This window comes from Choloepus didactylus, chromosome 7, assembly GCF_015220235.1.
Source record: "Choloepus didactylus isolate mChoDid1 chromosome 7, mChoDid1.pri, whole genome shotgun sequence".
In the NCBI taxonomy this organism is placed as follows: Eukaryota; Metazoa; Chordata; class Mammalia; order Pilosa; family Megalonychidae; genus Choloepus; species Choloepus didactylus.
The window spans coordinates 14,900,417-15,044,595 of NC_051313.1; the positions used below are offsets into that span (position 1 = coordinate 14,900,417).

At 39.5% G+C, this 144,179-nt stretch overlaps 4 protein-coding genes and 1 pseudogene across 6 annotated transcripts; 2 read left to right on the forward strand and 3 right to left on the reverse strand.

Moving 5' to 3' along the window:
• Positions 1-5,929: 5,929 nt before the first annotated feature.
• LOC119540475 (trace amine-associated receptor 6-like) lies at positions 5,930-8,140 on the forward strand. Its single transcript, XM_037844613.1, is given in 4 exon segments — positions 5,930-5,985; positions 6,864-7,165; positions 7,168-7,800; positions 8,088-8,140. Coding segments are annotated over 4 exon segments (1,044 nt in total).
• Positions 8,141-24,070: 15,930 nt separating this feature from the next.
• On the reverse strand, positions 24,071-25,117 carry TAAR9 (trace amine associated receptor 9). The gene has a single exon (XM_037844010.1). The coding sequence runs from the start codon at positions 25,115-25,117 to the stop codon at positions 24,071-24,073; it is 1,047 nt and encodes a 348-aa protein (XP_037699938.1).
• A 30,851-nt stretch (positions 25,118-55,968) lies between these two features.
• On the forward strand, positions 55,969-118,457 carry STX7 (syntaxin 7). Of its 3 annotated transcripts, none has more exons than XM_037842522.1 (10): positions 55,969-56,073; positions 65,482-65,636; positions 102,507-102,576; positions 104,370-104,463; positions 105,144-105,281; positions 106,167-106,219; positions 106,756-106,852; positions 108,046-108,118; positions 114,488-114,570; positions 117,113-118,457. In XM_037842522.1, exons 2-10 carry the CDS (start codon positions 65,552-65,554, stop codon positions 117,203-117,205), a joined length of 786 nt encoding a protein of 261 aa, XP_037698450.1. In that variant the 5' UTR covers positions 55,969-56,073; positions 65,482-65,551; the 3' UTR covers positions 117,206-118,457. The 3 variants fall into 3 exon arrangements, with proteins under 3 accessions (XP_037698450.1, XP_037698452.1, XP_037698451.1); XM_037842524.1 differs by having other exon boundaries at positions 55,991-56,067; XM_037842523.1 differs by lacking the exon at positions 55,969-56,073 and adding an exon at positions 56,097-56,346.
• On the reverse strand, positions 77,576-78,718 carry LOC119539203 (receptor expression-enhancing protein 3-like). Its single transcript, XM_037842525.1, is given in 2 exon segments — positions 77,576-78,055; positions 78,058-78,718. Coding segments are annotated over 2 exon segments (765 nt in total). The 5' UTR covers positions 78,611-78,718; the 3' UTR covers positions 77,576-77,843.
• On the reverse strand, positions 82,882-86,219 carry LOC119539578 (annotated as a pseudogene).
• Positions 118,458-144,179: the final 25,722 nt, after the last annotated feature.

Sequence of the window (144,179 nt, forward strand, 5' to 3'; positions counted from 1 at the left end):
TGCAAATCCTCTACCTTCCATGACCAGTAATTTTTCCATTATGCTACTCTGCCCATTCTGTAAGCTCTGTTGTAAGGTGAGGAAGTGTAATAAACCCAGGAAATTCACTTGGTTTAAACAGAAGTCAGTTTCTTCTTCTGTAAAATGGACATCAAGGTAGCAAATAACTCATTAGATTGTTGGAATGATTTTTATATTATAAAAATAAGAACAGCCATACTTCCTTGAGCAATGATTTTCTGAAAACACATGGGCATTTTACTTGTATTAGCTCATTAACTCTCACCAAACCATCTGGACAGCCCACGTTATACATTCTCACCTAAGGTTCTCTCCTTGCCTTGTACACTAGAACCCCTGCTGTGTTTATCCCATTTGCACACACAGGGATATGGTGCCTCCACTTCCTCTCCCTCTCTTTTCACCTGAGTCCACTTCCACTCCAGTTTGGCTTTGCTCACCACCTCCAGCACACAGCCTTTATTCAAGTGACACCATTGTAGCTCTTACAAAGTTACCAGCACATACCATGTTGCCCAATTTAATCTCTCTTTAGTCCATCAGCAACTTTTAGGCTTGTTCTGAAAACAAATTTATAGTAAACTCTGCCCTAATTTTAACTTGACCAGATATAAAAAGTTTTATTGCCCTCCTGAAACAAGGGGAAATTAAAGCATAAAGTAAGGGATTTAGAGGCTGAACTTTTGAATCCAGTCCAATAAGTTGTTTCAATTTGAATTATTTTTTTCTGTGTTTATTAATATAATTGTTGATGCTTTGGAGTTTCAATAGACTGTGTTCTTAGTTTTTCTAATTATCACATTTTTCCTTTGTTCTTTTTATCTCTCCTGACTTTTTTTTTAGATTAATCAGATTTTTATTATATGATCTTTCTATTAAATTATAAATTAGACTTAACTTTATTATTCTTTTGGCAAGTACCCCAGAGTTTCAATAGGCATCACTGATTAATCAGATTTTCCTGTTAATGAATAATTTTACTCAATTCCGGGCATTTCAGAATATAAGGATTTGCAATGAAACACATTAAATTCTATTTACCTCTCCCATCCCCTTTGCTACTGTTGTCAATTATTGTAACTCTGCATATAATTTAAATCCTACATGAGTAGAAAAATAGGGGAAGGAAACAAACAAACAGACAAAGGTACCCAGTGTTCTTTTTTACTTTAATTGTTTTCATTTTAATTATTATTCCTGTTATTTTTGTGTGTGTGCTAATGAAGGTGTCAGGGATTGATTTAGGTGATGAATGTACAACTATGTAATGGTACTGTGAACAATCGAATGTACGATTTGTTTTGCATGACTGCATGGTATGTGAATATATCTCAATAAAATGAAGATTAAAAAAAATTAAATCCTACAGAACATTTTAAAATTTTACAGTCAGCATTTTATTTTTCCCATATTTACACTTGGTGGTGCTTTTCATTCATTTCTAATTACACTGTTTCCTGTGGGATCACATTTCTTCTGCCTGGAGAACTGCCTTTAGTTGCCCTTTTTGTGTGCATCTGCTGACAACAAAGACTGCTTTTGTTCATCTGAAAATTGTCTCCATTTTACATTCAATTTTGAAAGATATTTTACTGCCTCCAGAATGCAAGGTTGCCAATTATTTTTTAACAAAAGAAATGCTATTTTATTTAATGGAAATATTCATTGAGTGCTTACCTGGTGTCAGGCACACTTCTAAGATTTTCTTTTCTTTTCTTTTTCAGGGAAACCCTGCAGAAAGTACAGAGTTTCCATATATATCCCTTTTGAGCCTGGTTTATTTCACTCAACATAATGTCTTCAAAGTTCCTCCATGTTTTAGCATGTATCAGAATTTCACTCATTTTTCAGCTGAATACTATTCCATTGTGCATATACAATACATTTTGTTTATCTACTCATCAGTTGATGGACACTTAGGTTGCTTCCATCTTTTGGCAATTGTGAATAATGCTATGAACATCGATGTGCAAATAACTGTTTGAGTCCCTGCTTTCAATTCTTTGGGGTATATACACAGTTGTCAGTTATTTTCTACAAATGTTAATAATATTATTCCATATAATACTGGGGCCCACATTGTACTTATTTTCATTGTATTTATTTTAGAACTTTTCAATGTGCCCCTTATGACTCACATTGTTTTCTGTATTTTCCAAACTATAATTTTCAGAGCTTTAATCTATATATATTTTTTCTCTTTTTCAGAGAAGTTGTGCACTTACAGAACAACCATGCATAAAATACAGGATTCCCATATACCTCCCTACTATTAGTAGATTTTCACTTCCCTATTTTTAATAAGTGAATCCTCACTTTTATAGCTTTTAACAGCTTTTAATCTGTTGTTTGACTGCTATTTTTTTAAATTCATTTTTATTGAGATATATTCACATGCCATATAATTATCCATGGTGTACAATCAACTCTTCACAGTACCATCATATAGTTGCACATTAATCACCCCAATCTATCTTTGAACATCTTCCTTACACCAGAAAGAATGAGAATAAGAATAAAAAATAAAAATGAAGAACACCCCAATCATCCCCCCCATTTCACCCTATTTTCCATTTAGTTTTTGTCTTCATTTTTCTACTCATCCGTCCATACACTGGATAAAGGGAGTGTGATCCACACGGTTTTCACAATCACACTGTCACCCTTGTAATCTACATTGTTATACAATCATCTTCAAGAGTCAAGGCTATTGGGTTGGAGTTTGGTAGCTTCAGGTATTTACTTCTAGCTATTCCAATACATTAAAACCTAAAAAGTGTTATCTATATAGTGCGTAAGAATGTCCACCAGAGTGACCTCTCGACTCCATTTGAAATCTCTCAGCCACTGAAGCTTTATTTCGTTTCATTTCGCATCCCCCTTTTGGTCAAGAAGATGTTCTCAATCACACAATGCTGGGTCCAGATTCATCCCCAGGAGTCATATCCTGCTTTGCCAGGGATATTTACACTTCTGGGAGTCAGGTCCCATGTAGGGGGGAGGGCAGTGAGTTCACCTGCCAAGGTGGCTTAGTTAGAGAGAGAGGACCACATCTGAGCAACAAAGAGGCACTCAGGGGGAGACTCTTAGACACAGTTATAAGCAGGTTGAGCCTCTCCTTTGCAGTAACAAGCTTCATAGGGGCAAGCCCCAAGACAGAGGGCTCAGCATGTGTTTCTTATTAAGCTCTTAATTTCTATATTGTATTTTTCAATTCCAGAATTTACAATTCATTCTTTATTTCAATTTTCTGATGAAATTTTCCATTTTGTCATTCTTTAAAAATGGGAAAGCATTTTTTATAAGCAAACATCTGTGTCTGTTAGTTCTAGTATCTGGATTACCTGTGGATCATTCTTTTTGCTTAGTGTTCAATAATTTGGTCTCTCATGAAATGCCTGGTAATGTTTTATTGAGTACTGGTCAGCAGGGATGAAAAATTATAGAGGTTATGGAATGCAATGTTTTCTTCCAAATAGGTTTTAGTTTCCTTCTGACTGGCAGATATAAGCTCATCAGGTATTGTGAGAGTCCAGTCTGGATTTCAGACTTTTTGAGGGTCCATTTCTGGTTTACCCTCATTTCAAGGGACCTCAACTAAAATCCTGGGCTGTGTGCTTTGCTCCTTGCTCCTCCTTGGCAGGCCCTGAACTCAGAATTTTGCATTCTCCAGCCATGTGAGACTGCCAAGGCTCTGCATAGATTTTTAGCTTCTTTGCAATTGTTTTCTTCTTTGTTTCTCAGACCCTGGCCACAGAACAACTTAGAATTCTGAAAAAGCCTCAAGGGAAAAAACAACGCAGTTTGCTGTGCTCAGTTTTCTTCTATTTTCATTTCTCCTGATCTTTGGCCTCTGAAACACTGGCTTCCTTGGCTTTGAAATGCACTTTTTGTCCCATCAGCAGTTTGAGATTTTGAAGGCTTCAATCTACCACTCTCTGCTTAGCCTCTGTGTGTCACAGCAGGAACTGCTGCCACTGAGAATATAAAAAGCTTGCGTACACTCAGCTCACATCACTGTGCTTCCCTTCTCTCTAATCCTGCCCATCAAGGCCAGGCTAATGCTTCAACTCACTGTTCTATGTGTTCAATTGAGATTTTATAATTGCTCCTGGTGGAGGGGGTGGTCTGAAACTAGCTAATTTTATCATGGCCCAAATGAGAAAATTACCCTTCTACATCCCACAATATTTGTTACTTTGTCATATTTTTGTTATCCTTCATTTCATAATATTTTTTAATTTTCATTTTGATTTCTTCTTTGTTCTATGGGTTTTGGTATTGCACCATACTTTCTCCATCCCTAGATTTTCTCAGTCTCACCATTGACAGCTTACACTGACTAAGCCACCAATAAGGTCATCAAATCCTTTAGTGTCATGTGCTTCCACTGCCTGAGGCCAATGCCCTGACTCACGGGCTTCTCCCACCACTTATAGGCTCAAGTGGCCTGGGAATCTGCTTTCTCAAAGGCTGTTGAAGCAGGCAGTTGAAGTTTTAGGGAATAAATTTCTGTGGCATGATGTTTTACCTGTGGGAAACAGAAGCAAGGAGGCACCAACCCATAAATAATTTCATACAGCCTATCAGACTTCCACATAACCCATAACCGATATCCGTGTTCTTTGTGCTTGAGAAGGCCAGTTCAGCAAAGTCTCATTTTGTATTTGCTTTTTCATTCTTCATTGTCTTAGATGCCTTTTCTCTCACTCTCATACCTTGGGATTATAGCTCCCAAAAAAACATCAGCAGTTAAGCCTTTCTTAGACTCTGATTTCTGAGGGTCTAAGCCAAGATATTATCTAAAAGTGACCTACTTGATTTCCAAATATAAAGTGCTTTTCTAATTAAATTTCTGTTATTTATTTCTAACTTGATTACCTTATGATCAGAGTACATGCTCTGTATGATTTGTTGAGACTTACTGTAGGGTGCTTCATATGATCATTACTTTTTAGTAGCTTTATATAGTTGAAAACAATGTGTATTTCTCAGTTGTTGGGTGCAATGCTTTCTGTGCATATCAAATATATCATATTTGTTAATCATGTTGTGAAACCACTCCGTATCTTGGCTGATTTTTTATTGCTTATTCTATCAGTTATTGCAAAGGCCATGTCAAATCTATTATAATTATGAATTTGTCATTTACCCTTTAAGTTCTATAAATTTTTAACTTTATATGTTTTCAGACTATATTATTAGGTAGATGAAAATTTAGAATTATGACATCTTTCTGGTGAATTGGCCCTTCTATCATTGTAAAATGTCCTTCTCAATATGTAGTAATTATTTTTGCCTTAAAGTCTATTTTTATGATTTAATATAGTGCTATCAAGTTTCTTTTGGTTACCATATATTCTTCAATCCTCTTACTTTCAACCATTTTATATCCTTACATTTACGTTGTAAATGTAAGCTGTATTTAGTTGGATTTGTAAAGATCTAGTTGAGAATCTTAGCCTTTAATTGGCACACTTATAGTTTACTGTGAGGTACAATGTGCAATGAAGTGCAGAAAATCGTTAAAGCATGGATTAAAATCCAGACATAAATAATCTTCTAGAAGGAAATGACACACTCCGGTTCTGAGGGACCTGGCATTCCATGTGATTCAGAGGCTCAACCACTGCCTTGTCTGGTGAGGCTGGGAGTGAGGCTGAAAGTTTGCTTCAACCATCAACACCTGCACTATCCTCACTGAGCTTCTCATGAGGAAAAGCTTTTTCTTCATTTATGTCCTGAACTCATTTCTGGCCATAACTTGTAGCAGGAAATATACAGAGAAAAATAAAAATGAGAGGAAGAGTTAAGAGATGATTTAGAAGGAAAGTCAAACACAGCATAAACAAATGAAACTCCAGTGAAAGATCATTCTTGTAGATCCAAACCAAGCAAATAGTTATCTATGACCAACTATGCATTTTGCACTGAACTAGATTTTGTAGCAGGAACACAGAAGAGGTAAAGCTACACTTCCCTGAGTGCGATCTGCTGGTCAGCATCTGAATTACCCGCAGGGGCTCAGTGAAAACATGGATTACAAACTCCACCCAAAATCTCCCGCACCTGAACTGTCATGGAAACTGCACTTCAGTAAAAGATTTGAATAGAAACGGCACCAAAGAAATTGTGCTTGTCTTTGTCCAACTACTCTACAAAATCAATTTTCCCTGGAATACTTCAGGTTTCTATTGTATTGGCTATATTTTAGCATTATAGTTCTTCAAGTGCTTGGGATTTTTGTTGGCCTTTCTTATTTTGAATGGGTGGGTTTCTTTAGCTTTGTAACTTCTCTTTTATTCTTTCCCTACACAAAACCAGCATTCATTTGGGGCCTGGTAGTTTTGAAGTGTGTTTGGCCAGTCCTGAATGGCCCCAAATACAACCATGCTGTAGGCTGGTGCATTGCAGTTTCCTGCTCTGCTGTCAGAGAGCAATTGTCACTGATCCAGACAAGTAGCTTTTGGGTAGCTTAGCCCAGTTCCTGGCAGTGAGTCTCAGCCTGTGTCCTCCCATCTCTGCAGGCTAACAGTATGCACAGTATACTGTTAACAAATATACACAGTTACAAGTAAGAAGTATACACAGTATACTGTTAACAGTATAACACAGTATACTTACTTGGGGTACTTATCTCTGAGATTTAGAGTTAGGTGCAGCAATAATTTTATTAGTTAAAGACAGGAAGAATAACTTTCTGGGTTTTTGGATTTCTTTTAATTTCTTGTCATATCTAAAATGGAAAAAGATATAATATTGGGTAATATGAAAATTAGTTGCTCAGATATGCATTTGGAATTTTTTTTAAGTCAGAATTCAAGCTTATTTTCTCCCACCAGGAAAGGCAGGGCACAGCCAGCATCCAGCAGCAGACCCGTGACCAGCAATATTTCCCGACTGGCAGCAGTGCCGCTCTGCTTCGAGAACGTGAGCGGCTCCTGTGTCAGATCGCCCTACTCCCCTGGGGCCCGCGTGGACCTGTACACAGTGTTTGGCTTCGGGGCTGTGCTGGCCGCGTTTGGAAACCTCCTGGTGATGATTTCAATCCTTCATTTCAAGCAGCTGCATTCTCCCACCAATTTTCTGATCGCCTCTTTGGCTTGTGCGGACTTTTTGGTGGGCGCCACCGTGATGCCCTTCAGAGGGCATCTTCACTCTTTCACCTGTCGTTCGTCTCCATCAACAGGTACGTTGCCGTCACTGACCCCCTGGTCTATCCCACTAAGTTCACGGTTTCCGTGTCGGGGATGTGCATCAGCCTCTCCTGGGTCCTGCCCCTGGTGTACAGCGGGGCCGTGTTCTCCACGGGGGCCAACGACGACGGGCTGGAGGGAGTGGTGAGCATCCTCAACTGCGTGGGCGCCTCTCAGATGGTTGTGAATCAAAAACGGGTGCTGATAGATTTTCTGCTATTCTTCCTACCAACCATTGTTATGATAATTCTTTACAGTAAGATTTTTTTTGTGGCTAGACAACAGGCCAAAAAGATTGAAAATAATGGTAGCCAAGTAAAATCACTACCACGGACTCACAAAGCCAGGGTGATCAAGAGGGAGAGAAAAGCAGCCAAGACCCTGGGGATCATGGTGGGTGCATTTTTAGTGTCATGGTTACCATACCTGACTGACTCGCTCATTGACAGTTTCATGGGCTTTATAACCCCTTCATATGTTTATGAGATGCTCTGCTGGTTTGGTTACTATAATTTTGCTCTAAATCCTTTAATTTATGCTCTATTTTACCCTTGGTTTAGGAAAGCCATGCAACTTATTTTAGGTGGGTTTTTTGTTTTGTTTTGTTTTGTTTTTTCTTGTCTACTCATCCTTCCATACACTGGATAAAGGGAGTGTGATCCACAAGGTTTTCACAATCGCACTGTCACCGGGCAATCTTTTAAAAATGTAAATCTTACTCTATCACAACACATATTTATAAAGAATATTTCTATAGCATTCCTGAAAATGAGGTGGATTCATTACAAACAAAAAAGTTTTGTAAGTAACTATGTTGGGACTGGGATGGAGGAAAGCATTTTCTCCAGTCCCCTTCCCTGCCACATATAGGTGGGGGGGTTTTAAAGGATGCTTCATCAACCATTAGTTTATTTTCCAAATAATTGTAAGCGCTAGATTGAGAAACAAAAGAATATTTTCAAAATTATGAACTCATGAAATTTAATATAAGAAATAAAAACCTTTCATTTGAAATATAATATTATTCTTAAAATTAGCCAGGGAAAAAATCGTGGGAAAGTGTCTCCATTAAACCATTAAATAACAAATGATAAAGTATTTACATATATAGCCTGCCTCAATGCTTTGTGCAATTTTTGGCCTTGTGCATTTGTTTCTTTTTGGTAATGCTTGCCTACCCTCTCTCTTTTTTCAAAAAGCAGTTTTACGAGATATATTTGCACACCATACAATCTACCCGAGGTACATAATCAATGGCTCACAGTATCATCACATGCTTGTGCATTTATCACCATGATCAATTTTAGGACATTTTCATTACTCCAGAAAAAGAATTAAAAATATAAAAGAAAACCCAAAACATCCCATATGCCTTATTCCTCTCACCACCCTCATTATTGACCTTTAACATTAGTGTGGTACAATTGTTACAGTTGAAAGAATATCAGAATATTACTGTTAACTCTAGTCTGTAGTTTGCATTAGGTGCATTTTCCCCCATATACTACTCCTTGAAATAGTGACATATATTTGTTCTAGTTCATGAAAGAACATTCTTCTATTTATACTGTTAAATCACAATCATCCACAACAGAGTTTGTGTGTTATGCAGTCCCATGTTTTATCCTCTAGCTTTCCTTCTAGTGTGATAACCTCTCTTTAAATTCTCAAATCTACTTGTTCTCACCCCACTCTTCTTCGGTAATATTGCCTCCCTACTTTCTGAAAGTAAGAATTATGCAATTTAAAACTGGACCGTTGTAAAATGAAGGCAAGAGTTAAGCATGGTTCCCAGGTTTCGAATTGCCCACTTGAAAACTACTGCTTTCAGGAGAAAGAGCATATTTTTTAGGGACAGATGCTGACTAGTTTTGGACTGGCCAGAGGGACATAAACTGGAGTTCTCCTGTAGATAGTTTGGCCCCAGTTTCAGCTCAGCCAAGGTTGTGTGATCGTTTGGAATTGCTCAGCCTAGCAGTGTTTTTGGAGCCACAGGAATAAATGAGACTTCCTGATGAACATCAACCACAATGCCTGGGGTGTGGCAGGTACTCAGTAGGCATTTGTTGAATGGATAAGTGTGTATGGTGGAAATAGAAGGGTGGTGGAATCATAAGGTCAGAGAACTATGTCTTAAAAGGAAGAGTAGCCAGATACACAGATGGGAAAAATAGGCAACAGTGATCCCACAGACACCATGGGATGAAAGAGGTTCATGAAGAGGGCCTGGCCTAAAGCTATGTCATAGGTTGTCGATGTGTCAAGTCAAATACACACAGAATTGTGTGTTGTGGTTGGCAGATTGATCACTCATGTCCATGACTGGACTTATCCAGTAAAATTGGATTGGAGGCAGAATCCAGAGTACAATGTTGATAATGAACAGGCACGGAAGGCAAGAGAGACCAGGAGCAAATAATTTTTTTTAATTCAGTTTTATTGAGATATATTCACATACCCTACAGTCATCCACAGTGTACAGTTGTTCACAGTACCTCATGTAGTTGTGCATTCATCACCAAAATCAATTTTTAAACATTTTCATTACTCCAAAAAAATTAAAAGAATGAAAATACAATTTAAGAAGAGCACTCAAAACATCCCATTCTCCCCATCCCCCTTATTATTCATTTAAGTTTTGTTCCCATTTTTCTACTTACCTATCCATATACTGGATAAAGAGAGGGTGAGCCACAAGGTTTTCACAATTATCCAGTCACACAGTGTAAGCAATATAGTTATATGATCATCTTCAAGAATCAAGGCTACTGGGTTGCAATTCAACAGTTTCAGGTATTTCCTTCTAGCTATTCCAATATACTAAAAACTAAAAAGGGTATCTATATAATGCATAAGAATAAACTCCAGAATATCCTCTCGACTCCATTTGCAATATCTCAGCCACCAAAACTTAATTTTGTTTCTTTTCTCTTCCCCCTTTTGGTCAAAAAGAATGGTTTTTAATGAACTCAAAATGGAACATAAATACATAATAGATAACAGGAAATATGCATTCATAGAACTTCCATGTTGCTATTTTTGCTTGGGTTTGATTTTATTTGTTTTTGCTTTCATCTAGGATTGTAACTAAAAACTAATGAAGAACATGAGACCAAGGTTTGAGCTCTGAGTGGTAAAGTTGTCCTGCCAAATAGGAAACCAATCTAACCCATTCTAAGCTCTGAGAGAGAGGATCAAGGGAATAGAAATAGGACAGGTGTTTTAAAGCCAAAGACCATGAATTGTCCTTGTCCTGTATTAGGAAGTGAAGTCCTTTCATGTTGCTGACTGGCTGATGACACCTGGCTCACTGGGTGGTGGGTTCCCGGCTGACTGGGCATCTCTGCAGTGATACGTGGTGCCTCCCTCAGGATCACGGCATTGTACTTGTTTCCTATTGTTGATGAAACAAATTACCACATACTCTGTGGTTTAAAATAACACATATGTATTACCAAATAGTTCTGGAGGTCAGAAGTTTTAAATGAATCTCACTGGCTTAAAATCAAGGTGTCTGTAGAGGTAGGTTCCTTCTCGAGTTTCCAGGGGAAACTCTCATTTCCTTGTCTTTTCCTAGCTTCTAGAGGCCTCCTGCATTCCATGGCTCACAGCCCCTTCCTCCATCTTAAAAGGCAGAAGAGAAGCATCTTCACATCTCTCCAACCAGAGACTGACCCTGCTACTTCCCTCCTCCTGTTTTAATACACCTAGGATTACATGGGGCCCATCCTGATAGCAGAGGCATCTCCTCATCTCATGATCCTTAACTTAATCACATCTGCAAAGACCCTTTACCATGTAAAATAACATATTTCTGGGTTCTGGGGATTAGAACATGGGTATCTGTGGGATCCATTATTCTGTCCACCCCCTGCTTTTGTTTCCAACATGATGCGCTTCTCTCTGGATGGGGCACCCAGTCAGGTCCTCATGGTGAGAAGGAAGAAAGCCCCTGGCTTTTGAGATTGTCAGGAAAGAAGCTGGAAAGAAGAACTCCAAATTTTTACTTTTTAATGCCAAAATCTGGTTCAGGTAAGAAAAACATATTAAAGATTGCAAAATATATACAATCAGATCAAAGTTTCTGTCTTCTTCCACCCTTACCTCCCAGATAAGATAAAAATTTCATTAGGGCTTTCAGTCAAGAAGGCACAATCAGTTCAATCATCAACCCCTGTGCTCCAAATACATGGAAAGGGCAGGCAAATAAAAAGAAAAATGAAGTTATAGTAACATTCAGATATAAGCTAATCTCTGAGGATTATAAGAGAAAGAGAAACACAAAATTGTGAGCAGGATTGCAGTTGGGGGACCTAGTGGTTTCTGGGTCCAGAAGCTGCTGTGGAACCCAGGAGTCCTGACTCCTGCAGGGTTGAGGGGTCTGGGGGTGCTCCACACCTGAGGGAGCTGCCAGGGCAGGGGTGAGGTCCCCCCTCACAGCACACAGGAGGGGATGTGGAAACCTGACTCTTTCCACCTCCACCTAACACTGCTACATCTGGACCTGGAAACCAGTCTCTGCCTCTGTCTTCACCTGGCCTTCTCCCCTATCCCTCAGTGCCTCAAATCTGCTTCTCTTTTCTCTTATAAGGACACAGTCATATTGGATGAGGATCTACCCTAAACCAGTTTGAGCTCATGTTACTTAATCACATCTGTTTCCAAATAAGGTCACGTGAATGGGACTGGGGATTTGAACTGGAACATGTCTTTCTGGGGCCACAGTCTCATGTTTTCTTCCAGCTTCCATGAAACTGTGGAAGGCTAACTTGTCAGCTTATTAGTATTGTAAAATCTCAGATTTTCAAAGTTCTTAATGCATAGAATCCACTTAGGGAAACCATTTCACAGAAAAAGAGAAGTGGGAGTGGGCCTATCACCTTGGGACTCCATTAATTGCACCCACATTGCACTTTCCAGAAGCAGCCAGCCTGATAGAGCACTGGGAGTGTCTGAAGAAAGCACTGTGGAAGTGCCAGATCTAAGACAATGCTCCAGGGGATGAGGTGCTGCACTCCAGGATCAGAGGTGTTTCTAGAACCCCATGACCTCAATAGCAAGAATACACAGGCCCAGGAAACAAAGAGTAGGGAGCAGAAGTGGCCCCATTTACCATCCTTCCCAACGGCCTGCCAAGAATTGCACTTTCTGGATTCTTCACAGTTAGAGTTCCTAGTCCCCAAAGGGGTGTACCCTTGCCAGGGGATACCTCAAGGGTTCCATTGGACAATAAGCCACAGCTGCTGGGTAGGCACTTTGGACTCCTTATGCCCAGCAACCAGAAGGCAAGAAGAGGAATCACCATATTGGCAGAAGTAATTAGCACTTATTAGAAGGAGGGGGTAGGGCTGCTGTTAATCAATGGGGGCAGGGAGGAATATGTACAGAACTCAGTTGGTTCACTTGGGTACCTCTTGGTTCTCCATTGCCCAAGTTTGACTCTGAATGTACTAAAGCAGTAACTCTGTCCTGAGAAGGATATTTACTAGGGACTCAACCTTTCAAGAGGAATGGCTTGGGTCACACTGCCGGGTAAGTCCCAAGACCAGCAAATGTGACAGCTGAAGGCAAGGGGATTTAGGATGGATAGTGGAGAAGGGAAAAGATGAGTAGCATACACAGTCCTGAGACCAACTACAACAAGGGGATGTAGTTAGTTCACCAACCTTCTTATTCTAGGTTTTCCTTCAGATCCATTGGAACCCTGGAGAAGCTGATCCCTAATATGTGTGGAGAAGTGGATCTGGGTAGCAGCAGGGGTGGACTGTGTCAGAAGCTTGGATCGCAAATCCTTCTTCAAGAAAGGACTCATTGTCCAGCTTAGCTCACAGTCTCCTGCTGTTACCTGCTTCAAGTCAACCTCAGCTTTGAGTTAGCTTTTCTCTGGGTGGCCCCAGCCAATGAACACAGGACTCTATTTTAAGGGCTTCTGAATAGACATCAACCACTTCTCCCCATTTTAGGATCTTTCTAATGGCAATCTTTGCTCTAGAGCTTCCCATCAGGTTTGCCAAGACATTGTCAGATACACATCACAGTCAGAGGCTCGCCCTGCCCAATTCTGTTTCTTCCCCACCTTTCCTTTTACAGGTCCAAATCCACATTATGCTCTCAAGGTTTTCTTTACCCAATCCTGCTTCTTCCCCTTTTGTCTTTCATAGGCATCACCCACTCTCCTCTCCCAATAAACCTCATGTTCTCCTAACTTGTCTTAGCATCTGCTTCCTAGAAAACCCAACTGACCTAGCAGGCATCTCCTTTTCTTCTCCTCCAGGAAAATCCTCCCATCTGCAAGTGTCTGCTTAGTGCTTAGAGGCTCCATGTGGCTCTCCAGACTCAAGTCCTGCTATCACCTCATTTTAACTTACTGATCTAGTTGTTCAATGGCTATGCCTCTGTGAACTAATGTGTTTGTATTGATTCTGTCTCTGTTATTAAATTATTTCCTCCTGGCAGAGAAAATAATTGCCTAATTGGTATTTGTTGAGGGACACCAGAAAGTTGTCTCAACTTTGTAAATCTCCCCTTTCTGAAACTTCACTTAGCATTTTATTCTTTTCATAAAGTATTTCTCTCTCAGTGTTCCCTTAAATTTTTCTTGCACCTTCACCCACTACCAACTCAAAAAGAAAACTCCAAGAGTGGCATCATTTTTACTGTTAATGCTTCCTTATGAGAATGAATTCAGCAAATAGTTATTGTTCAGCAGCTCATTTTATTGTTTGGAAGGGACAAGGGCAGCACAGATGGCTGATCACTGCCTGGGATGCAGGGAAGTTCCTAGGAGAGGGTAGAGGATGGAGATAGGAAGTGGGGACTCCCAGGTGAACTTTACCTATATTACAAGTTAAACCAGGGTGAGTCATAACTGGGACCTTATATGCCCTTATCTTTGAAATTATCCTCTTTGCTTAGTGTGGCATTGTCCTTAGGACCTGATGAATTATGGCCCCTTGGCATTAGACACAGTTCAGTGCTTCTCTTTACAGTTGGTACTTGCGTGCACGTGCCCGAGTGTGCACGTGTATGTCTGTGTTTGTACAGAATAAAATATACATGTCAGCTTCTGTGTCATGCCTGGGAAGATAGTCTAGGCCTTTTCATTTCAGAGACACGTTAGTTTTTCTGACTGGTTTGCCATGGTATTAAAGCATTAGTCTTTTTCTTTTCTTTTCAGTAATGAAAATGTTCAAAAAGCATTAGCTTTGCAGAAAGACAGACAAACATGGGTTTAGATATCCCAGCTCCAGCATTTAGTGACTGTGTGGATTAGAACAAGCAATAAAATCTCTCCAGAGATTGTTTCATCATTAGTAACTCCTACAATCTATATTAACCATAAGAAAAATAAATATTCATTCTGAAAATCCCCATGATAAGAATAGAATTAAGCAGTTTGTACAAATATCCTTTTATTTATGTAGATATGTGTAACCTTTAATTTGTTTGTTTGGATTATTGTTGCCTTTTACTTGTAGGGAGATGTAGAGCTATTACTTCTAAATGAAAGATTTACTGGCGTCATTTTCTGAGTTGGTTAAATGTCTTTTCCCACAGATTCCTACAGCTCTTCCTCAGCTCTAATTTCTAACTGCTCTACAAAATAATGTATTTTTCCAACACTGTGTACAATAGCTAACAGGCTTGATTATATAGCTTCAGAGAATCAATCTTATAAAGGCATATTTTCAAAGTGTCTCAAACAAAACATCTTTTAAAATTTTTTTCTATTGAGAACATTTGCAAAATATGGAATAGGTGTCTGCATGACAGTTTTTTATTTATTGACCTTTCAGTCTTCAAAATCTACAGATTTGTTTTACATCATAGTCATTATTATGCAACATCCCAGTAAGAAAGTTCCATTGCCATCTCCATTTTATAAATAAGCAACTAAGATAAACAAAACGTAAGCGACTTAACCAAAATCACAGTTCGTGGGTGGTTGGGTTGGGATCCAGGTCAGGCAGCCTGGCTCCCGAACCTCACTCTGCACCTTATATAGTATTACAGACCAGACTGTGTAGGTAAAAGAAGGTGTGTGTTTTTTTTTTTTTTTTGTTTGTTTTTTTTTTATTTTTTTAGTTGCTATTGAAAATGGTATCTTTTTCTTGAGTGTCTCTTCAGTTTGTTCATTTCTAGCATATAGAAACATTACTGACTTATGTGCATTAATCTTGTATCCCGCTACTTTGCTAAATTTGTTTATTAGCTCTAGTAGGTGTATCGTTGATTTCTCAGGGTTTTCTAGATATAAGATCATATCATCTGCAAACAATGACAGTTTTACTTCTTCTTTTCCAATTTGGATGCCTTTTATTTCTTTGTCTTGCCGGATTGCCCTGGCTAGCACTTCCAGCACAATGTTGAATAACAGTGGTGACAGCGGGCATCCTTGTCTTGTTCCTGATCTTAGAGGGAAGGCTTTCAGTCTCTCACCATTGAGTACTATGCTGGCTGTGGGTTTTTCATATATGCTCTTTATCATGTTGAGGAAGTTTCCTTCAATTCCTACCTTTTGAAGTGTTTTTATCAAAAAGGGATGTTGGATTTTGTCAAATGCTTTTTCAGCATCTATTGAGATGATCAATTGATTTTTCCCTTTCGAGTTTTTAATGTGTTGTAATACATTGATTGTTTTTCTGATGTTGAACCATCCTTGCATGCCTGGAATGAACCCCACTTGGTCATGGTGTATGATTTTTTTAATGTGTCTTTGGATTCGATTTGCAAGTATTTTGTTGAGGATTTTTGCATCTATATTCATTAGGGAGATTGGCCGGTAGTTTTCCTTTTTTGTAGCATCTTTGCCTGGTTTTGGTATTAGATTGATGTTAGCTTCATAAAATGAGTTAGGTAGTGTTCCATTTTTTTCAATGTTTTGAAAGAGTTTGAGTAAGATTGGTGTCAGTTCTTTCTGGAAAGTTTGGTAGAATTCCCCTGTGAAGCCATCTGGCCCTGGGCATTTATTTGTGGGAAGATTTTTGATGACTGATTGGATCTCTTTGCTTGTGATGGGTTGGTTGAGGTCTTCTATTTCTTCTCTGGTCAGTCTAGGTTGTTCATATGTTTCCAGGAAATTGTCCATTTCTTCTACATTATCCAGTTTGTTGCCATACAGTTGTTCATAATATCCTCTTATAATTTTTTTAATTTCTTCAGGATCTGCAGTTATGTCACCTTTTTCATTCATTATTTTGTTTATATGGGTCTTCTCTCTTTTTGATTTTGTCAGTCTAGCTAGGGGCTTGTCAATCTTGTTGATCTTCTCAAAGAACCAACTTTTGGTGATATTTATCCTTTCTATTGTTTTTTTGTTCTCTATGTCATTTATTTCTGCTTTAATCCTTGTTATTTCTTTTCTTCTACTTGGTTTAGGATTGGTTTGCTGTTCATTTTCTAGCTTCTTCAGTTGATCCATTAGTTCTTTGATTTTGGCTCTTTCTTCCTTTTTAATATATGCGTTTAGTGCTATAAATTTCCCCCTTAGCACTGCTTTTGCTGCATCCCATAGGTTTTGGTATGTTGTGTTCTCATTTTCATTCGTCTCTATATATTTAGCAATTTCTCTTGCTATTTCTTCTTTAACCCACTGATTGTTTAGGAGTGTGTTGTTTAACCTCCAGGTATTTGTGAATTTTCTAAGTCTCTGATGGTTATTGACTTCTAATTGTATTCCATTGTGGTCAGAGAATGTGCTTTGAATAATTTCAATCTTTTTAAATTTGTTGAGGCTTGTTTTATGTCCCAGCATATGATCTATTCTGGAGAAAGTTCCGTGAGCACTAGAAAAGTATGTGTATCCTGGTGATTTGGGATGTAATGTCCTGTAGATGTCTGTTAAATCTAATTCATTTATCAGATTGTTTAGGTTTTCAATTTCCTTATTGGTCTTCTGTCTGGTTGATCTATCTATAGGAGAGAGTGATGTGTTGAAGTCTCCCACAATTATTGTGGAAACATCAATTGCTTCCTTTAGTTTTGCCAATGTTTCTCTCATGTATTTTGTGGCACCTTGATTGGGTGCATAGACATTTACGATTGTTATTTCTTCTTGCTGAATTGCCCCTTTTATTAGTATGTAGTGGCCTTCTTTGTCTCTCAAAACATCCCTGCATTTGAAGTCTATTTTATCTGAGATTAATATTGCTACACCTGCTTTCTTTTGGCTGTAGCTTGCATGAAATATTTTTTTCCATCCTTTCACTTTCAATTTCTTTGTGTCCCTGTGTCTAAGATGAGTCTCTTGTATGCAACATATTGATGGTTCATTTTTTTTGATCCATTCTGCGAATCTATATCTTTTAATTGGGGAGTTTAATCCATTTACATTCAACGTTAAAACCGTGAAGGCATTTCTTGAATCGGCCATCTTATCCTTTGGATTATGTTTGCCATATTTTTCCCTCTCTCTATTAATATCCTTTATTGTACCCATACCGAATCTCTTTAGTACTGAACCTTTCTCCAAGTCTCTCTGTCCTGTCTTTGTTTCTCTGTCTGTAGGGCTCCCTTTAGTATCTCCAGTAGGGCAGGTCTCTTGTTAGCAAATTCTCTCAGCATTTCTTTGTCTGTGAAAAATTTAAGCTCTCCCTCAAATTTGAAGGAGAGCTTTGCTGGATAAAGTATTCTTGGCTGGAAATTCCTCTCTCTCAGAATTTTAAATATATCGTGCCATTGCCTTCTCGCCTCCATGGTGGCTGCTGAGTAGTCACTACTTAGTCTTATGCTGTTTCCTTTGTATGTGGTGAATTGCTTTTCTCTTGCTGCTTTCAGAACTTGCTCCTTCTCTTCTATGTTTGACAGTGTGATCAGTATATGTCTCGGAGTGGGTTTTTTTGGATTTATTCTATTTGGAGTTCGCTGAGCATTTATGATTTGTGTATTTATGTTGTTTAGAAGATTTGGGAAGTTTTCCCCAACAATTTCTTTGAATACTCTTCCTAGACCTTTACCCTTTTCTTCCCCTTCTGGGACACCAATGAGTCTTATATTCGGACGCTTCATATTATCTATCATATCCCTGAGGTCCATTTCGAGTTTTTCAATTTTTTTCCCCATTCTTTCTTTTATGCTTTCATTTTCCATTCTGTCATCTTCCAGGTCACTGATTCGTTGTTCAACTTCCTCTAGTCTTGTACTATGAGTGTCCAGAATCTTTTTAATTTGGTCAACAGTTTCTTTAATTTCCATAAGATCATCCATTTTTTTATTTAGTCTTGCAATGTCTTCTTTATGCTCTTCTAGGGTCTTCTTGATTTCCTTCATATCCCGTACTAGGGTCTCATTGTTCATCTTTAGTTCTTTGAGTAGCTGCTCTAGGTGTGTCTCTTCTGGTCTTTTGATTTGGGTGCTTGGGCTTGGGTTATCCATATCGTCTGGTTTTTTCATATGCTTTATAATTTTCTGTTGTTTTTGGCCTCGTGGCATTTGCTGTCCTTGATAGGGTTCTTTTAGGGTTTGTAGACCAGTTGAAGTCCTTATCTCTAATTTATCAGATCTACAGCTTCGTGGAGTACACTTTCTCTAACTAACCAGCAGGTGGCGTCCACGAGCCACCTGTTCTCCACAAGCCAGATCTCCCCTGCTTATCCTTTTTGGTGAGTGGGGGAGTGAGTCTTGTGGGGCCCAATTGGTGTCCCAAGCTTGCGTGTGTAGTTGGTGTTGCCTGCCCTGTATGTGGGGCGTGTTTCTGGGCAGTCGGGGAGGGGGGGTGGCCCTAACAATCAAATCTCCCTGATGATCCTAGAGTTTTAAAGCTACTGCAATAGTCTAATCCTTCAGTTCAGTCCTGCCACAGTTTGTCTCTGCCACTGACCCACAAGTCTTTGGTATTGGCGTATGGCTCCTGAGACTTGCAAGTGGGCCCCTCTTCCAGGCTGTGCACCCCGGGTCCTCTGTTGAGGGATGACTGTGCTATGTCACAGGTGAGTGCTGTCCCCCTAGGGCAGTTCTGGGCTGCTGGGCTGTGTTGGGAGGCTCCCAGTCTGCTCAAATGATGGCTGAATGGGGCTCTGTTAATTCACACTGCTCCCCCTTCCCAGCTCTGGGACATTCAGCTGAGGTTGCAGGGAAGGCTAATGTCCACGCCCAGTTTTGTGGCGTGTGCCTGTTATTTGAAGCACTTCCGTCACACTGGGCTGTCTGGGGCAGCTCTGGGCCACGGGGCTGGCGATGGGCAGGAGTGTTTCCTGTCCACCAGGATGGTGGCTGTGAGCGGACACCCCCCTTTTCTTGGGAAGTTGTGTTGTTTAGTGAATTTTCTCAGCCACTGGATTATTGCCTTTTGTCTCAGAGCTCTCTTATTTCTGCTCTTGACTTGACGTGCCCAAATTTCAATTCTTTGAAGCTTTCTGTATTGAGCTTCTTAGAGTAATTGTTTTAGAAAAAGCAAAAAGGATTTAAAAAAAAAAAAAACGGCCCTCCTCAGAGATCTAATGGGTTATTGAAATGCTAATAGACAAAGCAACCAGGGCCATTAAGGAAAGGTGCCCTGGGCAGAGAGATCAGCCTTGCTTCGGGATTTGCATATGCGCCTCAAGGCCTGATCTCCGCCCTTCCCCTTTCTGTGTTCACCAGAACTCCAAAAATCCTCTGCTTTTACTTTGGAGCTTCTCGTGTTGTTTTCCTTCTATGCCCGTCTCCTCTCTGCTGGGCTGGCTGCTCTCAGAGTCTCTGGTGTCTGGCCTCAGTCTATCTATGGTTGGAGTTTGAATCAGTAGAATGAGTTTCCGATGAGAGCAGCCACTGCAATTCTCCCTTCTCCTTCCTGGAGCTGACAGCCCCTCCTCCCCCGGGACTGAGCCTGGCAGGGAGGGGCGCGGGTCCCCTGGCCGCAAAAACTTACAGATTTCGCTGATCTCAGCAGTTCCACGTTTTCATGAGTGTTGTATGAAGTATGCCCAAAGACAGATTGCTCTGTGGTGTCCAGTCCACGCAGTTCCTGGCTTTTTACCTACTTTCCTGGAGGAGTAACTTCAGAACTCAGGCATGTCAGAAGAGGAGCTGACCAAGGCCATGGAGGGACTGGGCATGGATGAAGGGTATGGGGAAGGCAACTTCCTCCCCATCATGCAGAGTGTCATGCAGAACCTACTGTCCAAGGATGTGTTGTACCCATCCGCAACTGTGGGTATGCACGAGTCCAAATTCTGTAGAGCCGTCAATGAACTGTCAACTCCAAGGAAGATGTCCAATGAACTCCTCAGGAAACGAACTGGCAACTTCGACGAACTCCTCAGGAAATGCTTCACTGGGCAGCCAAAGAAGAAGTCTGTGTGTTTTTAAAAGCACCTTGACATTTACAATTATTACAGTGAATCTCTGAGATAGCATTTCATGTATTCCTGATTGCGATTAAGGAGATCCAATATTATGAAAGTTTACATGTTCTAAAACTTTATTGCATTAAATATAAAAATATCTTTTAGTGATAAAGTTTAAAAAAAAATCAGTAGATTTAAGCTGGACTTTCTCCAGCCAGGATTCAATTTTTTTTTTCCATTTTTGAAAACCAAATAAAGAAGGTGGCATACTTTACAAAATGTGAAACTCTAATAGTTTGACCATTATTTGATGGTGAAAATAAAGAATTGATCCTTCATTTGCCTAAGAGACATTTTTAGGGACTTATTAAGTGCAAGGAAGTCTGCTAGGAGTTGAACAAATATGGATAAAAAGTTACTAACAAATTAATTAACACCACTTAATTATATTCCTGAAAACGGTTAAAATGGGAAATGTTACATTGGGTATTTGTTACCACAACCAATTTTTTAAAGTTACTAAAAATAAAAAGTACATAGTAATTTGGCATTCAGTAAATATCAAATTACTTTATTTGTAAAATATAGGAATATATCTATCTAAAGACTGAAAGTATCTAAAATTTATTGCTGTGTGCTGTAACAGAATTAAGTTTTCTAATCTCGTGACTGAAATCAAATCCCTGTATGCCAACAGGATTCATGATCATTTTTAAATAATTCTGATTTTTGTTATTACTATTCCTAGTCTATTTGTGCTTTTTTCCCCCCAAATACCAAATTCCAAATGCAGTACTAAAAAATCATTCTGTAAGTCTGCCATTTAAATGTGTCCAAAAATGAAGAGTGGAAACATAAAGCAAGGGCTTCATAGGTGAAGAAAAATGAACAGAGAACCTTCAAAAGCTGGAAGCACATGGGGCAATGATGGCATCAGTTACAGCGTCAATGACAAACGGAGAAACACTGTTTTGCCAACACCCAGCCACGTCAGCAGCTCCAAGAGGACCTGGGTATTCGGGATCCAGTAGTCTGTCTGTACAATTTGTCATTCGTGGGTTACTTGCAGCCCCACCACTAACTAATTGATAAAGTTGCCCTAATCCCGACCAACACTGAGGCAAACTGAGTCCTCCGTTTTAATGCTAAAAAAAAACAAAACAAAACATAGAACTCCACATCAGGTAGTTGTATTTTTAATATTGACTGAGAATAATATAAATGGACAAAGCTATTCCAAATTCAGTAATGCTTTTAAAGGACTTTGTATTTTATTAATAAAAATAATGCACATGTATTTGAAGGTTTTTAAGGTTTGCATTTTTAAGATATTTAAGGTTTGCATTTATTTATTTATATTTTTATTAGAGAAGTTGTAGGTTTACAGAAAATCATGTAGAAAATCATTTTAATAATAACACGTATATGTGAGAGATGTGGTATTTATGTAATCTACAACCCGAGCATAAATGGATCAGTTACTCCTTTGCCATAATTCTGCAGCCTCCCAGTGGCTGATGCTGACAATTTGGGAACCAAAGCTTATGAGCATTAAGAGATTAAACTCAGCAACTTGTTTTAAGGTCAGATTTTATTCTGCAACAGAGTCACGAGGAATGAAGCTTACATTCATCCCTGGTGTGTTTTGTTCCAGAGCTCTCCGTGGCTCTGCACCAACTTTACATGGAGCTGTCCAAGAGGTTAACAGCTTACTTATATAATTAAAAGAGATATAGAAAGAGGAGTGGTGCTATATTGATGCTCTAGTTAGTTTAGGAGAGAAATACCTAAGTACTTCTTGATCAAAAGACTTTCTTCTTGCAGGGCTACAAGAAGCATAGAAAACTAAACAAGAAAGAGTGAATTGGAAATTTCTCTTTACTGATGTGAACAAGAGCTTAAAAACATCACCAGACAGACCCTGTTACTGCAACTAGTTCATAAAAAGGTTACACCGTGCATTGTGTGAGTGAACAGAATGGTGTATCTTTTTAAAAGCCTGCAAAGTATTTTCCCTATAATTCATGAATGTCAGTGTATGTTTCTATTTGCAGAAAGGGAAGGAACACACATTTCTATGAAGACAATATTTCTGACTCATTTCTCAGTAAGGAGAGAAAAGCTTTGAGCTGCTGTTAAGGAGTGAGAATGAGGGACCTTGCAAGGTGGTCAGTAACCCTATTTACCCCCTAACCAGCACAGCCTGAACCACAAACAGTGAAACTGCTCTGAATACATGCCTGACCCCAATGTTCCTTTCATCCTCTCTTATCACTAACCTACTATTCTCCTAACATCTCTCTATGTGAAAGGCATTAATGCACAAAGATGGAATAGCTTAATCTTATATAAAAATTGACAAATTGATTCATTTATATAACACATAACATATAATATCTATATAATTCTATTTATTCTGTTAACCTCTTCTTTTCATTTCATGAAACAAGTTTGATTTACAAAACAGTCTGTGAAAACCAATTACCTAAACAAATAGGGCAGCAATCCAGGTTTGAGAAGACAAATCAGCCTCTTACTAGTTTTTTCAAATGTTATTGAATTGTGAAACATTCAACATACATACTTTTTAATTTAAATGAAATTAAAATTCATGTTGATTTGAGAAATATTTATCAGATGAGAAAACAGAAGATATTCCTAAACTTTATAGTGCCAGTTTTGAGACTTGCTACTTTACAACAATATTTGGTTACGTTTGGATCACTCACCTTACTATTTCTGATGCCAAATACAGTGTCTGGTAAAAGTAAGAACTCAACAGTGAAAAAAAAAATGTGAACTTGAATTATCTCTTTCAAAATTACTTACTTCAAATGACTAAAAATTTAGTACAGAAACGATATTTTTGTCCATACACTTACTCTATAATAATAAATGTTCTCTCAAAGTAAGACAGGGTGTGAAATCATCATCATGACAGGTGAGACACCTCAGGTACAAGGGAAACAGGTTGTCCTAAACAGCGGACCATTGCTACACATGTTATTTGTAAGCAGTCTCTGTAAAATGGAGAGGAAAAATTGCCAGGGAATAAAAGATGAGAGTGCCAGTGTTTTTCAAACAATCTTCAATCACTGGGAAGTACCACATTCCAGCTCTCTTCAGTGTCCTTTTAGAATAAAAAAGTTCCAAGAATAGGTAATCTAATGTTTACTGCTCAAGAAAGATAAACTTAGATGAGATTCCCCAAAGAATATAACTCTCAAGTTAGGGAGGAGGGTTTTCTCCCCTCTCTGTATTTTGGACAATTGAACACTGGTAACACAACTGAGAGAAAACTGCAAAGCTTTAAATTGTTTGAAGAAACAGGTAGGATTTTCAGAGAAGAAGGCAGAATCAGAAAACTACAAGAGAATACTAAATGGGACATAATCAGCAAATGTTATCCATCTGTCACCAACTTCCAAAACCAATGCCAAAGTACATAAAGACACCAAATGCCTTAAAACAACTAATTGTGGAATATAATATCTACCTACTAGGAAATGATTACCAAATGTATATTTTTGATCTTAATGCCACTTTAGTTTTGAAGTCCTGGCAGTAATCTTTTCAATCTATATCTTTTCAATCTATATCTGCTTCCTCAGAAAATAAATTAATTGTTGAGGATCCACTCCTTAAGACTTTGCCACTTACAATAAGTTTTACTGCCTTCCGAAACCATGGGTAAAAGAAAGCATATATCAAGGGGTTCACAGCTGAGTTACAGTAAACACACCACACTAGAATCTCATAAACATAAGGAGGCGTTATGAAATTCATGTAAGCGTCAATCACCGCATCGATAATGTAGGGTAACCAAGACACAAGAAACGCCTCCACCGCGATCCCCAACGTTTCCGGAGCCTTCCTCTCCCTTTTTGCTACCCTCTCCCCGTAACTCTCAGAGGAGGACTGGGCTCGGCTGGCTGTACTCTCTATCTTCCAAGCCTGGTGTTTAGCCGCCAAAAATATCTTACCATATATAAAAACCATGGCAACAGTGGGTACGAAGAACAAAAGGAAACAAAGCAGGACCCACTTTTGATTCAATGGCGCCTGACAGCCTCCTACACACGTGAGAGCAACTACCAGTTCCTCGATTCCCTCTTCATTGTTCCCGGTGTAAAAGATGGAAAAACTGTAGGTTACGGAAAAGAACCAAGAGAGAAGACTGCATAGCCCGGAAACCGACAGAGTGAACTTAGTTGGATAGCTGAGAGGATCAGTGACAGCAATATACCTGTCGACAGAGATGCAGCATAAGTGAAATAAAGAAGCGAAGCAAAAGGAAGTGTCGAAACACGTGTGGAACTTGCAGTAACTCTCCCCAAAGTCCCAGCAGCTCTCCACGGTCCTCAGGGCGCTGAAGGGCATCACAGTCACTCCCACCAGGCAGTCGGCGCCGGCCAGGGAGGCGAGCAGGAGGTTGGTGGGCGCGTGCAGCTGCTGGAAGCGCAGGATGGCCACGACCACCGGCAGGCTCCCGCACGCGGCCAGCGCCGCCCCGAAGCCCAGGACCGCGGACAGGACGGCGCGCGGCCCCGGCGAGTAGGGCGCTTCCACGCACGCGCCGATCACGTTCTCGTAGCACAGCGCCACCGCCTCCGTCTGGGGGACATTGCTGCTCATTGCTTTCTGGCGGGAATTATAGTAAAGTCCTCAGATGCCCTGCTTCAGCAGTTGACAACAGGAAAGAGAAAGCACCGTTAAGATCTTCTGGGGGAGGGGGTGGATCTCTAATCAAAATAAAAATTGGTAACTTTTTTTTTTTTACCAATTATGTTTTGCCTCTTATTTTTGCTTTTTTGGCTTACCAACTAAAACCCCTTGGCCTTTGCAAAAAGCATCCCCAAATTTTTAAATACATTTAGAGTGGGAACTTGTTTCATAAAGCCATTAAAATTATAGTCAATTTTATAACTGTGGGAAAGGAATAAGTTTCGTTTTCACACAGAGACAGCATGGAATAAGGGAAATGGAGGCAAAACCAGTTTAAACAAGCCCCAGACAAAAAGAAGAGAGAATCTGCCTGCTCCTTATATGGAAGGGTAACCATAGTTACTGGAATGTAAAGAGATAGGAGGTAATATCAGAGGCGGGAACTCACAGCAAAAAAAAATAAAAATTTGGGAGGGATAGGCTGATCAGTTCAAAATCTCAATAATGAGCTAGTTGGCTCTCTGGGATTGGCTGATCAGTTCAAAATCTCAATAATGAGCTAGTTGGCTCTCTGGGATTGGCTGTACAAATTAAAATCTCAAAAGATGAATTAGTTAGTGTTCTCGGATAGGCTGTAACCTCTGTAGTACCCAGTCAATGGGGAAACTGGGGAGGGACTTGCGAATTAGGAGTAGGAGATTTAAAGATTGCCATTCTCTTCCTCTGGCGCGCCAGCCTTTCATGTGTTTGACTGGACGCCCTATCTTGCAAGATCGTAAATAAATTCTTTTCTCCTCCAGAACCGAGAGAGCGTTTATTCCCTTACAGGTACCGCTTTATTTCCAACAATAACTAAATGGCTGGCAACAGATTTAGCCTGATAATATATAGTATAGAATATAATTTACTAGTCATTAGAAATACACTTTATTTGTATCACATTATCTTACAAAAATCTCACCTGTAACCAACCGAGTTGAGAAATAATTATGCTACCAAAGGCTGGATTTCATTTGCTAAGTTATCTCCCCTGAGTAGCCACTTCAGCAGTAATAACAAACCATACTTCATTTTTTTTTTTAAGAATGAAGAAATAGATTACATCTCCAGTAAATTGTAACCTCAAAATCCCTATAGTACAGAGTGTGAAAACTGAGGAAAAATTTACTCATAATAGCTTGCTAAATTTGTTCTGGGAATATATTTCTAGAGCTTATATTTTCAGAGAATTTTTGTCGTTTGTGTTCAGTCATGGTTTGGACATTCTTACCAAGCTGATGTTAATATTATCAGTGTGGAAGTATTTTCCAGAATAATACCCAGTTTTAGGTGTCTAAAATCAATAAGATTAGATTAAAATAAGCAATAACTCACTCTGTACCTCACATTCCTATCCTTGAAAAATACCAAAACAAAACAAAACAAAACAACATTGTTTTAACCTGCACAGAAGAAGGCATCAACTGGTGTAAATGAAAGTGTTTTCAGAACAGCTGTGTCCCTGTAAAAAGTGGATTCACACTAATGTGCAAAATAGAGCACAAGTTGGTTTCTCTTGGTGTTTGTTCTTTTTCTGAGGCTTATCATGTTAGGAAGGTTTATAGAGTTCACCGGACAACAGCAAATAATTAATTTTAAGTTTGTTTAAGCACAAATAAATGCAACTTTGCACCTAAATCTTAATATTCTTTCATTGCCATTTATCCCATGAAATAGGTCTGGTCTTTACTGAATCTGCAGGGTCCTAGAGAAAAAGCTATCTGCATACACATATGCATGTGTACCTTCTATCTGTATATCTATACTCTCTAAGTAATGTACGTGTAACACTTGGGGTATTTTCAGGCTTCCCTAGTAGGTGAGTTCAAATGAAATAATTTAAACTTTTATTTCTCAGTTTATAATTACATAAGCCCTCACTGGTTTGAAGCCATAAAATATACTCTCCTCCTTGGCAAAGTGTCCCCCATTTACTCCTAGGAATCTTCTGGAGGGTGGATCCATTGTGCTCACAAATCAACATTTGACACCGTTGTGTCCTCCTACTCTGAGCAGCTCTCCAGAGAAGCTCCACCACCTGTCTTGTTTTACTTTCAAGCTGGCTAAAGGAATTTCCCCACTGCCACTACCTGAGAGTCTGAGTATGCACACAAAAAATGCTGTCTCCAAGTTTTAAAAGTCTGGGAAATGCCGCTGTTGTGCAAAAGGAGAATGACTCTGTCCTCAGTTCTTTACACTTGGGCCCTAGAACAGCACCTTCAGTCTCAGAGCGACTTAAAACTCAGCCTTCCCCGGAAGCAAAGACACCTGAGTAGCAACGAGCCCTCCTAAGACCTGGAGCTTGGTCCTCAGTACCTTTCACAAGTCAAGGGAACTGGGGCTTCTGGAAAAAAAAAAGGCTTATCCCAGGGAAGATTCCAGAACTGGAAAATCTTGTTATGCCAAAAACTAAGGAAGGGCTCAAAAAAAAAAAAAAAAGATGGGTGTTTTGTAAAGACATGATTGCCAGCATTGAAGGAGCTCCCACTGGCCAAATATGGAACCATTTGAGTGCCAAAGTAATTAGGTAGAGTGAAAAATTATAAACCACTGAAAACAAGGGAATCCATGAGGCCGTATTCATGATTGATAGAGATGGATGGATGAGAGAGAGAGAGAGAGAGAGAGATGAAAAAGGAGGCCTCTCTCTTACATAGGATGCCAACTGCCAACCAATAAATATGGGGAGAGTACTGGAGTTGGAAGATCAGTATTTTGTAACCATCAGAGTAAAGACTGATTCAAGCAAGAATCATCAATGGATGCTAAATTGATTCTTTGCTTCCTGAGACAGAAAATTAACTGTATATTTTAAGTGAATGTTTTCTCCTGTTTTCAAACCCTTCCAGGCTAGACATCAATATTATAATATATAGTGAAACATAATTATATAGTGCATATTATAGAATATGTATATAAAATGTATATTTTATATATACATTCTATATATAATGTATATATATTATATATATATTCTCTTACTAAATTATATATAGTAATAAATATTATATAGATTAAAGTCCACTTTTAAGCAGGGCTCTCCTTTAACATATGCATAGATACATGTATCTATCTATCACTGTCCCCACCCCAGTCCAGGCCTCTCTCTGAGGCACGAAACGAACAGGAATAGTTACTAAAAACATCTCAGTCCTATGAATATCAGCTCCTCAAATCCTTTAACACAGAGAAAGAGAGGTTATGAAAGAATCCAAGGACCCAGTCTAGTGAAATAACTAAAAATGAAACTTGGTACTATCTGTTATTTTGTACCTAGAAAAAAAAATTGAAACAGAATTAAAGCAACAAAAGAGAGTTTTCTGCATTTATAATTGTTTAATCAGGAAGAACACAGACACAAGAATGCCACCAGTCCTCTCCTGCAAGTGTAATAGTGACTTTTTAAATACAATCTTAAAACTGCAAGCAAGCAGGAAATTGTAAATTAACCTTGGAATGTAACCTAAAGCAGCTTTTGAATGTAATCTTGGAACGGGAAGTGTGTGTGTGTGTGTGTGTGTGTGTGTACCTTTGGTCTCACAAAAGAGCAAGATGTGAAGTCTGCAACAATATGTAAATGTAAAGTTTGCACCTTTCCCAGGTGTCAACTAGTTCCTGAAAAAAAAAAAAACAAAAAACAAACAGGAAATAACTTAATTATTGAAGTTCTCCAAACCTATTACATTTTAACTAAATAATTAACTCTGTCTCTGACGGGTTTAGGCAATTAAAGAATCACTGGGAGATTGCCCCAAACCTCCCAGATATACATAAGCTTTTTGTCTATCACTCTTGTTGCATGTTAATTAAAGGGTTATCTCTCTCTGTCTCTGAACCTGGGTATAAAACCTAACTGAAGAAACACTTTGGGAAAACAGATTTGGGAAAGATTCCCGTCTTCCACCTGCATAAATAAATCCTCTTTTCCTCTTCAGTCTGGCTCGGTGTAACTTTTATTGGCCACGCCGAGCAATCAACTCAGATTTGGGAAGTGCCCCTTCTACACAAGACATGATAAACTGCTCCTTTCAACCCTTGATGATTTTCCAAGATACTGAGAATTATCAGCAAAAGTGTTGCCGTTTAGGAGTTCTCTGGAAAGTACATCTTAACTGTGAGAGACAGCAATGTAATAAAGATTATCATATCTAGGATTGCATTATACATTTGGGCAATCCATTCTTACCTGGTGTAGAGCACTGAGAGGGGTAAAGGGGAAACTGAAGATGTTAATTGTACAATAGAAGGTTCAAAAAAGTCAGGGATGTGAACAATTTTTGAAGCTTTACTGCAGATGAAACAAGATTTAGTGTCCTTGCTTATTTCGATGTTCTTTAAGGGAAGACAGTAAATTTGACTCACAAATAAGGTGGTGATTGAGCATTTGAAATATGGTTAGTGTAATGGATAAACTGAATTTTGAATTTTATTTCAGTTTAATTAATTAATATTTAAATTTAAATAGTCATATGTGGCTACTGTATTACTCAGAGCAAGCCCACATTAAAGGGATAAAACAAAATAAACCTATCATAGTTTTTTTATTTAATTTCAAGAGTTCATTTTCATCGTTGAGCTTTAGGTGATTTTCTTTAACAAAACTTGTTTCGTTACACTGAAAACCATTGTTTAGTTTGTTTTGCTTTTTAAGGTTTAATTGTTAATTTAATGAGTACCTATTTTTAAGGCAGAATAGTGGGGTGATTAAGAACACAGACCTCAGATGCAGGAAAACCCATATGCAAATCCTAGCTTTGCCACCTATCTGATACGGTACTTAACTACCCAAAGTCTCAAATTTGAGAAATTAAGAACTTCTCTGGGGAAACTAAGATGGTGGCTAGGTGAGACAGGGCAAAAAAACACCTCCATGAAAAACACTAGATAAAATCCAGAAAGTGGCCCAGAATACCGGTTACAGCGATGTGCCAGCTGGATGAGGTCTGCTAGTACCACAGGGGCCGTATACTTGGTGAAACTGGGAGTCTGCATTCTGAAACGAGTGAGTAAGCTGGCTGGAAGACCCGCAGCTGCGCAGCTGTGTGGAGAAGCCAGGGGTTGGCGTTTGGAGACCAACTGGTTCTTTTTAAACAAAAAAAAAGAGGGAAAAACCCAGGAGCAGCTGCAGTTGTGATAGTGGGAACCACACAGTAAAACACAGCAAGAGGGGCTAGACTGGCCTCTTGGTGCCTGGCCTGGAGGATAGCCCGCTGCAGATACCCTCGGGACCGGGGGAGCAGAGGGGAGAACCGGAAGCAGAAAGAAACCCCGTGGCTAGCAGCTGGCTTTCCAGAGGACTGGATAAACTCCTGCCTGGGGCCGTGCCCACAGCCCAGAGCCCTGCCAGTTGTCCCGGAGCTGGGAAGGAGGAACTGTGCGAGGAGAGGGGGTTGAGACGCCCCGTTCGCCCATCTTTGCATCAGGCTGAGAGCGACCCTGCATGGCCTGCCAGCCCGGGGCTTCCCTTGAGGGACGGTGTGCACTGGTGACATAGCACAGCATTCCCTCGGCAGAGGTTCTGGAGGATCGTGGCTGGGCAGGGGGGATCTGCTCAGAGAACCCAGGGATGCTACGCCAAGTCTGGTGGTTTGTGGGACAGCAAGAGAGAGGGTCTGGGGTTGAACTGAAATGAAGGCTTAGACTCTTGCGGTGGCCTTGAATCTCCAGGATCCTGGGGGATTTGAATATTAAAGCTGCCCTTCCTCTCTGGCCACCCGGACACACGCCCCACATTCAGGGCGGACAGCTCCAGTGACACACCCAAACTGAGTTCTCCAACTGAACCCCACAAGAATCATTTCCCCACACACCACGGGGACAAGGTGGAGAACTGACTTGAGGGGTATAGGTGACTCACAGACACCATCTGCTGGTTAGTTAGAGAAAGTGTATGCCACCATCTGTTTCTGAAAAATTAGATTGGTATCTTTTTTTTACAACTTGAAAGAACCCTATCAAGCAAACCAAATGCCAAGAGGCCAAAACAACAGAAAATATTAATGCATATGATAAAAGCAGACGATATGGAGAGTCCAATTCCAAACACTCAAATCAAAATATCAGAAGAGACACAGCACTTGGCACAATTAATCAAAGAACTACAATCAAGGAATGAAAACATGGCAAAGGATTTAAAGGACATCAAGAAGACCATGGCCCAGGATATAAGCGACATAAAGAAGGCCCTAGAAGAGCATAAAGAAGACATTGCAAGAGTAAATAAAAAATTAGAAGATCTTATGGAAATAAAAGAAACTGTTGGCCAAATTAAAGAGACTCTGGATATACACAATACAAGATTAGAGGAAGCTGAACAACATCTCAGTATCCTAGAAGTCCACAGAATGGAAAATGTAAGAACAAAAGAAAGAATGGAGAAAAAAATTGAAATGGATCTCAGGGATATGATAGAGAAAATAAAACTTCCAAACTTAAGACTCATTGGTGTCCCAGAAGGGGAAGAGAAGGGTAAAGGTTTAGAAAGAGTATTCAAAGAAATTGTTGGGGAAAACTTCCCAAACCTTCTACAGAATATAAATACACAAAGCATAAATGCCCAGCAAACTCCAAATAGAATAAATACAAATAAACCCACTCTAAGACATTCTTATCAGGCTGACAAATACTGAAGAGAAGAAGCAAGTTCTGAAAGCAGCAAGAGAAAAGCAATTCACCACATACAAAGGAAACAACATAAGACTAAGTAGTGACTACTCAGCAGCCACCATGGAGGTGAGAAGGCAATGGCATGACATATTTAAAATTCTGAGAGAGAAAAATTTTCAACCAAGAATACTTTATCCAGCAAAACTCTCCTTCAAATTTGAGAGAGAGCTTAAATTTTTCACAGACAAACAAATGCTGAGAGACTTGGCCAATAAAAGACCTGCCCTACTTCAGATACTAAAGGGAGCCCTACCAACAGAGAAACAAAGAAAGGAGAAAGAGATATAGAGAATTATAACAGACATATATAGAACCTTACATCCCAAATCACCAGGACACTCATTTTTCTCTAGTGATCATGGATCTTTCTCCAGAAGGGACCATAAGGTGGGACATAAAACAAGCCTCAAGAAATTTAAAAAAAAAAAGAAAATTGAATACACCCAAAGCACATTCTCCAACCACAATGGAATACAAATAGAAGTCAATAATTTTTGAACTGTAACTCCACTATTTACTTCCTACATAATGTAAAATACACAAACTCTAATGACAAATCAGTGGTTTTGAACTTAACATAAAATATGTAATTTTAGACAACTATATAATGGTGGGGGAATGGAGGAGTACAGGAACATAGTTTATATGTCCTATTGAAGTGAAGGTGGTATCAAAGAAAAACAAGATTGTTACGGATTTAAGAGGTTAAGTTTAAGCCCCACAGTAAACACAAAGAAATTATCAGAGAATATGACCATAGAGATGAAAAGTAGAGTATGGGTTATGAGAAATGGGGGAAGAGGCAATGGGGAGTTAAGAAACGAGTGTAGGGTTGCTGTTAGAGGTGAAGGGAAATTTCTAGTAATGAATGGTGGGAAAGAGCATTACAACATTCTAAATGTGATTAATCCCGCTAATGGAATGCTAGGGAGGGGGTGGAATGGGAAGATTTAGGCTGTATATATGTTTCCACAATAGGAAAAAAAAAAAAAAAAAAGACAATCTAACTAGATGACAATTGAATGCCAAGGATGAACCTGGATGGAATTGGAGGATGGAGGACAAGAGGCTCAAAGGGACACAGTTGAGACATAAGGAAAAGGAAATATAGAATGTAAGCTTTGTATCATTGTTGAATCTCTTGTACTTCTTAGCTGTGCTTAATGGGATTGCATAAAAGAATGTTATTGTTCATGGGAAGTGTATATGTGAATTATAGTGTTTGTTCAAGGATGTGTGCAGCTAACTCTCATATGTTCAGAAGACAGAGCAATAGATGATGGATGATAGGGAGGGAGGGAAAGAAATAGCAATGTGACAGCATGTTAAAGTTGGTGGATTGGGCTATCGGGGAAGGGGAGTCAGGGTATGATGGAGTTCTGTGTTTGGGATTAGTATTGTTTTGCAACTGTTCCTATAACTTTGAATTTATTTCAAAATAAAAAAAAATAGTAAAAAAAAAAAAGTATTTCTCTGTAGTATGGGGGGGGGGTTTAGCCATTATTTCTCCAAATATTTTTTCTGCTCCATGCATTTTCTGATACAATGATACATATATTAGATCATTCAATATTATTTAACTGTTTCATGGGGCATACTTATCTTTTTTTCTTCCCTTTCTGTTTGTAACACATGAAAATTTCTAATAATCTATCTTCAAGTTCACTTACTGTTCTGTATGTTATTTCCATTTGGTTTGGATGGTTTGGAACTGTGTGCACCCCAGAAAAACATGTTCTAAATGTTAATCCATTCCTATGGGTGTGGAGCCACTGTAAATAGGACAGTTTGATGAGGCTACTTCAGTTAAGGTGAGGCCCACCTCAATCAGAACTGGCCTTATTCCTCTTACTGTAGTCCTTTCTAAGGGAACAAGATTCAGACAGACAGAGAAAGCCACAGAAGGAAGAAGCTAACATCACTGAAATCCAGAAGAGAAGGGAGAGACCAGCAGATGCCACCATGTGCCTTGCCATGTGACAGAGGAGCAAAGGATTGCTGGCAGCCAGTCTTTGGGAAGAAAGCATCACCCTGATCATGCCTTGATTTAGATATTTTCCCGGACTCAAAATGTTCTAGTTTGCTAATGCTGCCAGAATGCAAAACACCAGAAATGGATCGGCTTTTATAAAAGGGGGTTTATTTGGTTACACAGTTACAGTCTTAAGGCCATGAAGAGTCCATCAACAAAGGGTACCTTCACTGGAGAAAGGCCATTGGCACCCAGAAATCCTCTGTTAGCTGGGAAGGCACGTGGCTGGCATCTGCTTGATCCTAGGTTAGGTTTCAAAATGGCATTCTCCAAAATGTCTGCATCAGCTTCCAAAGGTTGTCTTCAAAATGTCTGTCTCAGCTCCAGCTAGCTACAAGCAACTTCTGTCTGAGCTTATATAGTGCTCCAGTAAACTAAACAAAACCCATGCTAAATGGGCAGGGCCATGCCTCCATGGAAATTATCCAATCAGAGTTATTACCTACAATTGGGTGGGTCACATCTCCATGGACACTGAACCAATATGTTCCAACTCAATCCACACTAATACGTCTGCCCCCACAAGAATGCATTAAAGAATATGGCTTTTTCTGGGGGACATAAATACACAAACTGGCACACTAAACATAAGCAAGTAAATTCCCACTGTTCAAGCTGAACCATTTCATGGTATTAGCTTGGAGCAGCCTAGGAAAATAAACAGGCTGTTAAATCCATCCAGTAATATTTTATTTCAGATATTATATTTTTTCAGTTCTAGAATTTTTATTTTCCTTTTTTATTGATTATTTCTCTGCTGAGATTTCCTATCATTTCTTTCATTGGTAGCATATGCTGTTTTACTTCATTGAGGATACCTGTAGTAGCTACTGGTGGTAGATTGAATTACATACCCCCAAAAAGACATGTTCTTAAACTTAATCCAAATTCCTGTAGGTGTGAACCCATTTCTAAATAGGGCCTTTTGAAGATGTCACTATCAGGTAAGGTTTGGCCAAATTGAGTCAGGGTGGGTCTTAATCTATATTACTAGAGGCTTTATGAAGAGAGGAATTTCAGATGCAGTCAGTCAGTAGAAACCAGAAACCAGAAGAATCCAGAAGACATAGAGGCTGGTCAGAGAAAGCCACAGAAGAAAGAGGACTTCCACGACCAGGATGCTGCTGACCCCAGGAGAAAGCAGAGCCCTGCTGACACCTTGATTTTGGACCCCTGGCCTTCAAAACTGTGAGACAGTAAATTCCTGTTGTTAAGCCAACCCTTTATGTGGTATTTTTCATAGAAACTTTAGCAAATCAAGACAGCTGCTTTAAATCCTTATTTTCTACATCCAACATGTATGTCATCTGAATTGGTCTTGGTCTCAATTTATTTTCTTTTTTCTTTCTTTTTTTTTTTTTTTTTTTTTGAGAAAGTGTTCCCTTTTCTTAGTTCTTTGTATATTGGATAATTTTGATTATATTCTGGACATTACAAATGTTGAAAAGAAGCCTTTGAATTCTGTTAGATTCTGTTATTTTTCTGATGAGTTTTATCTCTTTTGTTTTAGTAGCCTTTATTTCTTAGGTGACAGCTCCTCCTAATTCAGATCTATTGTCTTTACTGAAGCTGATTTAGTCTGTTTGGCACATGTGACATTCAGGAGTCAAACAGAGATGTAGGCAGAAAGAATTTGGGGATCCCCAAACTGGCTCTTACCTTCCTGAAATTTGTCCCATTCTCCTCAGTGACCACAGTTACATTGGATTCAGTTTTATATTCCCTGGGCCAGAAAGACTGCAGTTTTCTAATAAGTTCTCCCTGCCAATCCATGTGCCAAGTCAACTCTAGGCTAAAACCAGGAGAATGGGAGCTCACTTTGTACAACTCCCTTCCTTCAAACACACCCTTCCCACTGAAATCTGTCTGCTACTGTTCACTCTCCAGTGCCCTCAGGTAGCTGCCTTTTGATTATGTCCAGAATTTAGAGTCATTTTGTATGCAAGATTCTGACCTGTTGGATCTTACCCTATAATTATCAGAAGTATGGCAGTCATATGTTAAATTTCAAATCACTTTCCCTTGTCCCCTGATTTCACCTTTATTATTAAAACCCACTCTTGTACCATATGTGCTACTCACACTGAATCTCTCTAGAATACTAATATGAATTGCTCAGAGGTGTCTTATGTTCTTTACATTATTTGTGTTCTTTCTGGGGTCAACTGCCCTGTTTCTTCATCTTGTTCATTTTCTTTCCTTTTATTAATTTCCTCAGTTATACATCACATAGCCAGGATTTGCACTCAGCTCTATCCTATGCTCTTATTCTTTGGTGTTGACAGCCTTCCTAACTTAGATATGGAATCTTCCCAAATTAGCCCCATATAGCTGCTAATCTAATTAGTTACATTCAAGAAAGTGTAAAACAGAAGATAAACCTTTGAACGTGGAGAAATAAATAAAATTCATCCAAAAGATATACTAAATAAAAGAACACAATAAATAGCTCATAGAGCAAACATTTCAATAACAATATGGTTGTGAACTGCTGCTTTATACAACCCACTTCCTTTTTTCTTGAGTTTTCATGGGCCCCAAGCAACCTTCTTATGACATATTCTGCTTCCTAGTGTCCTTTGGCTGAGAAGACGTGACATGGCAAAGCAATGATGAGAATGTTTGGGTCATAGCAAAGAGAAACTCCTTGCAGTAAATTGACATTTGCCCCACCTCCTGTGCAATGTCAGATCTGCACCTTGGCCCTGGCTGGGCTGACTTGAACTCTGGAAGAAACTGCTTAATTCATTGACAGAGAAAGTCTGCAGAATGAGTAAAAAGTCCTGGGTGAGAGTGGATCAGATAAGCAAGGAAAGCTCTAAAACAAAAGCCAAACAGCAGGCAAAGCATCAGTTGGATAGAGCCCACAGTTGGGGGGGAGGGAGGGGAGTGGTTAGTGGAGAAAGAACTCAGAAGCCTGTGGTCTGTACTGAATCAGACCATATGGTGCTAGAAAGGGCAACTTAGGATGGCAGAAGAAGGGAAAAGTGATTGCCCTCCCCACCCTCAAAATTAAATAGGGAGATTAATTCTGAGGAGTGTTTTCAGTAACCAGAATATAATCCGATGCCTACAGAATCAGAATCTCACAGAGAGAGCCCAGGCATTGTTGGCTTGTTCAGTGACCATACGATCAGAGCTGTCAGCAATTTCCAGAATTCCGTTGTGCTGGTTTGGATGTATTATGTCCTCCAAAACTCCATGTTCTTTGATGCAGTCTTGTGGGGGCAGACATATTAGTGTTGATTAGGTTGGAATCTTTGGATTAGGTTGTGTTCATGGAGATGTGACCCACCCAACTGTAGGTAATAATTCTGATTAAATAATTTCCATGGAGGTGTAGCCCCACCCATTCCGCCTGGGTCTTGATTAGTTTGCTAGAGTCCTACACAAGAAGCTCAGACAGAAGGAATTTGCTGCTACAGCCAAGAGGGGCACTTTGAAGAATGCACAGGAGCTAACAGTGGAGCTGGAACACAGCCTGGGATCAGCAGACACCAGCCACGTGCCTTTCCAGCTAACAGAGTTTTTCTGATTATTAATGACCTTTCTCCAGTGAAAGTACCCTATTGTTGATGCCTTACCTTGGACATTTTATGGCCTTAAGACTGTAACTTTGTAACCCAATAAAACCCCTTTATAAAAGCAAATCCATTTCTGGTATTTTGCAAAATGGCAGCATTGAAAACCTGAACATCTGTCAAATATCATTTTAAGATCTGTAATTATTGAGACCCTACCAGATAAGAAGTACATGAAGAAAGAAATCCACCAGGTTCATAGGTGTAAAGAGCCAGATGAAACATTCATAGGCAGGATCTTCTTTCAGAAAAAAAAGCACAGTTGCAAAAACAAAATTAGGTATTTTTCTGGTTTGTTAATCCTGCTGTGTTATGATCTCATCTATATGTAATTGACTATTGACAGAGGAGCATAGCAGAACTAGAGGGGGGATGAATGTCCACCCTTGGAGCTGGAAGCCATAACAGGGAGGACTGAGCTGCTCCCTCTCAGGTAAGATGTGAGTGTGTTTTGGGTTATATAAGGAATTGTTGCATAAAGAGAAATGGAAGCACTTTTAAATGTGTTGTGGGAAAAAGAGTGTGTTGACTGTAGGGGACATGTGTTAATTTGAGTGCCCAACATTCCAACATCCTTCCCATTTGTGAGGGATACTAAGTGAGGGGAAAGCAGGGTCCCCTGCTACATTGTGAACTCTCTCCCTACACCACTCCTGCCAATGGCTGAAGCATGACTACATGGTCCCATTTATAAGTGAAATGTGTGGTGCAAATGCCCAGGCTGAGAAGGACATCCTTCCCAAGCAGCTGCCAGAGTCAAGAGAGCAGGGGAGATGCTGTTCCATACCCAGGGTGTTGGTAAAATCTCTAGCTGAGGTTGAAGGAGTTTTCTAAGATCAGTCCATTGCTGAAACTTTCCTTGGTGCCTTTCTGAACCTGGTTCTCCTCCATTCCTGAAGAACTGGAGATCTACTGTAACCCTTTCTAATGAGTTAAACTTTTGCTTAGTACAACCTAAAGCTGGATTGGATGTTGTGGGGAGAGAGAATGAGAATTCCAAGATGATTCCTCACATTCTGGCCCAGATAACTCAGTAGAGGAGCAAGTTTGAATAGGGGCTGGGGAAAGGAGAGGATTTCTGTTTGGGACATGTGGAATTTGACATACCTTTGGACAATCAACTTGCAGCTGTCCAATGGACAAATGGATAGATCTGTCTAGAGCTCAAAAGACTAGAAATAGGTGTTTGGAGACTGTGCCAATTTGAATGTATTATGTCTCCCCAAACACCATTATCTTTGCTGCAATCTTGTGTGGGCAGACTTATTAGTGTTGATTAGATTGTAATTCTTTGAGTGTTTCCATGGAGAGGCAACCCACCCAACTGTAGGTGATAACTCTGATTAGACAATTTCCATGGAGGTATGGCCCTGCCCATTCAGCATGGGCCTTGATTAGTTTACTAGAGCACTATATAAGCTCAGACAGAAGGAGCGAGCTTGTGACAGCCAAGAGGGACACTTTGAAGAATGCACAGGAGCTGAGAGAGGAACTGCAGCTTATGGAGACATTTTGGAAGCGGCCTTTGAAAGCAGACTTTTGCTCTGGAGAAGCTAAGAGAGGACAAACACCCCAAGAGCAACTAAGAGTGATATTTTTGAGGAGCTGCAGCCTAGAGAGGAACATCTTGGGAGAAAGCCATTTTGAAACGAGAACTCTGGAGCAGTTGCCAGCCGCATGCCTTCCCAGCTAACAGAGGTTTTCCGGATGCCATTGACCATCCTCCAGTGAAGGTACCCTATTGTTGATGTCTTACCTTGGACACTTTATGGCCTTAAGACTATAATTTTGTAACCAAATGAACCACCTTTTTAAAAGTCGATCCATTTATGGTGTTTTGTGAAAAGGCAGCTGTGCCAGTTTGAACGTATTGTGTCCCCCAAATGCCATTATCTTTGATGTAATCTTGTGTAGGCAGACATTATCAGTTTTGATTAGATTTCTTTGAGTGTCTCTTTGAAATGTGCCCCACCCAACTGTAGGTGATAACTCTGATTAGATATTTCCATGGAGGCATAGCCCCACCCATTTAGGGTGGGCCTTGATCAGTGGAGCCATATAAATGAGCTGCCGGGCAGAGGGAACTCAGTGCAGCTGTGAGTGATGTTTTGAAGAGCTACAGCCAAGAGGGACACTTTGAAGAATTCAAGGGAACTGAGAGAGGAGCTTCAGCTTACAGAGACATTTTGGAGATGGCCTTTGAAAGCCAACTTTTGCTCCAGAGAAGCTAAGAGAGGACAAATGCCCCAAAAGCAACTGAGAGTGACATTTTGGAAAGAAGCTGAAGCCTAGAGAGGAACGTCCTGGGAGAAAGCCATTTTGAAACCAGAACTCCAGGGCAGACGGCAGCCACGTGCCTTCACAACTAAAAGAGGTTTTCCGGACGCCATTGGCCATCCTCCAGTGAAGGTACCCTATTGTTGATGTCTTACCTTGGACACTTTATGGCCTTAAGACTGTAACTGTGTAACCAAATAAACCCCCTTTTATAAAAGCCAACCCATTTCTGGTGTTTGGCATTCTGGCAGCATTAGCAAACTAAAACAGCAGCATTAGCAAACTGGAACAGGGGCCATCATCTTATATGCCACAATCAATCACCTAAGAGATAACAGTGTTAAGGGAATGAGTATTTATCGTGAATCTACTGTCCGTCAGGCTGCCACTAAGTGTCACAATAATATAATGAAACCGCCTTTCTCCAGTCACGTGAAAGTTAATGACTTTGCTATTCCCCATTAAGGGCCTGAATAAAATTGTCCAAGATGCTGGATTTATTTTATGAAGCATGGAACAAGATAGGTATAATAAACTTTCTGAGACTGCCATTATTAGACTCTTTTCTTGACCAAAATTTATTGATGCAATTTTCTCCATCACCTAGTTCAAATGACATAATATTTGGTTTCTCTACACTTTAAAAAATGTTCACTTCTTGATTCATCCATGTTAGAAGTCATGTGATTCACTTATAAAGAGATTGTCCATTGGGATCATTTTCTTGATTTAAAAGGAAAATGTTTGTAAACACTGTTTTCTTGGTGTTGAGGGAACTACATGCATAATGTTAGAAATAATTTACTTCACAGTGATATAAACCATGATGCTTGAAAATAAGATACCTAACGTAGTAGATTAAAGCATGAAGGGACTGAGGGAATATTACTCATTATTTCTCGGGCATTTCTTCCTTACCTATTTCAAACGTAATCTCTCCATTCTAACGCGTGCCTCTTTTATTTCCACGTACTCTGCTGCCTCCTGGCGTTCGTGCGGAATAATGCTGGGCTGACCACACAGCCCCACACCAGAGCTGAAACCGGATCGAGACCCGGAAGGGCTGTGTTTAAAAGTGATCCGCATGCCACTTTGAAAGCACCGCAGTTAAGTGGCTGTTTACTCTCTCCTCTCCTTCAAGTCACCCCTCCGTGAAGATAACACAAAGAAACATTTTTGAACTTTTTTCAGCATTAAAATCCCATGAGTGCTTAGAATAATTTACAGACCCTACACGCAGAAGTTCTAAGCGCCAGAACTAAAGGGAAACCCGAAAGATGCCTTTTCAGTCCCGCAGACCCCATTCTTGAGAAGCGCCGCTCCAAGGGCAGCAGCGCTGTTGGAGAGTAAACAGCTCTAAATGTGGGGTCTGAAAAACTGGGTGCTGGGAATGCAGGTCAAGGGCCTGAAGAAGTTCCTGGACTAATCCGGGAGAGGCCGAGTTCACAGGCACCGCACCCTGAGATAAGCTGCGGAGAGGGAGCCCGCGGGGTGGGGGGAGTTGGCGTGAAGGCACTGATTGTAGGGAGTTCTGCAGTGAGGAGACTCTGAACCCACTTATTAAGGACAGGTGGCATTCAGTGTGTGTGACCCTGCACACGTCCTCCAAATTCTCTGTGCTTCCATTTGTCATTTGTATGAAGAAAAGTTAGGTTATGTCCATGTGGATTGCAATTATTTGGCTGTTTCTGGTGCCTTGACTTGGCGATGGGGGCTCTCCCTCGTTTCCTGCCTCCCACAGGACTGACCCAAAGATGCCTCCAGAGAGTGTCCTCTGTTGGGGAAATATAACTAAAAACGAAATCTGCTCCCAGCCCTGCCTCTAGCCTAGGGAACAAGGAAACTCATGTCTCTATGACAAGATAGTTAAGAGGTGGAGCCACACATCCCAGATAAGCTTTCAAGGAAGTGGGAAGATAGGGGACCAACGTCCTTATTCTTTATACTTCAAAGAGATGGCTCCCAGGTCCTTGGGTTACAGAGCTGGCACAGGCTTACTTGGCTTTTAAAAAGATGTAAAAAGTTACAACTACACGTTTTCTAAAGAATGCCCCTTAAAAAAAGAAGAGGAAGGGGTCTCTTTTCCATTTTGCACCAGGGAAAACTAATATATTTATTGTTTCTTTTTTTTTAAATTTGTGTTTATACTTACAATACCAATGTTTTATGGTCCTTATAGATGTGATCCAGATGTATTATTAAGAGCCAATTGCTATTCTTCCAGTGAAAATATGTAAGATCCTAACTGCTCATTAAATTCCATTAATAATTTCACAATAATCTACCAAACAGAAATTTATACCACGTTTTTGTTTAGTCTTGCCATGGACCATGGGACTTCAATTAAACCTGAGTGAAACCCAAATGGAAAACAAGATGAGACACAATGAGATGAGATGCACACAATGAACAGGGACAGAGAAAGGAAAAGGACAGACAGACAAAGGAAGGGACAGTGGGAAACAGAAAAAGGGAAGTGACCCCACACCCGCCACTTCTACATTTCAGTAATTCTTCCGCAGCCCAGCAAACAGAAAAGCCACCTCTTTTCCGAGGTCCCTCCTGAAGCAAGTTCACCAGCCACGCAGGCTGTTTGTACCTCCCAGTGAGTCACGTCATGAGAGCTGACGCTGTGCACTGGCCTGGGGCTAGGTGCTCTCTAAATGCTCACATGGTCAACTCATTCAATCTCCACAACCACACAAGGCAGGTCACAGTATAACCCTACTTCACAGGTAGAAATGGAGCTACATCTGAGTAACTTGCCCAAATTCAGAGAAGAGGTTGTAGAGCTAGGATTTGAACCTGAGTCCTTACCTTCTACTCTTACTGTAAGCTGTTTGAAAGCAAAAAATTTTGGTTCTCTTTTTTCTTTCTTTTTTTTTTTATTTTTTTTCTCTGCATCAGTATATTAATTTTAATGCCAGCAATGTCTATTTAGGAATTCTCCTTGATAGTTCTCAAATTACTTATAAATAAAGTTTGCATCAAAAATGCCTTGAAAACTCTTTAATAGAATGGATCCAGCAATCCTTGCAGGGGGATGGGGTCAGGGACCCTTTTCACCAGCCACTCCCAATACCAAATCTGCAGGGAGCATTTTAAAACACGTCATTTTGTGATTAGGATACATAAAGTTTGTCTAAGATTACTTCACAAAATTAACATACACTAATGCTTCACTATTCACAACTTAAATTTTAATTCCAGTTTCAATGAAATTCTTCCTTTAAATTTGCTTTCACAACAGAAGATCAATGGTGAACAGTATTTTGAATGCTGTAACAAAATCATTTGCAAGAAAATAGAGGTGCAAATGAAAAATAGTGACTTCTGAAATTTGTCAACTTTACAAAATCTATCACAAAATAGGCCAAAAATCAGTATTAAATAAATAGGAATTGTTTCCTACTGAAAACTCTACAACAGAGTTTTCCTGAGGAAATACATTCATCAGACTTTGCATTCTTTCTAAAATATTAATGACAGAAACAGCGAGTATTCTCACTCATTAATGTATCTACAGGCCTAGGATTTAATAACATTGCTTAGATGGACTAAAACATACTGAGTTATCTCTTAAGCACATGAAATGTGAGGAAGGAAATCACACCTCTTCTGTGACAAGGTTTTCTCACCTGGAATTTCGGTTCCATTATGGTAGTGCATCACTCTTTTTTTTCTATCCTTAATTGAGTGGCTTGTGAAAATTGAAGCAGCAAAAATGTATTGACGACTTATAGAAGAACAAAGAGAAGCAGGAGGAAGAGTAGTTTCTTAGGTTTTAGGGAGAATGTCAACTAGAGGTCACGAGCTCTGCTGGCCACCTCCTCACCTTTAAATCATGGATTCCCTGAAGCTCTTCACTTTTTAATTTTTATTTTATTATTTTTTTTACATTTAAACTTAAAGACTACACTCTTTAACCTGGCCACAGACTGAATTTATGGAAATCATTCTTTCTTCAACTGCAGTGACCAGAGAATTATCACCCTAGGCTCAAATATAGCCTAAGACATGATGTCCCCACCCTGCCCCACCCTTGACTTTCTACATATCTTTTTGTTTACTTTCAAATCAGAGATGGCTTTATTCCCCCTCCCTATGTTTTGTTTAAAAAAATTTAGTAGTTCAGATGTATATAAACAAAAAAGATATTCTCTCTCTTTATATATTTTTTTCTAAAACATGATATCATAATATTGCATTTTGTAACTGGATTTTCATATGTAATAATGTATGGCAGATACCTTTGGATATCAATAATATAACTCTAATAGTAATAGTTATATAGTTATGCTACTATTACAATGTGATGGGCTCTGCATGCTTTCATGTATTAAACATTAATCCTCTCTATAAGAATATGAGGTAGATACATCTCTATTTCACAAAAGAGAAAACTGAGGCACAGAGAGGTTAAGTGAATTGCCCATGATCACACACTTAGAAGGTCCTGGAGCAAAGTGGTCTGACTCCAGAGGCCTCAGCAGGCCATGTCCTGCCTGCCCACTATCTTTTTAATGGCCGCACAATATTCCATTGCTCCTATGTGCCAATGTATTTAATGAATCGCATGTTCATGGACATTTATGTTGCTCCCAAATGCTTTGTATTTTAAACAAGGTTATGATGCATGTCACCTCAGCACACTTTTTCAAGCATTTCTTTGGAATCAGTTTCAAAAAGTGAAATTGATGAGTGGAGGAGTTAGTACACTACACTTAAAATTTAGCAAATTTGGCAGAAGGCTGTACCAATTTACAGTGCTGCCACACTGTAAGAGGGTGCCATTCCCCCTTGCTAACACTGTGTGTTATTGTTCTTTCTTATATTTGCCAATTCCTTAAGCTAAAACAACAAAGTAATGTGCTGTATGATGTTTTTCTTTGTGTACTTTTGTTTGCTTTTCAAATGTAATGATTTCTATTTTGGCTCCTTCCTATATTGTTTGTCAGCCTCCCCAGATGTGCTTTGTCCCTGTTCCTCCAGGAGTTCTGCCATTTGTTCTCTGGAAATCCACCACCACCATGGACATTGGCTTATTGTCTAATGGCACAGGAGTTCTCAGCCTCCCCTGGGGTGAAGCTGAATGTCAGCAACCCCATCTATCAGGGCCCTGAGTGAGCCACAGTGTCAGGAACAGTGCAAACCAACTATATCCACAGAGCTGGTGGCTTGTCCCCCACTTCCCACCTCAAAGTGTGAGCAGATCTGACTTTCCAGAAAGGCTGGGTTTCATGGCCCAAGAGGGCTTTTGTAGCCAAAGGACTAAAGAAAGCACCAGACATGTTCTGAGACATGAGATTTTATTATAGGGCTTATCTACAGGGTTGGAAGTCGAGCCACATTGCCCTGAAATCAGGAGCTTCTCTGAGTGGTTTCAGGAGCTGCTCTGAATGGTGGCCAGTTCAGAGCACAACGTGGAAATATTCTGCACTTCAGGGGTTGAATAAGCTGGTTATAAGGGCTCGACATTCCAATGGGTATGAGAGCATAAGGCAGGGAGCAGGGTCCTGCAACATAGGGAGAGATTGATTGTAATCAACAGGGAGGCGGGAAGGATTATAGAGATAACAGTATCTCAGGGAGGCTCAGGGAGGAGGTATTTTCTGGTATAGATTACAGTTAGAATCTGATATTACAAGGAGAATAGGTCAAACCTCAGCTGTCCTAGGTCAAGCAAAATGCTGTGTGCAGTTCTCAAGACACTTGAGGGCCAGGGGCTCCCACACTGGGTAACACAACTCAGAAGTGTAAGGACTTACTGCCCCAGGGGGGAGTGTTGATCCCTGAGGAACTGGAGAAGGAAAGGAGGCAACAAGAAATACCTCTCCCTTCTCTCGCGACACTGTCCTGGATTTTGTTCCCAGGCAGTGGTTCTTTAAGACCTGCCTGGGACATTTCCCAAGTCACTGGTGCCAAGAGACTAAGCTGAGTTTTCTTGGGAGGCTATGAGTGTCTTTGGAAATATACCACTGTGTATTTGCTCTCCGTCCTTTCCTGCCTCATTTTCCCTTTTTTCTTGGTCTCATTGATCCAGGATTGTACTTCCCAATAAGGCCTAGTATGTAAAATTTCATCACAGTCCAACTTATTTTATGAGGTGACATTATCCTACACTGAAACCAGACAAAAACATTACAAGAAAAAAAAATACAGTCTATCAGCCCCAAGGTATACAGGTATAAAAAGTCTCAATGAAATATTAGCAAATCAAATCCAAACAACAATAGATATAAAAAGGATAATAAATCACGACTAGGTAGGATTCATGTGTGGAATGCAAGACTGGTTCAATATTTGAAAATCAATTAATGTAGTTCACCATATTAACAGACTAAATAAGTAACACCATATGATCATCTCAATAGATGGAGAAAAAGCATTTGACAAAATGCAATGTCGCTTAATGATAAAAATTCTCATCAAACTAGGAATAGAAGGGAATGTACAAAAAATCTGTAGTAAATATCATGTTTAGTGGCAAAAGACTGAATGCTTTCTCCCTAAGATCAGAAACACAGCAAGGATGCTCTCCCTCTCTCACTCTTATCATTTAACATCATACTGAAGGTCCTAGCAAGTTCAACAGGGAAAAAAATAAAAATAAAAATAAAAATAAAAAAAGTGAAATGCATACAGGTTGGAAAGGAAATAACTGAAACTCTCCATTCACAGATTATATGACTGTCTATGTAGAAAAATCCCAAAGAAGTTTGTAAAACTAATGAGTTAGTGTTCCAGTTTGCTAATGCTGCCGGTTATGCAAAATGCCAGAAATGGATTGGCTTTTATAAAGGGGGTTTATTTGGTTACAAAGCTACAGTCTTAAGGCCATAAAAGTGTCCAAGCTAAGGCATCAACAACAGGGTACCTTCACAGAATAATGACCAATGGCATTTGGTGTTGTCTGGGAAGCCACATGGCTGGCTTCTTCTTCCTTTGTTCCCAGGTTGTGTTTCAAAATGGCTTTCTTCCAGGGCATTTCTCTCTAGGCATCTGGGGGTATTCTTTAGTTTCTCTCAAGCAAACTCTGGAGTAGCAAAAGTCTACTTTCAACAGCCGTCTTCAAAATGTCTCCCTTGGTTGCTCACCAAAAAGTCACTCAAAGCTGCTCTGAGTTCCTTCTGTTTGTGAACTCTTCTATAGGACTCCAGTAATTTAATGAGACCCACCCTGAGTGGGTGGGGTAACACCTCCATGGGAATTATCCAATCAAATGTCTCACCCACAGTTGATTGAGTCACATCTCCATGGATACACTCAATCAATAGGTTCCAACATAATCAACACTAATACATCTGCCCCCACAAGATTTCATCAAAGAACATGGCATTTGGGGGGACATAATACATCCAAACCAGCACAGTTTAGCAAAGTTCAAACCTCTTAGAGCTAATGAGTTAGGTTAGCAAACTTACAGCATACACAGACAATATACAAAAGCCAATCATATTCCAATAAATCAGCAATGAATAAGTGGAATTTGGAATTAAAAAATACATTTGCAATATCAGCAAAAATAAGGGAAGAAGTTAATTATGACTCACAGAATATATGTAGAAACTGTTATACCGAAAATTAAAAAACTGATTAAAAAATTTTTTAAATCTTAACATGTATAGCAATATTGTGTACATGAATTCTAAGACTCAACATTAAATTGTCAATTCTCCCCAGTGTGTTCCATAGATTAGATGCAATCCCAATCTGAATTCCAGTGAAATTCTGTAGATATTGACTAGAAGCACCTAAAATTTATATAGAAAAGAGAAGGAATTCAAATAACCAAAACAAATCTGAATAAGAAAACTCAAGAGCACTCAAATGACCTGATTTCAAGACTTACTTTAAAGCTTCAGTAATCAAGACAACATAGTATTGGAGCAAGGATAGATGCATAGAGCAATGGAACAAAATAAAGCTCATGAAGATAGACCCATGTAAATGTAGTATATTGATTTTTTCTTTCTTTTATGCAATTTTATTGAGATATATTCATGTACCATACAATCATCCAAAGTGTGCAATCAGTTGTTCACAGTATCATCATATAGTTATACATTTATCACAATAAATTTTGAACATTTTCATTACTACAAAAAATAAAAATAAGAATAAGAATAAAAACTAAAATTAAAATAAAAGTGAAAAACAAAAAAAACACCCAAAGTGTTTTACCCCCCCCATACCCCCCTTTTATTCATTTTCTTTCAGTCCCCATTTTTCTACTCATCTGTCCATACTCTGGATAAAGGTTTTCACTATCACCCAATGATACTGTGTAAGCTATATAGTTATATAAGAGTCTTCAAGAATCAAGGCTACTGGATTGCAGTTCAACAGTTTGAGGTATTTCCTTCTAGCTATTAGAAAACACTAAAAACTAAAAAGGGATAGCTGTTTAATGCATGAGAATAACCTCCAGAATGACCTCTCAACTCTATTTGAAATCTCTCAGCCACTGAATCTTTATTTTGTTTCATTTCTCTTCCCCCTTTTGGTCAAGAAGGCTCACTCAATTCCACAATGCTGGATCCTGGTTCATACCCAGGAGTCATGTCCCATGTTGCCAGGGAGATTTACACCCCTGGGAGTCATGTCCCACATAAGGGGGAGTCAACTGATTTTTGACAAGAATCCAAAGGCAGTTTAACAGAGAAGGGATAGTCTTTTCAAGAAACGGTGCTGGAATGCTTGGACAGCCACATGCCAAAAAAAAAAGAACCTTGACACACACCTCACGTATTATACCAAAATCAACTTAAAACAGATTGTAGATCTCAATGTAAGATGTAAAACTACAAAACATTTAGAAGAAAATATTGGAGAAAATCTGAGCAACTAGGTTTAGTGACAAGTTTTCGGATTCGCTACCAAAAGCATGACCCATAAGAGAAAACTTCGGTAAATTAGAAGTTATCTAAATTAAATCCTTTTGCTCTGTGAAAGACACTGTTATGAGAATGAAGACAAACTGTAAACTGGAAAAAAAATTTGCAAATTACATTTTTGATAAAACACCAGAATATATAAAGAACTCTTAAAATTCAACAAAAGAAAACAAACGGCAAAGGACCTGATACTTCACTAAAGAAGATGTATGGACTTGGTGATTCTCATCAAATGAATATACTGTGGAAAGGGAAAAATAGCAACTTCCCATGGGAGAACCTGGCAGACACCACCTTAACCAAATCATTGATGTTAACATCACTAGTAATGTATTAAGGTGATACCATGTACTCTGAAACAATATGAGAACATTTCACTTCTGTGGTATGCTCCCCAGTCTAATCATGTGAAAATACCAGACTCACCTAAATTGAGGGACATTTTACAAAATACCTGACCAGTGCTATTCAAAAGTGTCAAAGTCATGACGAACAAGGAAAAACTGGAAAACTCAGCAGAGTGGAAGAGACCAAGGAAACATGATGTATAAATACAACATGGTATCCTGGATTGATCCCTATAACAGAAAAAAGGAAATTAATGGAAAGACTGGTGAAATATGAATAAAGTCAGTTGTTTAGTTAATAGATGGTACCCAATGTTAATTTCTTAATTTTGGTAAATGTAGCATGGTTATGTAAGATGTGAACATCAGGGGATCTTGGATGAGGTGTTTATATGAAATCTCTATGCTATCTTTGCAAATCTTCCATAAGTCTAAATTTTGTTTCAAAATAAAGAGTTTATTTTTAAAGTGGGAAGGAAGAGAGGATGCATTCTAGTTAAAAAGGACTGTGTGAGCAAAGAACATGGTAGGTAGTTGGGGAGTTGGTGGGAAGAGTGGGAGCAGACAGAGATGGGGAAGGACTTCAAGGCAGCTTAACCTAAAGCATAATTTTTTTTTTAAATTCAGTTTTATTGAGATATATTCACATACCATACAATCATCCATGGTGTACAATCAACTGTTCACAGTACCATCTTATAGTTGCGCATTCATCACCCTAATCTATCTTTGAACATTTCCTTACACCAGAAAGAATCAGAATAAGAATAAAAAATAAAAATAAAAAAAGAACAACCAAATCACCCCTCCCCCATCCCACCCTATTTTTCATTTAGGTTTTGTCCCCATTTTTCTACTCCTCCATCCATATGCTGGATAAAGGGAGTGCGATCCACAGGGTTTTCGCAATCACACTGTCACCCCTTGTAATCTACATTATTATATAATTGTCTTCAGGAGTCCAGACTGCTGGGTTGGAGTTTGGTAGTTTCAGGTATTTACTTCTAGCTATTCCAATACATTAAAACCTAAAAATGTTATCTATATAGTGCGTAAGAATGTCCACCAGAGTGACCTCTCGACTCCATTTGAAATCTCTCAGCCACTGAAGGTTTATTTCATTTCATTTTGCATCCCCTTTTTGGTCAAGAAGATGTTCTCAATCCCACAATGCTGGGTCCAGATTCATCCCTGGGAGTCATATCCTGCATTGCCAGGGAGATTTACACCCCTGGGAGTTAGGTCCCACGTAGAGGGGTGAGCAGTGAGCTCACCTGCCAAGATGGCTTAGTTAGAGAGAGAGAGAGCCACACTGAGCAACAAAGAGACACTTGGGGGAGACTCTTAGGCACACTTATAAGCAGGGTTAGCATCTCCTTGCAGCAACAAGCTTCATAGGGTCCAGCCCCAAGACAGAGGGCTCAGCACATCAAGCTGTCAGTCCCCAAAGTTTGTGAAAACATCAGCAGCAATCCAGATGAGGAAGTCCAACACCTCTACATCTTCCCCCAGCTCTTCGGGGGGGGGGGGGGCTGAATATATATTTTTATTCTCCACCCAAATTACTTTAGGATGTGTTGCTATTTCACTCTAATCTATACAGACCTACCATAGCTAACTTCCTATTCAAAGTTCCATGTAATTGTAGTGTTTGAACAAACTGACCATAGAAGTTACATTGTTTAGAAAATACAGACCCTGCACCAAATAAACATCTCTTCCCTTGGTCTCACATGAGAATAAAGTTTGAACACAGTCAGTTTCAACCTTTATCCTTTGGCCCGATTTTAAAGCATAAATTTCGATTCAGGAAAAAGCAAGGTCTGGACCATGCAACTCCTCATAGATGAAGTGACCTTACAATGTACCATCCATTGTAGGACACTTTTGAGAATGGAAGGGTGCTCAGCAGACAGGAGGCTGTAACAACAAGCATAAGCTGGACCTGTCCTAGGCAAACCAGATGTATGAACACCCCACTTACATGCTATGTTGAGGGGCTTGGACTTGATTTGAGAACGGTATTTCACATAATGCTTATTTTGGTGATCTTTACAGGCATGAAGCATACAAAATTTCCATGATCAAATTGAGTCAGAACATACCAGGTTAAAGAAATTTAAACCTGTTTATTTACTGAACCACTCAAATTTTAATTTACAGATGTGCACTGTGAATCTTTAAGAATGTCATATATGTTTCCCAAACATATTTCTTCAGGCTCCTTCCCTGATTTCCTCCCCCAATGTAATCCCTGACCTCTGACCTGCCCAAGCATTTTTTGTTTTCAAGGAATACACTTTGGGGCATGCTGCAATCAATCATGGGAGTGGCATGTAGCGTGGAGTGACATTTTCATATTTGTTCTTCAAATAGCTTCCTGGAGGCTTTGAGGATAACGGAGTTGGGTAGAACTGGAGGTAGAGACATGAGGGAGGTGGCTGCTGCAGTGACCGAGGATGCAAACAATGAGGACCAGGGAGAAGAGGACACAAATGAACAATATTTAGGAGGTAAAATTAGAAATGAAGTAAAACTACAATGCAACAAATATCCACATAAGAAATATATGGGACATCTATTTATTACCTCCATCTTTAAAATCAGAGCCAAATCTGACTCTGGCATATGCCAGATAAGCATATCTGTAGGATAGAAGACAGGCCAACTGCAGAGAGACACAGGAGATGCTTTAAAAGAGGCCCAATGCCGAGAGTATTAGTGTATTTGTGGGGTCCCCCAAGGAAGTGTTGGACTTCCCCACCTGGGCTATTGCTGATTTTCCCACAAACAATGAGAATGAACCAATTTAGTGAGCTGAGCCCTCAATCTGGGGGCTTTCCCCTGTGAGGCTAGTTGCTGCAAGGGAGAGGCTAAGCTTACTTATAATTGTGCCTAGGAGTACCCCCCCCCCAAGAGAGCCTCTTTGTTGCTCACATGTGGCCCCCTCTATCTCTAAGCTCACTCAACAGGTGATCTCACTACCCTCCCCTGTACGTGGGATGTGACTCCCAGGAGTGTGAATCCCCCTGGCAATGCAGGAAATGACTCCTGGAGATGAGCCTGTACCCAGCATTGTGGGATTGAGAGGATCTTCTTGACTAAAAGGGGGAAGAGAGATGAAGCAAAGTAGGGTTCCAGTGGCTGAGAGATTACAAATGGAGTTGAGAGGTCACTCTGCTATACAGATATCACTTTTTAGTCTTTAGTGTGTTGCAATAGCTAGAGGGAATTACTGAAGCTGTCAAACTGTAACCCAATGACCTTAATTCTTGAAGACGATTGTATAACGATGTGGACTGCATAGTGTGACTATAGTTCCCTTTTTTAGTCTTTTACTTCTCTGGTTTCCCCACAAGACCCCATAATGGTCTATTTGTAGCCCACTGACTGTAAAATGAGCTGGCAATTATCTCCTTCCATTCACCAGACTCACTACTCCACACACTGAGCTTTAGCCATGGCAGCTCTAATTCTTACAAGGCACAGGTTATGGAGGTGGTATTTAGATTAACAAGGAGACAACAAGCCTGCTGACAAGTCATTTCCACTCAAGGACTTCCGATTGCCCTTCAAAATCTCTCCAAGAAGGCCCAAATCCCCCAAATTACTAGCCTTGAAAAATCCAAAATACAGGCCTCCAGCCATAGGTAACTCCCACAAGTGTAAAGGATTTGTGTTGGCAGTGATGATGTTACCACTCTTGGAATCAGCAGACTTTTTGAGCCCTGCCAGGTCCAAGGCACCTGGCTGCATTTCACTAAGTAGCAGGCAGACCTTCAGACGGGACACTAGAAGTGCCAGGAACTCTTTTGGAAGGCATTTATCCTGTGTCTTTAAATATTGCAAAGTTACCTAAAATATACATATTTTCCCCATTTGAATACAGAGGTAAAATCCATTTTGGGGTTTTCAAAAGACTCAGAATGAACCCATTGATAACATATTTTAAAACATGAGAAATTTGAACAAGCCCAGGAGGATGTGTCAAGCAGCTGGACTTTGGTTCAGTTCAGTCAGTAATAAGCACGGTAACCTGAAAGGGCCACTAAGCATCAGGTGCATTATTAAATCATCCCCTCCCACAGTCTAGGATCCTATCAAAGGGAGCATGAAATGATGTTTGCACCGTATGTTAGACCTCAAGTAGATGTAAGTTCTTGCATCATAGTACCTTGAATGATTGAAATGCCTCTTCCTAAGTTCACCAACCACTTCCGAATTCTCAAGCCCAGAGCATAACTTTCAGTTTTAATTCACATGAACGTTCTGTGGCATGTGACATCATAGACCATTCCCTCTTCTTGAAATGGTTTCCTTCATTCTTTAGTTCATCTTTTCTTGGCTTAGCTCTGATCTCTCTGATGACTCCTTTTTAATGTTTTTCTTTCTCTGTCCACCCCTTAAATACAAGCAGTCCATAACATCCCAGATGTCTCTCTTTGCCAGGACATTATGAGAAACACCACATGACAGGTCGGCTTAATCAACAGGAATTTATTGGCTTATAGTTTTGAGACTGGAAGAAGCCCCAAATCAAGACATTGGCAAGCCTAGTTTTCTCCCTAAGCCCGTAGTGTTCTAGAGCTGGCTGTTGACAATCCTTGGGGTTCCTTGGCTTGTATCTGTGCCTCTTGCCATGTGGCAATGTCCATCCTGGCTTCTTTGACTTCTGGTTTCTCTTTATAAGCTCTCCAATAACATGAATTAAGACCCACCCTTATTCAGTTGGCCAACACCTTAATTAAAAATAACATCTTCAAAAGGTCCTATTTCCAATGGGTTTACACCCACAGGGACGTGGATTAATATTAAGAACATATGTTTGTTGGGGTACAGAATTTAACCAATTTACCACCCACCCTTGGAGTCAGCAAGCTCATCTCTTCCCATAGCTTCAATCAGAATTCCATTCTTGTCAGATTCCAGAGAAAAGAGTCTAACATATAGAAGGAATGTCTGATCCAGGGGCCCCGCAGCTTATCTCATAGGTACCAGGTGCACCATAAACTAAGGGTTAAAGGCTGTTTTAGAAATCCCAGTCATAGTGGTGCCTCGACCCCAAAAGGTGGATAAGACAAGATCAGATAGGTCCATAAGATGAACAGCCACAAGCAAGCCAAAAGGTCTGCTTCCTCCACATAGATAATACAGCTGCACATCAAAGAAGAGTAGTGTATTAGAACCCTAGTAACCAATCAGCTCAGAAGTTGATAAGCCCTCACCCACTCAAAGCACAGGACACCCTTCCCTCCCCATGTGGTTTTTTTTCTCTTTAAAAAATGCCGCTCTCAGAAAGAGAGCTGGAGCCATTTTCTTTCTTTTTGCTGGCTCCCACCTGCTTTCTTCCTCTAATAAATCTTAAACTTTACACTTAAACGTTGATCGCTGCATTGTGTGGATTCTTGAATGACTCTGACCTAACAATCCTGAACTCTGGCTCACATTTTCTAGTGTCACTTGGCCACTGGACATCTCCAACTGGATACCACTTCCCCAAAATATTTAATACAATTTGTCCAAAGCTAGTCACTTGCTCCCTCACTTCACCTGCCCTGGAAGTACCTGAAACATGGCAGGCTCTCCACAAATAGTTGCTGAATGAATACTATGGTAGAAAGGCATTCAGATTCTGAATCAGGTCCTACGGTGGACCTACGCTGCTAGTAATTATCTGTGTGACTTTGATTAAGTTTCTTTGGGTTTCAGTTTCTTTAATCTGGAAATGAGGAGGTAGAGCTAAATTTTCTGTAATGCCCTCTCCACTTTAGTACTCAGCAGTTGACTGTATTTTCTATTATAAAAGTTGAAACATATTTTCTCTGATCACAGAATGTTTTCTAAAAATTGAAGAATTTTGGAAAAAGGAGAGATTTTACATAAAAACCTGAATTTCCACCATATCTGGAAAAATCAGATAATTTGACTATATTGGGCCAATAATCGTGAAAGGCTACCGTCTGCTCTAGAGAATCATGATGTCCCTTTAGACTGGGTGTGAGCTTTCTTTCTCCTTTGTCAGCATGCCCACCTCTCTATTGCCCCCACCTCATGGAAGGAGACTATAAATTGTTGCTTCTTATCACGTTTGCACTGTAGTTTTCTTCAGTAAAGATAAGAAAAAAGGAAGTGTTTCTTGTACCCATTTCTCTGTCAAAAGTAGGAAAGGGAAAAATAGACTGAGAGACTCTTGTGTTTCTTCCCTCTGGCTAACCTTACTCATTTATGTAGATATGTATGTATAATACAGAACAACCTAGAATTTTCTCAGGCAGACCCAATTCAAAATGTTTTTTTTTTTTTTTTCCCACGGAAGTGCACCTGGACTTTTGATTACCACATGTCCTGATGATCCTTTCAAAAGGGTATAGTCAAAAGCCAAGCCAATCTATCTTCTAATTAATTTGACAAGGTGTTTCTTTCACCAGAAGTAATTGATGCTTTTCATCGAACAATTACATTATGCTTGAATGTTTGCCATTAGGACACTCTCAGCTGTTTTCAAAACTATGTCCTGCCCTTCAAGGATGCTTAGAATGGGTTGCCTGTGATACGAAAACTTGGTTAATAAGTGACTCTTCCCTGATTCCTTCATTGTTAATACTGGAATTGTGTATTTGTGTTCGCATTTTTTAGTGGAGCTGTGAATAGCGTCCACTTCAGATTTAAAGGGTAGAAAACAAGATAGCATGAGATCATGGGGCGGGGTGAAGACACGAGTCTAGGGAGACTGGCTTCGTCCGATAAAGAAGACATCTAACCTCCATGCTCTCCCCTTCCTTTTCTGCACGCAGACTAAAGCGTTGACCGCAACGTCAGGCCGCAAAGACCACCTTTCTGGCAACTTAGCGCGCACTCGATTCCTGAGCTCAGACCGGGGAGGGGGGCGGGACAGGCCCGCTGTCACTCAGCCATGCGGACCAATAGGGAGGAGCGCGTCCCGCCTCTTGCCAGGGGCTGCGTTGCGAGCTTGCGCACTGCGCGCCTCAGCGCCACCGCCCATCAGCTGGACCCTGTTGGTGCACTGTGGGCGGGCGGTGGAAGGTGGCCGGAGGAGGAGGAGGAGGAGGCCGCGGAGGAGGTCGGGGTACGAGCCCCCTGGGGAGGGGGATGTCTGGCGGGGCGCCCCGGAGGCCAAGGCCCTGCGGTCTCTGCGTCTCTTTGTGCGCGTCGTCAGGTGGCCGCCGCCCTGCGTTCTGCGGCAGCCTCTGGGAGGGGAGAGCCGCGCTGCCCGCCCCGGCCGCCCGCTCCGCCCCAGGCTCCAGGTCCCCGGCCGCGCTTTCCGCATTCCCCGCGTTGGAGGAAGGCCCAAGGAGCCGGCCGCTCCGGGATGGACGCGCTGGGCCTGGCGGGCGCGCTGGTGGGTGAGGGTGGGCGGCGAGGGCGCTCCGGGCCGGGTGAGGTGGGTTGGAATGGGCGCATCGGACCGGGTGGCATGGGTTGGGGTGGGCGCTCCGGGCGGCGTGGGCTCACTGGCCCGCTGGGCGCTCACGGCAGGGTGGGTGCGAGAGGCAGAGCTCGGGAATCCACGTTTTACCTCGACCACTATTTGTGCCTCCTCTGAGACCAGTTGATCTCTTCCTCATTTTATCTCATTTATTTAATAAACGCACTTCAAAGTTCTCTTCTTGAATATAGAGGAACTGAAAATACATGGTTGTAAAGAACGAACCGTATGCTTTATGTAAGAAGCTTATTGTATTTGGTTTTCTGTTTTCACTTGAAGACTTTGGTTGACACACTTTCTTTGACCTGCTTAATCTTTAAGCGATTTACATAAAGACCTTTAAAAAATACATAGAGTATTTCACGCCTTTTTCCCCCTTGTTTTCTAGGCCCCTTACTTTAAATTCTTGCAAAAAGGGAAGAAAACGTTGCCTTTTTATTCAAAATAAACTGCATTTTTTTCTCTAGAGTTTCTTACATTCAGTGTATTCTGATTATAATTATATGTATTTAAAACGTGCGCAAATAATTATGAAATGCTATGTTTAGTAACAGAGATGGCCCTTTCCTGGGAGGTGTAAGTCCACCAGGCAGTGACTGATAACAATGTTAAAACTGTCTTGTGATGTGGACAGTCCTCTGAGGTTTGTCTCAGACGTGTGGCTAGTTAAGAATTATGCTCTAGTTTCAAAGTTTCTGTAGAAGTTAATATGATACCATATTAGCTTAAGATCTTTTTCTAAAGATAATTTACTTCTGCTGCTTCCAATAACAAAGTCGACCCTATGCATTCAGAAAAAGAGGAACTCTTAATTTTGCTTATGCTTTCAAACTTGAGCTAAGTGCTGGTTGTTGAAAAATAAATTATGTAAAACACCTTTGGTAAGTGGGAATAAAGTTTTCGGTGATTCCATTTATTTTGAAAGTTGAGTGTGTAAAAGGGTGAAAAGTAGTTGCTAAGCTAATGCATGAAGTTGATGTGGCTTATATAGAGAATGCTTCGTGTCATGTGTCGTGGAGTGATCACCCTCATGTTAATTGAACAATCTCTGGTGGATACAGGTTGATAAGGTTGTCTCTGTAGTGTTTATATTCCAGAGGTTGGCATCCATTAATAACCAGTATCCTAATTAGATCATTTTAAATAGTGAGGAGTGTGTGAAGTAGTAAGTTGGAGAGGTTGACAGAGTGGCAGAAGTGGGGACTTGCACTTCACATCCAGTAGTTACTGAAGGCTTCTCTAGTACGATATAAGACCTTGCTAGAAGGAAGAGGCCAGTCACGTGAAGATCATGGGGAAGAGCTTCTAGGGATAGGAAATGGCCCCTAGGCAGTGAAGAGCTGGGACCTTTAAGACTTGAAAGAAGGCTCTGGAATTCTGTGACTTAGAAATGGTATTCTTTACTCAGGAGGGCGTGTATCCTTAGGAAGCAGTTACACTTATTCATTCATTCCACAAATATTTGTTAAGCACCTGCTAGGTAGCCAGATATTGAGGATAGAGCAGTCCACAAAGTGGACAGAAATAACCACCACCCAGGAACTTACATTTGGGGGCACTGGGTGGAGAGAAGGTCCAGTGATTTATGCTGGCATTCGTGATTCAGAAAGTAGAAACCTCCCGTTTGTGCTTCTTTGCCCGTGCTGGATTTATAGAGCATGAAGCTTCGTGCTTAACGGGAAACTGAAAGATTCTACAGTATTCTCAATAATAGCAGAGGGGGAGGGGGGTGTGTTTGACACTTAAGATTCCATTTTTGATCCCCTTTGTTCTTCCTTTGTGCTCTTTAGAAACAGTCTTCAGAAGACTCATTGTGAGTATGGCGCTTTGATCGTCCCTTCCCTCCTTTTTATAGTGTTTTATGTCTTCATAGAAAGATGATTACTGTAGTGTCTAAATGAGCTTATCCAAGAGAACTTTCTGTGAAGGTGGAAATCTTCTGTACCTGTGTTGTCAGTCTGGTGGACACTAGCTGCGTGTGGTTACTGAGTGCTTGAAAGGCGGCTGGGATGACAAGGAACTGAATTTTCATTGAACTTAATTTTAATTTAAATTGCCACCTATAGTCAGTGGCTCCCCTTGACAGTGCAGGTCTAGATGATGAGTTAGGTAATTGTTATTTTGAGCAATAAAACTAGGAATTCTGAATGGGCTTTCAAAAGTGTTCAGCAAGAGTATGTTAGTGCCTGTCAGCTCTGGACCAGGCACTCATCTGAATAACGTGGCATTGATTTAGTACAAAAATCATAAACTTTGAAATCAGTTTATAGTTAGCTATCATTTTATATGTGTGTATTTTTTTTACAGTAAAATTCACCATTGAGCCCCGTATTTCTCATATCTCCTCATCGGAAGAACTAACCATTGTTGTCTGTATAATATCACTTATTAGCAGAATAATAGAGAAGAGGGGTTAGGTAAGCCTTGTTACTTTGGTCCGCTTTGGTCAGTTGCCATAGTAACCTGAGCATCTTTGCGCATATAGGAGAGAAAACAAAACTTCATACAGGGATTGGGGAAAGGCAGTGAATTTGTTTTTTTCTAGTTGAGTGGATTCCCCTGTCCCTAATTTTGTTATAGGGAAGCAGTGTGGTTTAGTGTTTAAAAAGTATGGACTCTGAAACTTAGTTTCAAATCTTAGCTTTTTTGCTTACCTCAGGCAAGTTACTTATTCTCATCATGCCTCAGTTTCTTTGTGTGAGAAATTGGAATAATTGTACCAGCTTCATAGGTTTGTCGTAAGAATTAACTGAGAAAGTAAATGTAAAAGTCCTAGCCACAACGCTTGGGAAATAGTAAGCCCTCCATAAATGGTCACCATTGTTAATCTTGCTTAATTTTTATATATCTTTCTCACCCATCATTGGCAAATTGCTTTTCATTCTTCACTCAATACTGATCTTAGGTGATCACCTCTTTGTCTGTTCTCTGATCAAGAGAATTCAGTATTTTAATGAAAGAAAATGATCGTGTTGAATTGGCTCTTGTCCCCCACCAAGAAGGTAAGTTTATTTCATGTTTTTGTAAAAATACATTATTTCTTTGTGAAAAGGGAAAGTCAATAGACAGTTTACATATCTGGTTTGAAATGATGTAGCTTTTCATTTGAAGATGATCCCCAAGAGGATACCAAAGCTGCAAGGTCACCAGTGGCCAGTGTGTCTTGCTCTGGCTCTGTCTCTCCTAAACTGGTGTTCATCAGACTTGACTATGCATAGGACTGGCCTGGAAGGCTTGTTAAACACAGATTCCTGGATCTCACCTTGGGAGACACTGATTTGGGGAGAGGGTCGGTCAGAAAATCTCCATTTTAACAAGTTTCCAAGTGATACTGATGTTGCTAATCTTTGGTACACTTTTTTTTTTTTCCCTTTAACGTTTTATTTTGAAATAGTTTTAAACTTACAGGACAGTTGCAAAGATAGTACAAAACCCATAGAACTCCAACGTAATTCCTACCCCACTCCATATTCCCAGATCCGTCAATTTTAACATTTTACCACATTTGCCATATCATTCTATTTATCCATCTCTGTCAATCTAATTAATCAGGCTATCTTTGAACATTTGAGAGTAGGTTGTATACATCTTGCTTCTTGAACGTACACTTCCATGTACATTTTCTAAAAACAAACATATTTGCTTATGTAACCACTTTAAGTACAGTTATCAAGTTCCTTGGGACACATTTTGAGGAGCACTATCCTAAATGATCCTGAATTTGAACGGGTTAAGAAGGCCGAGATTCAGCAAACATTGACTTCCTCCTCTGTCCAGCTTTGAGTACACCTGTGAGTTGGGTGTTTTCCATATGCAACTCATCAACTCCTCACAGTAACCCTCTAGGATGGGTAGTAACATCTTTACAGACGAGGAAGCCAAGACTCAAAGCAGTGATTGCTATCAGGCCACAGAAGCCAAGACTCAAAGCAGTGATTGCTATCAGGCCACAGAGCTATGAAGTAGACTCAGTTCCAGATCACATGGTCCAGTTTTCTTTCCCGTCCACAGCAGTCTGCTGCCAGACAGGAGACCAAGGGTGGGTCACACTGGCTTGGGCTCAGCGCTGGTGTCACTTCCTTTTTACCACGTGTCTTTAGATACAGACCCACTGTTGAAACTGCTAGGAAACACTGAGCCTCTTTCTGTGCTCAAGAACTTAGCTGTCTTCCATTATATCTCAACTTCCTGAGTTGGTTTTCCTCAAGTAGCCAAATTCATTCAAGGCAGGCACCTGTCAGGGAGCTAGAATTCTTCCTGACTCCCCAGTGCTAATTACTTAATTCTTTTTCAGATTGCTTAAAACATGGCAGACTTCACTAAAATTGCATTTCTCTCCCTCAAAATACAGTAGCCTCCCTCCTGACCAACTATATAGTGTAATGCGGATTTTAAAAGTTGGACTGACAAGCATGGTAATATTCATGAATATTACCAGCTGTGTCCAGTGATAATACTTATAGCTATTGCATCTGGGTCCACTTTATACAAAGAAGCCAAGTGCTAAGGTTGTGCAATTGGCCATACATCTAAAGTCTGTTCCTGCTTATTGATCTCTCCTGACTGGGTGCAGACAGGGCCAGTGGGGTGGTCTGAAGAGGAGGTTGATCTAAAGGTATTTAACAGAGATAGGCCCTGCTGACCCCAGCAGCATGGGGCTCCTTCCCACAGCCTCACCTCTCAGTGAGCACCCTCTCTGGCTGGGCCCTTCCCACCACCCAGGAAGGCATCTCTCTCGCCCCCTGCCTCTGTGCTTGTGGCTCACCTTCCCGTCACTGCTGTCTGCAATGCCTGGCCCTTCTCTCTCTCCCTAAATCCTTTTCTTTTTACCCTTAAGGACCAGCTTACATCTTTCTCAAGACTCCCCTGTCCTTTATTTATTCTTTTTAACCTCTTCTTTCTTTGAAATCCTATAGCAATTAGATTTTATACCACCTGATGAGATATTGTATTTTTCTGTGATTATGCCAAGTATTTTAATTTTATGTTCTAGCTAGATTATAGGCTTTTTGAGAGCAAGGGTCATATCTTATTGAGGTGCTTAATAAATGCTATTTATTCTCTGAAATAATAGGTCAGTTCTCTGAAGAGAGTAGGTGAGACTGTGCCTCAAGGAGACAACTTGAAAAGGCTTAGGCTAGTCTTGAATCAGTTTTGAGAGCTAAGGGAGATGCTACAATTCTAAGTCTGAATTACAGGACTCAGTGATTGTTCTCTCCATGGGGGAGAGAAAAGGAGTTAATTATGTGGTTGTGTCATCCTGAAGCAAGTGAGGTTTTCATGTCCTCTTGTTGATGCTGGCCTTGCAATGGTGAGTGCACATCAGACCTTTCATCGGGCAGGGTTGAAAAGAACTTGGTCCCTCGAAATGCATTATCTCATTTTGATCTTGGCTGCAGGCCCAAATGCTTGCCCAAGGCACGAAGTTCCAGTTGACATAGAATTCCCACTGGCACCTATAAAGGCAATTGGTGAATTCTTACATTGACACTAGAGAGTTGAGCACATGACTTGGAGATGTGGATCTAAAACTCATTCCTGTGCAGGTTGTAATGGAACCATATGGTTAGAGGAGTCCCTGAAGAGAGTACATAAATAAGAAGGAACGTTTCCTCATTCCCCATGTTTGTGATGGCTGCAAGCCAGTTTATACTGTGAAAAAGGAAGATATCACGGAGCCAAAGAATTTGCCTTACATTCTGCCATCCAAAGGATTAAAAAAAAAAAAAATTCAAATCCCCAGGTTGTTGGTGTCCTGAGGACGAAGTTGCATGTCAGCTGAGCTCCAAAAGAAATCACTTAAGAATAAGAGATGTATGGACCCCTTCCCCATACTACATACAAAAATTAACTCACAGTGGATCATAGACCTAAATTTAAGAGCTAAAACAATAGAACAAAAGGGTAGGAGTGAGTCTTTGTGACCTTGGGTTAGGCAAAGCCTTCTTGGATGTAACTCCCAAAGCACCAGCAATAGATAAATTGGACTTCATCAAAATTAAAAACGTTACTGCTTCAAAAGATACCATCAAGAAAGTGAAAAGACAGTCCACAGAATGGTCAAAAATATTTGACAATAAATCTGATAAAGGTCTAACTAAAATACATGAAGAACTCATACAACTCAATAATAAAAAGACCAATAACCCAGTTAAAAATGAGCCAAAAATCTGAATAGACACATCTCAGAAAAAGATATACAAATAGCCAATAAGCACATGAAAAAATGCTCAGTATCATTAGCTAGCGGGGAAGTGCAAATCACAATAACAATATGATACCACTTCACACCCACCAGAATAGCTATAATCAGAAAGGTAATAACAAGTGTTGGTGAGGATTTGGAGAAATTTGAACTCTCATACACTGCTAGTGTGAATATAAAATGGTGCAGCCACTTTGGAAAACTGGCATTTCTTCAAAAGATTAAACATAAGAATTGCCATACAACCCAGCAATTTTCCTGGATACCTACCCAAGATAAATGAAAATGTGTCTGTGTGTGTATGCTCACATAAAAACTTGTACATGAATGTTTATAGTAGCATTATTTGTAATAGCCAAAAAGTGGAAGTAACTGAAGTGTCCATCAGTAGGTGAATGGATAAGTCAAATGTGGTTTGTCCGTCCAATGGAATATTTTTCAGCCATAGAAACGAATGAAGTACTGATCTATGCAATAATATAGATGAACCTTGAAACAAGGTAAAAGAAATAAGCCAGTCAAAAGACTACATATTTTAGGATTCCATTTATGTGAAATGTCCAGAATCGATAAATCCATAAAGACGTACGTTATATTAAGGGTTGCCTAGGACCAGAGAGTTGGGGATAAATGGGAAATGACTAGTAATGGTTGTAGGTTTTCTTTTTAGGTGATGAAAATATTCCAAAATTGTTTGTGATGATAGTTGCACAACACTGTGAATGCATTTAAAAAAACCTGCAAATGTTCATTTTAAGTGTCTGACTTGTACAGTGTGTGAATTATAACTCAATAAAGGTGTATTATGTATAAAACAGAAGTTAGACGTCCTTTGGTGGTTTGAAGGAAACTCAGGGCTGTGTTGGTGTCGTGTAGTCCCCAGGCCTGATCTTGTTCTGTCTGGCCCCAGCTCGTCACATGTTTGTGCCCGGGTCCCAGGTTGCCTGGGAGGTGTGTGCCTGCTGCCCGGCTGCACCATTTCCACTGTCTGATTTGAGGTTTGAATTTATTCTTGTATGAAATTGGTTTGGGGCCTATCTCCAGGACTTGGGGAGGGGGTCCCAAAGCCCCCAAATGGAAAAACTGGGCCCATCGAGCAAGGAAGGGAAATAGAAGGCATCTTAACCTCCCAGGCTTTCCAGACTGGCCAGCACATTCCACCATGCACCACTGTTTCAGGTAGGGAACCAGTACTTCCTGTCAGGACTGTCCCATAGGACAAAGATACATATTTCATTGTGGTGTCTTCTGTCCTACAAGAAATGTGTCGTGGCTTCTAATTGCAGTGTATTCAAACTAACCCTGGCATCCAGGGTCCTCCCTCCTCTGTGACATTAGTTTTGTGTGGGTGGCTTTGGAATCAGAACCCTGGAGATGATTTCCACCTCACCTTGTTCTGGTTGGGTTACTTAATCTTCATAAGCCACAGTTCACTCACCAGTAAAACAAAGATAATGCTAGTGACTTTAAGGAGAGGTTGTGAAAATTAAGTTAGGTAATCAATGTGAGATGCTTATCACTTGGCAGATGTGTAGCAGAGTTAGGTTGTTCCCCTCTTCCCAGCCAGTATCATGTGATCCAGGGTTGCCAGGGGCCTCCCCTTCCTGTGGTCGTCACCTTCCCGCACACTGCGGGTCCTTCGGCTCTAGGTCCCTGTCTTTGCCCTTGTTCTCCATACCAGTCATGGCCAAGCATCAGACCCTTTATTTCAGGTTTATAAATCTTTCCGGGCCTGGGCAATAGTGATGTTTCCTTGTAGTCCCTGTCATTTTTGCCTAGCCCTTGGCCTTCTGCTGCTTTGTGTTGGTTTTTGTTGTTTGACCTTAAATCTTTTGACTGAAATTAAAAACTTGATTTGAACAGATGCTTTATCTCTGTTTTGCTTTCTCCCAGTGCTTGGTTTAATGCGGGGGCATGTATTGGGCAATTAGGGCACTGACTTGGTAGCTGACCACCTATGGCTGCAGTAGCCATGCACACTTGGCAGGAGCAGGGGGCAGGGTGGTTGAAGTTCTCCAAGCACAATTCCATACTCGGGTGCAGTCCTCTTTTCTACCTTCTTCTGAACCCTTGATTCTGAGATGCTGGGATGGGTTCTTCCCTTCTCCTTGCTCTTTTGCAAAGTGTGCTGAGCATTTGTCGGGCATGCTTTCTCTTCCCAACAGCTGACTGCTGTCTCAGATTTGACCTTTCCCATTAAATTAGAGACCCCTTAGTCCTAGATTCCTGAGCTCCTTTCTTTAACAATCCTTGAGCTAGATACTGTTTTCTCAGAAAGAGAAGGGAGAAATTAGCAGAGAAGGAAAGAATTGTGTGTGTGTGTGTGTGTGTGTGTGTGTGTGTGTGTGTGTGTGTGTGTGTGTTAAATTAGATATAACAGCATTTCTGGGCATAGCCTGAAGACTGTGTTCATGTAACAAATATTAATGATATTTTTTAATGTTAATAATAAATGCCTGCTCTGTGCCAGGAATTGTCCTAAATGTTGGAGAAAAAGCTAAGTAACCATGCAGTCCCTGCCTTATAGTTGTTTTTGTTTAGTTGAGGAGAAATTTTATAAATAATTAAAATTCTACACAGAAAACAGACTTAATAACCCTGCCTTGGAGAGCCCAAGGGAGTTTTATAAGGGAATGTGTGGTTTGAATGTTCTTTTAATTGGTTACATGTTTAACATGACTGTCTATAAAGACCAGTTTTTTTTTCCCCTAGACATGAGAATTTTACGGCTTGATTTTAACCCTTTTAAATTAATTATGCTTATAACCTCCCAGATTGATAATTTGGAAAATGTAAGCCAGTAACGTTAAAGCTAACAATTTTGTGACTTTTATGTTATTTAGGTGACTGCTTAGAGAAATTTCTGCACAGCCCCCCAGCATCTGATGAGATTCGTGAATAAGCCAGTCAAACATGTCTTACACTCCGGGAATTGGTGGGGACCCTGCCCAGCTGGCCCAGCGCATCTCTTCCAACATCCAGAAGATCACTCAGTGTTGTGAGTTGATTTTTAAATTGACTTCCTTGTTTGTTTTTAATTTTTAACTGAAGTTGATGAAGGTTCATAAAAAAGACAGCTGTAGTGTTTGAGGGAGGGAGCAACATTCCATTGGCAAGAAAGGAGGCCAAGAGGCTTTCTGCAAAGAATGGAGCAGGTACCCTGTGTTGGGAAAGGTAAGCTGTATCTAGGAAGAGGGTGTCTTGAGCTGAGAGTCATATTCTCTGGAATGACAGTACTCAGGTTATAGAAGCACCAAGCAGAGATAGATGGGCTGGAGATTGTGTATGAACTTGAGCTGGAAGGCACGGTTAACCAAAACCAAACTGCGCTTCCTGAGAAAGAGATCAGTTGGCCCAGCCAGTTGAGAAGTGGTAAGTTGGGGCAGAGTTGAATATTCGTGGCCTGGTGTGACAGCTCATATGAGATGGCACTGTACTCCAGGGCAAGCTTGGGGCATGTGGGAGGATGGTGGTAAGAGTCACCACTAGCCCACGTGCAGCACTGTTGTCAGGCTGGGACCACCCTGCCAAAAGGAGGTACAGTCACCCCCTCCAGGTATCTGCACTGTCCCTTGTGAAATAGAACTGTGTCCTGCCTCGACTTAAAGGTCTCCACACATGAGCAGAAGCTGCAGGGGGTCAGAAGGAAGGGTTTTTGAATCATCCCAGTTGTTGGGGGTGGAATTGCCTGCCTCAGGAGGGGTGAGATTTCTGTACCTAAAAGTGACCATTATAGAGTAGCCAGGTAGTTCTCAGGTCTGTTATTAAGAGTTTTCAACATTGGTGTAATGGTTCAGATTATGGGACTGACTTTTGAGATTCTGTTTTGATCCATTCAACACATAATTTATTGAGCACTTACTGTTTGCTGGGCAGCATCCCAGATGCTGGGAATGTGGTAGTAAATGAGGTCCACAAGGCCCTGCTTACTATAGCATAGTGAGGAGAAGCAGACAGTAAAGAATTAATGAACAACACAGTTTCCCATGAAGAAAATCAAATGGGGATGATGTGGGAGCAATTGGAGGAGCTGCCTCTGCTTAGCTGATCCCCTGAATGAGGGTGAGAAGGGCTGGTGGTGAGAAGACAAAGGGAAAGGGCATTTCTGATGGAGGAAATAACTGATATTAAAAACTAAAGCAGTACAGAGCTGAGGTGTTTAAAAAATTGGAAAAGAAGGAAAAGGTCAGTGGGGCCAGGGCATATGCTTCAGGGCCAGAGGGGCAGGAGATGAGAAGAGAGGAGTCACGTGGGGAGTTTTGGGCTTGATTCTTCAGGGTGGTAGACGTCCAGCAACAGGTTTTAACCAGGGTGGAGGCACAGTCAGGTGCTGAAAAGAGTGCTTTGACTGCTGCTTAGGTAGTAGACTTTGGGGGAGTTGGAGGATTAGCAGGGGGTTGTACTGGTCATCTCAGAGGTCTGGTGAAAGATGATGCCAGCTGGCACAGGCTGGCAGCAGTGGAGATGGAGAGGTGTGATGGCAGAGCAGACAGGACTGCCGGTGAATGGGGCTGGGGGGTGGGCGGAGAGGTGGGGGGCTGGAGGGAAAGAGTCAAGGATGACTTTCCAGTGTTTGCACTGGGCCCCCGAGTGGAGTGGATGGTGGCTCTGAGCAAGATAAAAGGACCACAGTTCTAGCCAAGGGAGAGGAGAGTTTTGTTTGGCCAAATAAGGAAATCTTGAGATGCTTTTTAGACATCTAAGTCAGATACCTAGTTTGGATATGTGAATTTGCATTCCAGTGTCATCAGACTGAGTATAAATGTTGTTTGAAACCACAGGTCTCAGATAATCACAAGGGTGTGACTAGAGTTAAGAGTAGAAAGTGAGTGTCAAGGATGGTGGAATTCAGAAAGCCAGGAAGTAGCCAGCAAAATGAGTCTGAGAAGGGGTGACTGGTAAGGTAGGAGGAAAATCAGGGTTTTGTGGATTCCTGGGAACCAAAATGAGAGTGTTTCAAGAGTGGGTGAGGCGTGTATTGGGTCTTGCTGCTGAGAGGCTAAGATAAAACTGGAGAGTTAGACTTGGCAAATTGAGCTCACTGGTGACTTTGAAAAGAGTGGTCTCTGAGCTGTGTTGCAAGAGAGATTTCCCAGAGCCCACCCACCTTGGCTTACGCTCTAGGCTGGAACTCAGATCCAGGCACACGACTGCACTGGTTGCGAAGAGACCTGCAAACATCTTGTAGCTGGATTGCAGTGTGCTCACTAAAATGGGAGTTTGCTTCATTTGAGAGAAGGGAAAAATCAGTAATTGGCAGGCAATTAGCAGACTCTACCAGAGAGGTGGAAAGAGGGTCAAAGAAAGGATTGCATTTTCTACCACAAAAGGGAAATGCTATGCCTATACAGTATTCAGTAGAAATGACCCAGAAGACAGGAGGAAGTTGGGAAGGCAAAAAAGGGAGAGTTTCATTGCAAAAGGAATGTCTTTGAAGGTGAGAAGAGATAAGGAATAGTGGAACATGAATGAGGGGTTCACCTTTTACCCCTATACAGGGGTGAGGCAGAGAGTGGGAAGCGGGTGGGAAGGATGAGAGGTGACAGTGAGAGGGGCTGTTTTAGTTCTCCGACAGAGAATGGGAGGGAGGGTTGTTGGAAGTTACAGGAGAGGAGAAGGTGAACCACTGGCAGTTTTGATCACTGAGAGAATGAACCCACCAGGGAAGCAGAGAAGAGTTCTTGGCTGGCAGGTTGAGTACTCATTTTAGATTTGGAATCATGAATTTAGTGAAGCCAGTTAGCACTGGGTATTTTTTTCTAATTCTGAAATATAGTGTCTGGATGGAAGGAAATTTAGCTGTAGGTTAAGTTATTGTTAAAAATCTCATCTGCCATTCCAATGTGCATTACTGATAAGGGATATGCAGAACTCAAGTGGAAGTGAAAGCCAGAAGTGCAAAATTTCAGTTCACTTTTTCTCCCCTTTGGTAATGCTAATAATAGTGGATGTGACTGACTGAAATGATCCTTTGCACCACATTTGGTGCTTCTCTTCACACTACATTTGCATTTTTTGAATGTGTATAAATTATCAGATTTTACAAAAAAAGTCTTGAGAGGATTCTGTAAGATAATACCCTTAGAGTTAGAATATGTGCCATTTTTTATTTGCAAAGAAAAAGGTAAATAAAACAAAATATTTTTAAACTTAAGTATTTCTTTGTTAAACCACTTTTTGTTAAAAATAATCTTAAGTTTTATTAATTTACCTCACTAGTATTTAAATAAAATTAAAATAATATAATTTAAATTACTATGGTATGTAATACTATATAACTAATATAAAAGATATTATAAATATAATTATGTTAAAATACAGCTTTTTAAGAATGTTTATAAATAGGTAAAATAAGCTAAACTTTGTGAGGAATTTCTCTGTGGAGCATTTAAAATGATCAAGGAAATTTTTTCTCCTACTGCACGGACATTATTCTCTGCAGCTGTCTTAATAAGGCATCCCATCTTTCTCAACCCTCTGTTCCCACCATTCCCAGTAGCCTGAAGTAGGCCTGCAAACATAACCGTTTGTTACGCTAGATCTAGAAGATCATTATGCAGCAAAGAAGTGCTTGGTTTTAGTTCTCAAGCTTTGGACTGAGGTTCCAAAAGGAACATTTTTATTAGCAGTATCTGGAAAAGAGATAATACACCTTTTTGCTCTTATTGTCTCTCTGAAATTTTCTTTGAGACAAACTCTTGCCTGTGATGTAGAGTACACGAATAAGCAGGCCTTTGGGGGGTGAAATGGCTGAGTCTATTACAGAAGGTAAGCCAGAACAGCATATTTTCACGGTGGCCATTCATCCTTGCCCAATCACAAAAATGTAGATGAAAAGTAGTCAGAACACTTGGAACAAGTTTTGACAATAATGTCAATATTCCTTTTTGTGAAAGAAGTGGAATAAATATGTTGAAATCCATCCCATAAGCAAGGATCACATTTTTTTCAAACATTTTAAAATAGAAGCATAGTGTATAGATTGAGTAGTACACAGATTGTTAGGGCATAGCTCAGTGAATCATCTACCACAAAAGGTCCCACCCAGAGACACACCACGCAGATCAAGAAATGGGACATTACCAGAGCCCTGAAAACCTTCTCATGCTTGTATCCCTTCTGTCTTTTCCAGAGATAACCAGTATCCTGACTTCTAATGTCAGTGAATGATTTTCCTAGGTTCTTTAACTTTATATAATAGCATCAGGATGTTTTCTTTTGTGTTATGCTTCTTTCTCTCATTTATGTTTGTATGATTCAACCATGTTGTTACATGTAGGTGTAGGTCATTTATTTCCATTGCTATGTAGTTTTCCATATTCATCCATGCCACAATTTATTTATCCTTTCTACTATTGATGGACATTTGCTGTGTTTCTGTTTTTTGACTAATGTGAACAATGCGTCTCTGAACATTCTCATAGTCTTTTGATGCATGTTTGTATCTAGGATTTGGAGTGCTTGGTCATAGGCTGTGTGTATGTTCAACTTTAGTAGCGCTAAATAGTTTTCCTAAAGTGGTTATTCCATCACTTTCTACTCCCACTGGCCTGTGTGTGGGAGTTCGCATTGCAGATTTTAGCCATAGGGATGTGGCATTGTGATTTAATTTGCAATTCCTTGATTAGGATCAGCTTTTTGAGAATGTTGCTGAGATAGGAAAATCAATGAGACAGTAGGAAGATTCTAATCATGTGCATGCTCATTTCCTGAAGTCAGATCCAAATAGCCCTGTGACGTTGAGTAAGCCATTTAACTTTCCAGGACTTTGTTTTCTTGTGTACATTTTTGTGGGCCAGATTATGGTCTCTTCCACCTTTAATAGGCTATAATTCTTCCCAGAGCTTTAAAGGGCCCTGAAAGTTCTTCTGACATGCAGAGGATTATTCTCTTTGTTACTGAGGCCATTTGCATATCTGGACCCATAATGCATGCTTATAAAATCCTGTAATAGAAATGGCCATTCATTAGATCAGCCATAGTTCCACCAAGACTTGGGTGTTATTTCTAAGTATTAGGAGATGGGGCAATTGTGTGGAAGTATGAATAGTGTGAGAATTAACTAAATTATGAATTGAAGGGAATTAATAAATAGAAATGAGAACAGCTGACTATGAAACAGTCCTTGACAAAATGAGAATTCTGGCACTCGAATAAGATTTTTGTTTTTGTTTTCCCTAAGAATGTTCTGAAATAGGAAGAGAGATAACAGCTAATAAGGTAGTTGTTGGAAAATGAACAAGACATATCCATGAGTAGGCATAGACCTACTCATCAGAGTTTATGAGTGCAGAAATTTTCTGCTAAAACATGCATAATATATTGTGTGTGTGTTTGTGTGTGTTACAGAAAATTTGGGAAGGCAGGACTTTTTAGGGAGGCTTAAATTTGCAACTTAAGCCTATATTATAAAGGTTAAGAGAAATATGTTTAGTTTGAATGGTCATTGTTTTATTTTTTTTTTTTTTTTCATTTGTCTCTTATAGATTAAAGCTGATAATTCAACACAGACTTGCTTATAATTTTAAAAAACTATTACCAGTTTCTCTGTGCGGCAATTAGCTTCCCATGCCATGTGTGTATTTTCCTTTTATACTGAGGAGGACCAGTGCATGGCTCTTGTCCCCCACAAGGTTCTTTGGACTTGGAGATGAAATAAAAGCTCTCTGTAAAAGTGTGAGCCCTTTGCTTAGTTTTGAAAATGAGTACAATTCTTTTAAGTAAGGTCTGCTGAGGAAGGTGCTTGGTTTTTGTATCTTAGCGCATGACTGCACAAAAGGGAAGCTGATACACCAACTTCTCTTTTTTGGTGTTTTTCTTTAAAAAAAGAGCTTCCAGTCCTGAAAGTGAATGACTTTTATGGAATTACTTGGTTACCTGGGAATTGAGGTGTTTCTTGTTTTTCTGGTCTGGTCTGTTGGGCAGTGGTGGATGGCGAGGCAGTTCATAGAGGAAATGGAGTTGGAAAACTTACCTTTTTTTCTCTCTCTCTCTTCTAAAATGCTGTTTGTTATGTCCTCTTCCATGGATATGTCAAGGTCACAACACCTGAAATATTTGATTGGGGTTTCATCCCCTTGAGGAGAAAACCTCACTGACTTTCACTGTTGTGATTTTCTTTCTGCCTAAGATGTTGACTAAGAACAGAAATAAGTTGTGAGAATGAATGTTTTCACCAGGGGTATTTTAGCAGAGAGTGGCAATCTTTTCTTCTCTTGGTGACTTTTCCTACAGCTTGTTGTTTATGACCAAACAAGAGAGAGCTCTTTTTGTTTGTATCATATACTGAAACTTTAAGGAATAGCCTCAGCTCTTCACTTGCTCACTGCTCCTCTGTGAACTATTTACGTACCCCCCGCTGTGAACATGGGCTTTCTCACTGTTGCCTCTAACCCCAAAGCCCGGATGCTGGGCCTTCACTACCCTGATGGGTCTGCTTGCCGGTGTTCCTCCAAACCATGGCTGCCTCTTCTTTGGATGACTACAGCCTCCAAATAGTTCTCTCTGCCTCCATTTCTGCCCACCTACAGTCTGGTCTCCAAACAGTAGCCAAAGCCAACCTTTTTCTTTTTTAATTAAATGTGTTTGTTTTTAAACCTCAAATACATTATTACTGTTTTATAGTTTTTTTAATAACACTTTTTAATGCAATTTTATTGAGGTATATTCACACACCGTACAGTCATCCAAAAAAGTACAGTCAGTTGTTCACAGTATCATCATATAGTTGTGCATTCATCACCACAATTAATTTTTTAAACATTTTCGTTACTCCAAAAAATAAAACTAAAAATAAAAATACAAGTAAAAAAGAACACCCAAAACATCTCACATTCCTCCCCCCCCATTATTCATTTACTTTTTGTCCCCCTTTTTTCTACTCATCTGTCCATACACTGGATAAAGGGAGTGTGAGCCACAAGGTTTTCACAATCATACGGTCACATCATATAAGCTATGTAGTTATATGATCATCTTCAAAAATTAAGGATACTGGATTGTAGTTCAACAGTTTCAGGTATTTCCTTCTAGCTATTCTAATACACTAAAAACTGAACAAGGATATCTATATGATGCATAAGAATAACCTCCAGAGTGACCTCTCAACTCCATTTGAAATCTCTCAGCCACTGCAACTTTATTTTGTTTCATTTCTATTCCCCCTTTTGGTCAAGAAGATGTTCTCAGTCTCGTGATGCCAGGGCCAGGCTCATCTCTGGGAGTCATGTCCCATGTAGAGGGGAGGGCAGTGACTTTACTTGCCAAGTGGGCTTAGAGAGAGATGGGCCACATCTAAGCAACAGAAGAGGTTCTCTGGGAGTGACTCTTAGGCACAATTTTAAGTAGGCTTATCCTCTCCTTTGCAGTAACAAGCTTCATAGGGGCAAGCCCCAAGATCGAAGGCTCGGCCTTCTAAATTGGTAGTCCCCAATGCTTGCGAGAATATCAGGAATTCCTCTTGTGGGGAGGTTAAATGGTTCCACATTTTTCCCCAGGCCCTCAATGTGGCTTTGCAAATACTTTTTGTTCTTTGTAAGGCAAACTTTTAAAGCTATAAATCAGAACATGTCATGCCACAGCTTCAAACTCCTTCCCGTGGGACTTATCAAATGTAAACCCTTACCAAGGGCCTCCAGGGTCCAACCCCTGGAGGCCCATTCCTTCTTCTGCCAGCCCTGCCTTGTTCCCACCGCATTGCAGCCTCATCGGCCGCCTTTCTGCTTCTTGAACAAGCCAGCTCCTTCCTGCTGCGGAGCCTTTGCACCTCATCTCCACCATCTTCCCTCCCCCTCCCTTGGTGTCCAGACCTCAGCGCACTTCCTCAGAGATGTCTCCCCTGACCTATCATTTTGCTCCCTGTAATCATTCTCTTTCTCCTTAATGTGTTTTGTGTTTAGATTGTCTCTTATCAGTAAATGGAACTACTATAATTGTTTATTGCCTCTATTTCCTACTAAAACGTCAGCTCCCTGAGAGAAAGGACTTACTCAGTCTTGTTCACAGCTCTGTGTGCAGTCTATACAGAACAAAGCCTGGCAGTGAGTCAGCCCCCACTGAAATTTGAATGTGTGAATGGTCTTGTTTGGGTTACTGAACATATCTGAAGTGTATCTACCTGTTTTCAGAAAGTAGGGCTGTAAATAGCTGTGAAAATTAAACGAGGTGAAACACGCAAAAAAAAAAAAAAAAAAAAATCACCCGGAGTAGTGCCTAGCCCATAGGAGGCATTAGTTAAATGCTCATTTTCCTTCTTTTTCCTCTGCTTTGACAGGAATCTCCTCTTACTCATTTGACGGTACTCTGATGGCTTGTGAAAGTTTCGATATTTCATCTCTTTAAGTCTTATGTTTTTCTCTAAGCACCAGCATTTTCTCCATAACCAGTCTGTAATCTCTCCTAGGACAGGAGAACATGTCTTGATAGGTAACTATATTTCTCAAAGTGCTTTGCATGCAGAGGCCACTAAGTATGTGGTGGTTGACAAAGGATAGGACACAAGATTTCAGAAGAGAGTGTGTCCCGATTGCAAGACGTGAGACTGGAAGGCAGGAAGGCAGTTGGATAAGTTTGGGAAGCTCGTAGAAAACCTGACCACATTGTAAAATTACCTCAGTGAAGAAGAAACCAGTTATGTACAGAAAGCTTAAAGGAATGGCAGATTACCTTTCCGTGAGCCTTGTTCTGAAAAAGAAAAGTTATTGAATGTGAATGATAGAGAGAAAAAGAGGAACGGGAAGGTATAGGAATGGCTCCATGAGATCGTACTTTTATTTTTTTTTTATTTTTTTATTTTTTTTATCACTAATAAAATGAGTTTATTTCATATTAAAGTTTTCAAAAAAAAAAGTTATCACTAATATAATGAGTTTATTTCATATTAAAGTTTTCAAAAACCACACTTGTAAAGTTTGCACATACTAGGCTTACAGATAGCCCTTACAAAGGGATTAACAATTTGCAAAACTGTTTTCTCTTAATTATTAAAGTACACAGATTTAAAAGGTGTTAGAAGAGAAAATGTTAAGTCATGGTCAATGTTTAAAAAAGTTAATATACATTAAGTAGAAATTTAAATCTTAAAAACATTTAGGGAAAAAAGCTGTACTTTCAAAAAGCTTTAAACAAGTGATGTTTACTCAGAAATATACACTGCTTACCAATAACAAAGACTTTCTCAAAGTTTACCTTATTGCCTTGCAAATACATATTAACTCCTCAATTTTCCTGATAAAACATGATCACAATGAAAATTTAGTACAGACCAATTAAAAACATAAATTACTGATATTTAACATAAGATAGTATTGCATATTTTTAACACAAAAGTTCAAGCATTTAAAAAAAAAAAAAAAAAAAAAAAAAACCACACAAAACTGTGTTATTCCAGGGGGGGAAAAACAGAAAACACATTTTATCTAACAGCTTTACAGAAACTTGGAACATTTACATACTTCATAACACTGTAAAAATCTTTGGTGGTAACACATGGATTAAGTTCCCTGAAAATACTTTAATAATTTTGTTCCATCAATCAGTGTGGTCAAGTATTTATAACTAAAATGCTGGCAGTCTAGCCAAAATCTGCATATATCATAGTGAAGTATGTGGAGGGGATCATAGGCAGGACCTAGGTGTGTTTCCATAATTAATTACATAGCAAAAACGCTCCTTTCTGGCTCATTTTTATACCAGAAAAAAACATGGTAAAGAATAGATCAAGTCTTAACTTATAAACAAACTTTGGAAGTAGTTAATACTAAATATTAATGAACAAGTTGAATGAATATATAAGAAAATAAAACACCGGCTATAATTTCTAGATAAACTTAACTGGCTACCAAATAATGCCATAAAATAGGCTTATGCATCTGATGCCCATGTACAAAGCAGAGGCTGTGGGAAAGCAAGGCACTGTGGTTCTACAGATAAAAGTACCTCTTAAAACCAGGAGACTTAAAAGCAGAAAAACACACACAAAAAGAGCTGCCCCACCTTAAAAGGAAAAATAATGTACAACAGTATGAGTTTACTATAATTAAAGAACAGGTTTAATACTAAGATTAAACTTGAAAAAGATAAAATGGTGTAAATCAGCCTCCACAGTGTTTTTGATACAAAATCCCTTAAACTTTACCAGGCAATTTGAGATGACACTACCTTCGCACAGGAAAAACAGCATGTTAGCATTTATATTGATAAGTCTAGTATTAGACAATATAAATAAAACTTTCTTGCAAGAGTTTATAATCAGAATTTATAGGAATTGTGAGCATAAATTGTGAATAAATCAAGAACAGAAGGTTCACAAACTAAGAGGCTAAAATTTAGTCAAGGTAAAAGTAGATGAAGCTATTCAGAGTTAAACTTTAAGGGGAAAAAAGCTGAATGAATTTTTACTTGGTGTTAGAACTCAAGAATGCAAGAAAACTTAGAAAATACTTTAGGACTAGTATCAAGAGACAATGTATGAATTATACTACAGTTCTCCTGAGTAAACATTCTGTTCTCAGCCAACTTTCTGAAGAGGTACCGAAAATACATTATCAGCTGATTTCATTTCTTAAAAGGTAGAAAAGCCAAAGATCTCACAAATCTCTCTCCTTTTTTTTTCTTTTGAACAAGAAGTAGATCAGTCAAGTAAATTATCTGACCAAACATAAATGTAAAAATTTATTACTGATTATACTAAAACCATTTCCAAAAATACACTGACTTAAGGTTCATACATGGCTATCAATACAACTTTAAAAAGTCTCAAAGTTCAATAATTCAAAATCCTTTGTTAAAAAATGTTATTTTTCTAAGTTTCTAATATGTAATATTAACAAGGTCAGTATTTTGCAATGGCACTTATCTTCAGGAAATCTCCCAAAGAGAAGTGATTCAAATGATTCTAGTTAACGCCAGATTTATAAACCATTAGTACATATCAATGCCAAGCTTGTGAAGTGGATTGATTGGCTGTTGGATAATTTTGTGCTATACTGGTTTCTGACTATATTTCACAACGGCTACCATTTAAAGCTGAAAATGTGACCTGCGTTAATAAAAACATGCTAAGTTCAACTACAATATACAGCTAAATAAGGAAAACTGGGTAATGTTTAAAATAATTGGTTAAAAGGGGAAATTTTAGGTTGTGTATAATGTGAGTAGAATAGAAATTAAAAAAAAAAAAAAAATTCCATGCAATTGCATAACACAGTGAATCCTAAGTTAAACCATGGACGACAGTTAATAGTACAATTATAAAAATGTGCTTTCTTCAACTGTAACAATTTACTACACCAATGCAAAGTGTTAATAATAGGGTGGTATATGGAACCCTTATTTTATGCATGATTTTTCTGTAAACTCACAACTTCTCTGATTTAAAAAAAGGAAAACAACACACACATGCAAAACAATACAAACTGGAAAAAAAAAAAAAAAAAAAACAGTTAAAATGGAGTAATTAGCTAAAATCAAATGAATTTAACAAATGAAACCCACCAAAAAAGAGATGTAATGCAGGGCACAAATGTGAAATGTCAGAATGTGACAAACAACAATAAAGGTAGTGCCAATACAATTTAAATACAATTTAAAATAAATGTATAATTGTAAAATAAGTAAACAATTTTCAAGTGTGCAAAACTATTCAGGAATAAAAGTGCTATGTGGATACCTGGTTTTCAAATGTTTGTTTAAAAAATTTTCAGTTGACAGTGGAAAAACTAGAAAGTATTATAAAGGTAAGAATTAGATTAAGCCCTAATTTTCTGACCTATTTTATGACTGATGGGTCAGAGGTCTATTTAATTACTCTCCTAATGTGATATATATAACATAAATGGGAGGTAAACACAATACAATATCACAAAGACTAATATATCCTGAACCACAAAAAGACTTTTCAAGTATACTTTTGGTTTGTTTTTTATCTCATCTTCCAGGCATTTGATATTGTTGAATTTAAAACAGATTAAAAGATTTCCTATAATTTTTGATATACACATTAATAAACTTTACATAACTATCTTTAAGTAGTCAATTTGGAAGTAATTGTTAAAGAAATAAAAAGTATTTAAATCAATGAAAGTAAACCCTATCACTGCTATAATTTAAACTATTATTTTAATGTGTAAATCCTGAATATATAATGTTTGAAAATGAAGTTGATGTATTAGCGTAATTTGTCTTGGGATTCTTGAAGTGCAGGCGGCTAAAAATACACCTGTGGTCTCTTCTTCACTTTATATTTTAGTGACCCATACCGCACCTCTTTGCGGCCTTTGATGGTTTTCACAGATTTCATGCTTTGTGATCTTCGAAGCCCTTTGTGCGTCAACGTCTCATCATCTGAAAACATTCCATCCACTTCTTCATCCGTCTTCTCATCTCCGTCGTTCAGTGGAATTCCATAACCTGCTGATCACTGGATGCTGGTTTACTTTTCTTTTTTGCTTCTGGTAGAGTTTGATATTGTCTTTGTCCCACGGGCTCATCACCTTGAATAGCTGTTAAGTCATGCATACTGAAACTTCTTAAACTTTCAGTTATTGCTCCTTGGCTCTTAACTGCTGCAGTGACAGCAGCAGTAGCTGCTAAGTTTAAACCTTGCCGCCCAAAGTTCACCATAGTCTCATAGCCTCGTTCCTTTGCTTGTACAATATAATCATCAATCTCCCTTTCCTTTGAAGAAAGAAGTGGATGAAGGAATTTTCTATATATTAAACTTGCTCCTTTGGTATAGGGAGAGAGCAGCCATATGACAAAAGCAATCTTAAGTTCATAGTACAGGGGGAACCAAGCAACCGTTTGATCTGCTACTGTTTCAATCACAGTATAGAGAGCAAAAACAATCCAGTACATCATCCATCGAACATATTCCTTTACGTTTTTTGTTTTCACAGCTTTGTATGAATAATATGCAGCATAAAGCATGCCAAACACCAACACCACGGCTCTGGAGATCATCCAGGACACCATCTTCCCGGGGGCTTGGGCCCCACCTTCGGGGCGGGTGGGTGCCGGGCACGGCGGACGAGCCCGCCAACGGCAGGCCGCGCGCTCGCCGGCTCCTCGCACTCCCCGGGGCCGCGCTGGCGCCCTTGGGAGCCAGGCCGGGTGTCTGCGCGCGGCAGCCCGAGCTGCGCTGCGGTCCGAGATCGTACTTTTAAAGTGCCTTTTCTCATTTCTCTCTCTTTCCTGTAGTGTGTATCAGTATCCCATCTCTTTGATTCCTTTTTGCTGTTTTTCACCAATTGTTGAAAATGAAAGCCTTTTATGTTTTCCAGACTGCTTGATTCTTTCCTTAAAACAGTTATCCATTGGTTTATTTGTTAACTGATTTGGAAGAACCTAAATGTCATAAAAATAGCATTCTGTACATCTTGGGACATTTATTTTTCTTGGTCTTCGTTCTTGTTATAGTGTCATTATCACAGTCATTATTTGAAGAAACCATTAAGCAGTGGCACAGGAACGATTTTGAGTATGGTCAGCAACTTCTCAGGCCTAGTTTGGGCTTCATCCCACATAAATCAAAGAGAAAGCTTGCAAACATCACCGCAGTCACCTCCTAGGCTTGTGGACCATTATTTTCCTACTTGGGACCATGGAAGCCTTTAGCTAAAAATCTGACTGAGGCCTGGTTATTTGTGAGCACAGCCACAATGCTCTCTCTGTCTTGGGAGAAGAGCTGGGCAGGATGGACAGATACCTTCAGTGTTTTTAGTTGAATAGCCTTGTCCTATGCCCTGCTCTATTCAATAATCTCTTTCTGGAAGGCGTGTAAGTTAGTATTTCTAAGCTCTCTTACTAGCTGTGTACTCTGTCTCCTGTACTGTTTCGTATCCGTTACTGTTGTGGAAGAGTTAGAGTTACTGGCTGTTGGTTACAGTGACTGGTAATGAGGGGGTTTGGGATCTGAGCCCAGCGTGGCTGAGGTAGGGTGGAGGATAAGGTCATTGGGGGAGAAACATTCAGAGAACCAAGGAGCCCACAATGGTGGCGGGATCATGGACGTGTGGATTGAAATCACCACGAATTTAAAACCAATAGTGTTGGGCAGAGTGACAGGGAGCCAGGAGCTAAAACCACCTACAGATTGAGGGCGAGGGGCCCAGGGGACCTTTGAGGGTGGTGGATAGTGGTGTCTGGTGCTTTCTGGGTATCTGTTCTTGTACTCTTGTTAGCTGACGTACATTTCTGAATTTGTTTTTCCCTTTCTTTTCTGAATTCCTCTATTTCCAGCTTCCACCAATGCCTTTTACCTGGCCTTCTCATCCCGAAGTTCTTTTGTGCCTGCTTTGTGTTCTTCCTTTTAAATTGCAGTTGCCTCATTAAGTTTTTTAAAAATTGTGTTGGTATTTTGGGTTATAATCTTCATGGTGTCTCCTTTGTGGCAACTTTTTTTTTCTGCTGCATTTTCTTTGTAGGGAGTTTTGCTGTTCTTTTCCACTTTTTTTTTTTTTTTTGTCTTTTGTGTGGTTGCTGTTCCCATTCCTTTTTTGTAACTCACTGGAATGAGTTTGCTTTCCCAGCTCTGAGCAGATGCCTGTGGAGGAAGAGGGAGCTGGCTGGTTTCTCTGCTCAAGGCTTTTTCCCTCCTCTGCACTTCCCAAGGCAGCACTGTTTCTTTATAGTTGGGTCCACTGAGGGCCCTTCTGTGTAAAGCCGGGCCTCCTGTGCCTCTCAGAACCCAGAATTCAGTATACAGGGGGCCCCCACAGTCCTGATGGCTCCCCATAGCACCACTGACCCAAGGTGAGCTGCCGTCCTTTCCCCAGGTTGTTCCCTCCTTTTAGAGAAAGGTGGTACTTGCAGAGGTCATGCCCACGGCCACCTCCCCAGAAGAGTGCCCGCTTCCTTCTCAGCTCTGCTCCTGGTGGAATGTTTGCTGGTGAAGTTGGAGCTATCTTTCCATCCCCTACTTCTGCAGCTCATACTTCCCACTCAGAGTTTTCTCTATGGTGTTGCTTTTGGACACAATTACACGTTTTTGATAGTTTTTTTATTCTCTTAGTGTCTCTGAAAATGTAATTTTTATGGGTTTTCTTTTTTCCCTCTTTGTTCTTTTATGTCATTTGAGGAGGGCAAAAGAGCGAAGATTCACTTACAAGCTCTAGCATATTCCTGTAGGAAGCGGAAGTCCCCTTCATTGTTTTAAGGATATCTGAGTGGTGATGTCTTGGCAGTGAGAACTGATCAGAAGGCAGGACTGCGTACAGGTTTGGGACTCATTGCCATGTAAAATGGAGGTGAACTGGGTGACAGGAAGGAAGCTTGTCTGGGAAGGCTGGAGCACAGGCAGGAGCAGGGCTGCACTGCTGAGTCCTTGTGGTGTTGGCTGCTTTTACAAATCACGTTCTCCAGGGCGCCGTCCTCTGAACCCTTGTTTCTTCTAGTTCTAGACCACCTCAGAGCAGGTACACCAAGAGAGGCCTGTGTGAGGAAACCTTAGGACTGGAATATCCTTGCTAAGAGAGACAGGACTTGGAATGTTCTGAAGTATCCATAGAGAAATTCACAGTATTGTTTATACAGGTTTCAAATACCTTGTTTTTTTTTTTTTTTTTTTTTTTGTATTTTATCCTAAGAACTGGGCCTTCAGACTCTGCCCTTTATTAATCTACAATAGCTTGAAAACACCTATATTTGTACTTTTTTTTAAACACATACTCTCTACCTTCGAAGTATCTGGGAAGAAAACTAATGAGAAAATTAAAGTTAAATATGTTTGTTCTAAGTCTGAGATTCTTCCTTGGAAGCAGGGCAGCCTGCAGGTGTGCTCGGGCCGGAAAGAGAGCGCAGGAGCTGCAGGGAGGATGATGCTTTTCCAGCTTCCTGCTCTCTTCGCCCCTCCACATTTTGCATCAGTCTTCTGCCTGCAAAGAAGACAACTTCCCTGTTGGGATCATAAGACAGGGCATGAGATGGTGCATTGGAAAAATGCCCACAGTTATTTTAGTAGCTGTCTTTCAGAGTCTCCAGGAAGTTTTTTCCTATGGTGTGATTTTTAGAATTATAGTACACTTTTCTTAGTTTTTCTTGATATACAAAGTAGAAGAGGTTCACGATTGTTTTTTAGTTTTCTTAAGTTGATGTTTTACTAATTTTCAACTAGCTGATACAGTTATTTTCCAGTGATGTGATATTTTCCTGTGTGCCTTTACTCCATAATTAACTGGGATTCTATTTCTAATTTTAGTAAACCTTCTAGAAATATCACCTTGTATTTTTTATAAGATATATTTATCATTTTTCTGACCATAGTTGCAATGATTTTTAAATCTCAAACAAATAACTATGAAAAAAAAAGTATTCAAGAAAATAAAACACAAATAAGAAATTTAACCATTAGCATCTTCTTCTCTACTTTATACCTATTTATATATAACTATATTAAATCTAGGGAGGAAAAAAAAAACAACTTTGAAGTATTACTAAAATGCTAACTGAATAATTTTACCAGAAATCTACATACATTTTAAGGTTCCACTGCTAGAAATTTTGTTAAGACTAGTTTAATCATTAATAACACTATATCATAGAGCATAAGGAACATATGCCATTAGATGTGATCCTTGTCCCCTACCCTCAGATTTAAGTCAGAGTAAAGCTGACATGCTGCCAGTGTTCCCAACACCAAACCCTGGAAACAAAGTATCTGCCCTGTCTCACAACTTTGTACAAGTTGTAATAAAACAATGCCCAAGTTTGCTTACCTTTCCATAGGAAATGGTTAGTTATTTGATAAATACTAAAACACTTCTGGGAATCCATTTTATGAGTTTGTTTATCAGACACATTTCCAAGAACTGACTACACAAAAAGTTCCTTTGAATTTGGTCCATAAATTCACTTAACAGGTTGGAAATTTAAACCCTGCATGAAAAAAGAGGAATTGAGGATCCCTAATCCTAACATGTTGTAACTAATAAAGGTATATACACACATACTAAAAAGTTTTGTTCACAGACTATAAAAGGGATATTCTTTATGAATAAAAATAGAGAACTAGCTGATACTCTTCTTTGTTTTGTGAGCACCGTAACTAAGATGAAATTGAACCTGAACTCATTGTCACTGTGACAAAAAAAAGTGAAGATAAAAATTTTATTTGTCTTACTACATATTTGATAGACATTAATTGAGATGAAATTATAAAAAGATTAAAACTGCCTTCGAAGAGGGTCGTGATAGCAGCTATCAAAGCAATATTCAGCATGATTTCAAGGATGCTTTCAGGTTTAGAGTTAGCCTTCTTTGTCAGAAATCTTCACAACTTCATCAAGAACTTCATCAGCAGATTTAGAAGCATCTTTTTTCTTGACTTTCCCCATTTCCTTAAATAGCAATAATTGGCTTTGTGACTGAAGATAGGTATGAATTCTCTTTTCCAAGGTCTCCCTTGTCATCAGTCCTACTGCTACACTTTCCCCTCGAGGCATCGTTCAATACAGATCTCATTATTATGGTAAAAAAAAACAGAACAAAAGCGATGTCTGCCTTCCCATCCATTTTCTTGTTCCAACCTCGAAGTTTGTGTTCATTTCTTGGAAACCGATCAATCAGGAATTGATTCCTCTGAGCAGTGGCAGCCATTGTCTGATCCATCTCCCTCTTTAATAAACTGACGGTTATTTCATCTGGCATTGTCTTTCCTTCTTTAATGTACTTTTCAGTGAGTTCACTATACTGTGAATCCAGGTTCTTCCTTTCATCACGAAGAAGTTCTCCTGCAGAAGTGTGTGTGTAGCCTTACTTCTCAATGATGCGGCTGCGCTGGGTCCCCTTGCCAGTCCCGGGCCCTCCCAGGACGAGCAGGGCCGGCGGCTTCAGAGGCAGCGAGGGCCGAGGAGCAGCCGCCGGCAGGTCAGCAGCAGGAAGCCAAGGCCCGGAACATACAGCGGCCTTAGTGGCAGCGACTCCAGGATACCCCATGGCCCGGACCGATGCTGGAGAGCTGACAGTGGCCAGCAGTGGGGGATTCGTCTTGTATTTTGAAAGAAATCTGTGTCATTTCCAAAAGGTCTTCACGTATAGCATCTCATTTAATACTCCAGACCACCTTCGCAACAGGCAGAGGGTTTGATAGCTGAGGAAGGATTTGAGACTGGAATGGAATTTGTTTATTTTAATACTTAGTTCTGTGGTTTTTTTTTCTTCCTTTCCTTGTTCTGTTTCAATTTCATCACTTGTCTCTAATAGCTGGATTATTGTCAGATGGAGGCTGACTTTTCCCTCCTAATTATGGGATACATCTATTGTATATCAATTGATAATTATTTGTCATTAGCTTTGCCTTTTTTTGTAACTATAGTAGGGATTATTAAGTTTCAGTACCTTCCTGAAGCGTAGTATGGCTCACATTAGATAGTAATGAAATGTTAATGAGGATAGTTTTATTGCTCATTTCTGACTGTCAGGAGGAAAAAAAAAAAACTTCATACTGTTAGCTTCTATTTATTGAGCTCTTACTATATCCAGTACAAGGGGCTTTATACATTGTTCTCAGTTAATGTGCACAATCACCGAGAAATAGGTGTTTTTCTCTCCGTTAGACTCTTGAAGCAATGATAACTTGGGGAAATTAGGTAAATTGCCCAGAGTCAGCAGCCAGGAGGAAGTGAGGTCAGGTTTCCAAATCAGGCTGACTAGTTCCGAGTCTTATTGCTGGTCAGCATTGAACTGTGTTTTCCTTAGTGTGACATCATGGGACTGTGGGGGACTCTCAAAATCACCTCTCCAGGAAATTGCTAAACATTATTATTTTTTTTTCTATTGGTTCTGACAACTCTCAGTTGTTTGGGGTTGTGCAACAGATATATTTTGTGCTAAGAGGGAAGTTTATCAAGCTCTATTCTCAGTTATTCAAAAATACTTGAGCTCTGCATAAAATACATTTTGCAGGAGGGTGGGCCCTGCAGCCTGTCCACTGTCACTGGTCAGCAGCATCCCTGAGAACTCCCAGTTCCCAGTGAACTCGGACAGGTTTGTAACATTACATAGCCCCTTACACTAAATACTGCCCACAATTTTATGACAAAAATAGCTCTTTGCCATCGAGTTTTTTCTTACGTAATCCACTAGATGGCAGTAGACCCTTGCGGAACCTAAAGGGTCTTAAGTACTGAAAGTGATGAAGAGCTGGAAGGGGGACTGCTGTTTTTTTGAGGAAATAATCACAGTTTTTGGATGTGTAGGAAATATTACTCTCTTTCTGTTATGAAAAATTTAACAGAGTGACCTTTCTGGAAGTGAGTGATGGTGCAGTAGTTCAAAATTGCAGATAATGCAAAAATGATTGGTCTGTTCTATTCTTATGGAGGTGCATCTTGATTTAATATTTCCTCCATGTGTTAGGTAAATTTTTCTTTAAAAAGCCATTTGTGGTTATGTAAAGAAATCTTTTCATAGTTTGAAAAAATTGTTCCCTAATTTTGTTTCTTGAGATTTTTTCCTTAAAGGTGCACTTATGGCTCATAAAATTGAATTTGATCATCTTACAAATTCACAACACCTCAAGCTAGATAATGAAATGGAACCATCAAGGCTTTACTTGAGAGAAGTTTGTCACTATGTACCTAGACATCTCCTTTTTGCCTCCCTGTCAGTAAGTTATTTTTTCTCAAACATTTTTGTACACGGTTCACTTGGATATGGTAAAATGGCCTGCGAACCACTTATCCTATTCTTCTTACCTTCCCGAAGAAAAAACTAGATGATAGCCAAGAACCCGAGAGTAATAAAGTCAGTGTGGTTTCAGTGCAGCAATTATGCTGCAAAAATGTTCATCCAGAGCAACATAAAATAAACTGTAGTTCTGTTTCTAAACTAACGTAAGAAGAACAGCAGTTGACTGTAATAACCTACTTAAGTCAGCACCCATGATGTGCCACTAGCATATTCTTTATAAAACTTGCAGGAATTCAACTCAGCATGCATGCATGTTCCGTGGAAATTTTCTAACATTGTTACATTTTTACCAGATAGATTTCTTAGTAACATAATGAGTACTTCGTAAACTTAGTACTTAGTACCCTTAAGTGGCATCCTGAGTTGAGTTTGTGAAAATGAAGTTTTAGTAATTTTTGACTATTTAGAATGGGGTCAGCCAACTTTTTTCAGTAAAGGGCAGATGGTAAACATTTTAGACTTTATAGGCTGTATGGTCTCTTGCTTAATTCTTCATTGCTTTTTGTGGTTTTTATTGTTTTGTTGTTATTGTTTTTACTGACCCTTTAAAAATGTGATGACTATTCTTAGCTAGAGGCCTGTACAGAAACTGGCTAGATTTGGGGCAAAGTCGGTAATTTGCGGACCCCTGATGTAGGAGGATGTTAGCCATATGTAAAAATACGTCTCGGGAGTCTTGCCAGTTCACAAGCCCTGATTCTTGTGAACTGGCGCATGCTGTCTTAAGGACGGGCATTTATTTCCTGACCAGTGTTAGGAGGCCAGAGCGGTCCTGTAACCCATTGTGGGCCCTGAGACAGCCCTGCAGGAAGAAGCCCTGCATGGCACGGCCTGGCAGTGCGGCTTCCAGTCGGCATGCACTCGTCTTTCCATGCTTTGCTTTGGCAACTGTCATTCACTGGATTAGGAAATCATCTTTTTTAAAGTCTCTTACTTTAGTCCTTTTAGCCCACTGAAGAAAATTGTTTTGAAAACCAAGAAATCCATGTTCCAAACACAGCTCTTTAACTAACTACCTATGGTTTCTTGGACAAGTTACTTATTCTTTCTGATTCTCAACTTCTTTGTTTGTAAAATTTAAGATTAGACTAATCCATGTAATAGTCCCCCTAAATTTGATTCAGGAATTTCACATTTATGTTTCCATAGCTCCTTTTTGATCAAGGCAATCACTTAATCAGGTGATATCTTAATTGATCCTCAAGTTTAGAGCTATGCAGGCTCAAGGAACACAGCCAAATAAATGTTGGTGTTTCCAAACTCTCTCACTATACCTGGCGCATATTGGTGCCCAGTGAATATTTATTGAGTGAGTGAATGTATGAATGAATGGAAAATAAATGAGCCTACCTGCCTTTCTTGGCTCTCCTCTTATTTATGCCTTCTGCTTTAGAAATGAAATCATTTCTTACATGAGATGTGATCTTATACTCTTGTAGTTTAGTTAGAAAAATTTATGGATGATTGTTCTATAAACCTACAACTTCTCTAACAAAGGGGAAAAAAAAAGGAAGTAGGGTTGTTCCCAAACAAAAGTGAGAAGGAGAGTGAATAAACCTTGGGAGATGAGCTGGGGGAACCCTGTAATACTGCCACCTACAGTCATAAAAGTTAACATTGAACAATGTCTCAGTGTCCTAGAAGTCCACAGAACAGAAAATGAAAGAACAAAAGAAAGAATGGAGATCTGCCTTGTCTTATTCATATTCATGTGTCTAGCACTCGGTAATGAAATGCCTTCTAGAAGGCAGTGACATAGTAGTTGGTTTCCTAAGATACTTCATTTTATGCATTACTGTGATATTAAAATAATTGTTTCAGAGAGAAAAAGGGGATTGTCAGCCAGTGTTTGACTTGAAAGAAATGTCCTTGTCTCTGAAACCTAAATATAGCATTCAGTAAATCCAGCTTTTGATTACAACTGGCTTGTTCCAGAGCTGGCCTTTCTTTTTGTGATTAATACAGGAACTCACATTTCACCTGTGTTACTCATAAGGAAAGTAAGCAAAGCTCACACTCTTAAAACATTTTTGTTGTTTTAACCACCAGTTTTTTTTTACCCCCAGTATTTTTTTTTCTGTGATGCTAGTCCCCAGTGGGTAATGATAGCTCCCAATATAACAAGGAGTTTGGGAATTAGATGGCCTAAAATAAATGTCTGTTACAGTTCAACCCCTTTGTTCCTCACAATGAACATATTTACTGTTTCTTTTTTAGATATTTAAGTGTAAAAAAAAAAAAAGGCACTGCCTAACATAGTGCTACTATCCCATCAAAATTCCTCCCCCACTACCGTGAAAAGGGGTAAAGCCAACGCTTATTCGAGTCCATTCTCCACTGTATCAGCAAGACTGGCAATATTCCTTTGCTGCAGACCAACATGTAATGGTAACCACTAGCAATATACTAGTTACCAAAGAGTGGAAAAAATGGAAAGGGAAAAAGAAAAATAGTTAAAATATTTAAATGTTTGCGTAGCAGAACAGAGAAGGAAATATTGCACCTTCTATGACTGCTGCTGACCGGCAGATCACAAGCCTGCTTTACTTTCTATTCCCTGTTCCTTCACCATCATTCAGCACTCGGCCATCTGGGGCACCCAGACTTTCACTCCTGGGTCCTTGTTACCCTGCTCACTTGCTATGTGGCATTAACTTTTATGACTGTAGGTGGCAGTATTACAGGGTTCCCCCAGCTCATCTTCCAAGGTTTATTCACTCTCCTTCTCACTTTTGTTTGGGAACAACCCTACTTCCTTTTTTTTTTCCCTTTGTTAGAGAAGTTGTAGGTTTATAGAACAATCATCCATAAAATACAGGATTCCCGTATACCACCCTATTGTTAACAGCTTGCATTAGTGTGGAATATTTGTCACTACTGAGGATAGCACATTTTTGTAATTGTACTAGTAACTACATCCCATAGTTTTACTTAGGGTTCCCTGTTTGTGTAGTGGAGTTCCATGGATTTTTTTTTTTTTTAATTTTTATTCTGTTACCATATATACATCTAACCTTTCCCCTTTTAATGGCATTCAGATATATATTTCAGCGCTATTAATTATGTTCACAATGTTGTGCTACCATCACCACCATCTATTACCAGAACATTTCCATCATTCCAAAAAGGAACCTGTACATTTTAAGCCTTAACTTCCCATTCCCTATCTCTACCTGGTTCCCTGGTAACCTGTATTCTAGATTCTGACTTTGTCAGTTTGCTTATTCTAATTGTTTCAAATCAGTGAGATCATAACAATATTTGTCCTTTTGTGTCTGGTTATTTCACTCAACATGATGTCTTCAAGGTTCATCCATGTTGTCACATGTGTCAGGACTTCATTCCTTCTTACAGCTGAATAATATTCTATTGTATGTAATACCACATTTTATTTATCTATTTATCAGCTGATGGCCACTTGGGTTTCTTCCATCTTTTGGCAATTGTGAATAATGCCACTGTGAACATTGGTCTGCGAGTATCTGTTCGAGTCCCTGCATTCAATTCTTTTGGATATGTATCTGGTAGTGGGATTGCTGGGTCCTAGGATGGTAGTTCTATACTTAGCTTTCAGAGGAACTGCCAAACTGTCTTTCACAGCAGCTGCATCATTTTATGTTGCCACCAGCAATGAGTGAGTGTTCCTGTTTCTCCACATCTTCTCCATTATTTTCCATTTTTTAAATAGCAGCCACAGCTAATGAGTGTGAAATGGTATCTTGTGGTTTTCATGTGCGCAAATAACTAGATGGAATCCCAGCTTTTACTTCAGTGGAAACATGCTTATATTCTTCACTTGGGTAGTAGACTCTAAATCCTCCTGTTGCATTGCAGACATTTTTCAAATGGGTAATTAGGTGCAGTTGTGAAAGACATTACTCCACTTTTACTCCTTGGTTCCCAGATCTAAGTTTTCTTTCTGGCTGTGGGTGAAGCAGCACCATAGAGTGATTGTTCTTTGAGAGCAGAAAGATTCTGTAGGATATCGTCTCCCAGGTGACACCATGGTTGAATCTTCAGTGGGTTATTACACAGTGTGGATGTCCAGTGGCTTCTAGTAACGGGGTACCTGGCAGACCAGTGAATCCCAGGGGCCTGAGAACAGGCGTTAGTGTTTTCTCTGTAAAGTGAATGTCCTGATCAGAAGTACTGTTTATGTGGAATACCATGATTGCACCTAATACATAGATTAGGAAGCTGGAAGAAGCAAGTGGGTTGGGTCAAGAAAGAATAACCAAATCCAGAGGACTACAGTTTCAGGGAACATAAAATTCTCCCTTCAAGGTGAAAGGAGTGTAATCACCTTGTCCCTGGGTGGCTGGCTGATACCCCAAGAGTGGCACCGAATCATAGGTCCCCTTGTCACCACTGTTGCTGCCAATTGAAATATGGCAGTGCTAGTAAATGTGCTCATCTGTGTGATGGGAAATCCAGGTCGGTGAGCTCGCTTGTGGCTTTTACTCCTACCACCATTGCTAAGTCGTTTATTATCCCGTTGAGCAAGTGCTGTCAGATTGGAGGTGGGGAGGGCAGGCTGACTGACCTACATAGAACAACGTGTAGAAAGAGATGTACACGCAGGATAACATCAAGATACTCTTGATCCAGGGCTCAATAGCAAGGCTGGAATTGTTCCTCAAAAGGAGGACATCAGTTTGCCAGAGCATGGCTTTGCTCCAAGATGCAAAGGGAGTCAATCCTATGTTTTTTCTCCTAGGACTTGCCACTAGTTTTAGAGGGCATCCTGATATCACACAGACACTTCAGTTACCAGTGAATCAACCAGGTCACTTAAGCCAGTGGTAGAGCTGTTTGGCCACTGTTTGAACTAGCTGGATAGCCTTTTCTCTTTGGAGGTCATTTAGTAAATGGGTTGTAGCAGCATTAAGGAATTCACCAAGCACTCTTCCCCAGTTGTATTTGAGCCTGCAAAGAAAAGCAGTTTGTCACTTTGCAGGAGTGTATCAACATACACAGTGAGATTGTTCGCTGAGCAAACAGGCCCCTGTATTTTCATGGAATTTATCTTTAGCCTTCTGGCATACTTGCATCCTTCCAGGGTTCCTAAGATTGCATGTTGCTCCCTGCTTTCCAGCTCTTAAAAGCAGATGTGCAGTGTATTGGATAAGTGTAGGGTTCTGGAGGAGGAGATGATCAAAATTCTTGAAAACTAAATTTGACACAGAGATGGAGAGTGCATATAACCCTGAGATAGGACTGTAAAGGGTCGCTGCTGCCCCTTCCAATTGAAAACAAACTCTTTCTCGTGGTCTCTGTTTTTTAGGATAGAGCAATAAGTATTTGTTGTATCAGCAAGCATGTCCAAGCTTCCAGAGACTCAGATGATCTGTTCCAGTAAATAGGACCCCTTGTTGAGCATTGCAGTGGGAGTCACCATTTGGATGACCTGCTGCTAGTCACCATGGCTGCTTGCCTTCTGCATTCCCCAGACAGGCCAGTTAAATGGGGACTAGGAGAGGGGTCCCACTCCTGGGTCTTTCAGACTTTGGTAGTGGCATTTCTGAGCAGTACCTCAGGAATAGGTGGTGCTCCAGATGTATTGCTTTCTTAGAGTGGGGACCCCTCAGGGGCTTCCGGGAAGTGGGGGTTGCTGAGGGCATCTCTTCAAAAACTAGGGAAATAACTCAGGCTGGATTTTGGCTCCCACTGAGGGAAGATCTAAATTTTTCTGTTGTCTTCATACATTGTAATTATTTATCCTTTCCAAAATTGATACGCTTTTCAATCCTTTTTTGCTGTTCTTTTATTTCATAAATACTACTAAAGTTCCTGTTTCCATTCTTGGCCCATTTTTCTGCGTGGCCTTTCCTCAGTTATTCCAGATTCTTCATGCATCATCGATATTGCTCTTTCATTTCTTGTGTATGTTATGTAGTCTCGACGTTTTGTTTAGAACACTTTTGATAAATAATTTATATTCTCACCTGCTTTATTTTTCTTAATTTTTTCCAGTGTGGAATGGGAAAAGTTGTTTATCAGTGAGATCAAGTTTCTCATGTATTTTGACCTTTCATGAATTGAAAGATCATATCCTTCGTACTTTTTTTTTTGAGTTGTTTCTCTATTACCAATTTGTAGGTGTTTTTTCTATAACAGATATCAGTCCCTTTGCTAATCATATTCTGCAGATATTTTCTCCCGTGTATAACATATATTTTATGTAAGTGTATATGTATATATTTGTAATATATACATATTTTCTGTGTAATATTTTTTGAAATTTTTTACATAGTCTAATTGATCATTATTTTTCTTCTTGGTTTTTATTTTTGTCCATGCTTAGAAAATATTTTATTTTTCACTCCAAGATCATATAAAAGATCATATAATAAAGATGCATTTATAATTTCTTGTAGCAGTTTAATGTTTTTTTCTAATTTTATATTATTTGATAATTTAAAACAAATTTGTTGTGCTATATGATTTGAAGTAGCATTCTGGTTTTTTTTGTCCCCCGAAAGTTAATCCATTTTCCTGGTGTCATTTATTGAATAATCTTTTTTTTTCTCCTTAAAGTGACTTTTTCCAAAAGCAAAAGTACCCTCTGTAAATGAAGCAGATGATTGCCTCTCTCCTCCAGAGCCCACACTACAGTTTGCCTTAACATGCTTTTATGGACTGTATAATCCCCTACAAGGCAGTTCCAAGAGAAATCTGTTGAAGTTGGGAGGGAAATTTCTAACTCTAAGTTAAAAACAGAAAAAGAAAAAAAAAAGCAAAACCATAAAGCAAAAACTCCACCCTATGAAAGGAAACCCTATGACCAAGAATTTTTAAAAAGCAAAAACAAATTCCTTGGAAAATAGTTGAATGCTAACAGTTACTGTGTGCCTTTCCGATATTTTTAATTTTAAGGCTTGACTTGAAAGCAGTGCTTATTACATCATTCTCATGAGCAAAATTGATCCCATGTTTTAGAATACCGTCATTCCCTTGATCCTGTAAATAAACGATGACTATTTACAAGCGTTTCAGCTATATAGATAAACCACTCATTTCAAATAAAAAGAATGAGGGGGGGGGATTAGATTGTTTTCCTGTAGTTCTTGGAAGTATGAAAGTGCTTTGCTTTGAGAGGGATTGCCAGCTTATTTCCATTTGATAGATGTACGTACATGCAGAAAGAGTAGGGCCTCCCATTTTGTGAAGCGCCTTTCTTGTGATGGTTGAAGATTTCTGGATTGTGAGCGTAGCATGAAATTTGTATCCCCTAAATTTTTTTTTTTTATCTTCATTTTATTGAGATATATTCACATACCACGCAGTCATACAAAACAAATCGTACTTTCGATTGTTTACAGTACCATTACATAGTTGTACATTCATCACCTAAATCAATCCCTGGCACCTTCATTACCACACACACAAAAATAACAAGAATAATAATTAGAGTGAAAAAGAGCAATTGAAGTAAAAAAGAACACTGGGTACCTTTGTCTGTTTGTTTCCTTCCCCTATTTTTCTACTCATCCATCCATAAACTAGACAAAGTGGAGTGTGGTCCTTATGGCTTTCCCAATCCCATTGTCACCCCTCATAAGCTACATTTTTATACAACTGTCTTCGAGATTCATGGGTGCTGGGTTGTAGTTTGATAGTTTCAGGTATACACCACCAGCTACCCCAATTCTTTAGAACCTAAAAAGGGTTGTCTAAAGTGTGCGTAAGAGTGCCCACCAGAGTGACCTCTCGGCTCCTTTTGGAATCTCTCTGCCACTGAAGCTTATTTCATTTCCTTTCACATCCCCCTTTTGGTCAAGAAGATGTTCTCCGTCCCACGATGCCAGGTCTACATTCCTCCCCAGGAGTCATATTCCACGTTGCCAGGGAGATTCACTCCCCTGGGTGTCTGATCCCACGTAGCGGGGAGGGCAGTGATTTCACCTTTCAAGTTGGCTTAGCCAGAGAGAGAGGGCCACATCTGAGCAACAAAGAGCCATTTGGGAGGAGGCTCTTAGGCACAACCATAGGGAGGCCTAGCCTCTCCTTTGCAGCAACCGTCTTCCCAAGGGTAAAACCTATGGTAGAGGGCTCAACCCATCAAACCGCCAGTCCCCTATGTCTGTGGTCATGTTAGCAACCATGGAGGTGGGGTAGGTGAATACCCCTGCATTCTCCACAGGCTCCTCAAGGGGGCACTACATCTTTTTTTTCCTTGTTTTTCTTTTTTTTTTTTTTTTCTTAACTTTCCCTTCTTTTTTTAAATCAACTGTATGAAAAAAAAGTTAAAAAGAAAACAAACATACAATAAAAGAACATTTCAAAGAGACCATAACAAGGGAGTAAGAAAAAGACAACTAACCTAAGATAACTGCTTTTAACTTCCAACATGTTCCTACTTTACCCCAAGAAAGTTACCTAATATAGCAAGATTTCTGTGAACTTGTTCCTACTATATCCATCAGAAATTAACAGACCATAGTCATTCCTGGGCATCCCCAGAACGTTAAATAGCTTATCTGTTCTTCTTGGATTATTGTTCCCCCTTCCTTAATTGTTCTCTATTGCTAGTTCCCCTACATTCTACATTATAAACCATTTGTTTTACATTTTTCAAAGTTCACATTAGTGGTAGCATATAATATTTCTCTTTTTGTGCCTGGCTGATTTCGCTCAGCATTATGTCTTCAAGGTTCATCCATGTTGTCATATGTTTCACGAGATCGTTCCTTCTTACTGCTGCATAGTATTCCATCGTGTGTATATACCACATTTTATTTATCCATTCATCTGTTGAAGGACATTTGGGTTGTTTCCATCTCTTGGCAATTGTGAATAATGCTGCTAAGAACATTGGCGTGCAGATATCTGTTCGTGTCACTGCTTTCCGATCTTCCGGGTATATACCGAGAAGTGCAATCGCTGGATCGAATGGTAACTCTATATCTAGTTTTCTAAGGAACTGCCAGACTGACTTCCAGAGTGGCTGAACCATTATACAGTCCCACCAACAATGAATAAGAGTTCCAATTTCTCCACATCCCCTCCAGCATTTGTAGTTTCCTGTTTGTTTAATGGCAGCCATTCTAACCGGTGTTAGATGGTATCTCATTGTGGTCTTAATTTGCATCTCTCTAATAGCTAGTGAAGCTGAACATTTTTTCATGTGTTTCTTGGCCATTTGTATTTCCTCTTCAGAGAACTGTCTTTTCATATCTTTTGCCCATTTTATAATTGGGCTGTCTGTACTATTGTCATTGAGTTGTAGGATTTCTTTGTATATGCAAGATATCAGTCTTTTGTCAGATACATGGTTTCCAAAAATTTTTTCCCATTGAGTTGGCTGCCTCTTTACCTTTTTGAGAAATTCCTTTGAGGTGCAGAAACTTCTAAGCTTGAGGAGTTCCCATTTATCTATTTTCTCTTTTGTTGCTTGTGCTTTGGGTGTAAAGTCTAGGAAGTGGCCTCCTAATACAAGGTCTTGAAGATGTTTTCCTACATTATCTTCTAGGAGTTTAATGGTACTTTCTTTTATATTGAGATCTTTGGTCCATTTTGAGTTAATTTTTGTGTAGGGGGTGAGGTAGGGGTCCTCTTTCATTCTTTTGGATATGGATATCCAACTCTCCCAGCCCCATTTGTTGAAAAGACCATTATGACTCAGTTCAGTGACTTTGGGGGCCTTATCAAAGATCAGTCGGCCATAGATCTGAGGGTCTATCTCTGAATTCTCAATTCGATTCCATTGATCTATATGGCTATCTTTGTGCCAGTACCATGCTGTTTTGGCAACTGTGGCTTTATAATAAGCTTCAAAGTCAGGGAGTGTAAGTCCTCCCACTTCGTTTTTCTTTTTTAGAGTGTCTTTAGCAATTCGAGGCATCTTCCCTTTCCAAATAAATTTGATAACTAGCTTTTCTAAGTCTGCAAAGTAGGTTGTTGGAATTTTGATTGGGATTGCATTGAATCTGTAGATGAGTTTGGGTAGAATTGACATCTTAATGACATTTAGTCTTCCTATCCATGAACATGGAATATTTTTCCATCTTTTAAGGTCCCCTTCTATTTCTTTTAGTAGACTTATGTAGCTTTCTTTGTATAGGTCTTTTACATCTTTGGTTAAGTTGATTCCTAGGTACTTGATTTTTTTAGTTGCTATTGAAAATGTTATCTTTTTCTTGAGTGTCTCTTCAGTTTGTTCATTTCTAGCATATAGAAACATTACTGACTTATGTGCATTAATCTTGTATCCCGCTACTTTGCTAAATTTGTTTATTAGCTGTAGTAGCTGTATCGTCGATTTCTCAGGGTTTTCTAGATATAAGATCATATAATCTGCAAACAATGACAGTTTTACTTCTTCTTTTCCTGTTTGGATGCCTTTTATTTCTTTGTCTTGCCGGATTGCCCTGGCTAGCACTTCCAGCACAATGTTGAATAACAGTGGTGACAGCGGGCATCCTTGTCTTGTTCCTGCTCTTAGAGGGAAGGCTTTCAGTCTCTCACCATTGAGTACTATGCTGGCTGTGGGTTTTTCATATATGCTCTTTATCCTGTTGAGAAAGTTTCCTTCAATTCCTACCTTTTGAAGTGTTTTTATCAAAAAGGGATGTTGGATTTTTCAGCATCTATTGAGATGATCATTTGATTTTTCCCTTTTGACTTGTTAATGTGTTGTAATACATTGATTGTTTTTCTTATGTTGAACCATCCTTGCATGCCTGGAATGAACCCCACTTGGTCATGGTGTATGATTTTTTTAATGTGTCTTTGGATTCGATTTGCAAGTATTTTGTTGAGGATTTTTGCATCTATATTCATTAGGGAGATTGGCCGGTAGTTTTCCTCTTTTGTAGCATCTTTGCCTGGTTTTGGTATTAGATTGATGTTAGCTTCATAAAATGAGTTAGGTAGTGTTCCATTTTCTTCAATGTTTTGAAAGAGTTTGAGTAAGATTGGTGTCAGTTCTTTCTGGAAAGTTTGGTAGAATTCCCCTGTGAAGCCATCTGGCCCTGGGCATTTATTTGTGGGAAGATTTTTGATGACTGATTGGATCTCTTTGCTTGTGATGGGTTGGTTGAGGTCTTCTATTTCTTCTCTGGTCAGTCTAGGTTGTTCATATGTTTCCAGGAAATTGTCCATTTCTTCTACATTATCCAGTTTGTTGCCATACAGTTGTTCATAATATCCTCTTATAATTTTTTTAATTTCTTCAGGATCTGCAGTTATGTCACCTTTTTCATTCATTATTTTGTTTATATGGGTCTTCTCTCTTTTTTATTTTGTCAGTCTAGCTAGGGGCTTGTCAATCTTGTTGATCTTCTCAAAGAACCAACTTTTGGTGATATTTATCCTCTCTATTGTTTTTTTGTTCTCTATGTCATTTATTTCTGCTTTAATCCTTGTTATTTCTTTTCTTCTACTTGGTTTAGGATTGGTTTGCTGTTCATTTTCTAGCTTCTTCAGTTGATCCATTAGTTCTTTGATTTTGGCTCTTTCTTCCTTTTTAATATATGCGTTTAGTGCTATAAATTTCCCCCTTAGCACTGCTTTTGCTGCATCCCATAGGTTTTGGTATGTTGTGTTCTCATTTTCATTCGTCCTCTATATATTTAGCAATTTCTCTTGCTATATCTTCTTTAACCCTCCAGGTATTTGTGTATTTTCTAAGTCTCTGATGGTTATTGACTTCTAATTGTATTCCATTGTGGTCAGAGAATGTGCTTTGAATAATTTCAATCTTTTTAAATTTATTGAGGCTTGTTTTATGTCCCAGCATATGATCTATTCTGGAGAAAGTTCCATGAGCACTAGAAAAGTATGTGTATCCTGGTGATTTGGGATGTAATGTCCTGTAGATGTCTGTTAAATCTAATTCATTTATCAGATTGTTTAGGTTTTCAATTTCCTTATTGGTCTTCTGTCTGGTTGATCTATCTATAGGAGAGAGTGATGTGTTGAAGTCTCCCACAATTATTGTGGAAACATCAATTGCTTCCTTTAGTTTTGCCAGTGTTTCTCTCATGTATTTTGTGGCACCTTGATTGGGTGCATAGACATTTACGATTGTTATTTCTTCTTGCTGAATTGCCCCTTTTATTAGTACGTATTGGCCTTCTTTGTCTCTCAAAACATCCCTGCATTTGAAGTCTACTTTATCTGAGATTAATATTGCTACACCTGCTTTCTTTTGGCTGTAGCTTGCATGAAATATTTTTTTCCATCCTTTCACTTTCAGTTTCTTTGTGTCCCTGTGTCTAAGATGAGTCTCTTGTATGCAACATATTGATGGTTCATTTTTTTTGATCCATTCTGCGAATCTGTATCTTTTAATTGGGGAGTTTAATCCATTTACATTCAACGTTATAACCGTGAAGGCATTTCTTGAATCAGCCATCTTATGCTTTGGTTTATGTTTGTCATATATATTTTTCCCCTCTCTCTATTAATATCCTTTATTGTATCCATACTGAATCTCTTTAGTACTGAACCTTTCTCCAAGTCTCTCTGTCCTTTCTTTGTTTCTCTGTCTGTAGGGCTCCCTTTAGTATCTGCAGTAGGGCAGGTCTCTTGTTAGCAAATTCTCTCAGCATTCGTTTGTCTGTGAAAAATTTAAGCTCTCCCTCAAATTTGAAGGAGAGCTTTGCTGGATAAAGTATTCTTGGCTGGAAATTTTTCTCACTCAGAATTTTAAATATATCGTGCCACTGCCTTCTTGCTTCCATGGTGGCTGCTGAGTAGTCACTACTTAGTCTTATGCTGTTTCCTTTGTATGTGGTCAATTGCTTTTCTCTTGCTGCTTTCAGAACTTGCTCCTTCTCTTCTGTGTTTGACAGTGTGATCAGTATATGTCTCGGAGTGGGTTTATTTGGATTTATTCCATTTGGAGTTCGCTGAGCATTTATGATTTGTATATTTATGGTGTTTAGAAGATTTGGGAAGTTTTCCCCAACAATTTCTTTGAATACTCTTCCTAGACCTTTACCCTTTTCTTCCCCTTCTGGGACACCAATGAGTCTTATATTCGGACATTTCATATTATCTATCATATCCCTGAGGTCCATTTCGATTTTTTCAATTTTTTTCCCCATTCTTTCTTTTATGCTTTCATTTTCCATTTTGTCATCTTCCAGGTCACTGATTCGTTGTCCAACTTCCTGTAGTCTTGTACTATGAGTGTCCAGGATCTTTTTAATTTGGTCAGCAGTTTCTTTAATTTCCATAAGATCATCCATTTTTTTATTTAGTCTTGCAATATCTTCTTTATGCTCTTCTAGGGTCTTCTTGATTTCCTTTGTATCCCGTACTGTGGTCTCATTGTTCATCTTTAGTTCTTTGAGTAGCTGCTCTAGGTGCTGTGTCTCTTCTGATCTTTTGATTTGGGTGCTTGGGCTTGGGTTATCCATATCGTCTGGTTTTTTCATATGCTTTATAATTTTCTGTTGTTTTTGGCCTCGTGGCATTTGCTGAACTTGATAGGGTTCTTTTAGGATTTGTAGACCAATTGAAGTCCTTATCTCTAATTTATCAGATCTACAGCTTCGTGGAGTACACTTTCTCTAACTAACCAGCAGGTGGCGTCCACGAGCCACCTGTTCTCCACAGGCCATTTCTCCCCTGCTTAGCCTTTTTGGTGAGTGGGAGAGTGAGTCTTGTGGGGTCCAATTGGTGTACCAAGCTTGCGTGTGTAGTTGGTTTTGCCTGCCCTGTATATGGGGCGTGTTTCTGGGCAGTCAGGGATGGGGGGTGGCTCTAACAGTCAAATCTCCCTGGTGATCCTAGAGTTTTAAAGCTGCTGCAATAGTCTAATCCTTCAGTTCAGTCCTGCCACAGTTTGTCTCTGCCACTGACCCACAAGTCCTTGGTATTGGCGTATGGCTCTTGAGACTTGCAAGTGGGCCTCTCTTCCAGGCTGTGCACCCCGGGTCCCCTGTTGAGGGATGACTGTGCTATGTCACAGGTGAGTGCTGTCCCCCCAGGGCAGTTCTGGGCTGCTGGGCTGTGTAGGGAGACTCCCAGTCTGCTCAAATGATGGCTGAATGGGGCTTTGTTAATTCACACTGCTCCACCTTCCCACCTCTGGGACAATCAGCTGAGGTTGCAGGGAAGGCTAATGTCCACGCCCAGTTTTGTGGTGTGTGCCTGTTATTTGAAGCACTTCCGTCACACTGGGTTGTCTGGGGCAGCTCTGGGCTATGGGGCTGGCGATGGGCAGGACTGTTTCCTGTCCACCAGGATGATGGCTGTGAGCAGACACCCCCCTTTTCTTGGGAAGTTGTGGTGTTTAGTGAATTTTCTCAGCCACTGGATTATTGCCTTTTGTCTCAGAGCTCTCTTAGTTCTGCTCTTGACTTGACCTGTGCAACTTGCAAGTCTTTGAAGCTTTCTGTATTGGGCTTCTTAGAGTAATTGTTTTAGAAAAAGAAAAAAGGATTAAAAAAAAAAAAAAGGGCCCTCCTCAGAGATCTAATGGGTTATTGAAATGCTAAGAGACAAAGCAACCAGGGCCATTAAGGAAAGGTCCACAGGGCAGAGAGATCAGCTTTTCTTTGGGATTTGCATATGCGCCTCAGGGCCTGAGCTCTGCCCTTCCCCTTTCTATGTTCACCAGAACTCCAAAAATCCTCCGCTTTTATTTTGGAGTTTTTCGTGCTGTTTTTTTTCTATGCCTGTCTCCTGTCTGCTGGGCTGGCTGCTCTCAGATTCTCTAGTGTCTGGTCTCAGTCTATCTACGGTTGGAGTTTGGATCAGTAGAATGAGTTTCCGATAAGGGCTGCCACTGCAGTTCTCCCTTCTCCTTCCTGGAGCTGACAGCCCCTCCTCCCACGGGACTGAGCCTGGCAGGGAGGGGCGCAGGTCCCCTGGCCGCAAAAACTTACAGATTTCGCTGATCTCAGCAGTTCCACGTTTTCATGAGTGTTGTATGAAGTATGCCCAAAGTCAGATTGCTCTGTGGTGTCCAGTCCACGCAGTTCCTGGCTTTCTACCTAGTTTTCTGGAGGAGTAACTAAAACATACAGCTCACCAGTCTGCCATCTTGCCCTGCCTCCTCACCTAAGTTTTGTGTTTTTTTTTTTTAATTCAGTCTTATTGAGATTTCACATACCATACAATCATCCACAGTGTACCATCAATTGTTCACAGTTCATCATATAGTTGTGCATTCATCACCACAATTTCTAAACATTTTCATTGCTCCAAAAAAAGATAAAAATAAGAATAAAAATGAAAGTATAAAAGAACACCCAAAACATTCTATCCCCCCATCCCATCCTATTTTTCATTTAATTTTTGTCCCCATTTTTCTGCTCATCAGTCCATATATTGCATAAAGGGAGTGTGAGCCACAAGGTTTTTGCAATCACAAAGTCACACTGTGTAAGCTGCATAGTTCTACAATTGTCTTCAAGAACCAAGGCCTAATGTGCTGCAGTTTGACAGCTTCTGTTTCCCTCTAGCCATTCCAACACACTAAAAACTAAAAGGTGATATCTGTATGGAGCATAAGAATACCCTCCAGAGTGACCCCTCAACTCCATTTGAAATCTCTCAGCCAATGAAACTTTTATTTCATTTCTCTTCCCCCGTTTGGTCAAGAAGACTTTCTCAATCTCACGATGCTGGGTCCAGGCTTATCCTGGGGAGTCATGTCCCACATTTCCTGGGAGATTTACTGTCCCCCAAGTTTTGATTTTAAATATCTTAAATCTACAGAAAAATAAAATATGGTACTGTTTTAGTTTCCTAGGCTGCTCAAAGCAAATACCATGAAATGGGCCAGCTTAAACAATGGGAAATTATTCACTCACAGTTTTGAGGCTGGGAAAATGTCCAAATCAGGGCATCATCAAGGCAATACTTTCTTCTCGAAGACCAACTGCCAGCAATCCTTGACTCCTCTGCCACATGGCAAGATGCAAAGCAGTGGCTGCTAGTTTCCCTTCTCTTCTGGTTTCATTGCTGTCAGCTTCTTGCCTCCTTGGATTTCATTCTCTTAATAAGACCCCAATAGTAGGATTAAGACCCATCCTGACTGAGGTGGGCCACACCTTAACTGAAGTAACCTCATCGAAAGGACCCACTTACAATGGGCTCACACCCACAGGAATGGATTAACTTTAAGAACACGTTTTTTCTGGGGTACATACAGCTTCACGCAACCACAGGTACAATGAACAGTCTGTTTTCCCTTCAACTGGAATCACCAATTGTTGACATTTTGCAGCTTGTGTTTAACACATCCCTCTTTCTCTGCGTATTCACATTTCTCCAGTTGTCCACAGAATCCTTTTAATTTTTCTTGATTCAGAATCCAGTTGAAAATCATGCATTGCTTTTGGATGTCATGATGTGCCATGTTCTTGAATTTAGCACAGCTCGTCTGCCTTTTTTGTTTATTTGTTTTGTTTTGTTATACCGATGTTTTTGAGAGGTCTCAGTTTAATTGGTCTTGAACATTAGCCCACAATCTAGACTGGCCTGATTACTTCCTCATGATTAGATTCAGGCCAAGCCAAACATGCTGGCGAGAAAAGCAGGTTGGTCATCGGGTACCTTTCTCATGGCCTCACGGCAGGAGGTTCCTAATGCCAGTTTGCTTTTTAGGGGCACTAAATTTGATCATTTGTTTTAAGCAACAGATTTATATATGATGAAGGTATCTCTTTTCTAATCAACATCGTCTGTGTGGTTTGAGGTTGTGTGAATATCCTGTGGTTTTAACATAATTTGATAATCCTTCTCTGAATCAGTTATTCTTTAGCTAATTGAAAAGTGATGATTTCTTGTCTAATTCTACCATTCCTTCCTTTGTTAGCTATAATTCATTGATTTTATATTAAGATGAATTATTTTATTGCTGCAGTTATTTTGCTAACAGTTTTTGTACTAGTGAGTTAAGTAGAAGTCTGCGTGCTGTTGTGTTCAACAAATGTCCTAACAGGGCAGGGAAGAAGATGCTATTTTGGGATCATAAGTGCACTTTCACATATTAATATCTCCACATAATTTCCTCTTGAAAATTAATCCATCAGTGTCACTAATTTGAATTAAATAAACCATTTACTTTTTCTTTTTTCAAAATTAATACTTTCTGTATTTATTATTTTTTTTTTTTGCTTTTCTATTTCTTTTTTAATTGCCCAATTCCTTAGATTAATTTCTGTTATTTTTGTTCCCCTAACATTTGTAAACATTGTACATCAATTTTCCATTTTAACAGCTATGGAAATACAAAGGACTCTGAATCAACTTGGAACACCCCAAGATTCTCCCGAATTAAGGCAACAGCTGTAAGTATTTAATTTAGAAAAAAAAGAAAAGAAAAAAAAAAAAACAACTGTTGTTTTGCATTGTTATCAGTGTAAAAAAATTTCTGCTCCCTTACCTAAACATTTGTAGTCAAGTTTGGGTTTTCTAAGTTTTTCCTTTTCCACAGTAGGCAGGCATATTTCTATTTTAAAGATTGAATTTACTTATCAAGCAGAATTCCTTTACTTGCCTTTCTTATATTTTTTAAATAGGTTGTTTTCAAAAGGCATTTGAAAAATCATGCTCTTGGTTTCTGTGTTTGTGTTGTTTCCTATAGCTGACAGTCCCACAGCAGTGTCCAATATGAACTGTTCCACCAAAGTCTTATCACTGTGTCATTTAGCTTCAGAAAGCATTGGCCTGTATTAAAAAAGAATAATTTTTATAATGAAGCTATATGATACATAGCCCAGTAAATTAATATGTTGTAGAAGAACAGTAATGATACTAGGTCAATGGTGTTATGGATTTTATAGTGTTTTTATACATTTTCTCATCTGAACCTTAGAAAATAGGAGTGAGATGGATAAATGAAATGAACTGTTTTTGTTTTGCTTATAAGGAGAATATGTCAGTTGAGGATTTGATGATTTGCCCAACATCATTCAGAACCTGAATCTTAAATCTTGGTTCAATACTGTTACTGCTACAAATGAATTTCACAGACAACATTAGGTATAGAAGGGAAAAATTGCAAAGAGGAAGAAATTAAAAGATGGGAATAGGAATTCATATTTGTCATGAAGTATAATTTAAAGGATTTCTTTATATTTATAATTTTTTTTTTTTTACTGTTGTTTTTTGCATTTTACCACCTGGTAAAAATGCTCCAAATCTAAAATAATAAACCATTATCTATTAAAGTAAAGTGGAATGGAAATACATAATTCTAATAGTTAGATATTTTGTTAAAATTAATAGTGAAGATTCTAAATGTGTAAATATATAAGCATAAATATCGGTAAACATAGAAACATAAATATATAAATACATAAACATAAAACATATAAATATAAATCCAAAGTAGATTCTTTTTAGATCCCCGACTATATTCTTCCAAAAATGATAAAAGATCATGTTAAAGATAGGATTTTTGGTAAAGAGAGATATAGGTAAAGTTATAATTCTTCCTTATGAAATAGATATCCACACTTAAACATACTCTTACATCCTATGTGCGATCAGTATGTGTTTAAAATGAGATAATATACATGAGAGGTATGATGTTGTAAAGCATCACGTAAATACAAACTTATTTTTTTCTTGTCAAGCTCTTTGGTTTGAAATCTTCCTTTTTACTTCTAAACTAGCTAGCTAGATTTAGATATGATTTACCTCTTTCATTGTGTTCTGTGCCCTCTACAGGGAAATGCTACAAGTATACATACCAAACTTAAATAATAGTCCACTCATACTGTTATTTATTACCCCCCCCCCCCCCTTTAAGTATGCATGGCATATTAGGATATAAATGCCCAGTTAGAAAAACAGGAGAAGCCAGGTATTCCCTGAAACCTGGGAACGGGGCAAAGTCTAAGGCAACAAATCTTGATCAGCTGCTTCTGGGTGCGGAATGTAGAACCTTCCATGAAATACTTGCACCAAATTTATCAAAGGATAGAATCTGAAAATTTTGTTTTCATAGAGTAAATTCAGTAAGTCTCTGAAAAAGCAATTTTTATAAAATGATGCATTAGGGCTGATTGAGGCGGCAAGTTGGTGCTTCAGGAAGCATATAAGTTCTCTGGCTGTAATGTGTGTTTTCTCACTTTAGGCAACAGAAGCAGCAGTACACTAACCAACTTGCCAAAGAAACAGATAAATTGATTAAAGAGTTTGGATCTCTTCCCACCACTCCCAGTGAACAGGTATCAAGCTTTAAGATGCATTGAAGGATCCAATGTGAAAGAAATCAAATGAGTTGTTGGGTCTGTGAACTGTTATGCTAGCAAGGAAATTCAGATAAAATGTTCTATTTGAGATTAGTTCACGGATCACGGAACGCAAAACTATATTTAATTGCTCAGGTAGTCTCCTGTGGTTCAGTAAAGCAAAAGTGAGTTTCCCTGACCCATAATTAAGTAAGTGCTGGATAAATGCTTCCTGAGTAAATTGTTCCCCAGCCTCACAGGCCTGACGGCCAGGCAGCACACAACACTCATTCTAGTGGGAGGTTTCCCTGGTGCATGCAGTTATTTCCTTGCTTTGGGCCGGTGGGGGCGGGAGGTGGGGGGGATGGAAGTGTTTACTCAGGTGAGAGGATAAGGTTTTATTTGCCTAAAAAAAGAATGGTTTTAAAATAACCTCAAAATCATACCCCATATTTTAGGAGCATGAAACTTTGAGGTGGAAAATGCAGCATTATAGGCTCAGTGTCTGAACATATTGTCAGAATGTCTCTGAGCATTAGTCAGTGGTTCCCTGTTACTGGGGAGTGAGTGCAGGTTTCAGAATTGAAAAGCTAGGTGGTGGTAAACGACATTTGCAAATTCCATAGCCCTTCACAGCTTGATTCAAGTAGCTTCTCTCCCTTCTCCCTTTCCGCTAGCGGCAAAGGAAAATACAGAAGGATCGCTTAGTGGCTGAATTCACAACTTCGCTGACCAACTTTCAGAAGGTCCAGAGGCAAGCTGCTGAGAGAGAGAAGGAGTTTGTTGCTCGAGTAAGAGCCAGCTCCAGAGTGTCTGTAAGTGTTTAAAATGCATTATAAAAATGAATACCATGATATTCCCTAAGGGTCTTTAGCATGAGTATATGCTGGGAAGATGTGAAAAACAACTTGGCATGTTTCAGTCATGAAATCTGTGAATATCCTGGAAATCAACATTTGAATTTTTAGTTTCAGGTTTTTCTTTTCAATTTCTAAGAAGGGGGGTGGGGGAGTGGTCGTATGTTACTGTGGTAATTTTGTCCATCTCTTGGCATAACAGATTGTGGATTACTGAAAAATACTTTGTTTAAAAAGATTAGGGGTCAAACCCTGATGATTATTCTCACATTCACTTGGTTCACTTGAGGCTCTCAATTTGTGTAAATGCTGGTGTAGTTAACACTTTGCTCCTGGATTATATAAGGATGATGGAAATGGAGAGGGAGTGTATCGTGTTAGTACTGAAAAATGAATATAAACCTTAAGAAAAATAAATGAAAAGATGATGTAAAGTGGAATTTTGAGTTTCTAATTTTAAATTCCCTTGAAATCTATCAGTTGTTTACCTCTTCCTTAATGTAGAGGTTCCAACTACATTTAACCGGCAGTAAGTTTTAACCAACTAACATTTATTATTTGGCCCTTGAAACTATTTAATGAATTCCTTCCTAGACAGCTTAGGGGATCATTATATTATTTCTTGAAGTAGTTGACCTAAAAAATTAAAATTAGAACAAGACCTTCTGTTTCCCTCTCTCTCTCTATATATATATATATATTTGCTTTACAAACTTACACATGCATGCACACACACAAATCAGTTTAGATTATTATCAAGGGAAATGTGAGTGTTGATTTTATTTTTCTTGTTCTTGCTTTTCTTTGCCCCTTCTTAATCCATCCTATTACTAATTTATTCAGGGTGGTTTTCCTGAGGACACCTCAAAAGAAAGGAATCTTGTATCCTGGGAAAGGTAAGAAAAGCAAAACATTGTCTAGATTGAAAGGTAATTTTTCAAATTTTCCTAGAACACAATAATCCTGGAACACAATTAAAGCTTTTAGTATGTTATATCACATATAGCCTAAGTTATTTTTAAATTGAAAGCAGATAATAAATTTGCATACCTATGAAAAATTTCAAAATAATTATGAAATATCATCCCTATATTGGAATAATAAAGGACTCAGTAAATATTTATTGACTTCATAATTATTTAAAATAGATTATTCCCTTGTGTCTGGTTTAATTCAACCAAGAAGAAATACTCAGTTGTCCCATATCGCTTCCAAGAAATAAACCTATATATAAGATAGAATAGTACCAGTGGAATAAAAAATGAGTAAAAGTTGATGAATATTCCTGTTATATCCTTAGGATATTTTAAATTAAGCAATTCTCTGACTTTGAAGAAAAAAAAATCTTATTAAGTGATTCTTAAGTAGGAAATAAGTCCCAATGTTTTTAATACCACTCTTTCCTTTTTCCCTATTCTTTTCTTTCTGTCAGCCAAACTCAACCTCAAGTGCAGGTGCAGGATGAAGAAATTATGGAGGATGACCTCCGCCTCATTCAGGAGAGAGAGTCTTCTATTCGGCAACTTGAAGTAAGCCTTACACTTGTAGAGTTGGGCTACAGCTCTGTTCTGAGCAAGTTGTTCTCAAGATCATATTGGGAGAGGGGTCAAGAAAGGAAACTCAATAAATGGATTGGTTTGGTGACATTTCTAATATAACTTAGAATAATTCCTTTTATTTTGGGGGAAAAAAAACAGTTTCTAATCTCTTTAGTATTTGTGCTAAGGTGAGAGCACAGTAGCTGCCCTCCCACCCAACTTTTTTTTTTTTAATTCTATTATGTCTGCCAGTCTCCTTGGCACTGAGAAAATATCAATCTAGAGACTGTCCGCAGAGTCTGGATGGCTTCCCATGGCCATGATACACATCATGCCTGGATGAATAAAACTTACTTCAAGAGGTTTAAAGTATTTATTTCTCTTCTGTATGTGTATGACATCAAAAAGATCTAACAGTTTTATTGAGCCCTGGTTTTGTGGAAACTGCCTGTTTCCTAGAAGGTAGATAGCTAACAATAGCTGGCAATTTATTGAAGGCTTTTCTTGTGCCAGGTACTATGGGATAAATTCTTTATGTTAATTATCTCATTTAGTCCTCACAAAAACTCTGAGGTAGTTAACAATATCATTTTATCATCACCATTTGACAGATGGGGAAACTAATACACAGGGTGATTATATAAGTTATCCCACCTCTGTGAATAAAGTACTCTTTAATTGGGCAAAATAATAGCTATTATGTATTGAAAAAAAGTAAATTTATATCCTCTTCATCCATCACTATTTTGCTGCATTTTCAAATATATTAATATGAGACTTTAAATTTATCCCTAATTTTTTTATGAACTGTCAAATTGATGGATGAATTATTACTAGAAATAAATCATAACACATTTTTCATACTCTTGTGAGTAGATGCTGCTTGTGATCACAGAACTATTGGGTATGAGAGTCATGTCAGGGACGCCAGGCCCTGCCTCTGCACTACCTTTGGGTCCATCCTCCTCCTGATATTTTGAATGTTATGGTCTTATTTTAGAGGGCCTGTTGTTCATGGTCTACTTAGGATTTCTTGTAGTAAAATATTTCCAATTTATGTATGGAATGAATTTATGTCCGACATCTGACCTACACGTGAGGGATGGTTTGAGTTTTCTGTTTTCCCCTGTTGCGGAGTGGGGGCTGAATTTCTGATTATAACACAATGTTCCTTTTTCCTGTAGGCTGATATCATGGATATTAATGAAATATTTAAAGATTTGGGAATGATGATTCATGAACAAGGAGAGGTCATAGGTAAGCCCTACTGATTTACAGTGTCTAAACTGTCTAAAACAGTATCTAAGCTGTCTAAAACAGACTTCATTTCTGGCCCTTACTGGGTGAAATGACCGGCTTCATTTATTTTAGAAGCCTCAGATTTAATCTGGGCCTCAGGCTGCTGAGACCACGAAAGAAACCATGGGGCATCATTGCAGCTGATTTCCAGTGCCTCTAGCTTTGGTCAGAGCCTGCTTTGATCCTCATCGTGCCAAGGATTTTTGGGAAACTTGTATTTGTAGTAATGCATGCTGTCTTGTCTTTTAGAGTAGAGGACATAGATAGCCATTTGCCTGATCCTTCATTCTAATGGCGTACTGGTAGATTAATTTTGTAGTATTACTTAGATGCTATGAGTTCTTTTAAAATTCATTTTTATAAAAGGCAGTGACTAAGGCTTCCTTTAAATTTTAAATATAATGGTTCTTCAGTTAACATATAATTGTGAGCCTTGATCAGGATCCTGGTCATTTTTACCATTTTGAAACACGGAGATATCTGTGGGTATATCTCAAGATACATTTAATATGTTTTCTCTCATTCAGTTCAGTTGAAATACTGATGCCTTTAGTTAAATATAATCATTGTTTGTTCATTCTTGCGCTACTCTTTAGTTCCAGTAGATTATGATAAAATTTCAAAAAATCAGTCTTTCATTTTACAAATATTTTTTGAGCACCTACTTTGTGCCAAGCAACAACCTAAGCATTGGGGATTCAGCAGGAACTAAATAACAGACCCTCACTTCATGGGTCTTATTATCTAGTTGGGGAACAGCAGGTAAAAAACAAGAAAGGAAAGAGAAAGTAAAGCAAGTGTAAGGTGATACCTGTTATGGAGTAAATAAGCCAGAGTAGGGGGTGCTGCTACTTTGCAAAGGGTACTCAAGGGTAGTCACTGACATGAAACCCTTTAGCACAGACCTCATGGAAGTAAGGGAGCAAATTAGAGAGTTTTCCTGACAGAGGGAAGAGCAAGTGCAAACGCCTCGGGCAGAAGCAAGCCTGACATTTTTGGTGAGCGGAGAGCAAGAGGGAGATGAAGATGGTGTCAGGAGCCACACAGAATTTTCATGGGGGTCCCAAGTCACTGTGAGGACTTATGTTTGATTCTCATTGGATGGGAAGCCACTGAGGATTTGAATCAGCAGACATTAGGATCTGTCTTAAGTTTTGAAAGATTCTGAAACTTTGGATTCTGGGTTGAGAACAGACTGTAAAGGGGCCAGACCAGTAGCAAGGAGACCACATAAAAGGCCATCCCTGTAATCCAGGTGAGTGATTGTGGCAGCTTGGCTCAGGATAGAAGCAGAGGTTGGTGTGAAGTGGTGGAATGTTGACTATTTTCAAAATGGAGAGCCAAAAGTATTTACTGAAAGGTTGGATGTGGGTGTGAGAGACAGAGCTGAGTCAAGGATTTCTCTGAGGTTTTCGCCTGGTCTACTGAAAAGGTGGGGTTGCTGTTTTCTGAGATGGGTAAGTCGTAGCTGGAGCAAGTTTGGATGGGTGTAAATCAGTCATTGGGGATATGTTAAGTTTGAGGTGCTTGTTGACACCCTAGTGAAAATGCAGTTTGGGATTTTGCAAGACCACCCCCAGATTCCAGTAATTGGCTGGAAGTTTCACAGAACTCAGAAAAACTGTTATATGCAAGTTTATGGCTTATTACAGCACAGAGATACAGACTGAAAAGACAGGGAAGAGGGGCACAGGGCAGGGTCCGGGAGACACCAGGCACGAGCTTCTCGTCATCCTCTCCCAGTGAAGTTGGACAGACAGCGCTTCCTTCTCCCAGTAGGGACGTTCACCTGAGCCTTGGTGTCCAGAGTTTTATTGAGGATTGGTCATACAGGTATGGCTGACTGCCCACGTGGCTGACTTTGGTCTCTAGTCCCTCTAGAGGTCAAGCTGACACTGCAGGGCTCATGGCCCCCACCATAAAGCACATCGTTAGATATGTGTAAAATTGCTGGCATGGCCCAAGGTAAACAAGGACACTTAGAGCAGATGGGATATTTCACTGATTTGGAGGTCAAGTGCCAGATGTTTAACATGCACGGTACAAGGTGACAACCCAGCCTTATTGAGTTAACCCTTTACTGCCAGAAGTTTGGGTAGGCATTGGTAAAATGAGCCAGAGCTTGGGGAGAAGACTGGACTGAGGATATGAATTTGTGAGTCATCTGTTCACAGATGGTGTTTTTAAAGCCACAAGCTTGCATGAGATGACTTAGGAACTAAATGTGGAGAGAGAAGAGAAGGGGTCTGAGAACTGAACCATGGGTACTGCAGACATTTCAGAGGGCTCAGCAAGCCACATCCATTTGTCTGTGCAATGTCTGTGATTGCTTTCATGTTGCATGGAAAAGTTGAGCAGTTGTGATGGAGACTATATGGCCTGCAGTGCCTCACATATTTACCATCTTGCCCTTTATAGAAAAAGCTTGTGACCCCTGATTTTAGAGCACAGAGAGCTGAGGAGGAACTGACAAAGGCTAAGAAAACAAAGCCAGTGATGTAGAGGAAAACCAAGTGAAAATGATGAAATAAAGATGAAGTAAAGAAAGTTTTTCTAGAAGGATGGATGGTCATCTGTTTCAAATGCTGCTGTTAGGTTAAGTAAAAGGAGGATTAAGAATTGACTGCTGGATATAACCAATATGTAGGACATAGGTGATCTCAAGAAGAGTGAGTGAAAGTGTGATGATAGTAGGCTCCAGAGAGAATGGGGAAGAGGGCTGGAGACAGCAAGTACAGGCAACTCTTTGCAGAAGTCAAGCTAGAAAGTGGAACAGACAAATGAAGGCACAGCTGTAAGTGGATGTGAGGTAAGGAGGCAGTCATTTGTGTTTTTTTTAAATTTCTTATTCTGGCAACATATACATAACAAAATTTTCCATTTTAACTGCTTTCATGTATACAATTTGGTGATATTAATTACATTCACAATACTGTGCTACCATCACTACCATCTATTGCCAAAATTTTACATATCACCCCCCAAACAGAAACTTTCTGCCAACCAAGCAATAACTCCTTATTCCCTTCCCTCCCCAGCCTCTGGTAACGTGCAGTCTACTCTCTCTCTCTCTGAATTTGCTCATTCTAGGTATTTCATTAAGTGAAACCATGCAATATCTGTCCTTTAGTGTCTGCCTTATTTCACTCAGCATGATGTCTTCAAGGTTCATCCATGTTGTCACAAGTATCAGAACTTCATTCCTTTTTTGTGGCTGAATAATATTCCATTGTATGGATATACCACACTTTGCTTTTCTACTCATCTGTTGTTGGATAGTTTAGCTATTGTGAATAATGGTGCCAGAAACATTGATGAACAAATATCCAAGTTTGTTAACTTTTTGGGGAACAACCAAACAGTTTTCCACAGTGGCTGTACCATTTTACGTTCCCACCAGCAATTTAGAAGGGTTCCATTTTCCTTTCATCCTCTCCTACACCTGCTATTTTCTATTTTTTTTAAAATGACAGTTGTCCTAGTGGGCTTGAAATAGTACCTTATTGTGGTTTTGATTTGCATTTCCTTGATGGCTGATGATGAGGTCTTTTCATTTTCTTGTTGGCCATTTGTACGTCTTCTTTTGAGAAATGTATTCAAACCCTTTGCCCAGTTTCTAATTGGGTTATTTCTTTTTGCCATTGAGTTGTAAGAGTTCTTTATATATTCTGGATGCTAATCCCTTATCGGATATATAGTTTCCAAATATTTTCTCCCATTCTTTAGGTTCTCTTCTCACTTTCTTGATAATGTGCTTTGATGCACACAAGATTTTAATTTTGATGAAATCCAGTTTATCTAATTCTTTTTTCTTTTGTTGCTCATCCTTTTAGTGTCATGTCTAAGAATCAATTGCCAATACAAGGTCATGAGGATTTACTCTATTTTCTTCTGAGAGTTTTATAATTTTAACTCTTATATTTAGGTCACTTATCCATTTTGAGTTAATTTTTGCATATAGTGTGAGGTAGAGGTCCAACTTCATTCTTTGCATATGGATATCCAGTTTTCTCAGCATCATTTGTTGACGGAACTGTTCTTTCCTCATTGAGTAGCTTGGCAACTTTATTAAATATCAATTAGCCATAGATGTTTTTCCCCGTACTCTCTATTCTTTTCCATAGGTCTCTGTGTCTTATGCCAGTATCACATTGTTTTGTTTACTTTAGCTTTGTAGTAAGCTTGAAGTCAGGAAATGGGAGTCCTCCAACTTTGTTCATCCTTCTCAAGATTGTTTTGGATCTTCAGTGCTCCTTGCAATTCCATATGAATTTGAGGATCAGCTTTTCCATTTCTGCAAAAAAGGCAATGTGGTTGAACATCTCTTGTTATATTATTAGTTATTCTGTTTTCTCTCCATGAGGATTCAGAACATGCCACCCTCCTGGCACAGTGATGTTATTATCAATCATGGAAGCTCACTGAAGCTTGGAGTGTCCTGAGTTTATTTGGGTTTCATTATGTAGGTATGATTAGTGGAATCAGTGCCCACATGTTTGAACTCAGTCTGCAGATCCTCTCCCAGAGGTTGGGGAGACCAGGCTAACATGGTTTGTTTGTTTTTCAGATGGGAGCTGTAACATTGATAGAAATGATTCACTAGGGAAAAAAATGATGATGACGAGAGAGAGAGAGAAAGGAAAATTGCTAGACTGAAATCTTGGAGTAGGTGACAAGGAATGGGATGAAATACACAAAGGGAGAGGTTGGATCCCTAGGAGCAGGAGAGAAGTCAAAGCCCACAGCTATCATGGGAGAGTGTAGAAGTGACTCTGAATCTCCTTTTGTGCCAAAGACATTGACTGACAGTGATCATGTGTGAAGAGGCATGAGAGGTTTGAGGAGAGAGAAGAAGGTTTGACATAGTCCTCTCGGAGTTATGGAAAGAAAGTAGGCTTGCTTGGGAGTCTGGAATTTAAAATGAAAATAGTAAGCATAGGTTTTTCTCTTTTTGTCCACCTTCAGCTGCTTGGGCACAGCTTGGGGTTTTGTTGTGTAAGTATGACTAAAGCAGAGGGGCAGAGGAGCTGAGGATGGATACAAGGAATTGATGCTAATTGATAGCCTGTGGGATCTAAACTAGGTAAAGAGGGAAGTGAGGACAGGAAGTCTATGAGAGACAGTGAAAAGGTGGTAGGATAATGTGATTGGAGTCAGAGTGTTGGAGTTGGAGTGCTAGAAGGAGTGAGCTGCAAAGATGGAATGTGGTGATCAGAGAGAGTGGGACCTTTGAACTATGGGGGAGGTGCAGTTATTGGTACTGGCAAGGTTTGGAATAGGATCATAGAAGTGGGTAGCTGAGGAAGAATAACAAAGGTTTGAAAAAGATGTGGTCAAGGATTGAGAAGACAGGTATTAAAAGAGTCAGCAATTGGATGTGAAAATCAGTGATATTTATAATGGATGTGTTGAAAAGAGCATCTTGACCGTTGGATCTAGAGAGTCTGCAACAGGAGCATTGGTTTCATGGCATGAACTTTAACATTGAGAGTTGGTAGGGAGGAGGAAGAGACAGTAGACTCTCCACCACCAGGCCTGAGGAGGGTAGAAAGGAAACGTGCCACCACTTGAGAAGGCTGCATGGGCCCTAGTGAGGGCCAAATTTCAGCACAGAAATTAGGTGGTGATTGACTTTGGTACTAATATACTTACCCTAAGTAAATTCATCAAATGCTTTGTTTGGAGTTGGTTGCTATAAAATGGAAATGAGATAAAACATGGGAATTATACTCTAATAATTTAGAGTAGACTGCGTTTACAAGAAGAAACAGGGATGATAAGCTGAAAAGCGTTAAGGCTTAACGTGGCAATTTGGTGATTAAACATTTACAAGGACTGAAGTCAGCACTTGGGTTGCACTTTTGTTTTTTGATTCCCTCTAAGGAGATAGCAGTCTTTGGAAAGTCAAGAAACCAATTTACCTACTTGGTGAAGCAGATCTTCATTAGTGGGAAGGAGAGGGTTGATCATCATCTAGTTTGTACATTGGTCTCGAGATAGAACAAGCTGCAGAGTTCGAGACAAGCCTTGTGCTGACACTGATTTGGCATTTTATGGGGACAGTCCTTTGGGGAGTGGCCTGGTAGAACTAGAGATTTGTTATAATAAAGATGATCAAGTTTCTTTTCTTCAAATTTGGGTACCCAAGAGGTGACATAGGGAATTATAGCCAACTTAAAAAAAAAAAAAATCAACTTTGTGATATACCACTGACATTATCCTTTGCATATTGGGCATGTTGAGTGAAAGCTAATGATTTATGCATCTTCATTAAAGGAGCATCAGTGCATGTTTAATAGGTATTTGTGTGTTTGTTTTATTTTAAAGATAGCATAGAAGCCAATGTAGAAAATGCTGATGTGCACGTTCAGCAAGCAAACCAGCAGCTGTCAAGGGCAGCAGATTACCAGGTAATATAAACTGTAATACATTTTCTTATAACTTAACCTTTTAACTTATCATGTGTGTGGTTTTTGTTGTTGTTGTTAAGAAATAATCAGGTTTAAGTGGCTGGAGATGGAGATATTAAATAATATTTTAAAATCCCATGGAAAAGGGATCAGAAATATGCCAGTCAGGTTAACCTGGTTTCAGCCTGTGTGATCCCAGGTTTAAATGGCCCACAGGGTCCGAAGCGTAGAGCCAAGAGCCTTGAGGGTGGTAGGGACAGGTCTGGGCTTGGTGGAAGGCCGGCCTCTGATGTCGTGGTGGCATCACAACCCCAAAATCTCTTCGGTAGCCTGCTCCCTCTATTTCTCGCTGTTCCCTTCTCCCTTTCCTTTGTTTTCATCAGTGGCATGTTGGACATCAGAGGCAAAGTTCTTGTCCTAGAGAGAGCTCTCAGGTCCTTGGAAATTTTACTCACTCGGGGTCTCATTGACTGTTGGGTGTCCTGTCAGCATCCAGCAGACCCTTCACCAGGAAGGGATTGATTTTCTGAACGGATAACTTTAATATGGGAAGTCAAATATAAATTATGTGTGAAGCACTATACAGATGTTAGGACCATGAATTATTAACAAATGTTAATTGACTACAATATGTAATTAACATATTAACTATAATATGTAGACCTTTGATGTTCAGCAAGGATAAGGCCCAGCTCTTTGGAAACCCCTTAACACCTCTGTAGCACTCGGTTTGCCTTTTAAAACTCCATTTTTTGGTAGTGGATCATAATTATCATTTTCTCAAAGCTTGTTAACTTCTTTGAAAATATCTGTATTGTAGTCACCTGCTTAGGTATTATGTTACCTTTCATTTCAATGCTATTTTTTTTCACTGCCCAAATCATTGCCTTTGCGGAGATGTGTATTGAACAGTGAAGCTGTTCAGCAGTCAACAGATTACTGAGTTGTAACCAGTTATATTCACTGACTAAGTAATTCTGGTTTAAGCTTTGTACCTGTTCAGACACAGCTCAGCAGAATTACTGTCACTGTGTCATGGACTTGAGGTGTCACTCATAAATAGTTGAGGACACACACATACAAGTGAGGATGTATAAATGCTGAGTCTTGTGGATCTGTTGGTGAATGATTGCTCAAACTAGTATTTGGCAGGATACATCAGGGACTACACTTACATGTTATCCTATGTGTTATTTTGTTCTGAGTTTTGGATTTGGGGGGCGGGGGTGGAGATGGGCTCCCAGGTTTTACTTGTCCTCTTCTTGTGGAAGGACAAGCCTACAGCCACTCTGGAGGAAGGAAGCATACCTTCCCAAGCTGTACCACCAGGTTGGTAGCAATACATAAGTACTGAAGAAAAAAAAAAAAAAAGGCAAATTTCTTATATTTCTACTTGGAGCCTTGATATTAAACTTTTGTCCCTATACGCTGTGATGCTTCTCAGTCATCTGGGTGAACCATAAGCCTAAAGGAAGGTGATAAATGCTGTTATAACTACAGCACCCAAGGGCCACTACCCTACACCAGGGGAGTTGCTGATAAAGTCCTGAACTTCAGTATTGAGTCAGGCTCAAAGGGAGAGTGAGGCTAAAAGAGGGAACCCTAAGCAATATAAATATGTGGTGGAATATCTGATTACTTATAAAGGCACATCACATGGGTGTCCGTGGTAACCAAGTGGAGTCTGGGAAGATGTTTATGCATTGCAGTATTGAAACTGTAGAGAACTTGTGTTTAATTTAATATACAAGAGTTTTCAGTAGAAAAATTAGATAAATAGGTGGAATGCTGAAAGTATTTGTGGTTTTCAGAGTCATTTCAGAGTTGGAAACATATCTTTTTTATAAATTTATGGTAATATTACAAATTTTTCCATTTTTTAAGAAAAATAACTCTTGCCTGTTGCTGTGTGAAACACAGGTCAGTAAAGAAACATGGAAATCTACAGCTGGGCCAGGAATGAAGAATGGAACAAAATTCTTAACTTTTACATTTAAATGACTGCTGTAATTTTTTTAGCTCTTTATTTGTATGTTGAGATTTTGAATTCAGTTTCCATTAATATTTAAGACTGGGAATCATTTTAGAAAGGAATAAATTTACGTTAGGAAAAATTGCCAAATATTTTCATTTGCTGATATTTCCAGAGAACTTATTTTTTTAAGAACAACTTTTTGAGAAGATTAAGTTTAAAAAATGTGTAAACTTGTAAGCTCTTCTTTGTTTCAGTACATAGGTAACCTCAGACTGTTGGTTAATCAGTAACTTTTGTTCCTCTGCTTCTTTTTTTAAGCCCAACCATAGCCCCAGAAAACTTACTATCAAAAGTTGAAAAACTCCTTGATTTATAACATTAATTTAAGAAGAATATTTTAGAAAGAATCTAAGTGCCATATATATTGAAGGCATTTTTGAGAAGCAAAAAACAGCCGAAAATTTCAGGGCAATACATTTTACTTTAGAAGTGAACTAGTTTATTTTCACTTGCTATAGAGATACTCCATTAAATCTGTAAACATGTTTTTGTTTTTTGCATCTGCAGCGCAAATCCAGAAAAACCCTGTGCATCATCATTTTTATCCTTGTCATTGGAGTTGTGATTATCGGTTTCATCATATGGGGAGTGAAAGGCTGAAATGTTAAAGGAGCACACTTTGGCACTACATTACTTAAATTATGTAGGAAGATTCCTGTAATCATGTTTTTGTTTTTCTTATTGTAAAGCTATTAAGTAAAGGATGGTTCCCTACTTTGTTATTTTTATTTGCGGGAAGTTTCCTTTGAATTAAATCTGATATTTTCTAATACCAAGAGTTTTTCTAAATATCTCTGCTGGCATAACTCCCCTGCTTTTCAGTCTAGTAACTGCTGGGTTTTGCCCGCTTTTGTAGATGCCTTTCATTTTTAATTTATTTACTGTTGACTTAGTCTATATGTTTGACTGTATATTACTGATTGGAATTTGTAAATTTAAAGATGTTGATGCCCTGTGCCCATCTCTCTTTCATTGTCACGTGCATCCAGATTTGTGTTACCTCAATTAAAAAATCTGAAATTTAATTTTGACTTTTGGGCCAGCAGAGGAAACATTCTCAATAACTAAAAAAAATAATGTATGTTTGTGTGTGTGTGTGTGTGTGTGTGTGTGTGTGTTTCTGGTTCACAACAGCACAAATTGCCTATTTAATTTTTATTGTTTGTTTACTCTTAAGACCCTTATGAAATCAGTGAATAATTTTGTAATATATCTCATACTCCCAATGTGCGTATATTAAGCATGTGTCATGAATTGCCTAGTAAAATACTGAAGATGGATTGTTTTTACCTAGGCTCTTGTAAGTCTGACAAATACTGGGGAAAGTGTAGTCACTGTAAATGCTTATTATAATTTGGGAGGAGAATATGAAAAATCATTATTATGTTTGGAGTCTAAAGATCTGAATTCAGTCTGCTAAACCGTCTTGAATAATGCGGTCTGATTTTATGAGCCGCTCTGTACCCTCCCTTTTGTCCTATGTATCCTGGGGTCAAAATTAGGTCAGGAAAAGTAACTTTCCCATGATTATCATTTTTGAGCACCTAACACTTAAAATGTAGTGTTTAACGTGTTTGCCATTTTGTGCCATTTTTCGTTGGAAAAGGAATCGGATGTTTTGCCAATTAACTCTCTTGCCTTTTTAAATCAATATTATTTTAATGCACTATTCTACTGTAAAAAGCACTATCTTAATTCATAGTTTGTATTTTATAATGTTCTTGCATAACAGTTTGATAGTGAAGGCAGTGTTTTACATGGCAAGCTCTGAACTTCAAATGGGAACAAATAAAATGTGAAGCAACTAAGTAAATTGTATCCTTGCAATCAAAATAAAGGTGATTTCAAAGGAGTCTGGATAGGTCTTTTTCACAAGGACCCGGTTTCAGTGGGACGGACGCTGACCTCTGTGCTTCCTGAAATCCCAGCACGGGAACCCCATGGCAGATACTCACTCTGCGTCTTTCTGGAGCACCGGTTCACGTACAGTTTTCTGTTCCTGTGATCTTGCATGGTTTTGCCACAACCAGGTAGAAGCTGCTTTGCATAGAAGTGACAAATGCAGTGGTTTCCAAGACTGTGCAACTGCTGTGAGTGAGTGAGACTTTGAGACCTTGGGTTGTGAGAATCAGATTGCTGTCCTGGAGAGGACAGGTGATGCTGGGAGGGGAAGGCACGCAAATACTGCCTGTTCTGAAGTCGTGCAGACCCACCAGCACAGGCCTGCCTGGGCATGTCCACAGATGCACACTGCTTTGTGTTAATAAGCCAGCATCTTGGAACTGTGTAAGTCCTCGTGGCTTCCACGCATCAGTTCAATCTTTTGCCACAGTTGTCCTTGATAAAAACTTTATCCACACACAGGCAAGCACATTTACTTCTGTTCACTTTACAGTGAGTTCCCAGTAACAGCAAAACTCCTAAAAAGAAGTTTTTTGGGATAATTTTAGCACCTTTATTTAAAGTGTAATAATTTAGAAATTATTGTTTTAACTGGGGACACAGATCACACAGAACAATGATTATAAACAGGGACCTTAGAGACACATTCTTTTAAGAAAGTCATATTAATTTAGAAGGAAACAATTTGAAAATATTTAGAGTACCAAAAGAGTAGTCTTGTAAGGAAAAAAATAAAATCAAAAATGTGATAAGAGTTGCCAAATGAAAAATTTCCTAAAGTTTGCTTTAAGTTCAGTTTTAAAATTTCTTTAGGAGATGAAGATTACTGTATGGAAAAGAAAATGAGAGCTGTTTTCATGAACAACATGTCTGAATCTGTTTTTTTCTTTTTTTTTTTTTAACTTATTGTGATAACATACACACCTCAGAATTTCCCCTTTTCACCACTTTCAAGTATACAATTCACTAGCATTAATTACCTTCACAGTGTTTACCATCCCCACCATCTATTACTGTTCTAGTTTGCTAATGCCCCCTGGATGCAAAATACCAGAAATGGATTGGCTTTTATAAAAGGGGATTTATTTGGTTACACAGTTACAGTCTTAAGGCCATAAAGTGTCTAAGGTAATGCATCAACAATCAGGTACCTTCACTGGAGGATGGCCAATGGCATCCGGAAAACCTCTGTTAGCTCGGAAGGCACGTGGCTGGCGTCTGCTCTGGAGGTCTGGTTTCAAAATGGCTTTCTCTAAGGACATTCCTCTCTAGGCCACAGCTCCTCTTCAGAGTGTCACTCTCAGTTGCTCTTGGGGTGTTTGTCCTCTCAGCCTCTCCAGAGCAAGAGTCTGCTTTCAAACTCGCTCTCATCTGCAGCTCCTCTCTCAGCTCCTGTGCATTCTTCAAAGTCCCTCTTGGCTGTAGCAAGCTTGCTCCTTCTGTCTGAGCTTATATAGTGCCCCAGTAAACTAATCAAGACCCACCCTGAATGGGTGGGGCCACACCTCCATGGAAATTATCCTATCAGAGTTATCACCCACAGTTGGGTGGGTCACATCTCTGTAGATACACTCAAAGAATTACAATCTAATCAACACTAATACGTCTGCCTGCACAAGGTTGCATCATAGATAATGGTGTTTTGGGGGACATAATACATTCAAACTGACAAAATTACCAATACTTTTTGATCACTTCAAACAGAAACGGTACCCATTCCTCCAGTCTGAATCTGTTTTGAGTTCAACTGAATCTCAAACTGAAAGAAGTCACCTTATCAAGTGACACGTTTATTTTAATGTGCTCAAAAGCTATACTTGAGCAATGTAGACTAACCAGACAGTGTGGCATGAAGTTTTTGGCCACTAGTTATCATGAAGGTGTTTGGGTTTTACAAATTGATTTATTTCAAAAGAATAACTGGTGCTGCACCATGTCAACATAATGCAACTTTTATTTTGATTTAGTGGACATGGGCTCAACTAGGAAAAATGATAGCAGTGGGTACAGGTGGGTCCCATCTAGGCTGGCCAACCGTGGACTCATCAGCATCCAGAGTCAGGCCCACCAAGCCTGCTGGGGTTCCCAGCCACCTTTCCTTATTGCCTGAGAACTCTACACCTTGAGGAGCTTGCCTCTGAGTCTTTCACTGTCTTCACTGCTTTTGTTGAAAACAGTAAAATTTTGTACAAAATAATATGTAGTGTTTTGAATATAATTTTTTAAGACATGTTTATAATGGAAAAAAAGTAACAGCTTCTTGTGCCACAGAGTTAGTCAGTGGTTTAGAAGGAAGGTGCAGAATAGATTTTGTACTTGGTATAATTTTTGTTTCTGTAGAAAAAAAGTAAGTCATAATAAAAGGTAAAACCTGTGTAAAGAAAATGCAGTCATTGTCCACCTTAATAATAAAGAGGAATTCACAAGCATTAACTTATTCAGCAAATACTTTTTGATAGGCTAAATTGAATGTATTCTTAACATGGCCAGGTTGCTGCACTAAATAAAGTTTCACAATGGGATGGAGAGATTTGTTTGGAGAAAGATAAGTTGAATGACACTTGCAGCTCAGTAAAATATGATCAAAAGAACATCGTTAGTCTTTTTTCTTTCCTGAAAAAAAAAAAAAAGGTGGACAAACTGATCTGTGGAACCAAGACCACTTCAATCCACTAAAAGATTTGAGCAGCCAGACCTCTGAGCAAGGAAATAAACTTGACACCACCTGGCCTGAAAGTGTTAACCTACACCACTTCTTTGACAAAATTCATGACCTCCCTTCTTTACAGCCATTCTGGCAAAGTTCATAAATCAACGAAGACAAGACTTGCCATTTTCCTCCTGTGTTTAGGAGTTGGGGTTCTCAAAATGCTGTGACAGAGGAGATAGGAAAGAAATTGTCTGAGTTCTAAGCAGACAGGATCATCTTTAATTCAGCTGGATTTTCCAAAATTGACACTCAGTGAACCAGGACCTTATTCACCAAGCTAACAAAATAGAAAGCCTTTATTATTTTTTTCTTCCTTGGTGCTAAGGATTTTGAATATTTTTGCATTTCCATCAGGATTGGGCCATGAAAACAGAATGTGAAGGGCTTTAACATGGGCAATCGGAAGCTTGCATCCCCACAGCAGGACTGGCGAGAGGCTGGGCGGCAGCACTGTGGTGTGTGGGTCTACCAGTTGGCGGTGAATGGAGAACATATGGAAATTCCCACTGTTTTGGCCTGAAGTGCTGACGCCTGTGAGTCTCAGTGTGACCAGCTGTCTCAGCTGCTTACAGCACCAGGGCCCTTAATTTGTAAGAGATCTCGAAATAAGCTGCTGCCTGCTCATACATCTGCTTGCAGCAGCCTTGGAGGAAGGATGATTTCTTTTTTTTCTCTGCTTTCCAAATCTCATTGGTTGACTCCAAGTTAGAAACAGAAAGGGAGGGAGATTCTTGTTGAGGGTGGTGATGTTGAGGATAGAACGGACAGTCCAGCCCAGGAGTGATACACTGTTGGGCAAAGAGCACCAACTACTTGAAGCAGAGAGGCTCAAGGATTGTCTTCTCTTCCTTTAGGGGTTCTTTGATGGGAACTGTCTTAGAAATACTCCTAAATGGCAAGTAAGTCAATTTCTCCAGTCCAAATGAGAACTCCTTGAGAACAAGGACCACATATACTAAGACTGGGATCCCAGCACCGGGCCCCATTCCCTCCTTCCCTCCCTTCCTCCTAGGGAGGTTGCTCAATAAATGTTAACTTAATAAGCCACCATTTATTTCTTGCCAATTGCATGCCAGGCTGCTACAGGCCTGGGCACAGAGGATAGTAAAAGAGTGACTCAAAAGAATATGGTTCCTGCCCTCAGGGAGTTTATGTTTTTGGCATTTGGCATATAATAAGTATTTGATGTGTTAAAAGAAAGAAGGAAAATTTTAGGTGGGAGAGAAAGGAAGCAAAGAAGAAAGGGAATGTGGGAATGTCTGGGGAGGGTGTTATGGATTGAATTATGTCCCCAAGAAGATATGTTGACGTCTTAATCCCCAGCACTTCAGTATATACCCTTATGTGAAAGTAGGGCCATGACAGACGGAATTAGGCAAATGAAAAAGAGGTTGTCGTGGAGTAGGTGTGCCCTCAGTCCAATGTGACTGGGTTACGGTATTTTCCACGGCAACCCTAAGAAACTAAGACAGATGGTTAGACCACCTAGCTCCTGACAGTAGGGCACCATATATTCTTAAGGACTGGCCTCCTGCTTATCCTGTTTGCCTCTTACCACATAACTGAATTTCTTGTTTTTTTCTCAATTAACAGACTCCTAGAAAATTGATAGTTTTATAAAGAGTCACCACTAATTTGAGTGATGATCAGTATGAAAAGCCTCCAAAAGGAACCGTTCTCTTGTGGCAGCAGCTGAGATTCAGCGCTAGGGATGTCGGGAAGGACGTCCACAGGGTTATCACTCCCAACCGAGGGCAGAACACTGGGGCGGAGGGACGGAGCCAAGGGGAATTCGGAAGATGTATTTCATCAGAACGCACTCCGAGCAAGTGTCGTGAAGCATGCTCCTAATAAAATGCAACTTAAAATATTTTAAATTTAACCCTTATGCCTTGGCAAAACTTGTAAATTATGTGTGTGTGTGTGTTTTGTTTTAATCAAAAAGAAATAAAACCCTCTCAAAGACTCATGGTAACCCAGTTTCTCATAATTCAAATATAGTATCAAAATGCCAATTTTAATCCTTTGTGTTGTTAGTCATTTGGGTAACATAAAAATTATGCTAGTTTTAAATGCAGAAATAGAACTGAAGAACTGACACAATAAATGGGTTTTTATAGAAACTGTTGCTTCTGGCAAGTTTTTAAGAGGTTGGTCACTTAATTACTCAGAGTGGGATTCCTGTAAGTTTTGTGTAGTGATGGCATTTCTGCTTAAAATGTAAGTGGTGAAAGGCAAAACCAGATTTCCTGTGCTGTCGTTAAATGCATAACACCCCTACTTGTTTTCAAGGCAGTCTGCTAGAAATGAACGGAGTCTTTAAATAAACTTGAAAGGGCATTAATTCCCACTTTGGCCAACCCAAAGTACAGATTTTTAAGTGTTTACTGGAAGTACCGTCAAGACAGTAGTTGCTAGCTCCAAAACCTATTACCATTGATGGAAAACTCACAAACACAGTTAGTTAGCCTCAACTAAGACTTAGTGATGTAAGTTTCAGTTTCTAATGCCCTCCAATAGTTTTATATCAAGAGTTTAATGATAGATCTGAAGTACTATAAAAAACAGAAACCAGAGATATAACCCATGGGTAAGATGCAAGCTTTTGCTTTTTTTTTTTTTTTTTAATTAACTTGCATAGCTAAAAAGCCTGATGATGAAAAGCTTTCACATCAAAGTTGATCCTCCCATCAATAATGAGTTTAGAAACATAAAGCCAAATTACAATTGAGTGGGGGTTCACATTTAATTTCATACTTTCTTTACCCAGACCCAGGTGCCAAGTTAACTTGAAGTTAATTTCAAAGCATTTTCAGTGTGTCTGACCACATCCTCCCTTTTCCAGTGCCAGAGTTAATGTTTTAATCTCCCTCAAGGTTACCATTATTTATAACTTTAATTATTATTTTGTCCTGAGGTTGTATAGCAAAACTCAGTAAGAGAAACTTCATGCTGTATCATTCAAAACAGTTCTATCTTGGAGGCAATATTTGTTCTAAATTACAGCTACTCTGTTGTTTCTGTGTCTTCTCCTCATTGGTGATCAAGCGTTTTTCCTTGTAATTTGAACATTTTCTGTGTTGTGTCAAACTTTTCTTAAGCCTGGAGTGGAGGTAAGTAAGCAGTAATTTCCTTTGGGAAGGCATGGGCATTTGAAATGAAGAGCCTATTTTCTGTAAAGTATTAAAGGTATTTTAAAGCTAACATTTTAAATTATACTTTTGAGATAATTGCAGAATCACACACAGTTGTTAAAAATGCACAAGAGCCCATGGACCCTGTATCCAGTTTTCCCCAATGGTAAAATCTTGGAAAACTATGTACAGAACAACATCACAACCCGGATACTGATACCCACACTAGGTTTTCTGCTGTCTTCCATTGATCCAGATATCTCGTCCTTTGCCCACACCACACACACACATAGCTATTTCATTAGTCTTGAAATCAGATAGATCAATTTCTCCCACTGTATTATTCTTTTCAAAGTTTTTTTAGCTATTCTATTTCCTTTTCTTTCAATATAAATTTTGGAATAATCCTGCCTATATCTATAAAAAATCTGGCAGGGATTTTGATAGGAATTATGTTAAACCTGTATACCAGTCTGGGGAGAACTGGCATCTTGGCTGGGCCAAAGAAGAAAGCCACAGTCTTAGTTCTGGTTGTCATTTTGGGCGGTAAGGAACAAAGGGAAGATTCCAACTTACGAAGTGTTGAGGAAGAAGTGCCAGTCGGATTTACCATTTTACTGGTCTGGAGAGACAAAGGAGAGGAATAGATGGCTTAGAGTTTCCCTGACTGACAAACTGAACAAGGGGAGACATGATTTACAAAGTCGCAGAAGGCAGGTAAGTAACAGATGTTATGGAAAAGCCCTCACTTAGAGAAATGTCCTAACCCCAGAATAGCATTACAGTAAAACCTGTATATAATCATCTCATCATTGACCTGCTAATCTAGTTCAAGAGCCATCCAGAGCCTTTTCCTCGCATTTATGCCCTCCTTTTAATCTCCATGGCTTTCTGTGGACCTTAGGGAGAGAGGTGATTGGGATAAAAGAGAAAAGTCCTCTTTGAATATTAAGGATGGATTTCATCCTGCGTTGTTCCTAGTATATTTCTATGGATAGTCCAGTGTTGGACTATCCATAGTCCAACATTATGAACATTAAAATTTCTAAATATAAATTCTCACCTTGTTAATTAAGCTCAGAAAGTCAAAGTGAGGAATAGATACTGCTTGCCTGTTATAAACCTGGTTTATTATTTAATATATCATATTCAATCCTCACAACCTTTAAGTCAGTATTTTAATCTCATTTTTAAGATATAAGAAGTGAAATTGAGAGAGGTTCTGTAAAATGTTCATAGTCACATAGTTTTAGCAAACGATAGAGTTGAACTTTGAACCCAGGTCTGTCTGAATCGGAAGCCCGTAAATCTGTTCAGAGCTTTTAGATCCATGGTTCTCAAGTGGGGCCTTATTTTGCCCCCAAGCAACGTTTGGCAATGGCTGGAGATATTTTTGGTTGTCACAACTGTGCAGGAGGACGGGTACTACTGGCACCAGTGGGCAGAAGCCAGGGAAGTTGCTGAACTTCCTACATGCCCAGGATGTGCCTCAGCAAAGGATTAGCCAGCCCCAAACGTCAGTAGTGCCAGTGTTGAGAAATCCTGAGATGCCACCCAGGACAAACATGTTGGTAATGTTTTCAAGTGACTTTGTTGGCAAATGTTTTTTCACATGACATGGTAAGTATAAAACATATGAGTCCTGCTACTTCAGCTTTCCTAGAATTTTGCTTACCTAAAAATATATTCAGCCCATTTAAAAATATCTTTTCTTTCCTCTCTCCCTCCCTCTATATTTTCTCTCCATCCCTCTTCTCTGTCTTGCTTCTCTCTCTCTCTCCCACCTTCCCCCTCTTTACTATTTTCCTGGATATGGGTACATAGAAATAAAGAAGATATCTTCTCATCTAATTGCCCAGCCTCAAGTCCTTCCATCCCACCAAATTCTCTGTCCGGTAGAGGCAGAGCGAACTGAAATAAGAAACTAACCATTTCAAAGTCATCCTCAAAAATCTCTGATATTTCCTAATTACTCAAAGATGGTATCGAGAATTCTCAGCCTGAATAATAATGCCCTTGTTTATTTTTCCAGCTCATTCTCTGTCTCTTCACTCTCACACAGTCCACTTCCTACAAATATAATTATCAGTAAATGTCATTAAATTCTTCCTAGAACATCTGCTCCCATCTTCACCCCACTTTAGCTGATTTACACTGATTTTTCAGATGTAAGCTTGAAGGATGCTCTCTGGGAATCTTTCTTGATGCTGTCAGACTAACTAGATGGGTTCCCATGAGACTCTGTACTTCTTGTATTTTAGTACTTATTATTCCCTATTATAATTGCCTTCTGAGTTATATTCTACAAGGCTAAAAGACATACGAAGGTAGCATTTTGGTTTCCCAGGCTGCTCAAGCAAAGACTGTGCAATTGTTCAGCTTCAATAATGAGAATTTATTTGCTGATGTTTTTGAGGCTAAGAGAAAGTCCAAATCAGGACATCATCAAGGCTATGCTTTCTCTCCAAATTCCGTGACATTCTGGGGCTGGCTGCTGGTGATCCTTAGTCCTTACTTGTCAAATGACAAAGCACATGATGGCCTCTTCTGGCCTCTCCTTTCTCTTCCAGGTTCTGTTGATTTCAGCTTCTGACTGTTCCCTCAGTGGCTTTTCTCTCTGTGTCTGAATTGCATCCTGCTTTTAAAGGACTCCAGTAATAGGATTGAGATCCACCCTGATTGAGGTGGGCCATACCTTAATTGAATCAAAAGGTCCTACTTACAATGGATTCATACCCATAAGAATGGATTAAGTTTAAGAACAATTTTTTTCTGGGATACATAGAGCTCCAAGCCACCATGGGTTTGGACTGCGTTTATCATCATCGTTGTTTTTCTAGCTCCTAGCTCAATGAATATGTTTGAATTGGTTGTTGAAGAAATGATCATTGAAACAAATAGTTTATACTAAACAAGAGAAATAAAAAAAATAATTACAATGAGTATAAGGAGGTAAATATTAGACATCTCTCTCAGGGACAGCATGGGCAAAAACAAAAGAACCAAATTCCTAGAGTAGATTAGGCCTGTCATTGGGGGATTATGCCACAGGTGGTGAGTATAGAGGTAGATTTTAGGGAAGACTTCATATAATAGGGAATGCCACATTCTGAAACTGAATCTTCAAAGAAGAACAGAGTTTAAAGTGTGTAGGAAGAGGAGAAAGGATATTCTAGCTTGAGGGAAAAGTGCATGCCGACATTGCAATGTGAAAGAACTTGGTTTGGGGCACGTGCAGCCTTTCTGGAGCACAGGGTCTGTGAGGCAGGTAGCAGTAGGTGAATTTGGGGAAGCGGTTAGAAACTGGATCATGGAGGACTTTGAACACCTTACTAAGGAATGAGGACCTGATCCTATGGAACAAGGGAAATACGGAAATTTGAGCAAGATAAAAATATTCTGAGACTTGTTTTAGGAAGATCACTCTGAGGGCTGTGAAAGATGGATTGGAGAAAATATTTAAAGGCAGGAAGAAAGTTTAAAGGAAGAAATTATGAAGACCTAAGGCGCTTGAAGTAGTACTGGGGTGGAAGATATGAGAAATAAGACGAGATTCAGGATTCTGCTTCATTATTGACTAGAGTGGGTTTGGACAGTTGGGTGCCATTAATTAGAATAAAGAATTCAGAGGGAGTCTTCCCTTCAATGAGGAATGCTCAGCTGATGCAGAAAACCTTCTCATTCTGCTCATAACACATCAAAACAAATGCTGGATGAGGTGTAACAGAATTAAAACCCCCAGATTCTCCTCCAGAATATCCTCTCCCCTCCATCGGCTAGCAGCCATTTGCTTTGGGTGGAATTAACTCCATCCTAGAGTCCAGAGCTGAGCACTGCTTTACATAAAGCAGTTGTCCTAACCCCCTGCCCCTAGCCACCTTGATTGGCTCAGGGATGGACAGAAACTCAGTCCAAAGAATCAAGTCGTGACACAATTGATCTAAAACGGGCAACGTGGGGAAAGCAGCCCCTGATGGATGTGAGGCTGGACCCTGTGGCAGCACCGGGACAACCCAGCTTCAGGACAAAGCCATGAGGTTGGGTAGGGTCATTCATTCGTTCGTTCATTCATTCACTCAGCATTTGCTGAGTGCTTAAAACAAGCTGGGTTCTGAGAAAAAGCAAAAGCTTATTCAGCAGATTCAGAGCCTGAGGAAAATGAGATCGTTGCGAGTTTCCACACTTAATTAGAAACAAAGATCATCTCTTAAAACCTCATCCTTAAATCTAGGAAGACTTGCTTTCCCTGTTGGGAATTTTGGTTCCAGAAAAAGAACGAGACAATGAAAGTGCTGTATGAAAGGTTTCTTTCAAACATTTCTGAATCCCCAATTTTTCACCCCAGTCTGCACGGTGCTGAGAGTCTTCAGAAACACAAGTGACTCTGTGTTCAGACCAAGTGCTTGGCCCCGGGAGGGTGAATGATCAGACCTACTCACCATATGATTATAAGGGTCAGGTAGTTTAAAAAGAAATTACAATCTGAATTGAACCGAGGATGAACAGGGTTGCTACTGAGCTCTAGATCCCAGCTAATAAGCATAACCTTGTAAAGGGAGGTTAGTGTTTGGGAAACTGCATGTTCTTGCAGAAGGGCAAAGCTTCTGCAATATAGTCGTAAGGGTACTAGCTTTCCTCTTTGATGCCCTAACCCTCTGTTTAGGGTTTTTGTACACAGGGCTGGGTTGAGAAACACTAGACACTGAAAGATTGTGAGGACAACCCCATACACAATTCAGAAGAGAATTTATTTTTTCGAAACGACACAAAATTCACATGAATACTGAAATTAAAATTGCTTTTTTCCCTAGAATTTCGTATTTCGAAATGCTGCATAAATTCATCAAAGCTAACCTTTTCTTAGTCTTTTGGCCCCTCTGCTTTCCTGGTGCCCTGAACACATACTTAGCCTATTGGGTAATAATTCAGCATTTGTTGCATTGCACTTGCCTATCAATCTTTTTGCAACTTCCAAAATATAGATGAAGAGGTTTATTTCAGAGAGGAATTTGATCACTCTGTTTTGATTTAGGCTCCTGTAAAGTCTTTATTTTCTTCCAATAGTTCTAATGAAAAGCCCCCTTAAGTCCCAAATATATATCCTTCTCTCACACAATGACAAAGTAATATGGATTTTAGGCAGAAGAAATGCAGGTCTTAATCTTCACAGTATAGAATGTTTGGTTTAGATTAAACATGATTGGAAGAGACACTTAGATGTATAAGTGTTGAACTTTTTGCACAGTTTCCAAGATTTGATAGGCATGGGCTTTACATCACTAGGAAGAGGTTGAGTCAGTCAATTTTGACTAAATAAAAAACACCCGAAGGTTTGCTCCTTCCTCATCCTCAAAGTTATTTATCATTTGTAAAGTAGTACAATTTGACCTTTGTTTTCCTTTTTTTTTTTTTTTTTAAATGATGGTATTGAGAGCAGATTAAAAAACCAGCATTTCCCACTTAGTGATTCCAGTTGTCATTTGTTTTCTATTATCCGAAAATCTCCTCAAGCTCTAGGAAACAGAGCAAAGAGAAAATAACTCTTTGGGAATCAATTTTTAACTGGAAGGCATTTGTTTTATCAAAATCTTAAGGCAAGAGTAAATATTGCCTCACTAAGGGAAAAAATCTCAACTTATTTTTCAATACTTTTAATTTTATTTTTGTTCTCTCCTTAAGACTTTTTCTATGTTATCCACATTTAATGGTGTAATTGTCTTCTATATAATAGTAATATTATTTGGAGAACATTATTCTTTTTTATGGAAACAATTAATTATTAAGAAATAAAGGCACACAGAGAAATAAACTTACTACATTGGCACAATTTTATCTGTTGAATAGCATTTAAATCACTACTTAATATGAGGTGCTTTTCTTTGGGTCATCAATTATATTAAGGTCTCTCAGACTCTTAGCTTCTTTGCCCTTGGAATTCTCTTAAAACTATCGGTGGTTGTGCTGGGAAAGCGGTTAACAGGGAAAGGACAAATAGTTTTTCAATGGGAATCTTTTAAGGGGATAAAGCTATATAGTGGTCTCTGTTTAAATTACACTATACAACTGGAGGATTTCAAAAGGAATGACTACGTTAGAATTGAATCATTGTACCTCTAGATTGTATCGATATACTATCGCCCATTCCCTATGATTCTCCATTTTAACCAGCAAAGAGAAAATTTCCTTTTATTATGATTCTCTCTTCTGTATTGATTTCAGTTCCACAGTTGAAATAGCCAAAGGAGGTACCCATGCTTCTTTCTCCTTAGCTATCATAATTGCTACTGTTTGTTGAGCTCTACTTGCCAGGTACTGGGCTAAATGCTCTACTTACATTTATTGGTAATCTTCCCCACAACCCTTTGCAGTAGGTCTTATTATTACCCCATTTTACAGATGAGGAATTTTAAAGATGAGGAATTTAAGGCTCAAAGAGATTGAGCAACTTGGCCACAGCCACACAGCAAGTAGGTCCTAGAGCAAGGATTTCATCCTAGGTAGACTGCCTGCAGACATGGTTAAGACCACTTAACCATCTTGCTTTGCCTGTTCTTCTATTGAATCTTCACAAGGGTGGTAGGATCTTTGCTTCTAGAGAATCTGCTTATAAAAGATTTATTCTTGTCAGTCATCCCAGGAAGAATGCATGCCTTTTATCACTTCAGCAACAAAATAGTTACATCTGTGCACCCTAGAATATGCGTACAAATGCCAGAGCACATGCCTCTTAGTCTCAATTATGGAGGAACCTTGGTTGTTCTAGCTCTACACCTACACATAAAGAGTAACTCTAATGGGAAAAAAATGAGGAAAGGCTAGGTGCAGCCAGATAGGCATATTCTTGGAATGCAGGATTGCATTAACATTTGAAAGAAAGAATGTTAATATACCATTTTAGTAAACTAAAGCACACATACAACCCACAGGATCATCTCAATAGATGCAAAAAAAACCATTTGACAAAATCCAACAGCCACTCATGATAAAAACTCAATAAACTAGGAAAATAAACTTTCTCAACTTGATAATGATCATGAAAAAACTCAAAGTTATTATTACACTTCATGGTGAAAGACTAAATGCATTGTCCCTGAGATCTGGAATAAGACAACAATGTTCATTTTCACCATTCTATTCAGCATTGTACTGGAGGTTCTAGCCATTGCAGTAAGACAAGGTAAAGAAATAAAAGCATCCGCATTGGAAAAGAAGAGGCAAATCTGTCTTTACTTGCAGATGATATGATCATTTAGGTAAAAAAAACAGGTGAACCCTACAAAAAAGCTACCAGAAGTAATAGGTGTATTTGGCAAAGTTGTAGAAGACAAGATCAATATGCAAAATTAATTGTATTTCTGTCTATTCTGCAAGTGAAATTAGGAAAGCATTTTCACTCAGTAGCATCAAAAAGGGTAAAATATTTAGGAATAAACTTAACAATAGAAATGCAAGACATGGACACTATAAATGATAAAATATTACTCAGAGAAATTAAAGATGTAAATAAGTGGAGATAATTTTTGTGTTGAAGGCTTGATATTATCAAGAAGGCAATTCTCTACAAATTGATCTATAGGTTCAAGGCAATTCCTACCAAAATCCCAATAGGAGTTGATAAGCTGATACTAAAAAGCAGAAAATGGCAAGGCAAAAGATAGAGAAGCAAAACATTTTGAAAAAGAAGAATAACATTGGTGGGCTTATGCCCAGTTTCAAAACTTACTAGAATGCCACAGTAATCAATTATAGGCATGTAGATTGGTGGAACAGAATTGAGAATCCAGAAATAAATCTTTACATTTATGATCAATTGATTTCATTGTTTTGGACTTCTAAAAAATTTTAAAAATTTACACTTCAAAAGACACCATAAAGAAAATGAAAAATACAAACCAGAGACTGGGAGAAAATATTTGCAAAGCAGTATCTGATAAAAAAGGACTTGTATTAAGAATATATAAATAATCATATAAAAATCTATAATAGAGGCAAAACAACCCAATTTTCAAAATGAACAAAAATTTAAATAAGCATTTCACCAAAAAAGATACACAAAGAGCTAATACACATATAACAAATTGCTCAACATCATTAGTCATTAGGGAAGTGCTGAATAAAACCAGGACCAGGTACCACCATACACACGGTAGATTGACTATTACCAAAAAGTCAAACAACACCAAGTATGGTCAAAGATGTGGCAAAACTGAAATCCTTAAGCAGTGTTGACACGAATGTAAAATGATACAGCCACTTTGGGAAAAAATTTGGCAGTTTCTTAAAAAAATTAAACACGGACTTGCCATACAACCCAGCAATTCCTCTCCGAGGAATCAGCCTAAGATAAATAACAACAGATGACCGCACAAAAACATGTTTGTGAATATCCACAGCAGCATTATTCAGAACAGCCAAAAAACTGGAAATAACTCAAATTTCCATCCCCTGGGGAATGGATAAACAAAATGTGATATATCCGTATGTTGAAATATTATTCCACAATAAAAAGAAATGAACTACTGACATGCTACAACATAGATTAATATAAAACACATTGTGTTAAGTCAAAGAAGCCAGACATACTGTTGTATTGTGCCGTTTATATCAAATATCAAGAAAAGACAAATTTACAGGTATAAAGAACAGATCAGTTGTTGCCCAGGGAAGGGGCTAGTAGGGGTTTCACCTCAAGCAGGTGTGAAGGGAAGTTTTTCAGGTGATAGAAATGTTCTAAAAGTAGCTTGTGCTGTTAGTTGCATAACTGGGTAAACATACTGAAAATATTGAATTGTACACTTATACTGGATTAATTTTACACTGCATACATTATCCCTCAATAAATCTGTTTAAAATAAAACATACATACAAATGTATACAAACACACACACACACTTTTTGCTTGTTTATAGGTTATATTTAAGTTGAGTCCTGTTTTGACTTCTTTCCCCTAATAATTCAGAGGAACTAATTTTAAGTTGTTAAAATTTTAGTTGTTAAACATGGCACTGAATAAAGAGAAACCTGGCAAGTTTGATGGGTCAGTTGTCATTCGTAGTTATCAGTACCACCCTTTCAGTCTGGCTACATGCTTGGACATGATGGCGCATGTGGGGCAGCTCAGATAAAGTTCCTACCCATAGTTCCTCAAATAGGTGAGAAGGGGCAGGCCAATTGGTAAACAGAAGCAGTGTTTGCCATCAACATGTTGCTAGCATCCATCATGGCAGTAGATATTTAATATGGAATATATTAGAAATATTTTGAACTTCTTTGAAAAAGAATATACCTTAATGAAGAGGTTTGTCACAAGTATGATTCTATGAAATGAAATGAGTTCTTGCTTAAGGCATTTTGAATATCAGTTACCGTGGAAATAAGCGGTCACTTACTCCTTCAATAAATATTTACCGAGTTCCTGTGATGTTCTTGGCAGGGTAATTGCTGGAGACTCAGGGGCTAACAAGAGAATGTCTGTCTTCAAGGAGCTTTCATGTTAGTAGAGTGTGCAGATAAGTCAACCAACCAAACAAACCAAAAAAGCCTGTTGACTTTAAGAGGATATATTCATTAATATGGGTGTAACAAAGTTTGCAATTAGGATCACCTTTGCATGCACAAAAGCCTTTGTGAAAATTAGAAAAAGACACCTCTTCTGGGCGGGACAATTGCACAAGAAAATTCCCTGCATGCAGCTGATGCGCTAAAACACTCAGGGGGCCCTTTCTGTAGGGTATGAACAGACACCCTGGGTGCTATAGGTACTTCATGCTTTGGGGGAGTCATTCCTAAAAGAAAAAACAAACATTACTTGATTTTTACATGTTAGCATTAGCTCTAGGCCAGCAGATGCCTTTTCTGGTGAAGGGCTTCATCTGTTCAATCCCGGTGCACTGCTCTGGGCATGACCAGGTATAGCAGGTGCTTCTTGGGGGGCCTGGCTGGCCCCTGCCCTCTTCTTTACTCTGCTTTCTTGTCTCTGGAGAGTGGGTCACAGGCCAGTTGACCCTTATTTCACCCAAAGAGCTGATGAGACAGTGCAAGTTGGGACAACCAATTCCAGGAACTGGGAAATACATCTCAGACGTACCAGTTAGTCACTGTTGGAAGTGGGAAGAAAAGAAAGTGCTGGGATGGGAGAGTGGTGTGTGCAATGCCCACCCAGTTCATTTGGGTAAGGAGCTGTGTAGCTGGAAGTATGCCTGGAAAACCAGGTTCTTGGGGCTGGAGAACAGCTCAGACATCAAGAATTAGGGCAACCTCAGGTTGAAGGCAGCTGGAAAGCTCTTGCATCAACATGTCTTCTGCAGGGCCCTGCTGGGCCACGTTTGGTAAGTCACAGCCCAAGAGGAAGTGGGGCATGAGCTTGTGTTGGACTGAGCCAGACGGGTGGCCCTATTTAAGAAAAAGAACACAAAATTAGAAAGTAAGTAGATGGAGAAAACAAATAAAAAATCAGTTACAATTTAGCAAATAGCAGAAAAATACCATGAACATCACAAAATCCAGAAAAAAACTTACTATTATTATAACTGCCTCAATGAACTGCCTAACACCTCTATAACAAATTTTTCCTCTCCATTTTTGGGCTGCACACTTAGATCATTCCTTCATATAAAAATTTTGTAATCTTTTCTTTAGAGAGAATAGAAATAAAATTAAATCTTTCTTCTGTCATGTTTGACAGGAATTAAGAGTTCAGAAAACTTTCTTGCAGCTTCACCATTTGTTACTGGCAATGCCACACCTGAGTTGCTTGCTCAGGCCAGTTGTGGAAGAATTCCAGCCCTTTGATGTCACTGGGCAGGGACTCTGGTGGCCGCTGACTCAGCAGATGTTTGCCCCTCCCCCCCCCCTTGCTGCCGCTGTTCCCTCTGGGTAGTACCTGGGATGGTGTGCCAGTTTGGATGTATTATGCCCCCCAAAACACCATTATCTTTAATGCAATTTTGTAGGGCAGACGTATTAATGTTGATTAGGTTGGAACCTATTGGTTCAGCATTTCTATGGAGCTGTGACTTAATCAACTGTGGCCAAGACCTTTATTGGATTATTTCCATGGAAGTTTTGCCCCACACATTCAGGATGGGTCTTTATTGGATCACTGGAGTACTTTAAAAAGAGCCGCACAGGCCCAGATGCAAAGCAGCTGTGAGTGACATTTTGGAGAAGAGCTGCAGCCTAGAGAGGAACATCCTGGGGGAAAGCCCTTTTGAGACCAGAACTCCAGAGCAGATGCCAGCCACGTGCCTTACCAGCTAACAGAAGTTTTCTGGATGCCAATGGCCATCCTCCAGTGAAGGAACCCAATTATTGATGCCTTACCTTGGACACTTTATGGCCTTAAGACTGTATCTGTGTAACCAAATAACCCCCCTTTATAAAAGCCAATCCATTTCTGGTATTTTGCATAATGGCAGCATTAGCAAACTAGAACAGATGGGGAGGGCAGAAAATATTCTGGAGTTCCGGGTCATCGTGGGTCCCAAGCAGGAAGGCCAGCATGTCTTCGGTCCTTCTCCGTGGAGCAAAGATAGAGTCCTGATGCCCAAGGTCTACTCAGAGCATATAGTTTCTAGGGGTCCAGGTTGATGTGGATGTAGTGCTGGAAGTCTGTCAGTCCCCCTGCAGCCCCAGTACCACCCACAGAACATAAAGGGTGACCACCAGGCTGGAGCAGAGCCTCACGCCCTTCACCCATGGCTAAGGCCACTGTTTCTTCCCTGGTAACCTGGAGAACACTCCAAGCCTTGGAATGGGCAAGTGCAAGTGAGGGCCCTTAAAGACTAGGCTTCATTAGCAACATGGCAAATCTACAAATTCACCTTTGACCGTAGCTGACACCTCTCTGCTAAGCATCTTGTGAACATTGCCAAACTGAGCTTCAACGTTTCATTATCTGTCACAGAATGTTAGATGGTATTTTAGTTTCCTAGGGTTGCTGCAACAAAATACCACAACGTGGGTGGCTTAACACAACAGACATTTACTCTCTCACAGCTCAGGAAGCTGGAAGTCTGAAATCAAGGTGTCAGCAGGGTCATGTTCTCTGAAGTTTCTAGGAGAGACTCTTTCCTGGCCTAATCATAGCTTCTGGAGGTTATCGGCAATCTTTGGCATTCATTGGCTTAGGAAAGCATCATTCCAACCTCTGCTGCCATCTTCACATGACTTTCTCCTTGTGTGTCTCTGTGTCTGTGTCCAAATTTCTCTTTTCTGATAAGGACACCATTCCTGTTGGATTTAGGGCCCACCTTAATCCAATATAACCTCATCTTCACCAATTACATCTGCAAAAACCCTATTTCCAAGTAAGGTCACATCCACAGGTAGCAGGGTTAGGACCTGAACATACCCCCTTGGGGGTCATAGTTCAACCCAGAGCAGAGGGCAATCAGACACATGGTCTCATTAGCATGAGACCCCTACATAAGACCTTGAAATCAGTTCAGAGGTTAGGTTCTGTCAAATGCTGATAGGCCAAGGGACAGAGTAAGCAGGGTGAGGGAGGAGTGACACTAAAGTTGGTGGGCTGAGGAGAACATCAGATGACATATTCTAAATTGCCTTCATACTAAGAATTCTCCAGAAAGACCCACCTCCACGGAGAGCCACATGGTTCCCTCCAGACCAGGCGATGACCAGCCCTGTGGTCCTGGCTCTGCAGTCGACAACCCCTAGTAGCCAGCGAAGGGCTGCTATCGTTTTGTTCCCCACAGACTCTCCTAGAACATGTAGCGGAGGTAAGAGATGCTTTATTTCTCTTGTTGACCAGCATCAGAGGGAATGACAACGATGAAATTTACAACTTCTAAACAACATCATCAGCCAGATCACCACCAGGTTATAATTTTATACCAGTACATAAAAATAATGATTGTGGAAATACCTTCATTGATTTTTATGTTTATAAAGATAGCCCAGGCTTATTTTAAATAACATAAAACTATATAAAGTAAAAAAAAAAAAAAAAAAAAGAAAGAACTGAAGGTTTTCCAGTAATCCCACTCCCCAATAAACATTGTTTAACAGTTTGGGCTATATCCTTATATCCTTCCAGATTTTTTTCCTATATGAATAAACACCTCTATGTGTGTAACTTGTATCTCCCCAAGTTTCCTAGATTCCAGGGTCAACTTTTACATTAATATTCAAGTAAAACATAATATCCAAATAATTTTGGGGATCTAGACTTTTCCCCAACTGTTTCAAGGATTCCCCAGGAATGCGGAGGACGCTGACGTAGTGATTGTTTATTACCTCTTGCTCTGGAGTTCTGTTCCCAGCTCTGTTGTTTATTGGTCTGCGCTGCCTCCTCCTAACCCCTGCTGACTGCTCCAGCTTTTCTTTGGTCTACTTTTCTTTAAAATCTGAGCACAGCTTCAACTCCCTGTTTCCCAAGGCACAGCTAAGATATTGCTGGGTATAATTGAATTTTACTTAAGATTTGGGGTTTTTGGAGAAGAGACAGAAATTAACCTCTGCTCATATGATGCTTTACATTTAACTTCTCCTTGGTTATAGTTCATGGCCTTGTGCTATTTATGATAATTATTCATAATCAGCATTATGATACACATCATTGTTAATGATGAACGATCGTGTGCTTACCAGAGGCTGGGCGTTGTGCCAGGAAAATTTCATACATGATCTTATTTAATCTTCACACCTACCCGGTGATGTAGCTGTGATTACAATTGTCATTTTACAGATCAGGAAACTGAGGCTAAGAAGGTTTAACAAGTCCATGGTCCGTGGTCACTCGCACAGATAACTAAAGTGTGGAGAGGTTTTGAACTCAGGAGGCCTCTGTCTAAAGTTCCGTGTTCTCAATCACTGTGCTGTTCTGCTCCTTACATTCCTTAATATCATAACTGCTGCTGCTCATTCTAGTGATGGTTCATGTTTTTGTAAAAATCAGTCCCGCTTGGATCACATCTAATCTGGCAGCAGAAGTCTTTATCTATGGGCTACATTTCTATCTTTCAGAATACTGGTATATGTTTTATTCTTATAACCTCCCTCCAAACCGTCTTTGTTTTTAGTAGTCATTTTTGCCCTAATCCTCTTAAATGAGCCTGACTCCACCTTAATTTTCCTTTAAGACTCCCCTTGGCTTTACGATAAAGCAATGTCTGTTTCTTCAGCTCTGATTTTCCTATCACCTCTTTTTTTCATGTTTCCCTGGGCCCCAAACTTTTCTCCTCTTTAAAGGCAACTTGCTGGAGAACCCTAGAAATCAGTCTCCACAAAATCCCAGAGGCCAAGGAAATGCCAAATGGAAGAGATGCTGGTCGTCTTTGGTAGCGTCGCTGACAACAAAGAACATGAGAAGTTTGCTGGATGTGGGTAGACCCTGAGCATGGATTCTTCAGAGCTTTGTCACAGGACACTTGTCTTTACCAAATACACACTTATCATAGGGTTTTGGCAAGTATAGACTTACAGGGTGTGCTGGATACCTGCAGCTGATCTGACTGACTGTTTTTCCCCGTTTCCTCCATAGAACATAAGGAACATTTCTAACTTCAAGTGAATTATGAAATGTATGGGTCTATGTGGAATGAGGACAGCTTTCCTGCACACTACCCAGATGCTTGAAGAATATTTTGGGAAGTCTGGTGTAATGTCAAAGATATTTTGAAAATTAATTCCTAGACTTAGGAACTAGTGTCTCCCAATGAGTATTTTGGGACACTCCTTTTTGACTCCAAATGGAAACTTCTCCTTGAAAAATGTTATGCTGCATTTTTCTGAAACAACTTTCACAGTTTAGCAGTATGCACCAAGGCTAAACAAAAATGCATATGCTATTTGACCAGTGTATCCGTTTATAGGAATTTATCCCAAGGAAACAAGAAGCCATATCACCAAAGATATTCCTTGTCATATAATAGCGTAAATTTATGAGTGTATGTTATGACCAGCATCGTGAAGCCATTGTTTAAATGATCAAATCCCTGTTTGATTGTGCATTATGAAAAATATTAAGATTTTGAAAAATTATGAAATGATGTTAAAGACATGATGTAAGCTTAAAAATCAGCTACAAAATAGTATGTGCCTTTTGCCTACTGCAATGTAAATCCTGTAGTAGTCTATGCCTGAAGCTCCTGGTCTTCTCCCTGCCTTGTCCTGCTGCCCTAAGTTCCTCTGCTCTGGGTTATTGCTTCTGATAGTGAAAGTGGTTGGAGTTACAATAAAGCGCCCATGGGGTCAACTTCACAGCTTTGGGGGTTTATGGACCCACACACCTCTGCAGTTGATCATGCAGAGGGAATAGAACAGAAACTTATCCCCACTCCTTGACAAAAAGTTCTAACTGAATGCCCCATTTCCAGAAGAACACAGCCATTTCTCCTCAGATCCCTTAAGCTGGGTTTCTTGAAGTGCAGTTGACAGCCCCCGACTTAGAATAACCTTGGGTATTGTTAAAAAGCAGGTTTATGGGCCTGCTCTACACCTACAGGATCAGATACCCCAGCGTTTGAGAACTGGCACTCTGTCTTTTTAACAAACTCCCAGGAAAATGTCACAGGACTGGACCATCATTTTCTTCCCATGCCTGCTCATTACCTCCACCAATTCTCCTGTATTTTTTGTGCTGGGGAGCCCTCCCGCCTCCCCAGCCCTGGGGCCTGGCTCTGCACCTCAGCTTTGCTATCTGAGGCTCATGGCCATTAGGAACCCTTAGGACTCCCGGGTTTTATACTTTTGCTTTTCCACATGCTTTATATCATAGCTTGACTTTTTGTTTGTTTGTTTAGCTGAGGAGCATTCTGCGGCTCTGCAACTAGATTCCATTCTCTCGGTCTTTCTAACACTTCTCACTCTTGTCCCCAGCCCACCCGTCATTGGTAGAAGCATCAGCAATTGGGGAGATCACTAGAATTCACCAGTATGTCCCCTGCCAACCCATCACCACTGCCTAAGCCACGCTCCTCTCAAGATATGTGACTCCTCCCCTCCCTTTTAGTTATGATGATGCAAAAAGCAAGCAAACAGTCAAACCAATAAATTAAATGCTAAAGATACCTTTTGGTTCTTTTTAAATTTTGACTTGCCAAAATATCAGGAAGACTTTAAGAACCTCCAGAAAAGAAAACCTTTCTTAGTGCTCTATTATATCATCCATCCAACAATAGGATGATATTTTTTTTTAAAAGAATGCCAATCTCATTTCACAAATTCCAAATTGACCTTATTCTTTTTTTCAAACATTTATACTTTATTGAGATTTCATTTATGTTCCATGAACTAAAACCATTTAAAGTATACAATGTAAACACAATCAATAAATTTACACATGATAGAGAACAATTCTATGATCCCAAAGAATTCCTTCTGGCACTTTTCAGTCCATTCCTCCCTGCATCTCTAGAGAGCCCCAGGCAACCATGAATCTGCTTTTCTTCCTTATGCAATTTTATTGAGATATACTCACACACCATATAATCCAACCAAAGTATACAATCAATGGCACAGAGTATCATCATACAGTTGTACATTCATTGCCACAATTTTCGAGGATTCTCATTACACCAAAATAAAGAAAAAATATTTCTAAAATGTAAAAAAATTTTAAAAAGAAATAAAAAGGAACACCCAAACCATCCCATGCCCCTTGTTGCCCCTATTATTTATTTATATTTTGTCATTATTTTATTATTCATCTGCCAAATTGGCCTTATTCTTAAATTTGCCTCAGAGAACTCATCATCAGTTATCTTTTCTTATCTTTTCTATTTAAACAAAACAAAATTAAAACCCTGATATTGATTTTTTTTCCATTTAGCTTCCACATTTGGGGAAGACAAAAGTAATAGTCAGCATGAAAAGGCCAGATAATTCCACACCTGTGGGCATGAAATGCATCTGTGTGCAGTGGGGATCCTTGGTGGTCTCCGTGCCTCAGGTCTGCAGCCCCTGCTCTTCCCCCGACCTCGGGAGGGGGGCGAGTTGCCCTGGGTGCTATGACTTGGACTCCCCAACCCACGCACTTTCTGAGCATTCAAGTCTGGACCTGTGCTCACATATGCCATCCTCCTTCTTTACTGGTGCTTGAGTTGTTTAGGTCTGTATTAGTTAGGGTTCTCTAGGGAAACAGAATCAATGAGAGATATCTATGAATATAAGATTTATAAAAGCATCTCACACAACTGTGGGTATGCATGAGTCCAAATTCCATAGGGCAGGCAGCAAACTAGCAACTCCAATGAAGATGTTCAATGAACTCCTCAGGAAACAAACTGGCAACTTCAACGAACTCCTCAGGAAACGAACTGGCAACTTCAATGAACGTGTTTGACGAACTCCTCAGGAAATGAACTGGCAACTTCAACAAGCTCTTCAGGAAATGCTTCACAGGGCAGCCAAAGAAGAAGTGGAGGTCCTCTATCTGTCTTGCTTAAAAGTCTTCAACTGATTGATTGGATTAAATCCAGCCAACTGCATTCTCCAGTTGTGGAAGAGACACCCTTCATTGACATCATCAGTCACAGCTGTAGCCAGTTAACTAATGATTTAATAAACCTGTTGGTTTATTAACCAGCCACAAATGTCCTCACAGCAATGGTTAGGCCAGTGCTTGCTTGACCAGACAGCTGGGTACCATCACCTTGCCAAGTTGACACATGAACCTAACCATCACAAGGTCTTCATGGGGAGCTTGGGTCCATACCTTCCAAATAATAGTAGGTTTGCTAATGCTGCCAGAATGCAAAACACCAGAAATGGATTGGCTTTTATAAAAGGGGGTTTATTTGGTTACACAGTTGCAGTCTTAGGGCCATAAAGTATTCAAGCTGACACATCAACAATCGGGTACCTTCACTGGAGGATGGCCAATGGTGTCTGGAAAACCTCTGTTAGCTGGGAAGGCACATGCCAGTGTCTGCTCCAAGTTCTGGTTTCAAAATGGCTTTCTCCCAGGATGTTCCTCTCTAGGTGTCAGCTCCTCAAAAATGTCTCTGTTGGGGCGTTTGTCCTCTCTTAGCTTCTCCAGAGCAAAAGTCTGCTTTCAAAGGCCATCTCCAAAATGTCTCTGTAAACTGAAGCTCCTCTCTCAGTTCCAGTGCATTCTTCAAAGTGTCCCTCTTGGCTGTAGCTCCTCTTCAAAATGTCACTCTCAGCTGCACTGAGTTCCTTCTGTTTGTCCACTCATTTATATGGCTCCAGTGATTTAATTTAGACCCACCCTGAATGGATGAGGCAACACCTCCATGGAAATTATCCAACCAAAGTCATCACCCACAGTTGGGTGGGGTGCATCTCCATGGAAACACTTAAAGAATTACAATCTAATCAACACTGATAAGTCTGCCCACACAAGATTATATCAAAGAATACGACTTTTTCTGGGGGACATAATACATTCAAACTGCCACAAGTAGTAATAATAATGTGACAGTTTTTAAAAAAGATTAAATCAAACACTTTGAACGGAATGGGGGAATTGATTCCCTTTATTTTGAAACAAGAATCTCTCCTATGTAACCTGTTGTCCCACTTGGGAGAAGGTCACAGTTGGTTTGGCAGAGAAAGGCGTTGCTTTCTCTTCTCAACCTCGGTAGAAGGTCTCCCAGGAAGCAACAGGCCACTGCTTCAGTGGAAAGCTTCACTGGGTAGACTAACTCTTCTGTGAATTCAAAGACATGCCTGACAATGTCAGTTCAACAGCCTGTGCATCAATTTGGCTTGTTTTCCTTTTAATCCCTTTGAAGTAAATTTTCTGGGTCCTGTGGAGGTACATGACTTTGGGTATGTTTGGACACACTTACAGAGATTCATTTAAAATCTTAGCATTGGTACACCAGACAACTTGTCCAAACTAGTTTATAGTTTTGAGGGTACTCATGTAGTATTGTGGTTCTTGAACACATTTATGTTCAAGAATCAAGCTCTTGTGAGATGAATGGAGTAAGCCTACTCCATTCAAAGTTTGGTTTCAAATATAATACTATGATTTTTCTCTAAAGCAGAACTTGAGACTTTGAATAGTATGCTTGTTTGTTTATTCTAGTTGAAAAACTCAATTAAATGTCTTCTTTATTTTGTAGGTCATATTATTTGAGGCCTAGTTTGATTCAATTGAAGACATTTGTAAAAGAAATGCCATTAGTAAAAGAAGTGCTTTTACATAAAACACTCAATACTAGTCTAGCAAAGAACATCTAAATACTGAAAAGTATATTTTAAGCCAGTAGAGAACAGTTAAGAGATATAAAGTATCTAGAATAAGAAACACAAAGGATAAAATACCAGAAAATACCAAGGTTGCCTCCCAAACCTTTCTAAATTTCACCTTTCTCCACCTTTTAAAGTTAACTCTTCTTCTTGTAGGAAAGAAATGAGGCATTTTCTGTTTGCAATCTCAGATTTTATTTCAAATAATATTGCACAATGGTGATCAGTACACCAGTTGGCTTCATTTGAAGTTGATTGATTGAGCAACTTTTTAATCATTTTTTTATTGTAGAATATAACATATATACATAAAAGTGATAACTTTCCAAATGCAATTTAACAAGTAGTTAGAGAGCAAATTTCAAAGTGTATTATAGGTTACAATTCCACAGTTTTCAGTTATTTCCTTATCATGAAATATAACATATATACAAAAAAGTAGTATCTTTCCAAGTATTGATTTTACAAGTAGATGTATAGGAAATTTCCAAAGTTATTATGAGTTATAGTACCATAGTTTCAGTTATTTCCTTGTTGCGAAATACAACATATGTACAAAAAGGTATAGCTTTCAAATTACCATTTAACAAGTAGCTATAGAACAAATATCAAAGGATGCTATGGGTTACAGTTCCACCATTTCAAC

Bases quoted from the DNA above. Each gene is read 5' to 3' on its own strand.
- TAAR9 (XM_037844010.1), bottom strand. From the start codon at position 25,117: ATGAGCAGCAATGTCCCCCAGACGGAGGCGGTGGCGCTGTGCTACGAG.
- STX7 (XM_037842522.1), top strand. From the start codon at position 65,552: ATGTCTTACACTCCGGGAATTGGTGGGGACCCTGCCCAGCTGGCCCAG. The intron at 65,637-102,506 runs GTGAGTTGATTT...CCATTTTAACAG, and splicing joins CCAGAAGATCACTCAGTGTT to CTATGGAAATACAAAGGACT. The intron at 114,571-117,112 runs GTAATATAAACT...TTGCATCTGCAG, and splicing joins CAAGGGCAGCAGATTACCAG to CGCAAATCCAGAAAAACCCT.